Source organism: Lepisosteus platostomus, chromosome 18 (assembly GCF_059453375.1).
Source record: "Lepisosteus platostomus isolate fLepPlt1 chromosome 18, fLepPlt1.hap1, whole genome shotgun sequence".
In the NCBI taxonomy this organism is placed as follows: domain Eukaryota; kingdom Metazoa; phylum Chordata; class Actinopteri; order Semionotiformes; family Lepisosteidae; genus Lepisosteus; species Lepisosteus platostomus.
The window spans coordinates 15,065,289-15,173,644 of record NC_142628.1 but is presented as its reverse complement, the minus strand read 5'-3'; the positions used below and the strand labels follow the sequence as shown (position 1 = coordinate 15,173,644).

Sequence of the window (108,356 nt, the reverse complement as noted above, 5' to 3'; positions counted from 1 at the left end):
AGATTTTCACATGAGGCCAAAGCAGGCAGAAGCTGCCTCAAACACCAACATGCTTCAAGGGTAATCCCTTGAAGAGACTTGCGAAACCCCTCCCAGCCAGAACTGTCACGATCGTCATCCCTCCTCTAGAGGGTGCTCAGACCCTTTTGTGTAAGTTTCATTATCAATGTTCACCTGCCCCCTTGCTCCGTCCTTTATTTAAACCCGGTGCTCTGGAATCTCGGGCCTCTGCATTGGAAGACGGACGCCCGCAGGCCTGCCTAGCATCAAGGTGCCCTACGCCCGCGGCCTGAGGGCTTAGGCTTCTGATCAGCGTCCTGACCCAGCTGAGTCCAGGGCTCGGAGCTCCTAGCCTCGTCATCCTGTTTTTATTTTCGTTGTTGCTGTCCCTGATCCCATTCCTGGTTTTAAGCGTGTGTCTTGGATGGATCTCCCGGCACTTGGACCCTGGATTGTGTCCTAGTTTCTGGTTTTGGACTTTCCTCTTCTGGACTTGTTCGCCTGCGCTCCCCCATGCACCTGGATCACTGTCGGCACTGCCCCCTGTTCGCCATCCCTATCCTATCCGTGTTTTCCCCATACCTCTTTTCCAGTTAATTCCAGATTCTACCGTTTGCATAGGGTCCTAAACTACACACTACACGGGAGTCAAGACCGGCGTCTGTTACAAGAACTCGCTTCAGCACTGGATCACTAATTAGGGAGGGCACCTCTCTACACATCAACAGTATGGTGCTGGAAGAGGCAGGCAGATGCTTCACAAATATGAAGTGTGTGTTCTTGTGTTGCACGCATCAGAGTACAGTAGTTAAGAGCTCTCTGCCTGAGACATTGCCTTTGCTGGATTTTTGCATGCATCCTCAGTAAGATACAGTGTCTCGTGCTCTTAGGTGAAACACCTACAGCAAGGGGTCTACATGCAGACTATTGATGAGGCTTTTATTAAACATTATACGGACTACAGACAGTCCTTAGGGCACTCAGTCTTCAGGCTCATACCTTTACATAGATGTATTATTGAAGAATGAGGCACTGAGCCAAACAGCCCCAGCCTTTATAAATTAACCTGGCCTCTCAGGAACTATCTCTCTGTAAGTCTGTATCCATCAAAGAACATATTATGGGCTGAGCTCGGTGCACCGTCTGTGCACTATAAGAGTAGCACCTCGTTTTGCTATTAAAGGAACGACTTATAAGATGGCATGGGTTTTATTTGCAGGGACTGTAAAGAAAGTTCACAGACAGGCTTTATAGATGTTCCATTCTGAATGCTGATTTTCAGGATGAAATAGGACAGCTATGGTGCAGACAAGTGCATCTCACGTGATACAGCACTAGAATGAGACCATAATTCTTAGGAAGTCTTCTGAACTGTTAATGCCTATTCCTCAGCCCGGGAGGAGAAGATATCTCTCTCAGCTCAGTGCTGCGGAGATCAGGGCTTCATCTTCAGAGCCTGCCCTGCAATGCACATGTTTCATCATTGAGAGAACGTGCCTTTTCATCCTTCATTTAACTTTCTAAATCCAGGAACAGGGTGGCAGAGGGGGCTGATGGGAGCGGTTTAAAGACGTTGATGTAGTTCAGCAGTAAATCGGGCAATATCTCAGATTACTTTGGCGACAGGGATTTGATTGGAAGGTCTCTGATGCTCTTTTCATAATGATCATCAAAGAAGTCAGTGCTGCACAGACCCCATTGTCCACTGACTCCCTACAGCTGTCACGATCGTCATCCCTCCTCTAGAGGGCGCTCCTACCCTTTTTGTTGTTCCCAGCTGTATATGTCCTAGTTGTGTCCATTTCCCTTTCCCTTATTTAGGCCCGGTGTCTCCGTTTTTCCGGGCTCAGCTTTGGATGATGGACGCCCAAAATCCCACCTATCACCGGGCTCAGGAGTGGCTATCACGGCATCCTGATCTCTGAGTTCAGAGCCCCTTGCCCCATCATGGTTTTATCCTTTCGTGTTCCTGGTCCCAGTTCCCTCGTTCCTGTTTTTAATCGACTTCTTCCCTGATGGATCTCCCGGCACCTGGACATCGGACTGCTCCCTAATTTCCCCCATTGGACTTCCTTGGACTCGTTCGCCTGCGTTCCCCCCCCATGCACAGTCTTCACCGCCCCCCCTGTCTGTCGTCCTGTCCATTCCTCGCCGCGTCTTCCCTGATGTCCTTCTCCAGACACTTGTGGATTATCCTGTCCCGCATAGGGTCTTTAACAACGCATTTCACAGGAGTCTGACCCAGCTCTCGTAACAACAGCATGGTGTCTGTGGTACGGTTATCCACACTGATTTGGAAGTTCTGGTCGCAGGATAAGAGGGTCGCCACCACCCGTTGCAGCATCACCCTAGTTTTCCTGGGTGATCTGCCATCTCAGCACACACCAGGTCAGAGTATGATGCTTCTATTGTCAGGGCTTGTGGACATCCAGTGGCTTATGTGACACGTTTGCTGGCCAAGAATCCCCACCAGGCCAGTGACAGCTTTCTATACTGTAGTTCCACAGTTTTCAGGGCACAAGCTTTGTGTCCAAGGCCGTTTCTCAACACTGAAGTGCACAGTAGCAGTCAACAGCCCAAGAAATATGCTTGGAGGCGACAATCGACTTGAACCTCATGAACAGAAAAGCTCGGTGTCCATGTCAGACCTGTCCTTTAGCAATAAATCCTCCAGGGTTCATGCGGATTTTGTAAGGGGAATGCAAATGTCTCCAGACAGAAAAGGGCAAACTAATATAAACAAAAATGGGTCAATGAAAAAAAACAACAACAGCAAAGTGGTTACTAATCAGTTTGAACATGGCATTGTTTAAATCCAAGTACAGCACAATCCAGCTTAATGCCAAAAATGCTTCTTTAGTTACAATCAAACCCCCTGCCATATGTTCCCCTAATGGCTTAAAAGCATAGTTTAAGTCTTTCAATTAAACAAGGTGCTTCCTTCTTTAATGTACTTTTGATTAGCACATCTGTGGCTCCAAGTGTTAAAAATACATTATCTGCCTGTTTCCCAGAACACAGAACCTGACGGAAGGGCTCTGAGCGATGCTTATGAGCAGGCCTGCCTAATTTGGTTGAGAGCTGCCGTCTTGCCAAAAGGATGGCAACAGCTGTGGCTACAGGAGTGAGGAGCCTAGCTCGGAAGACGCTTGGAGAGACTAGGGAGAGTGGTTTTCAGATTTCTTCAAGGGTACGCAGGCGAAGCCTGAGCAGGAGTCAGCTGGAATTTACTGATGCTGTTTTCGGTAAACGTGTAAAGGTTTATTCCATGCTAAAAGGAAAAGAAAAAAAGAGACATGATGTTTAGGCTGTGCAGCCTTATTTGATGTACCTGAAGACGACTGATGAAGCGCCCCTGAAGAACCTGAAGACTGCAAACTGGAAAGTAGCTTTATCACCTTAACAAAATCTTCCTCACACCTGAAGAAGACTGCACAGCCAAAACGTTGTCTCTCTTTTCTTTTCCCTTCAGCATGGAACAAACCTTTACCTTTACCGGGGTGGAGTGGTGGCTCTGTGGCTGGAAGGTTGCTGGTTCAAATCCCGTGGCCGGCAGAGGAATCCTACTCTGTTGGGCCCCTAAGCAAGGCCCTTAACCCCAGCTGCTCCAGGGGTGCCGTACAATGGCTGACCCTGCACTCTGACCCCAAGCTTCTCTCCCTGTCTGTGTCTTATGGAGAAAAGCTGGGGTATGTGAAAAGACAAATTCCTAATGCAAGAAATTGTATAGGGCTAATAAAGAAACATTATTATTATTACATTATTACCTGTTCATTTGCAGCCTACACATGGTGACTCAGCTCCCTACTTGATCTTCAGTAAATGTGGCTGTGAGAGAGTGGTAGGGTCAGACAAAAGCCAACTTGTCTGAACTACACTTCCTAAAAGACTATGGGCAATGACCTGCTATCCTCAGTCACCTGACCAGTTGCTAAAAGATAATTGGTCGGTGACAGTTTGAGAACCAGGAAGCTGAGGTTTCCAAGGTTAGACAGCGTTTGCCATCTGAACACAGAGGGCAGATCCTCTGTTATGCAAGCTGCACCAGAGGGAGAGAGAGGAAGGAAGAAACTGACTGAATGAGTGAGTGATACAACTTTGTGAGTTTTTGACACATGACCGTTTGAGAAGAGTCTCAGACAGAGACATTATTTTGGAGGTGGGAAACAGCTTAGGTGCCTGTCAGGATGTACAGAGAGGGCCTACCCTGATAAGCCCTACACCACAGCTCTGGAGATGAGGCTTAGTCCTTTGACTGAACCTCAGATGACCGTAATAACTATTGTACCAGCACAGTAGAGAAAGTGAAGAATAAAAATGCAAAGTAGGGTTGTTTTAAAACATGGTGAAAGTCTACGGAGTTTAGGCAAAGAGTAGCACCAACAAAGCCTATTTTTTTTTGTGGTAGAGGCTGATATCTAAAATTTATAGATTGTAAAATGAGTTTCAAAGATGATGTCCCTATTTAAAATTAAATTCCCAGATTTATCTCATGTGAAGCGATAAAAAAGTCAATAAAGTGAATAAAGAATGTCTTAGGTTAATAAATGAACACTTGGCGAACCGCATTCTGCTGTTCTCTAGCCCTACAGTTCAGAAACGTTCCTTCAAAATGGCAACGATAACCTTAAATCACAGAACGCAAAGATAGAGGAGAAATGAGTTTTAACAAGATGTCCTGGAGCTATCTCTTCCCTGGCTCATGAGCTGTGAAAAACGGAGAGTTTTCTTCCAACTTTTCTTTCTTTGCTGCAAGCAAGATTGAAGTGCCCCTTTGATGGACTAAATATTTTTAAATGACTCAGAAATTTGTAACAGCCCTTTAAATTAAAGGCTTTGCAATAAATTAATATTGTCTTGGAACATGTTCACACTTTCTGCGCTCCTGAGAGGGCAATATTTCACTCCTTAATCGCCAGCCGTTTTCATTGCCTGTATTATTTTTTCCCAAACATCATACTTTTGCAAAGTTCAATGCTAATAGCACGTTTTTCTTCATATGTTAAATCACCTTTTTATAGATTAAAAAAAAATAAAATTATATTAAATTGCCCAGCTTCTTTTGCTGGGAAATTATAGGGAACAGTACAGTCTACAGTAATTTAGGAGTACAGGTTTTGGGAGATCAAAGGTTCACCGAATGTTTTGCATTTTAAGTTGAGCCAATCAGACAATGTGGTCTTCAGAGCACTTCTGGATACACCTCCACTGATCTGGAGTGTCAGATAGACTCTCACTGTTGTGGGGTGAGTTTGTCTCCCCATGAGCGGGCCATCAGAGTCTTCACTGGTGGCTCACTCACCATGCCTGAGAGGCGGGGTCTGACTACCCTGGATTAACCCGGACTGTTCACTCACTACAAAATTATATAAATAGTCTGGTTCACGCAGGTGAGGCCAGTGCCCTAGTGACCACGTACAGATGAGATGTTATTGTGTTTCTCCAGTTCCCAGACAGGTCTGGGAAAGGACACAGCCAAAGGAACTGGACAACAAGACCTCAGCTGGATGGCTGTACACAAGAGGCTGGCAACCAGAGAAGTCCTCTACAGACACTCGCTCACCAGGAACCTTTAATGCCCCCGGGACACGTGGTTCACCGAGGAGACGCAGGTCCACATGTTCTGGAGTTGCCCCAAAGCGGGGTGGGGCAGAATGGAAAACACCGTCCAGTTCCTGGGAGTGAGAACAGTGCTAAGCTACCAGAACATCCTACTGGGACTAGCACCTAGCGGATTGGACAAAGAGACACAGCTCCTGCTTTGGCTGCTGGCGTCCCTAACAAAACAAAGACTGTGGAAAGCGAGGAACACTCTTATCCGGCCCAACACGGAGCAGGGAGCGAGGGAGCTGGAGGAGAGGAGGAGAGGACCTCAGGAGGAGGATAAAGCGCGACATCACCAAATGGGGCTTCTCCACACTGCAAGGGAGTGCTGGAAGGGTCTGTGAGTCCTGAACAAGAACAAGATTTTACTTATGAGCACATTTCAAGGAACAAAATCAGAACGGGTGACACAATACACAACAGAAGCTTCTTACAGCCCTTCTTAAGTGAGCTCTAAAAATGTCAGCAGGTGCACTCTGCTAAGAAGCAGGCTCTGGCACTCACTGTGAGGAGCCTAGTCTTGTTTTCAAGCAAGATCAGGAGATCTCAGTTAAAGAGCTGGACTTCATTCATGCAGTAGCTCCTTATTATTATCTGGGGTTAGACTATGATGATTAATACACATGAGCAGAGAACCTTAAAGTCTCTTTGAATTTTATGGGGGCTGTGTGCTGATGCAGACCACTTCTAGTTAATGAAGTCTGGGTGTCTTCAAGCTTTTTCTTAATATTCCAGGAGATGTCGCTCTGTAAGTAAGGTATTACAGTTGTCTAATCTTGATGGAACAGATTCATGCACCAATATGTCACCGTCAGACAGGCAGAGCAAGGGGTTTAATCAAACAATGTTATGAATGCATAAGAAAGATCCCTTTGCAACATTTTTAGCACAAACCTTAAATGTTAAAACAGCACAGTGTCAAAAGTACCATGGAAGGCACGAAGGGCTTCATATCAGCTCTGTAACAATAACACTAACATCATCAACATAGCACACCAGATATTGCAAGTCTAAACATAATATTCGTGTTACAGTTTAGTTTAAGATAATTCAGTTGCATCTATCAATTAACATCTGAAAGAAGCTTTAAAGGAGGAGAAATTGCCGCAGGAATGTCTGATTTGATCTGCAAAAAGATCCGTGGTATCATCAGCAGGGCAGTGAAACACAATTCTCTGATGACAAATAATCTGATCAAGAGGGAACATTTAAACAGCAAAGGTTCTAGCACAGAACCTTGGGGAACACCATGAGTGTTGAGGCAGCTTCAGATTTTTCACAGCCGTGTTTTATGAATTGGCTCTAGGCAGTCAAAAAGGAGCCAAAGCCAAATCAATGAAGTGAAGTACCTGTGATTCCTAGGTAGTCTAGTAATCCAGTATCTCCATACAATTCAGTTAGATGCTGTGATTGATGGTATCAAAATCTGCACTTAAATTTCAGAGAAAAAGGATATTAAGCAGCCCAGAGTAAGAAGTCATCAGCAAATTATTAGGTACCTTAATAAACATTGTTGCTCTGTCTCTCTGCTGTGTCTTTGGCCAAACCCTTGCTCTTGACATTAACTAAGCCGGTTAAGGGCCTGTCTTCATCTGCATCCCCTGTCTACATGATTTGTTGCATAGTTTCAAAACTGTATTTCACCTTAAACAAGAAAATGACTCTACAGGTATTTGGCTTAAAAAAAAACAAGAAGCAGTGATCCTCCTCAGCCTGTTGTAACTCCCAAACATTTACATTTCAATACAAGAAATATGGCAACCCATTGTAATCTCATCAAACATGTTTTTGACTGCTCAGGAGGAAGTGCAATCCCTTCACTTTAGGTAAAATTTAATAAGCATTTTTGCTAAGTATCCAGACAAATAATTACCGAGCTGGTACAGAGGGATAATCTTGTATCGTCACAGTCCAAATCCTTAAAGCTTTTCCAACAAGACAGGAAAAAAAACAGGACTGCAGCTGCACAGGAATGTGAATGCGAACTTGGCAAAACCATTCAAAGGTGTCTGTGTATCTCCTTCCCTGAGCAGGGGGATAAGGGGAGAGGCTCACTGGGGGAATGTATGAAACAGAATTAGAGCTCGTTTGCATCACAGAATCAATTGCAGTGTTCAGGTTAAGAAAGCCGATTAAGAGGTTTACACAAATTGCTAGTGTTCGTTCTGATCGGAACACTGTTCCACTGCGGCACTTGGGCAGACAGACAGTAATTGCCCTTTGCCATGAAACACAGCTGAGCTCACCCAGGCTCATTAACGGGACCTGCGGGAGACTGGACAGATAGACTTCCCCTCAACACAGTCCCAGACATCCTTGTGTGTCCCCTCGAAAGACAGACTTCTTGTGCTCTTAGGAACTGAGCCAGGCGCTGTTTTTAGGAGTGTTTCTTTTTTTTTTACTGTGAACTTGGAACAGATGCATTTCTACCCCCCCCTGCATTAGAAACAGGCAGTTCTTCACGATCTCTCGCTTCGAGCCTGGCTCAGGAAGCTTGCCCTCGTCCCCTGGCTCATGTAGAACCGGGCAATCGGCTACACTTAACATTGCAATCCCTGAGCTGCAACAGTGGGATTCTCATCAAAAGGAGGACTGCTCCCCCAGCTGGCCAACAAGTCTCAAAGGTTTCTGTGGAGTGTTAAGCAGGGGATGATATTAGCTGACTACAAGCCTGTTCAACCCTGGTGGCCAGCTGTGCTACTCTGCTAGGAGAATCCTGATCTCAGCCGGAGACTGACTTCAGCCAGATTCAGACACCCGTGTATTCATCTTACCAACTTACTACCTGGTACCCTGCATCTACAGTTGATCACCCTCAAACCCCAACACGAGTTGGAGCGACACTGAAGACCCACGCAGAAGAATGTAGATCAAGTAACAAATGCAAATGAAGTGCCAGAACCATGAGCTGTCCTTTGATTCTGTCACATTAAGCAGCAGGTAGTGGTTGCTCGGGATGCACCATGGCCCAGCCAAGCTCAATCGTGTGTCATGATGGCTGTCAGCTGCCATGGAAAAGCTGTCAGTCGGACCGATCCGGAGTATTAGCGCTGGGCAATGTAATTGCGCACAGAGAGCTTACAGGAGAGGTGGGAAAACAGCAGAATGTTAAAGATTTAACTATCATAGCTGTAACAGTATACTGTACTTCCACTGTTTTTTTCTAAATCGTGTTAAGAGGGTTTACTGAACCTGGAGTGTCAGATAAAGGGTTAAACCACCAGAGGGCGCTTGTTATTGTTCTTGTTTGTGTTTGTGTTCCTGTTCTTAGAGAACTGGGATCAAGGGGAATTTAAATATTCTGTCCATGAGACATCAGTGTCTGGTAGGGAAAATGACAGGAGCTCTGATTATCCTAAAACAATCATGCCGTTACTTAGGAGCCGTGTAGATGCCTAACCAAGTTTCGGGGGCGCTTGCTCAGGAGCAGGCTCGAACAACACCACAGCGCCACAGCCCACACGGGCCTTGCTGTCTTGCCACTCTCTGACAGCGTGGTTGCTATGGTGATGGGAGCGCGCACACTGCGGCCTCAACTTTGGAACCTGAAGTTCTTGAAACAGGTTCTACACAAAGGCAGTCAGCGTGAGATGAAGAGGTTCCTGGTATTGCACTGTTCATCATCCAGGGCTTCACCAAAGTCAGGAAAACTTTTATCCAGGAGCAAGAGATCACAGGCTGAGCTGAGCGGACTCAAGCTTCCCTTTGGGCGAGAATTGAACTTTAAAAGAAGTTATATAGAATTGCTCTTGTCAAAATCTGGTTCAAAATAAGAAATTACTTACGGCACAAAACATTGATATAGATCGGCCCCCCAACATCAAACCACTTTTGATCTCTGTGGAAGAGAATGCTTTAAATGCAGAATTAAATGTTTTCTGGAGTTTATTTTTAAAACCAGTGTTCAGAAACAGAGCTAGTGTTGTATAATTCTCCACCCCACCCCCCCTCAGTTCTTCTTTTCTGCATTCAAAGCAGATGTGGAAGTATCAGGGACCTCAAAATAACTTGGAGATTAATGCAGAGTCTGCTTGCAGTGTATTTGACTGAATTGCCTTTGGAGGAAAACCAGGTCTGCATCTCCTATAACAATTCTCCTCTGGGTCTCTTCAACACTTCATTACAAAGTATGTTTTAGACATTTATCATATATACAGTGTACCTGCAGTAACTCAGTGAAAGATATGTCTCGGTAGAATTAAAAAGAACAGACAGGAATATTCCCACAGGGAGGAATTAATTAATTCCATACTTCCAGTTAGAGTTCCATCTTAATATCTAAATTGCATGGCTGTTTGATTTATAAAGTAAAAATTTAAGAGTATTTAAGATTCATACAGATCAACCTTAAAGTAAAAGCAGGTCAAATTTAAACTTAGATCTTATTTATATTTTTATATTGTTTTAAGAAATGAGCCTAGTCACTGTCTGCCCATGCATAAACAGCACTTGAAATATTCCTTCGACTCTAGTGCCTCTTCAAAAGCATCATATCCTGAAGATCCTAAAACTCCTAAAAGCTCGACAAAATGCAGAGATATTGTAGAATCAAGCAGCAAACCAGCTCAATTTATAGATGTGCTTTAGAAGAAACACATTTCAGGTTTGTGCTGCGTTTTAACAATATAAAGCCACTATGAATTCTTGTAATACTATTTATCGGCTTTTATCAGAACCCTAAGAAAAGACTTTAATTTCTGCCAGACTTCTACTGTATAATGTCAAACTTAGCTGCAGGGATGTGTGTTTTACTGAAACATCAGCATGTCTCACTGAAGAAATGGATACACATACAGGTACGTGTCTTACCATAGACAGCTTTAAGGAGTATGGTGTATTTTAATTCATAGCTATGCAGGTATCCTCCCAGAACGAGCCTAAATTAATTTCAGTGAAGCCACTTCTTCCTTTAAGAACCAAATATCTCAGGACTCATTACTTTTTAAAAAAAGGAAAATGCCAAGAAGAATCACAAGCACTCAGCCTCAATAAAGTAGAACTTATTAAAAATGTAATTATCAGGCTTGATGAAGTTTTACATTAAAAACAGCAGAACATTCCTTCTTTAATTCCATCTTAACAACTTTCGCCCCATCTCCAACTTACCCTTTCTCTCTAAAATTCTAGAACGTGCTGTCACACTTCAGTTACATAACCACCTCATGACAAACAACCTTTTCGAACCCCTCCAATCTGGCTTCCGTCAACTTCACAGCACAGAAACCGCCCTAGTCAAAGTCACCAACGATCTCCTAATAGCTTCTGATTCTGGTTCTCTTTCCATACTCATCCTTCTTGATCTCAGTGCTGCCTTTGACACTGTTGACCATAACATCTTGCTTTCTCGTCTCGAGACTGTGTTTGGAGTCTCTGACACTGCCCTCAAATGGTTTAAGTCTTACCTCACTGATCGCTGTCACTTTGTCTCTCTCAATGGGTACAGGTCTGAAATTGGTCTTGTCAAGTCTGGTGTCCCTCAGGGCTCAATACTGGGCCCCTTGCTCTTCAGCATTTACATGTTCCCACTTGGTCAGCTTTTAAGATCACATGGCCTCAGCTTTCATTTTTACGCTGACGATACTCAAATATACATCCATACCAAACCCGACACTGATGTGGCTGTCTCTATTCTATCTAATTGCATCTCTGACATAAAAATTTGGATGACTCAAAACTTCCTTCATCTTAACTGTGACAAGACTGAAGTCATGCTTATTGGTACCCCCCATCAACTTCGCAAAGCCAGTCCTGTAACCCTGTCTGTAGATGGCTCTGTACTTGAGCTCCAATCAAAATTGAAAAACCTTGGGGTTATATTCGATTCTGGCTTAACATTCGACCCACATGTACAGCATACTGTCAAAACATCTTTTTTTCACCTTAGAAATATCGCAAGACTACGCCCTATGCTATCATTAACTGTGGCTGAAAAGCTGATCAACATATTTGTATTCTCTCGAATTGACTACTGCAATGCTCTGCTCCCTGGGGTATCTAAATCTACTCTGAACAAGCTGCAGTATGTCCAAAATTCAGCAGCCAGAATCCTGACCAGATCTAGTGCAAGTGTTCACATTACTCCTATCCTGGAGTCCTTGCACTGGCTTCCGGTCAAATTCCGCGTAGACTTTAAAATCCTCATGCTCACCTACAAGGCTTTACATGGCTTGGCACCTCAATACCTGTCTGAACTTTTATCGCCCTACTCCCCACCTCGCAACCTCCGCTCTTCAAATTCTGCCCTCCTTACTGTCCCCCAAGCCCGTCTACATTGTATGGGCGACAGGGCCTTCTCCTGCTATGCCCCCAAGCTCTGGAACTCCTTGCCCAAGGATATTAGAGAGTCACCTTCTCTAAACTCCTTCAAATCCAGACTCAAAACCCTCCTTTTCAGAAAAGCCTTTACTTAACTGGTTCCATTCTTCACCCCTCTGCTCTTCTTAATACCATCTTCCACGGTCTCCTCTATTGTTATTGTTGTATTGCTGTAATTATAATTGTGTCCTGTCTTGTGAAATTTTTCTTATTTATTGTTGTAGTCTTCTTATTTATTGTTATTGTCATCCTGTAAAGCGCTTTGAGAAGCCACCTTTAAAGGCGCTATATAAAATAAAGTTTATTATTATTATTATTATTATTAATAAACCACAAAACCAATTTGTTTATGTAATTCAAATTGTTGGCTGTATATTTACCAATATATAGTATCATTCTGTTTTTTTTACAGTACTGTTGCTAGAGCTCGAATGATTATACCATATCACGCAATTATTTCATTTTTTTGAAGACTTTGTCTTCCCACTTCAGAGATGGTGACTTTCTGTAATAGGATTGTTTAACAATGCAATTACCATTCAACGGCTGACTTAAACCAGTGTGAGTTAATTAAGCTGAAAATCCTTAACATGCAAAACAAAGTTGCCTTTTGTTTTAAACTTCCTCATCCTACACCTAAAACAATCAAGTCTACACCATTATTCTCCTGTCTAACCACTGTGTAGGATTTTCAGGCATCTGGAACAAGCTTGTTATGGTGACTCCACAGGATTGTTCAGGATTCACATATGAGGGATACACCAATTATTTCACTCAAGGCAATGTATATTTGCACCCATTTACTGTATATAGCTGGATGATTTACTGCGGCTATCTGAGTGAAAGAATAATAATAATAATAATAATAATAATAATAATAATTCCTTGCACTTATATGGCACTTTTCTGGACACTCCACTCAGAGCTCTTTACAGGTCATGGGGATCCCCTCCACCCCCACCAGTGTGCAGCCCCACCTGGATGATGCTCCAGTCCTCTCACACACACCAGCTCTCAGTGGGGAGGAGAGCAGAGTGATGAAGCCAGTTCAGAGATGGGGGTTATTAGGAGGCCATGATTGGTAAAGGCCAGGGGGAAATTTGGCCAGGACACCGGGGTAACACCGTCTACTCTTTTCAAGAAACACCCTGGGATTTTTAATGACCACAGAGAGTCAGGACCTCGGTTTTACATCTCATTCGAAGGACCTTTTTACAGTGCAGTGTCCCTGTCACTATACTGGGGCATCAGGACCCACAGACCGCAGGGTGAGCGCCCCCTACTGACCCCACTAAACACCTCTTCCAGCAGCAACCTTAGCTTTCCCAGGAGTCTCCCATCCAGGTACTGACCAGGCTCACACTGCTGAGCTCCAGTGGGCTGCCAGCGGGGAGCCACAGAGCAATGTGGCTGCTGGTTGTGCTCTACCAGTAGTGCTGCACCCAAGATTCACACCCTCAGCCTTTCAGTTGTGAGTCCAAAGCTTTGTCAACTACTCCAATCTGCTGCTTTACTGTGCTGCCTACTATATCCCTTCTTGCTGTATAGCTTTTTAAAAAAAATTTGGGACTGGCCTTTGTCACAGATGTCGGAACGGACGAGCCGTGGAATGGCAGGAGAGCGATAAAGACCCCATGCGTAGCAGCGAGACGGGGGTTAGCCTGGGCTCAGCTGTTCAGGAAATGCCGTAGAGAAACCTATGCCCTCAGGCCACAGACAGGAGCGACCTGATGCTAGGCAGGTCTCAGGACAACCAAACCTCTGAGCCAGGAGCAGAGCAGAAACAGGAAGTAAATAGGCTACACAACAAGACACACCAGAAAGACATGAATAATCACAGGGAACCAGGAACAGGACAGAAGCAGAGCGCCCTCTAGGTGAATAGGGGCCATGACAGCCTTATGTGCTGTTCATTCCACATCATACAGTACAAATGCCAGGTGAAACACTGGTGGACACCAGTGACTTTAACTACTGTTTTAAAACATGAAAGACTTTGGAAAACAGTCTGTGAAGCAGAGTTATGTGACTTGCACTCTCAGTCCTGGGTCTCTCGGTTCTTGCAGTCTACCTCTGACTCCTAAATACTCTGACCTCCTCAATACTTTACACAGACTGCACGACAACTGAGCACTTTCATTTATAGCTCTTCTGTTGCTTTTTTGTCCTTGATTGCATGTTGAATGTTCTGACTTACTGTAGGTGTCCTGCTGACAAAAATGTAGCGAAATGAACTTTCGCTTTGTCCTCAAATTTTAAAGCACTCATTTGCTTTCTTCTCTGTGGTGGCCAAGCAGCTCTTAATGGGTTACCACTGAGTTATGCAGAAGCACCTGTGAGATATGAACTATATGGAATAATGGGCACAGGGCCAGTATCATAAATTCCAGACATCTTTATGTGAGTAGTACAGAAGTAAGTGAGGGGAGTTCTTAAATCCTCCACGTGGTGCAGGGTAAGTGCTAATTATGCTGTCCAGCTTTCTATAAGATAAATACATTTTTATATTTTATTTGAAGGTCTAATTCACGTACAAATAAAAGCTATCTTAAGTAACGCTGAGCTAAGCTAGATGCTGTTCCTACAGATGCTTTCTCGAACCATTATTTTAAAGACCTTGCAGGGCTGAAGCATGACAATCAAAAGGGGCAAAGTGCCCTCTTTTATTCTGGGGCTTTGATTCTGCATTCTTACTGTCCCAGACCGTGTTAAAAAGAATGTAGGAGTAGCAGGAAGAACAGGGCAAAAATACAATCTGTCAAAGCAGTTCATTACGACTTCGAATTATTATTTTTTTAATTTTAAAAGCCATGAGCTCATGTGCCCATGGACTAGATGTCACGCCCGCCAGCCAGCGGAGATCAACCCACCGGAGCACTAATCTATGGAACCCGTTTCCGCCAGGAAGTTTAAAACAAACTCGATATGTATCACTAACAGAGGGTTAATCCACCAGCACACGCTTTACCGTGCAGCGCTATTTAAACCACCCAGACCCGCGTCCCGCTGCCCGGTATGGAGTCTTCTCTTAGAGAGCTCTACCCCGCTTTCTACACTTCTCCCGGTTCCTAAACTACGCTTTTGCCTCTCGACCTTGTATCTCGCCTACTGATATGGATTGTACGCCTCTCTTCGCATCTCCTGGATTTCGAACTACCTTTCGCCTTTCGACCACGATCTCGCCTGACGTTTCGGATTGTACGCCCGTCTCGATATCTACCTGCTTCTGCGTCTGCATAGGATCCGCATACCTCTTCGTTAGGGATTCCTTACACAAGAGCACCGCTAAACTAGTGCCCATCTATAAGAAGGGCGACAAAGCTGAACCAAGTAATTATAGACCAATAACTAATAACACGTAAGGCTATAGAAACAATTATTAGAACTAATCTAGAGGACCACTTGTATGGAAATAAGATCCTTAGGAATAATCGGCATGGATTAAGAAAACGGTACAGTAGGTCTTGGTTAGACAAATTGTTAGAGTTCTGTGACAAAGCTACAACACTAATAGACACACACAGCACTTATAATAAGGTGTATTTAGGTTTTGGTGTTAACATTTCAAATTGAAGGGGGTGAACATTTAGGGAAACAAGTGTTTGGATTGAAAATTGATTAATAGAAAACAGAGAGTACAAGTAGGGATTAAATGCTGTAATTACCTTATTTCTATCAGTGATCTATCTTCTTGTATGGTTAGCGAAACATCAGGTTTTCAAATGCTACCATGTTAGGAGAATTATGAAGCGCAGTATCAAATGATCACCAAATCAAATTAAAAAATTTCAGTTGAAGTTTATGCTTGGGAAAATAACTGGAAGATGACATTTAATGTAAATAAGTGCAGGGTTTTGCATACAGGCAGTAAAAACTGTAACTAAAAAACTGGGAAACATTGAGCTCGTAGAGGCTACTAAGGAAAAGACTTCTGTGTTTATGTTGACATTATTTACACCTTCTGGACAACGTGGGGAAGAACTGAAAAAAGCAAGTAAAATATTAGGATACAGTGTAGAGTAAATCAATAAATGTGATGTTAAAATTGAATCAGGCACTAGTAAATCCACATGTAGAATATTGTGCACTCTTGGGCAACTTTGATCACTGTGTTATAAAAAAGATATTGTTGCTCTGGAATCAATCCAGGGAAAAGCAACCAACTGCATGTGGTTTAAGGGAATGTCCTCTAGGCTGAAAGAAATGAACCATTTCAGTCTTGAATACAGGAGATTATCAGGGGGCCTGATACCAGTATTTAAAATCAACCCAGTGTAGTTGGAACAATGTGGAAATGCATTTAAAACCAAGAATAGGAGGTATTTCTTTACCCCGAGGTTTCTGTGAGTCTCTGGGTTACTCATACATTCTGCAAGAGTGGGTTTTGAGCTTTCTTCTTCCTACTGTGCACTTCTCTAAAACAGACAAGAAAACAGCAGGTCACAGAGCAGACACGGCACAAATGTTGCACTTTTCAAGTTAAAACACTAGACCCAAAGTGCCCATGTGGCCTACTGTCAAGATTCTGCACCAATCAAACCTCCTGGTTCCATTTCCAGTGTCCCCTGTGATCTCCCATCCTCTGCTCTTCCTGACCTCTGGGCCCCAGCAGTAGAGAACTTGGAGAACAAGATTCGGAAAGCAAAACAAAACGAAATGTAAAAAAAAAGCAGGTGACTCTGCTTATTTCATTTGCCCCTTTTTTAAAAGTTTCACGTGGCTTTTACTTTCCCCGAACTTGCCATGAATGACTTTAATTTTGGAGTTCTCTGAATTTTAGCAGTGTGGGAAACTGGGGAGGCTGAACATGGCGAGTGCTGCAGTAATACAATTGAATTAGTCGCTCGAGTCCAATGTAAAGCATTATGTAACGCGATATGGTAATGCAACGTGATCTGCAAACTAATTATGTCAGGAGAAACGCCCGACTTTACAGTAATTGTTCTTATAATTAGATCAAATGAGAAAAAATATTTTTCCCGTCCATGTGAATGTGTGTGGGATTGTGCTATAATGAGGGAAAATATGTTAATGTCTTTCTCTACTGTGAGACAACCAGAGGTAATAGAAAACAGTACTTCCAGGCTTTCTGACTGCCAGGACTGGGGGAGAGGCAGGTGTCCCCTTCACCTGTGAGTGAGTCCAGTCCTGCCATGAGATCTCCCAGGAAACACATCTACGGTATATGCAGGCTTAGTTTTCCATTTAGATTCTTTGCCACAACAAAGGGAGCTCCGTACTTGAAGATGAAACAACAAAGGGGGGTGAGGGCCCATCTGTTGAGCTGTCAAAACAGATAACGGTCTTCAAGACCTCAATGCGTGACAGCAGAGCTCTTCTGGGGGGGAGGGATGGTCAATTCAAATCAAAAGCTTTTGGACAAACAAAGACCTCGTTTGCAATTTCTTTCGGGTTGCATCGTTAAGGCGCGTGTACAGTATGATTGCATGAATAATGTAACGTGCTGGGATACATATTATATATTATCTCAAGTTTCTGGGATGGGGATGCCACCAGAAATTGTAAACTCCTTTTTTTTAACGAACGTTTTCAGTGAACTCCTTCATCTATTTGCATGCCCTAGTTTAGAATGCCCCAAACTGACACGCTCAAAAATAAATGTCTTTAGTCGAACAGCGAACACTAGGAGGAGGTCTGCTTCGCATAATCCTCAAAGGTACTGACAAAGTCAAACCACTGCTCTCGGGATCGAGACTAAAGCGTGCTCCAGAAGACACAAGAAATACAAATGGAAAACACAGCTCTAGAGAGAAACATAACAGAGTTTAACAGATCTAACAGAGCTAAGGAGACCGTTTAGCCATTCGGTGTCTTTGGTCATTAGTCGTTAACTGATCGAAGAGGCTCATCCAGCTGCTTTCTGAAGGAAGCCAAGGCAACAGGATACCCCGTTCCAGACACCCACTACTCTTTGTGAAAGCGGAGGCTGAGCGAGATTAGATAGTACAGCACCTGTGAGAGAAGTAACAGGTTAAAAGGAAACCTGTTGCTCTTTACTGGCAGCTCAACACTGTGTGGGTGGTAAAATGAGTCCCAGGATGACATCTCCGTGGGAATACGGAATACAGCACCACTGTACTAAAATATTCCAAGGTGTATATTCTCCGATTTGACATGCATTCTTGCTCTACAAGAAATTCCATTTCTAATCAGCTGAAATAACCGTTTAGTGGTTTCCCTACCAGGGCGCTAAATTAATAAACAAATGAGCGATGCCGGTTAGGATTTTGATTTCGTTGTGAATGTAAAAGATCTCTGGTCATTGGGCCTCCCAGACTGGTTATAAATGCACTGGAGCTGTTAAGAGCTCAGAAGCTGAAATCAAGCAAAACAAAACTCTGAAGCTGAATAAACGAACTGGAGGAATAATAAAAATCTATTAGAATTTAAGTGATACGTTTTAAAACCCATTAAGCAGCAATCATATTTCACTTAACGCAGTAAATTGGTGCCCCAAAAGAAGTACAAAGCAGAGCGCTAATGAGGTCTGTTTTGCTCCTCTCGCAATGATTAATTTAATAGGACAGTTCCGGTAGATCAACAGCTACTTTAACACACGCAGCTCGGAGTCTCCTGCAGCCTGCCTCCTCCCAAGACCAGCCGGAGGGAATTCGTTAATGTACCCATCAGGAATTTGGGGATTCTGGAATTTCGGGAATTTCGAGCTCGGCTTACCACTGCATCCCCCGACAAGGAGAGATAAGGACCCCTGCTTCACGGTCGGGCGACCTGCCATCTCTCGCGCTGTCATCAGACGTGCCCTCCAGCTGAGGGTTAACGAGTCCAATTCCAATGCCAATTTCAAGCACTTTATTGGCATGACCGATGAGTTACAGTGTTGCCAAAGCAAGTTCAATTAACACAGCATTTATAGGCATCCACATACATCACTGAAACGTTATTGAGAGTCAGGCGCGCTGTCGGCTCCTCGGGCTGGGACAGGAGATCACACACTGGGCTGCTGCAGTGTTGACTCTCCCTCCCCCAGCAGGGATGGGAACTGTTCTGATTCTGGAAAGTGGGGGAATTCTGAGATTAAATGTGTTATTTTTAATCCCAGAAGAATGTTTTGTCTAATCCCAGAGTATTTCTTGCAGTGCAGCAGAAGGTGCATCTCTGTCTCCACTTCTCCCTGGTGGCAGTGGGAGCACAGCCTGGACTCCCTGTTCAGCCAGGTCAGCCTGTGTCCAGTTTCTCTGGCTAAGCTGTGGTCACTGAGCCTATCCTCTCTGGGCAGCCGGGTCAGCCTATTTCCAGTCTCTATGTCCAGGCTGTGGTCACTGAGCCTGTCCTCTCTGGGCAGCTAGGTCAGCCTGTGTCCAGTTTCTTTGTCCAGGCTGTGGTCACTGAGCCTGCCCTCTCTGGGTAGCTAGGTCAGCCTGTGTACAGTTTCTCTGGCCAGGCTGGGGTCACTGAACCTGTCTTCTCTGGACAGCTAGATCTGCCTGTGTCCAGTTTCTCTGGCCAGGCTGTGGTCACTGAGCCTGTCCTCCCTGGGCAGCCAGGTATGCCTGTGTCCAGTTTCTCTGGCTGGGCTGTGATTACTATATCTGTCCTCCCTGGGCAGCCAGGTATGCCTGTGTCCAGTTTCTCTGGCTGGGCTGTGATTACTATATCTGTCCTCTCTGGATAGCCAGGTCTACAAGTGCAAGCTGGAGAGGTTGGTATGGTGTGGGGAAATGAGAGCAAACTGTCCAGCTCACTCCCCATTCTGTCAAGCTTGGTCCGTGGTGCGCCCCTAGTCACAGCTACATAACATAACATGCACTTGAAACAGCAATGGGCTCAGTGAACTGAGCAGCTTCACTGCCCAAGCCTCTTGGGAAAACTGATAACTTTTCATGTTTGAAGTCATTGCTAAATTCTTATCTCCTGCAGCACTACTTTTTGAGATGGAAAAAAAATAGTCATTTTTCTGTAGATTAACTCCCCCAGAAGGCAGCTCCGATCCAGCCTGAGTGGAGAAGACCCTGCACTAATGCTACCTTATCATCCTCTGATTTCTCAGATGAAATGCACAGTAGGTTGCGAGACTTGCACCTGATTAGAATCAAAGGTTGAAGGCGATCAGTGATTCAAAGAGCTATGATGCAGTTTACAGAGAACATTTTTCTTCTTGATTTATCAATAACCTTTCAATTCATTTTGAGATAAACGTATCCATTGATATTGTAATGAAATTATTTTATTTATTCAAAGCAGCTGTCCTTTATACCCTTTCATAGAAAGCCATGTTTTACGGAAGCAAGCTGATTGGATCCCAGTGGTCACAGGTACAACTGCACTGTCAAATCCTCGATCAAGGACTGTAACGTTCCTCTAAGAGTCCCCTGACCACTCCTCCACATGGCTGCCTCCTGGGATACGTCACCTCCCTGCCAAGCAGTGCCCCTCCTAAATTCTCTGGTGTGTTCACTGTGTGGTTAAAGTCTTAACTGCATTCTGAGACATGCCCATCTGCAATCTAACTGAAACAACTGGACATGTCCTGACACAACGGGACAGGAAGGCTTTTGGACAGGGTTATCCAAGCACATTTCTCGCAAGCTTCTCCGGTGTGGGTGTGCCATCAGCTCAAGCCGATACCTCCCCTGATTCCCAGCTTTGAACAGTTAACTTTCGGCAGGGAAAAGCATTGCAAAAAAAAATCAGGCTTTGGGACTGCAGGAAGTTCGGTTGTTCAGTCGGGAGCCAGGAGTGTTATGAGCTACACAGCGACCTGCTTTGTGCAGGGAGTAGAGTAGATGAACACAAAGGAAGAAATAAGGGAGCAGAAGGGGGCATTCAACTCCATTTGCGCTTTCCAGTGTTAGAAGTCACTGATACCGGGATCTCATTCGGCTGTTTCTTGAAGGAGCAGGATCTGCCACGAAGCCAGAACAAGACAGACACACAAACAGAATAACTAAAGGAACAGATGAAAAGAAAAAAAAAAAGTACAAACAGTAAGTCCCCAAACAAAAGAACATTACAGGATGCTTCCCTGATAAAAATTCAGACACCTCATTCCAGTCCTGCAGACTGCGCCCGCAGAGACCTGTATCTGACTCCTGCTCTGAGTTCTCGCTGTGACGCGAACAGAAAATTTGCCTTTTAAAAAACCTTTCTAATGACAACGTGTTTTTGTTTGAGCTTTTCTTAAATGTTAATCCTCACATTTCTTTCTACAAAGAGCTTTTTTTTTCTGACAGTCGGAACTCGAAAACAGCTTTGGAATTTTGCGTCGCTGGTGCAGTTTCACTTGCTCTTGACTCACCGGCGGGAGCTGGACTGAGATGTGTGCAGGCAATAAGGGAAATTTAATCACAGGGCTCTGCCGGCGGCTTTTACTAACAGCACCCGCTGCGTATATTTGTTTTTTGTTTTAATTTTTATTCATGCTTAACAAAAGAACAAAAATTACAATACAAACAAGAGTACATATAACAATTCAAAACAAAAATATCATCAGGGGTACATACTACTACATAAATTCAAGTTATGAAAAAAGATTAAAGAAATTAAATAAAAATAATGTCCGCACCGCTTTCATATTTTTGCATTTCGAAATAGTCTGCAAATACCCCTTTACTTCCATTTTAAAATACTCAAACACAGGGAACCTCCCAGACCACTTCATTTTATGTATGTGATAATGTGCCAGTATAATAATTACATTTATTACAAACGAAAATTTTATATTGTTTTCACTGGGGATATAACTTAACATAATATCTTTTTCAACAAAACAAATATCAATATTGGTCTCTTTTTTAATATAATTCTGCAACTGAGTCCAGAACATTTTTACCCTGGGACATAACCAAAACAAATGCTGAATAGTTTCAGGGCTATTGTCACAAAAAAATACATTTGTCATCTTTATTAATTTTTAATCATTGGGTAACAAGAGTTTTAACTGGGTAAATTCGATGAATTATTTTGTATGAAACCTCCTTAATTTTATTGGTTATACAATATTTATTGGGCATCATCCAAATTTTTCTCCAATCAATGCGTCTTCCAAATGTGAAATTCCACTATATTGTAGTCGCAAGTAAACGCTGCGTGTATTTGTTGGCAGGGTAACGTGAGTGCTGGGTGAAATCGCTCCACAGGCACGTAATGTGCGCCCGGTTATCCGACGCCTTGGTATCAAATAATACATCATAAAGTCGAGCCTGAGCCAAGTCAAGAAATTAGCCAAGGTGAATCGCACCAGGCAGCGAACCGATTCAGAACATCGGAAAATGTTTTGTTTTTTTTTAAATTGTCTTTGATCGGTCTGTAAAGGCACACAGATTGAAATAAAACTAAAACAAGTAGCAGATGTCTTTCTGTAATTGAGCATTTTATGACACGATTCTCTCCGTTTTAAGTAGCATCCCTGGCGACAGACGTGCTGGAGGGGATTGTTTATGTGGAAAAGCAGAAACAAGTCAACACACCGAACAACTCTGAGGTGCCATGAACCCCATTCGAAATGAGAAGTGTAGGAGATAGCTTCTCCCCTCCAGGTAGTGTAACTACAGACAGCGTGACTGTGCCTGTTGGACTGTTGATTATAATAAAGCATGTTTCTGTATTTGGCAGATGGCCAGCAAAGGATCGCAGGCCTCCCTGTTTCTTTGTTTGTCGGTTTTCAAACACCTTGCAGTTCGCAGCAAAGAAAATAAAAACCCAAACAAAAAGCTCCAATTTCTCTGCTGCAAACAGGTTAGCAAAGTCATTGTCAGCTTTGGCACAGCTGGCTGCCTGCAGGGGAGCTCCGAACTCTGTTTTTTTTTTCTGTTAGAAATCTTGCGCCCCGATGCGCAGCAGGCCGGGAGTCACAGGGCCGTGGCCCTACACCAAGGGAAGCAGATGGATGGAGCAGCCTTGGCACAGCTGCGTGCCTGCAGGGCCCAAACACTTTTTTTTTTCCCATCGGAAATGTGGCGTCCCGATGCGCCGCAGCTCCGGGATGAAGAGCCCCTACACCGATGGAGGCGGATGGATGGAGCAGCTGTGACGGGGGGGGGACTCCCTTATCTCAGGCCCTCAAGGCCAGCAGTCCAGCAGGCTACAGTATATACAGTAGGTCCAGCAGTTTATCTCCCGCTTCGTGAGAACAAGGAGCAGCTTGTACTTGTCCATTTAAAGCTAGTAAGGAGCTCAGTTACAGTAGGCAATGAAGAGCTTATGTGGAAGAAATGGTTTCTAGCTCTCTGGGACTGGAGCTGTGCAACCCTGCACTATGAGGAGAAAGGGACAAGTAAAGGTTTATTCCCCGCTGAAAAGAGAAGAAAAGAAACACAACCTTTTCGGCTGTGGAGCCTCCATCAGGTGTTTCTTTTCTTCTCTTTTCAGCCGGGAATAAACCTTTACTTGTTTCTTTGCTGGCTACGCCTGCTGACACAGCTCCCTACTTGAACTAAGAGGCGAAAGACATTTCGCGCCTGTATGAGTGCGAATCGCACAGCACTGTATCTACAGTATATCTGTGCAGGTCATCTTTGTAAAGGGCAAGGAAAGTCTTTGGCCTGCATCTCCTAAGATTTGCCTCTGGAATGGAATGAGGGACACCTGCCAGAAATTAGACTTCACTGCAGGACAGCCCATTGGAGGACAGGTGGTCAAGACGTATAAGAGGTCGAAAAGGGTAGAGGGCAGTCTAATATTCATGAGGCTAGAGGCAATTTAATATTCATGAGGCTAGAGGCAATCTAATATTCATGAGGCTAGAGGCAATTTAATATTCATGAGGATAGAGGCGATCTAATATTAATGAGGCAGGGGAAGCAGCCCATTGGATATTCATTTGACTGGGCAAAGTCTGTCCCAGTGAGTTACGACAGTGGTCTAATTAAGGAGTCATCTTTCGGTGTTATCTCCCGCTGGATTCACATTAGAACGCCAAGCAAACAATTAATGAATTAATGAACAGCGGCCAAGCATGTACTACATGACAGATCTGGCTGTCCCTTTTCTGCTTGGAAGACTTAATCTGCCCCGCTCCCTTGCTGTGTTATGAGAGCCAGCTTGAATGCAGAGCAGGGGGTGGCCCACAGAGCAATGCTTCACAGCCTAGCTGGAGCAGAAAACTCCCGCTCTCTGTTATTGATTGGTTTGATTTTTCGTGGGGCCTTCCTCCTGCTTAATCTCCACCCTTTCATCAATGTACACCTGTGAGAGGGTCCTTAGCTGTCCCCCCATGGTCCTGGCCCGCGTTGTTCACGAAGACTAAACCAATTTCTGTCACGATTGTAGTCCCTCCTCCTTAAGGGTGCTCCGGCTCCTCCTTGTTTGCCTCATTCCCCGCACCTGTCCCCTGTTACCAGTCCACCTTAAAAGCCAGGCGCTGACAATAATCCGGACTCTGCATCTGATCTCCGTATCGTGCGAGTCTGGGACCTGGAAGCGCCTGGTCCCATAAAGGTTTTATTCTCCGTTTCTCTTCCGCCGGTTCCGACCCGGTTCCAGGTTTTATCTTGTCTGTTTTTGGATGGACCCCCCGGCTTTGGACTTTGCTTGTGTTTGGATTCCCCCTTTGGATTTCTACTGGATATTTGCCCCGGACTCACCCCCCCTGAACACCAGCGCACCAAGCGATCCTGTTTTGATCCCCGTTTCCTGCATGGCTTTTCCCCCAGTGTTTCCTCACTATTCCGGATTGTGTCGTCTGCATAGGGTCTGGAAAGAACTGATTCCTTACAATTTCTGCAATGCCAGCTGCAGAACAGGCATCCGCCAAGGTCGTTTCAGGGATTTCAGAGTAAATAGAAACCAGCTCAACACAGAAGGCAGAATAGTTGACTTTTTCATTTAAAAAAACAAGTTACCGTTCTTTGAAACGGCACAGAAAGCATCAGTTCATTTTAATTTTCATTCAGCAGAGCACGCTCCACAACGAGTTTCCACAGAGCGTTTCTCAATCATTATTCAGCGCATCAAATAGTTGCTGAATGTACTGGATGCTGAAGTACTTCCTCTGCAGATCAGAGAACAGAAGAGTAAGATTTGGAATCTACATTTCTTTTTATTTTCATAATCCCCACTTCTGGATGTGCACTTGATAATCAGCTCAGCTTTTCTCCCTAAACTGTGTATTAACAGCTTAGGGGTGAAGATTTGAGAGGGGTGAAGGGGATTGAGAGGGAGAGGGGTGCCAGCAAACCACACATGGTCTGGTTTCACCCAAAGCACCCCGGGCTTGACGCTCCTGTACCATCCTGAGGGCACAGACTGGCAGCGTGGCTCAGCCTTCACTGGCCACATCGCACTCTCGCAGACCCCGGTCAAGCTGCAGGGGGCACTGTTGCATGGCTCCACCTTGTGCATCCACAGCAGGCTTCTGATACCTGATAATAGCCCCCAGCTCATACATCCCCAGCTGGGCTCTGATACCTGATAATAGCCCCCAGCTCATACATCCCCAACTGGGCTCTGATACCTGATAATAGCCCCCAGCTCATACATCCCCAGCTGGGCTCTGATACCTGATAATAGCCCCCAGCTCATACATTCCCAGTGGGGCTCTGATACCTGATAAAAGCCCCCAGCTCATGCCTCCCCAGTGGGGCTCTGATACCTGATAAAAGCCCCCAGCTCATGCCTCCCCAGTGGGGCTCTGATACCTGATAAAAGCCCCCAGCTCATGCCTCCCCAGTGGGGCTCTGATACCTGATAATAGCCGCCAGCTCATACATTCCCAGTGGGGCTCTGATACCTGATAAAAGCCCCCCAGGTTGTGCATCCACATCAGGCCTCTGATACCTGATAATTCAGTCCTTAAGCATGAGGGCAGGGCTCAGCGCCACTTCAAGCAACAGTGGACTACATACTGTAGGAGTCACTACTCCTCTTTCCCAGGGGGCACTCAGTCACCCTATGTCTTCTCTGTAGATGCTTGAGCCCCAGAATATCCACTGAGTTTGCACTTATGATCAAAATACTCTTATTTTTACCTTGATAAAGGTCTTACTGTTACATAAGAAAGGCAAAATGCTGATACTTTTGTGGCTGTTGTGGAATTCTCCCAGAGGAGAATGATCAGTTACATTTTGGGGCGTAAAGGAAGGTCCTACACTGACCAGCAGGAAGAGCTGAGTCTCTTGTCTACGAGGGGACCTGATAAAAGTCTTCAAAATCCTCAAAGGCCCTGACAAAGTCAGGCCGGCAGACGTCTTCAGAACACGCATTGAATGGCAAACCTGAGGACACAAGTGGGAACTCTGTGGAAATGCATTCGAAACCGAGAACGGGAGGCCTTTCTTTACACAAGGGGTTGTGGGAGTGTGCAACAAGCAACACTGCCATGCGATTGAAGCTGATTCCCTGACGTTTTTCAAGAAACCGCTGTATGAGATTCTTGAATCAATAAACTACTACAAATAGTAAAGAAACTCCAAATTGCACTCGATGGACACAATGGCCTGCGCTCAGTTTTAACCTTACTTACTGTTTTTCTTTTCCTTGTATAGAGATACTTTTGGTGCACTCTTCTTTTTGTGAAATACGTATTAATAAGGATGTGATTCACTGAGTAGAAAGATCAGAATTTGCGTAAAAGACATATACGATCTCTGACACAGCACAAAGAACAAAAACCTTGGCAATAACTTCTTCAACTAACACCTCTGAGTGCCTCCTGCTTCTATTCAGAACAAACACATAAAAGTCCTGTCAGAGGATGTATTGAAGTCAGCAATTTTTTCATGCCTTGTGGAACATATAAAGCCTTTCAAAGACAAACACAATGAATTCAGTTTACAGTCACGACTGTGTTTAAAACACAATAAAAAAAGCATTTAAGAATGTTTCAAGTGGATCACTTTTTCAGTATATAAAATTAGTCGAATACAGCATGACAGATTTTGAAAAGCTTACACTTACCATAAGTAGCAGTTTTCAATATGACGTAAATTGGAAGGTTTGATTAGTTGGCTGTATCAGCAGTACAGTACATGTCTCTGCTTAGAAGTTTAAAAATAGAGTAAAGTTGGAATGTTGTTTTAATAAATGAGATTTTTGTTGCCACTTTGTGTTGCTGCTTGAAACAAAACTTTATATCGCAAAAAGGGGTTAATTATTAATTTTTTTGGCTAGGGATATTATCCAAAGTATCTTACTTTTGTGCACATTTCCTGGGCTGAGCATTTGAACAGAGCAATCTGATTGAAGTACTCTGATTTAAGGATACAGTCCTAATCACTATGCAACACTGTTGCAAACTGAAGGCAAATGGAACAGTTTATTTCAGAGATGCACAAGATACGATATCAGCACGTTTATAGCAAATTACACAGCCCTCAGCATAAATTACAATATGAAGAGAGTGTTAATAGAGTATTGATATCTGACCTCTATTAATAATTTATTATGTAGCATGCTCGTTGGACTTACTGTTATTTAGAAATGCCTTATTGATTGTTAACAGCTTGTTACGCTTTTATAATGTGTGATTTGCAATCGCCACACGAAAACATTACCGAGACACGCCTTGAAATGTCTCTCTTACATCAGACTCTGCGATTTCGGTCAGTCGGAAAAGCACCTGGGAGAAAGGGTTAATGCTCTTTCCCAAGGCGTCCAGATCAGATTAAAATTAATTCCCGATTAACTATTTTGAAGCTATCAAGAGCGCGCTCACAGAGAAAGGGCAAAATGGAGAATGAGAAAATCTATTAAAATGATTAAAATCTCCGCATTTTATGACGATTAATAGTAATAATGTGAAGGAGATAGATCAGTCCTTGGCCTTAATCGCTGTCTGCTGTATTCTTGGCAGGAATACATTATCATATGAACAAATGATCTCTATTTCATCTAATATTATTATATTGGCAGTTCTAACAGTGGAATTTATTAATAATAACAGCAGAGGTAATAGCGATACAGCTGAGCAGAAGCAGCTCAAGAAAGTTAAGGGTGAGATGCCAATGACGAACGGTCTTGTGTTACAGGGACAGGCGCGAGGATGGGTATGCTTTTTAATTCAGTCACTTTAGTCCCACCTTACAAGAGAAAGTCCTGTTGTTGTTGTTTTTTTTGCAGTTGCCACTGAAAGGACGCCCAAGGTTTTAGTTTTTCCGAGAGACTGACAGTGCAGGAGGAAGAGCAGTTTAGCAGCAGTTTAACGTCAGGCCAGTGAACAGGAAATTCCTGGTGCGATTGAGGCTTCGGGAAGACCAGCCACCCCTGGATTATTCATGAAGTGAGGGAGGTCCTGGAAAGAGATATCGGGGCTATTGATTTGGGATCTGTCCCTTTCCATCAGAAATTGGAGAGGTGCTGTGCAGCCCGGCTCCATCCGCTCGCTGGGCTGATGGTGGCAGGAGAAACTCCAATACACTACAGCTTTCCAGTGTAATTTTGGACAGGATTAGTGTTACCTTTCCCAAGAACTTTCCCATGCCACAACCCACACTTACAGTACTTAGTGGATTAAGAGAGGGGTCCAATTTGTAAAGAAAATCACAATATTAGGATATTAATTAGGCCTTTTGTGTTAAATGTGTTTAACTCAACTAGCAAAGCCTCATTTAGAAGATTGTGTACAGGTTTGGACAACCAGATGCATTTCAGGGCTCAAGGGAAAGTGTTTCACTGACAAGCTGAAGGATCTGAGCTTTTTATAGTCTTGTACAGAGGTTCAAAACCCTTAGAGGCTCTGAAAACAGTCATCCCAGTGGACAATGAAATTCAAGTTCAAGTTCAAGTTTATTGTCATTATACTCATGTACAGGTATATGGTGTAACAAAATGCTATTTAGCTAGCTCTCAGAGGGTAAGTAGTACAAAAAAACAACAATACAATTGTATAATAAAAGAAAGACAGAGACAACAGGCAGTGTGCAAAAACAGCAACAGGCAATGTGCAAAACAACATCAGATGTGCAAAAACATGCATCAACAGAATGAAAATAAAAGGATAGAAATTCTGGGGAGTGAGCTTCTTGACATGTAAGGTAGAAGTAGATTTCAGCGTGTGTCTGAGTTTTTGGTACGAATGAAGGCACTGTGAACCATGAACCATGAAGGGTGAACCAGAGAACACAAGTGTGAAACTGCATGTAAGTGCTTTCAAACACTGGGGACAGGAGATCCATCCTTACCCCAAGAGTTGTGGGGGGTGTGGACCAAGCTGCAGCTCATACCCTGACTCCTTTCAGGAAACGGCTGCATGAGAACCTGAAATCAATTAGAACTGGCTCCCAGACAGGCCAGCTGGGCCTCATGGCTCCTCTCCTTTGTAATAGTTCTGAAATTCTTACAACCCTTTGACAGCTTTATCTCATTAACCTTGTGAGGGTAGGGTGCGCAGGGGGATCGTCACCCGGTTGTCCTTCATCATTTTTCTCAGCACAGGGGACTCACACTGAGATTTAATTTCCACACCTGTCCTTGGTCATCCCAGAATTAAGGCTATAAATAGGCAATAGATTTGATAATGTGTCATATTTGCCTATGGTGAAGAACACAGCAATAAAACTTGTCTGTGACTCATCCCGCAGAGGGTCAGAGTTGATTGAATCATCCCCCCACAGCCAAAACAAAAGATATAAGATGAGAAACTCACACGAGAAAAACAAGATAGAGCTGACATGCCTTAAAATAGTGGTGCATCAATTACAAAGAAGGTAGTATTGATTACAGTGTGCTCAGTCAAAACATGCAGCGGGGTTACATAGCCAGGAAACCACGCATTAGAAAAGTACAGCAATGACTGTGTTGGTGCACCTGAACTAGTGATCACCTACAGCAGTTTTTACATCACATCGCCGACTTCCATCACCCTTCGAGTTCTCTGTTAACGCCTCCTCCTGCATCAAACTTTTCTGGGCCTGAGCTGTTGCCTACCTTGTACTGAGAACTGTTTTACAAAACAACAGATTCACACCACAATCTCCATTACAGCATATTCCACTCCAATCACACTAAAAGCGCTCGTCCTCAGACTTTAGTGTTTCTGCAGCAAGGACACTCACTTCCAAATCCCAGCCCTTCAGATGCAGCCTTTATATACAGTGCAGTCTTATATACTGTATGATCCCCCTGGCCACTTCAAGATTGCTCAGAGGGCACTGGTCGCTTGCAGACAGCACCTGTAGTTCACACCGGTGAGGCATGAGGAGGACTGGCCAGCTGTTTCAGGGACTGTGTCAGAGCGGGGAGGGAGGGAGATCTCTCTGAGCCAAAGCTCCACCTCTCCATGATAATAATTATAACAACTCCTCACACATATATATTTACAAGTAATGGTGATCCCCTCCACCACCACCAGTGTGCAGTGTGCAGACTCTCCCCAAACACCAGCTCTCAGTGGTGAAGTAAGAGACAAGATGTAAAAAGGGTTAATAACTTAAGTCAGTTCTGCCTGAAAATTAGACTTCTAAGCAACAGGGGTTTATGGCAGGAAAGGGGCTTAACTGATAAGGATTCCAGATGCGAGCAAGGAACCCCCTGGGGCATAATCTTAAACTGACCATTTGGCCAGGGCCTCTTAACTGGCCAAATACCATGACCCCCCCCCCCCCTTACCATAACACCGAATGACGTCCGAAGCAGCAAGGAAGGACTATATAACCTAAAGTTTGTACCGGCACATCGAACAATACTTCGGTTTTGTTGTTTCTTGCGGGAAACAAGACTTCGGCTTTATTGTTCCTTGCATGCGATAAACTCATCTGTTTTACTTCATCTCGGGATCCAGAACCTTATTCTTTCTGTTACAACAGTGGGGAGGAGAGCAGAGTGATTTAGCCAGTTCAGAGATGGGGGTTATTAGGAGGCCATGACTGGTAAAGGCCAAGGGGACATTTGACCAGGACACCTGGGTTACACCCCTACTCTTTTCGAGAGACGCCCTGCGATTTTTAATGACCACAGAGAGTCAGGACTTCGGTTTTACATCTCATCTGAAGGACAGATTTACAGTAATCTGTAATCTTTTTACAGTATAGTGTCCCCGTCACTTTACTGGGGCATTAGGACCCACACAGACTGCAGGGTGAGTGCCCCCTACTGGTCATACTAACACCTCTTCCAGCAGAAACCTTAGCTTTCCCAGGAGTCTCCCATCTCCAGGAGACCTGGACCTGCTGACCTTAGTATGATGCGTCAGTGACGCATGACACTGCGTCAGTGTTAATGCTTCACTCGGGGCTGTCCCTTGGCTTAGGAGAACTAGACGATTGCCTAGGGCCCCACGGTCACCACAGGGCCCCTGCATGGTGCAACACAACATACTTCTTTAATCGGCACATTCAAATGTGAGTCCAAAATGCCCTCCAGAGGCTCCTTCTGTTGCTGCTGTGCTAATCTAGGCTGTTACCACGCTGTACATGACACATTTGTGTTATCTTTGTAACATGTGTGGTTCTGGTTCTTGTTTATGTGACTGTCGTGGTTCCCCGCGGGCTCGGGCCTCCGCCGCTCCGCCCGCAAACACCTGGGGCGCGAACCCGGGTCTCCGGCGTAACGCAACAGGGAACCAGCCGAGTGAGCTAAAGGAGACCTCCCCCAGCCCAGGCGGCTGAGGTCCCTGCTACACGCAGGGAGGGCGATGACGTCACTGTGCCAGAACTAGCTCCGCCACATTTGCAAGTTATTTATCATGTGTCCTTCAAATCTGGTTAATAAAAGCTTTCTACTTACAGAATTCATTGATTTCATTGTGCTACATAGTAAAATAAGGTTGGGGTGGGAGCTGATGACAGTAGTGAATGTGCAAATTGTGATTTGGAGGGGCCCCATTCCAAGACCAAAAAGCTCCTAAAAAGACATGGTTATGTAATGTCGTGTCATGTCATTTGCCAAACCTCTTTATACCCTACGGTGTCGGGGGAAGCCGGAGCCTACCCGGCAAGCAACGAGCACAAGGCAGGGTACACCCTGGACAGGACGCCAGTCCATCACAGGGCAGGGTAGACCCTGGACAGGACCCCAGTCCATCGCAGGGCCAGTGCAAGCCAATCACACATGGGGACAGTTTGGAGGCCACGGTAAGGGCTGAGGGGGGAAATTTGGTCGGGACACCGGGATAACTCCCTACTCTTCTCGAGAAATGCCCTGGGATCTTTAATGACCGCTGAGAGTCAGGAGCTCGGTTTAACGTCTCATCCGAGAGACGGGGGTTATGTAATAGTATGCAAAAATGCAACTGTAAAACTGTAAAAGTCATGTAATAAAAGTCATGGTTTTAAGAGGAAAATCCTTTTTCATTTTTCGCAGTTTTTTTCTGTGGGATATGCCTGATTGCAGTGGAACAAGAAGGAGCTACAGAAAGTGCACCTGCTCCTGGCTTTCTGCAGCAGCGACCAGGAGTGAGGGCTGTGGAGCCCGGCTCGAGTCCAGAGTTTCAGGAAGAAGAGCTCTCTGCATGCCGTTAGATGACAGCTGTGCCTTAACTGGCTGCCTTTCCTGCGCTGAGCTGTATTTTCTGTGTGAGCACGGCCTCTGTGAAGTGGTCTTTGTGAACGGGGGGAGGGGGGGTATTGTTTTGATGATACAAAACCTGTTTTTTTTTGTCCTTTCTTAACCCGTAGAAGATTGCTTCCCATTGCATCTGGGATACTGAAAGCATCTTCCCTATCTCTCTTCCTTTACAGTCAGTGCACAGCCCTTTTCATGAGTCATCAGAAGTCTCTGCGAGTCCCCCCCCCGAACACACTCCTGGGGGAATTCACACTCTGTAGCCTATGTTAGCGATTGGAGTCCAGCTGGAAAAAAAAAAATGAAGTCGCTGAAGGAATGTTAAACAGAAATCTCATATGCCTAACCAGAGAAGTGAATCGATCTTTTGCTGTTCTTGGTTAAATAAGCCTCTCCTTAAAGGCCTGTGGTTTATTTCCACTGCTATTTTTTATTCTTAATGTTATTTGTAATTTATCTGCATCTTTCCTTCATGAAGGAATGAAGGAATAGCCAACAGCTCCCAGCTGGCAGCCCCACTGGAGCTCAGCAGGTGTGAGCCTGGTCAGTACCTGGATGGGAGACTCCTGGGAAAGCTGAGGCTGCTGCTGGAAGAGGTGTTAGTGGGGCCAGTAGGGGGCGCTCACCCTGTGGTCTGTGTGGGTCCTGATGCCCCAGGATAGTGTCGAGTAAACAGTTTTTTGAGACGTAAAACTGAGGTCCTGACTCTCTGAGGTCATTAAAAATCCCAGGGTGTCTCTCGAGAAGAGTAGGGGTGTTACCCCATAATTTCCCCCTGGCCTTTACCAATCATGGCCTCCTAATACTCCCCATCTCTGAACTGGCTTCATTACTCTGCTCTCCTCCCCACTGAGAGCTGGTGTGTGGGGAGCGTTCTGGCGCACTATGGCTGCCGTCGCATCATCCAGGTGGGGCTGCACACTGGTGGGGGTGGAGGGGATCCCCATTACCTGTAAAGCGCTTCGAATGGAGTGTCCAGAAAAGCTCTATATAAGTGTAAGGAATTATTATTAATTATGAAGGAAGCAGGTTTTGTAACACAAGTGATAGAAACAGAGATGAAAAAAAACTTTGCAAATTCTTGCTTTTTCCATCAAAATGATGTTCACCTCAGGCACAAGAACATGAGAAAGGACACAGACGAGAGAAGTTCATTCAGCCCACCTAGCCTGTCACGTGGTTAGTAGCTAATTGATCCCAAGATCTCATCCAGCTGTGTCTTGAGCATTGGCTTCAACACGTGATGTCCTGTAAGGTCTCACAAATCAGGAAAGTAGACTCGTTAAGGTCAAACACCACAATCAGCAGACACTTCACAGTAAGATTAGTGTTCAATGTACAGCAGAGCCGTCAGACGCAAGCATGAACTGCGGAATGATAAGCAGAGAAAATATATATACAGTACAAAGGAAATAGCTGCTAGGAAGTATGAAAGTGCAATGCTATAATATCTCATGTGGAACTCCTAATTACATGAAAATGATCTTGTTATTACGAGCTTATGTCATTATTATGAGATAGTTTTCTAGCCATTACGGGATAGCATGTTATTGTGTACTTTATGTGATAATGACATGTGTATATAATTGTCATAAAAGACCCACATTATCATCAGTTGCATCTCGGTTTTAAGCAGTGGAATCAATCCCACGGGACATTCTGTCTTGTTTAAAGGTATGTCTAAGCGTCCTCATGCTTATAATGATTTTTGTTCACATTAGGTACGAGCTGTAATATTTCATCATGAATAAACCCCAGTGGGAGGTCAGTCCGTGCACATTCTGCAGCACTGAACACTGGCCCAAACCCTAAACCCACAGTTCCAGCTGTGGTCTCGGTAGCTTCTAGGTACTTTCATTACACCATGTAATAAGTTCTTCATACACTGAAATGATCGTTTATATCTCTTAATTATGCAATAATGTACTATCTTGCAATAATGAGATAATTTACGATCTCGTGATAACGAGCTCATTTTCTCATGATTATGAGAAACACATGAAATATTTTTTTTCCCCTGATGGCAGCAATGTGCTTCTGTCCAGAAGGAAGAAGAGATTTTCTTCTAATCGTCGTATGAAGCCAGCTGGCGATTTCCCTTCAGAGACAGAGACTGCAGACTGTCCAGCCCGGAGAGCTGCTCCCCCAGCTCGGGGACGTGTGATGGAGACGGAGAGTGGGAATGATCTATGGAGTGACAGATGTCTCCCTCTCTTGGTATTGAAGAAAGATATAAGACGTGAAAAAAGGGTTAACTGATTTCTTTCTGCACAAGGGTTTCGTGACACCAAGAAGTCTGACTCTGCAGGGTGGCCGTCCCGCTGTTACCGATGTTGTTACAATCCCCAGAAACAACCAAAGAAAGAACCATAGTCTTCTACAGCCAGCAGGCTTTCATCATTTTATATTCCGAGGGGCTATGTGCTGGGGTTATGGAAACCTGCCTCCACCCCCTCCAGGATTTACCTACACTTGCCTGTTTCTGCATCAGGGCCAGGTGGACGTGCAGCTGTGGCAGAAGCAGACCGGCCCCTGGGAATGCATTTATCAGGTTGATGATAAATGGCCAATGCCTAATCAGGATGTCAGTGCAAACACCTGGATACTCGGGCAGCTTGTCTTTAACTTTAAAACCTCTGTGTTTGCTCAGACGGAGTAAAACCCATTCGTTTGCCGGGAAAGTAGATGACATTGTATGGTAGGTCTATATCCAAGCCACAGCAGTTCGTCAGGCCAGATTTCATTCTGTTTTCCGTCATGTAAATGGACTACTGAGCACCTGACTCCCCCTCTGGGTGGGACACTAGTCCTTCACAGGAATTACCCTCCAACACTGCTGGTCCCCACTGGTACAGACAGCTGGGAGGGCCGCGGCAGCTGGGGTAGAGAACCTCACTCGAGGCACAGCAGCAGTGTTTGCAGCAGGGACTCCAACCTGTAACCTGCCAATCAGGAGTCCAAAGAAACACTCAATTTGCTATGCTACTCCCCAGATGAACAATAAATTTCTACTGCTATTAAGGATAATGTATTAGCACTTAGAAATGCAATGCATAAAAACTACCAATGCCACACTCAAAACCTCTACATTTCTTTACGCTTTTACATTTGTTAAACAGAATTTACTGATAATGCATCTCACTTGTAATAACCTTGCAGTTTAACTGAAGTCAGTTTATTCATTGTGTTTGGGCTGTCAGAAAAATACTTTTATACTAATGTTTGACCTTAAGAAGAATAATATTGTATTAACAGTTGTATTCACTAGCAGCCTCATATGACTGTATAGTAATGCACATTATTATTTTGCATTTTCAGCCATACACTGTGGCTCAGGATCTGCGCCTGTGGCTGGAAGGTTGCCGGTTCGAATCCTGCAGCCGGCACAGGAATCCTACTCCGCTGGGCCCCTGAGCAAGGCTCTTAACCCCAACTGCTCCAGGGGCACTGTACAATGGCTGACCCTGTGCTCTGACCCCCAGCTTCTCTCCCTGTCTATGTCTCATGGAGAGCAAGCTGGGGTATGCAGAAAGATGAATTCCTAATTCAAGAAATTCTATATGGCCAATAAAGTGATCTTATCTTATCTTATACTGTAGTTCAAAAGCACATAAGATCAGGACAGAAAACCTTTTTTTGGTTTACCAAGTTAGAGCTTTCCATTGATCAAGGTGCAATTATAGTCTATAATACTGTTTCTAATGGTTAAACAATGCAACAGAAATTGTGCTGAAATGGACTTTCTGAAATGTGTTCCTCTCTTCATTTTTCTGTTCTATCACACAGGGAGCAGTGTGACTTGTAGTTTGTAGGGATCACGAGTAAGAAAGGTGATTGCTTGTGTTTGTGTGTGTGTCATTCCCCACTTTCTTCCCAGGGGGGAAATTATTTCTCTCTTTAGGGACTCGTCATACCAAGCACATCCTCGGAACATCATTGCAGAGTGGTGGTACTGGTAAGGAGAGGGCGGAGGGGAGGGGGGGGGCAAATTTCAACACAGATGCAGCTAGAACAGGGGCAGCAGAGAGGGTGTGTGGAATAATGCACCATTCATTGCGCTAATCCCTCTAAAGCTAATGGCCTATGAAGAATTCAAATAACTGGCCTTTGGAAAGGAAGCAGTTGCACGACATCAGCTGCAGATAAGCTGCCTCAGCCTGCGTGAATGGGCTGGAAAAATGCGCTGTGCCTCTAATCGCAGGGCCCCTAAAAACTGAACAGAATCACACTCTGCCAGGTGAATCCTGTTCCACGCCAGTGATTCTCAAATGAGCGGAGCTGTGTGCCGGTGACAGCTGGTGCAATGCAGTGCACGTATTTAAAGGGGAGATCTAATTAATGGGCCTGGATGTGAAGGTACTACTGCGAGTTGCACTGAAATTAACACCTGGCTGGTGGTCATCCTGCCACTATGGAGAAAGACTGGAGGAAGGTTCTTACATGCTGGCTGTCTTTCAGACTGAAACGAAGGACAAGGCTCAAGAACCCGGACAAATGACGGAATGATCTGTGGGAAGAGAAAGTAGTTTGGGAAATGTTTCTAGACTGTTAGCTGCTAGCACGTGAGTAAATGATGGGCGGAATCACACTCTGCTGAAACAAAGAAACACGAAGGGTACAAATGATACGTTGCGTGGATGTCGATCTTCCGTTCTAATCTCACACTCCACCCGTTTAGGAAGCCACATCACGAGACACACGTATAAAAAAAGACCACAATGTAGATGGCAGAATAAATGAATTGGTACTATCCATGGAATATGATCTGAATTCATTTCTTGAATGAGGAAGATATAGGCATATATCTTGCATCATAGCTTGCTCCAGACCCCCACAACCCTTTGTGTAAAGATGTGTCTCCCATCTCAGATTTAAATGCAATTCCTCTTAGGAGACATCTGCGTCTTCTGCTCTCTGTTTGGCTCTTGAACCTGTAGGTTTCCAGGTCTTTCAGTAGAAGCTCCACAGTTGCATCTCCTGTTATCAAGTCTAGCTTTTACTACCATATGTGCATATGCAGCACTGCAGTTTCAGAACCAATGGCTTATTGAAGCCAGGAATAAAAAACTGGTGTGCTTAACATTCCGTTTTATGGCCAGATGTTACCACTCAAATTTTCCTTACAACTGAAATAATAACGAGGGCACTATAATGCTGCGTTAATATGAGCAATTGAATGCCTTTTAAAGTAACGGCATCACGCTAATGCATGAAGACGTCTTTAATTTAAGACCTTCACTCTCATTGCCTGTGAAGGGTCTTCTTTTCAGCTACAGGGAAAGCATGAAAAACAGAAGCCAAGGGGCTCAACAAGCATGCTCCAAAAACTTATTTTCTGGATCAGAGCCCGCGTTAGATGTTAAGTCTGTGGATCATGAAGCTTAAATATTAGATACATGCCTCTAATTATCATGCACAACGGCACGCAGCATCTTTGTGTTTAAGAAGAGGTGCTCGCCTGAAAGGTTTTCTGTTATCTGGGGAGTAAGTAATCCTTCGCAGCTTTCGGACTTTCACTTGAGACACTGAATCTTTTGGATGGATTATTGCTTCCAAGTTCCGGGATCAAAGTTATAATCTCTGTCTTAAGGCCTGCCCCACTCCATGCATTAATCAGAGTTCTTTCTTTTCCCTTTCATCTGCTGCAACTGCCATTTCATGACTCTGGTTAAACAAAGGAAGCTTTCAAATGCAACTCAGGTTAATTAGCCTTTCCAGAGTGGATAGCAGTTATTAATGTGTTTTGCGTCGCTTAAGAGGGAACGTTTGAGGGCTAACTGAATTTTACTGTAAATTAAAAAAAGAACAATGCCCCTCTAAAAACATCATAGTGAAAATAGCAAATCTGGTGGAAAGTTGCACCTAGTGTCTTGTCCTCTTGGTGTCTGCACTCTTCCTTGCTCATCAGCATGAGGTGGTTCAGCATTTCTGTTTGTTGAATAGGCGGCCACGAGCTCTGCACATCTGAAAAATGAACATCTCTGAACCATGGCAAGAAAAAATCACATCTTGCAAATCTGCTGAAATTGCATGGTTTCGCTGTGCTGTGTCACCAGAGAGCCTGTCACCCACCACCCCCCCCTCCCCCCGACTCTTCCTCACTCTTTCACTCCTCCAAATCTGCTCTGCATTCTTGAGAGAGGTGATAAGATCAGATCACTTTATTAGCCATATACAATTTCTTGCATTAGGAATTTGTCTTTTCGCAGACCCCAGCTTGCTCTCCATGAGACACACAGACAGGGAGAGAGAAGCTGGGGGTCAGAGCGCAGGGTCAGCCATTGTACAGCACCCCGTATGGCCAGCAGCCATATCACCCTGCAACTCACAACTGGCAGCCCCACTGAAGCCAAGCAGGTGTGAGCCTGGTCAGTACCTGGATGGGAGACCTCCTGGGAAAAACTAAGGTTGCTGCTGGAAGAGGTGTTAGTGGGGCCAGCAGGGGGCGCTCACCCTGTGGCTCATGTGGGTCCTAATGCCCCAGTATAGGGACGGGGACACTATACTGTAAACAGGCGCCATCCTTAAGATGAGATGTAAAACCGAGGTCCTGACTCTCTGTGGTCATTAAAAATCTCTGGGTGTTTCTCGAAAAGAGTAGGGGTGTTACCCCAGTGTCCTGGCCAAATTTCCCATTGGCCCTTACCAATCATGGCCTCCTAATAATCCCCATCTCTGAATTGGCTTCATTACTCTGCTCTCCTCCCCACTGAGAGCTGGAGTGTGGGGAGCATTCTGGCGCACTATGGCTGCCATCACATCATCCAGGTGGGGCTGTCCATTACCTGTAAAGTGCTTGGAGTGAAGTGTCCAGAAAAGCGCTATGTAAGTGTAAGGAGTTATTATTATTACCCCTGGAGCAGCTGGAGTCAAGGTCCTTGCTCAGGAGCCCAATGGAGTAGGATTCCTCTGCCGGCTGCGGGATTTGAACTGGCAACCTTCCAGCCACAGGCGCAGATCCTGAGCCACAGAGCCACCGCTCCGCCCGGATACCCCTTTGTTGAAACCGTCAGTGCCTACAGGCAAGAGGAGGGCCATTAAGCAGCACACCCTGCTAGCTGTTTTGCTGCAGGAATGTACAAAAGCCTCTTTGTGAACGGAACTCTAGTGCCTGTTTTCCTCTGCAGTGGCAGGACTGAAATTCAGCACGTCCAGGTGAAGGTGCTTAAAAAGAGTTATCGAGGATAAAAATAACACATCCTTCCCAGAAAGGAGGTCTGCGTACCATGTCTCCCCTCTTTTATATCTCGGGTTATGGGGAGCTTGAGAAAAGCCCCTTTTACAGTATATTTCTACTCACCTCCTCTCCAGAGCTTCTCTCAGAAGACTCTTGAGCCTTAATTGCCTTGATTTCAAAGCTACCCAGTTGTACATGGTCTCCCACCTCGACTGTTCCCTTCAAAGTGTTTTTTTGTCTTTCAAGTAGCTGCTCATCAAGGTAGCTGGCATTATTAACCCTGGATACAGCTTCGCTCCTTGCTTTCAGCAGAAGTGGTGGGAAACGTATTCCCTAGCTTTCCCATCTCGCAACATAACTGGAGATTAGATGCTCCAGATGAGGAACAGTATTATTTCTTTGTGAAAAGGATCTGCTGAAATGTCTGTCAAGAGAGCACTGTAAGCTTTGTGATCTCTAGTGATTAATAATGCTCTTTCTCTATAGAAATTCTGCATCGTGCAAACGTCTTAGCCATTAGCAATGTGGATGAACTGACGTGCGAGTTCATTGTTTCTTCTTTGTAGAAACAGCACGTCCTTATAGCACTGCATTAGCAAGAAAGATGTTTGGGCTTTGAAACCGTGCCGTGACAGTTCTGTAAAGAAGAATAAAAGAGCTCTAATTGACATCGGCACTCGCTTCTTGGAGAGTCTGAAAAAAAACCTCAGCTCCATGGGTGAGAACGGTTTCAAAACACAACACAAAAACGTCATGAAAGGCTTCAAGAAGGGGCCAGGAAAGAACATTTTCACAAAGCCTGACAAAACCACCGACCGCACATGTTGAACAGCTTGTTTTCAGGTGACTGACCAGTCTATGGAGGGGTTGTTGTGTCTTGAATTGCTTTGAATGGGATAGAAGGGCTGTTCAACTCCCTCAGCCAAACATTAAAAAAAGACTTCTAAAGCAATTTTCTGCTTAGACCATTGATTCCACCCTGAATTCTCAGTTGTTCACTTAATTTGTCTTTATTGACACTGGTTCCAGGTCTTTATTGATTAAAAATTATAAGTTACCTATAAAACCTGGCGGGGCTGTGGCACTTCAGAACCAGGTGTGAAAATTATCTGTCATAACATTCAATTTTCAGGGCTAAAATGGTCCAATCAAGCAGAGCGTTGGCTCAATTAAATAATTAAGATCCCAGGGGAGGAGGAAGAGGTTGGATATGATGTGGAGATCTGCAGCCCTGGAAGATTTGAGTTGGCCATTCCAGGCATTGGGCTGATTTGGGTCCCAACAGGAGAGCTTGTAGGACATTAGTCTTGAATGAAGTCTGTTCCTGCAGGGATCAGTCTCCTTCATTAATTTTGATTATATAAGCCTGGGTGTCCAATTCTGGTTCCTGGGGGGGTGGTGTGCTTGCAGGTTATCATTCCAACTCATTAATCAGCTCGTTGGTGGCTTGAAGAGACCAATCTAACAGCTTCTCCTGTCTTTTCAGGTGCTGGAGCTTTGAAGAGATGTAAAAACCTTGCAAGCACTCTGACCAGGACCAGGACCAGGACTGCCCATCCCCTTACATCAACCTGGTTCAGTTACATCACCAAAATCCCCATTGGAAGATTTGAGCCATTCTGGTTTAAGAAGCTCATATAGTTCTCAAGATCCCTGCTGCATCAGGTCTGCTTAATTGACACTAATGGAATCCAGGTGCCTCCACTCCTGTCCGGGGAGAGGATGTTGTGCTCTGAGTGTGAGCTGTGCTCTGTGAGAGGAGGAAAGGGGTGTGGCTGTTGGCTGGCGCTGTGGATTCTTCTCTCTTTTTGTTCTGGATTTTCACTCTGGTGTTTTTCTCCCCTGAAAGCACTGAATAGAGTAACAGGTCTCATTGAAACAGTTGTGGTGGGAGATCAGCTGTCCGTCTGCTGGATCACAGGGACAATGAAACCGTGTCTGACGTGCAGGAGGCAGTTTCACAATGCTGGACGTCTGATACTGATAAGTAAGAAAGCTTTTGTTTTTACAAGTTATCGGACTGGGTGCACTGTATGGCTTTGCTTCTGTGAGAGGCCACGGAATGTAAATTATCATTTGTGGCTTCAAACGCTATGTGGCTTCACAGCTCTTGAGTCCAGGGTTTAATTCCAGACTTTTGGGATTTGCTGTTGTTGGTATAGATTTTCCCCACGTGCTCTGGTTTTCTCTCTGTAGCAAAACTGTTATCGCTACGTTATTTCGGCTCTAAGTTGTGCTTGTGTGTGGGAGTCCAGCAGTGCGTTCGCTTTCCATCCAGACTTCAGTTTGCTTTGCCCCTTGTTTTTCTAGGATCGGGATGGTGTTACTGTGACCTTACCAGGAATAAGCAGAATTCTGATCATGGATGTATGGACCTTCAAAAGCCCAGGATATTTTTGTGGGGAATGATACACACATTACAAAAAGGCTGACTGTGACTCACTGGGATGCAGAATTCAAAAGTGACTGGACTTGTCTTATGGCTCTGTACAGTATATAGTCTTAAAAATATGTTTTCCTTTTCCTTAAAGGAGCTGCAGTTGACCTGCCACTAGAGGCTGCTGTACAGTATGGCTTCTCGTGCTTGTAAATAGCCACACGGTGTTAGCAGAGGAACCCTGTGTTGCTATTTACACAGTAAATAACATGGTTACTGCACAGCTTAACATGGGTGTAATTGCACTTGGTGTTGGGTATGTAGAGGTCAGCATGCTGCTAGTAGTGGTTGGAGATTTGCTAGCTGTTTCTTTTTTGTTGCAAAGGTGAAAGGGACAAATTCACAGAGCCCTCTGGACTTCTCCCTGTCAGCCATCACGGCCGAGTTGTGATGGACCGATGTTTGAAATGAAAACCCTCTCGGAATATTTACAAAGAGCAAAGTGCTGGTTGACTCTGCATTGCTCTGTATTGACTTGATGCTTTTCATTCGCAAATCCGTGTCGTCTGTACCCTTGACGTCTTATCAGTTTCAGGCTCTTGCAGATTAAAACCACTGATATACTGTGTAATGTGGCTTTTCTTGTTGCTGCTATGGAGAACCTGTTTCTTTCACAAGGGATTAAGCTATTTCAGTTTCACACAAACCTGAAGTTCTATGCAATCCATCTCCTTGCACTTTAAGGAGCTGTCTCCTAGTACAAGTATTAATATTACATTTGTGCAGGAATCATATTACATGACTTTTAGTGCTTGGTTGGAAATGACTTTGATACATTTTTAAGCACGTTTTTCAATATGCTACTGGGGTTAAACTCGTGGTACTTGTTTATTGTGCATTTAAAATGCTTGCCTCACTAAATGTATTCATAAGAAAAGCTTCAATCATATAGTAATGTAGTGAATGGAAAGGAAAAGACTCTCAAGTAGTAGCAGAATATTGTACTAAGGTGGTGTTCTTGCACGTGAATACTATAGCATTTGTCATATTCTGTTTATTCGTATTGAATTGGGTGATAAGTTCATGTGCAATCAGTAGATATGGGCACTTACTGTAAGGTGTTGCAGCTTACTTTAAAATACATTTTAGAGAAATTATCCAATCAACACTCAGCTCGCTGGAGAAAGTACTTGTGCTGACACCATAGAACCTGTTGGTTTTTTAAACGGTGTTTTCTTTTCCATAATCCGTACCAGCAGAGCTCCACAGCTCTTCTGTGAATCACGCCACAGCAAAACCAATATCCTTGTCGGCCGTATAAATTGCTGCAGAATCCCTGTTAATCTCGCCGCCTTTACATTTCGCTCAGCCTCTCCTGCCTTGAACTCTCTCCATCCCGTCGTTGTCTGGCCTTCAGGCTCTGAAAGCTGTGCTTCGCTAATTGTGGGATCTGGCTCCGTCTCTCTCTGTGTGCGTCCTCTTAGCAAAGCGTGGGTTTGCGGCCCCCATAATCCACTTCCAGTCCTCTCGGAGCATGAAGGCAGAGTGTTGAGGAGTGTGATGTAACGGTAGACCTGACGAGAACCCTCAGCTCATCTTGCATAATTATGACTTATTCCTTGGCGTCTGAGCCGTGATGGAACGCATAGGTCACGGGGACCAATTGAGGAGCACAATGCTGGAGCACAGACACTGCAGGCACGGCGATATGCTCTGGCACCGCATATAATAACGGAACTAACCAACTCAGACCGCCTCGGGAGCAAACTTAATAGATGGATTTCCTTCGAATTCAAAATGAACTCGGAACCCTTGTGCGTCTTGCTGAGGACAGCTGGGGGCTGTCACTTTTGTTTGGGGAATATCCTTATGCTGCTGTCCTACTGTAACTTATGCTCCACGAAATTGGGTTCAATCAGTGAGAGCTCACACGCCTGGGTTCTATCACTGGGATCACTGTGGTTTTTTTTTAAAAACCATTACTGCTCAAGTCCTGAACTAAATATTTGGGAATGCAGTTCTGTTGTCATGCAGCTTAGGGCTGAGGCGTTCAGGGATGCTTCATGGAAAAGCAAGTGTCATGGGGCAAATTACACTCTGGTTACATAGTAGTGCGTTGAAAGGGACGGGCGTCTGGGGTGGATTGAAATGGGAAAACTGTGGATCCTGTCGCTTGTGCTGACTGGAAAGGAGATTGTCACAACAGGTGAGGGCTTGAGGCACCTGCCTATTAGTGCTAATCATCCAGGTGAGGGCTGCACACTGGTGGTGGTGGAGGGGATCCCCATTACCTACAGTATAAAGCGCTTTGAGTAGAGTATTCAGAAAAGTGCTATATAAGTGGAAGCAATTATTATTATTAATGCAAATAGCTGATCCTTTTAACCAAAATGGCTGTGTTTTCATATCCTGATTTTGGCACCTGTTCTCATGCCTGGGTTTGCTAAAAGCATTCTTACCTGGCTCTAAGGTACAGCAGCTGGGTCCTGATTTGGGATTTGAACAAGCACCGGAGCGCTACCCTCCACTGCCTGGCTGAAGTCTGAGCTCCAGAACGATCCTAACAGCTGTGAGTTGGCCTATCAAAAGGACTGCAATTCCATTTTGGATCGTTTTGCACTTTCCAGAGAAATAAACACGAGGAAGCTTCTGAGTACTGAGTGAATCTTTGACAGAACTTCAGTGATATATGTAGCTCTTACTGCACGTCTATGTGAATATTTGTCAATAAATAATTAGATGGCGGTGGGCAGACTCACATTTTAGGGTGGAAGACAACACCAGCCTGTTTGTTTCGGCAATGCTCATTCTAATTTTCTGATGTACGTGAAATGTTCCAGGAAAATATACTGTATAAACCTTTTGCAGTATTTGTTGAGTGCAAAAACTGCATATATTCTTGTCAGTGTTTAACAGACCTGTGAATGTGACAGATCCGTTGAACAGCAGGGCTGTTGTGAAGCTCTGCTGCAGTGCTGTGTAACTGTCCTGCTGTGGTCTAACCCTGCCAACGGTCGTTCTAAAATCGAGCTGCCTTTTTTGCGATTCTTGTGTCTATGGTATTGGTGCAGTAATCTGGTGCGAGTGACCCTGCTGCTTGAGCAAAGAGGTTTAAATGAAAGACTAAGTACATCCTGCAGGGCTGCAAATCATTGTTACTTGGGCATTACTGCTCATTTGCATTGGTGCTGTGCAGGTAAGCTCTGCCGGCTGAGGAAGGGGAGAGAGAGAGAGGTCTTTCTTCCCCTCTGCAGGAGGAGTTTCAGCCGTTTTCAGTCTGTTTGTTCCCCCCCCCCCCCTCTCTGAAAATGTTGCCGCGTGGAAGCGCTTGGAAAAATTGCTTCGTCTTTTGCGTGACACGTGTGCACCGACCCCATGTCGTGCCTGCTCTGCCCTCTGGAGAATTCGGCCAGCACACAGGCGTCCACCCCTTCCGAGATGGGATCTCTCCTCTTTTTCTTTCGGCAGTGGGCTCCTGGTGCAGGCATCCAGGGAAAGTTTGCAACTGCGGGACCCTAGGGAATTGTGCACAGAGGACGAGAGTGTGTAAACATTATTTACAGCACTCTCTTGTACCTGATGTGGAGTTACACGGGGGAGTGTCCAGTGTGGAGGCAGAGCCCTGGTCTCTGAAGTCCCGGCTTTTAGATGAGCCCCAGCTGGGCAGGTCCTATAAAGGCACACCAGACACCCCCCAACGGGATGAGCAGGGACTAACCCCGGAAGGGGGAATTTTTATACCAACAGCCCCGGAGGGGGTTTCTTATTCTTTTTCCTGTCCCATCACATATTTTTACCAGGTCAGCCACACCTTTTTCATACACTTCACAAGTTTTTCCATTTGTTTTGGCCTGACGCGCCCTGCTCTGCCAGACTGGACCCCGTTAAATAGGGTCAGTCCAGACTGGTCACTGCTGTGCTAGTGGTTTCGGGTCCCCCACCGGCCTCGGTGGTTGTAAGTGGCCCCTGCCCTTTCGCTGTTCCAAACGGTTTCCCTTTTTTCTTTCGTCCAGTCTAGACCCGGATTTAAAAAAAGAAAAGTAAACCCCCTCTGGGACTGTTGGTGTAAAAACTCCCCCTTGCGGGGTTAGTCCCTGCTCGTCCCATTGCGGGGGGTGTCCGGTGTACCTTTATAGGACCTGCCCAGCTGGGGCTCATGCTTTAGAATAGCTGGGACTACAGAGACCAGGGCTCTGCCTCCACGCTGGACACGTCAATGCCACACTTATTTGTAGCTTTCCTGCTATGTGAGGCTTATCAAATATACAGAGCCTGATTCCCTGTAAAAGTTGGAGTCTCTTTGAGGTCCATCAGGGCTCGGTAACTGGAAAGGCAGCAGAACAACATCCTGACTTCCACCTCTCATTATCATAATGTAGATTAATGAGGCTGTCTGTCGCCCAAGTCAGTGTGCTCCTTCAGTGGGGAACGGGTGCACTCTGTCCGTAACAGAGCTTCTTTTAATCCTTCTTGAAAGTGGTGACCGTGCAACCTGAGCTGCTTGGCCCTCCTGTGCAACTATTGATTAGGAGTCCCAGATCGGACACGCCCGCCGGATGTTTCGGAAAGGAAGGCTATAGGCATAAGGAGATCGTCTGATGCTCTCGAAGGTTAACTGTTGTTTGCAACCAGCTGGTGTGCGCTCTTGTGGTGATTCATGTACTGTGGAAGGGATGTGTCGGAGGGTGCACACAAACCGATAAATTTCCTATAATTATGACAGAATGTACAGAGCTGCTTTTTTTTTTTGCTTCCACAAATTCGGAGCGCCGTGTTTCTTTCCAGATGGAGAAATATTGCTCTGTTCAAGCTTTCATCCCCGTGATAAACAGCCCTTGCTCTCTTGTTTTTGAGCCTCATAAGTTACTGTACTTCTGCTGTCGAGTCCTGGAACCCTGCTGTGTGTTTCTGAACAGCGCAGCTGAGGCTCGGATATTTCCCTTCACCCCATCCCCCCCCGTGCCTCGAGTTCAGCCATTCAAGACTCAGTAGAAGTAGGAGAGAGTTTATTGCCATATGTCCATGTGCATTGGGATTCTTATCCGGCCTGATCTCTCGGGACACACGCTGTACAGCAGACAACACTACGACAGGCAACACCACACAATGTAGACAGTACATTACAAACAAAATAAATAATAGGAACCAGAACAATAAATAAGTCATTGGTGAATATTATTATTTAAACAGGTTATTATTTATTTAATGATTATTGGAGAACAATAATTATGTACTGTAGTAGTAAAAATAAAACACATGGGAGACTATGCAAAAAGTGCAAAAATCTCAGTCAAAAACGTGTCTTTTCATTTTTAATTTAGAATTGAGCACCGTCCGTGCCCTCGCAAGCAACAGAAACTCCTTGCAGAGCAGTGCGATCCGTATGTTCCCCCAAACTAAGGCCGGTGTGCCTTGCGGGTTGTGTTGGCTCACGAAAGTAGCCGCTGGTAAATCCAGTGGGATTTCCTTGCTTTCCCTCCGGAAAGTCTTGCTTAGCCCTTTGGACAGGGGCTCCGTTTTCGGATGGTTTTGTCACAGATGGCTCCCGCTCTGCTGCTTGATTAGCGTTGAATGAATTCAACCACTCTGGGAATTAAACACCCACAGCGTGCGGAGGCCCACTGAACCCTTGTCCGTCCGCGCCAGCGAGAATCAGGTGGATTTTACCTCGTGCCAAGTGGTAAAAAAAACAGCGGGAAGCTGGTTTTATCGCACCCAATGGAAAGTCACTGGCACGGCAATCATTCCCATTCCCCGATGCCTTCTGCAGTGCTTTCATGGCCCAGATAAAACTTGCTGTTTCATCTGGAAGCTATTAATTCCCTTTATCTCCGACGGCTCCTTTTGTGACTGCAAGCAGACAACGGTAGGTTCAATCTCTCCGATCTATTGCCTCCTCACTGCTCCCTTTCATTAAGCTAAACTTAAAAGAGCTTCCAACGGCTGGAAATTTTAACATCACATCACTTTATTAACCCTTTACAATTTCTTGCATTAGGAATTATCTTTTCATAGACCCCAGCTTGCTCTCCATGAGACGCACAGACAGGGAGAGAAGCTGGGGGTCAGAGCGCAGGGTCTGCCATTGTACAGCACCCCTGGAGCAGTTGGGGTGAAGGGCCTTGCTCAGGAGCCCAATAGAGTAGGATTCCTCTGCTGGCTGCAGGATTTGAACCGGCAACCTTCCAGCCACAGGCGCAGATCCTGAGCCACAGAGCCACCGCCCCGCCCCAAATGTGATTGCTTTGAGATGCACATTTGTGATCCAGAAGTAAAGAAGGAGGTTAAAAGTCCGGAATTGCAAGGCCATTTCCCAGTTTCGGCAAAGAAAGAATGAATTGATCTAAAATGTGTCAGTTCCTCCCCCCCCCACAGACCCATCTGAGAGTCGATTCTGAAACACGCCCCAATACACTCTCTAGAAACACATTTAGCCCCTGTTCTCAGCCTTTACCTCCTCTTCTCTCCCACCCCAAAATTTGCAACTTCATTAAAAAACAGGTGCTCATTCCTGAAGCATTTTAGTGCACGATAGGAGGTTTATTGGATTTTTGGGGTTTGGTTAGCTGCCGATTAAACCGATACGACACAATTTTGAATAGGCGGTTTACACTTAAAATAGGAGTTTCTGTTACTTTAAATAGTCGTTTCTGTTAAGTTTTTGTCTCTTTTTTCAATTGTAGTACAAACGTCTCTGTCCGTGTGATGAGGGTTCAGACATTTGCTGTAGAATTGCCCCAGTGTTACTCTCATTCAACCAAGTCATTAAGGCTGATAACCAAACACTTCTATCTTGCCCAGTGTTATCTGAGGTCAGGGGTCTCGGTGCCCACTTTGGTGACATTCTGGTGGCCTTTAAATTCGGTATCTGTCACGTTTCAGCGTTTCAAGTGTAGAAGGTCAAAAATACAGTATATAGGCGAGTGGCTTATCCAGGTCATCTTTCCTTTCTTCACTATAAGCTGTTTAAGCATTAACTAGCTTACAGAGGCTTTCTGGGTGAAGATGAAGACCAATATTAGCTGTTTTTTTTCGGAGGTGAGAAAAGCAGGGTGTTGTGCCTTCTCACAATTAATTGCTGTTATTAGCAATGGCTGAGCAAGAGGTGAGGATTAGACAGAAGAACCCGCATTACCTAAAGATAGTTACTGGAAGTGAAGTGAGAAGACAAAGCAATCTGTTTCTTTTTTTAATTATCATATGTATATGTGAATTATGCATTTCAATTCCCAGTGGTGTGTGCTGGTAAGTTATTAGCATCATTACTGTAGGTAGTGGCGGTGAAGGAACTGCAGAAAGCAGTGGGCAAAGCAGGAGATGGCTTTCTTATCGCGTCAGTCAATCGCAATTCTTACAAATCGGCTTTGTAAACTGCCACTGTTGCTATTGGTTGTGGATAAGCTTTATCAAATGCGGAATATACAAAGCGTTTCTGTGGTTGGCTTGAATGGTAGCATCACTTTTTTTTTCCCCCCTAAATCTCTATAGTTCAGGAGATGAGATCCGATGAATATCGGCGCAGATGCTTCCTGCAAAAACAAATGCAAGGGGTTTGCTGGAACAGGCAAGTTTCAAGCACTAGAAATAATTGAAAAGGGCAAAGCCCAGTCCTGAAATGGACTGAACGGGGGCTTTTGAGTTGTTTTTTGTTTTTGGGGATCTCTGTATTGCATGATGCATGAAACAACAGCTCCATTTCTTGCTTGACCGTCTGATGAGACGGTCTTGAATGTGAAATGAAACTGAAAACCAATGGTTCTTGAGGTGCTGTACAGTATGAGCAGAAAGGGACCTGCTTGTTCAGCACTGAAATGCTGCCCCACCCTGCCGATATGCAGGGGATTGGGGGGGGGGGAGTGAACACGTCCTTAGTCTGAATTTAAGAAGAAGCTGCTGGAAGACAGACCAGATTGTGCAAGATAAGAGTTTGGTCAGAACGCTGAGGTTACTATCCCAGGGGGTCTTTAATGATTGAGTGGTTAGTGCTTGGGTTTAACATCCCATCCCAAGGGTGATGCTGCTTAGGACACAGTGCCCCCCGATCACCAACCTGGAGTGCTGGTCTTGGAAATCCTAGCACAGTGGGAAGAGTGCAAACAGTGTTCAACAGCGCCTCCTACTGGTCCACCATCGCCACTCTTGCCATCAATCTCACTTTCCTCAGAGCTATCTCATCCCAGTGCTACCGAGCCCAGCCCTGCTGAGCCTCTGTGACCGAATGAGATGGGGCTATGAAGTGGTAACACTGTCGCCTTGATTTCAGAAGGGGGCGAGTCCGAGATGGCGCTTGGTGCATGGTGGGAGAGGCTATTGTCAGTGCTCAGATAGAGGCCAAGGCTGGAGTTTTAGCCACACAAGCAACTCAAGGTTGACCCTGGATGAAACCCTGGAAGCTTAACAGGACAGTCAATGGATCATTCAGATCTTTGCATGGATCTGAGATACAAGTGCGCGAATGGGTGTCTTTTGACTAAGAGGGGGTGCTGTGAACAGTTGTCCAACCTGTGCTCGTTACACCGATGAGTGTTCTTCTGAATTATGAATCTGTGCTCAAAAGAAGAAATAACTGCTCTGCTGTTAGACAGTGAAACATACTGCTCTCCTTCGCTGCAATTTATAAGCTAATACAAAACTATTTTGCTTCATGTATTAATGATAGCCTGCCTCATCTTCTTTTTATTAGACTTAAAGGAAAGGGGTAGAAATCATAACTTGTGGGATGTCTGGTCACAGTGGGTTCATGCAGTTTTTATTATCCGTATACTGATATTTTTTTTTTATTTGAAGAAAAAAGCATCAATGAAAACCAACTGTGAGATATGAGCTGTGTTCTGAATTGACAGTGTCTACAGCATTAGCTCCATCTCCTGTTTGTCTGCTTCAAGTATTAGCGATTGACCATTTCCAACAGCTGTATTTACATGCTTCTTAATCATATTTAACATGTGGGTATGAGGCTACCTTTTATACTTCTCTGCTAATTATCTTATGCTACTTATCTTTTTCTAAACCTTAAGAGCTGTGCTAATGGGAGTGATTAGTTATTGCAAAATGAAATGCTTAATTATGCTGGATAATTGATCAGTTTCAGTGACATGCAGGCTCCAGTCTACAAATGCAAAGTTTTGACCGAAAAGGAACTGATGAAATTATCCTGTGCACTGATGCAATTATTGCTGGGCATAAATATGTATTTATTGTTGGTAGAAACGCAGCAATCCATTAGGCTGTGAGCAACAGATCACTTTAACTCAAGGCATCTGTCTCTGGAATGATGATCCTGATCATGACTGCATTGTAGTTGGAACTGAACCTCTCTGTGGGCTGTGTTCTTCAGATCTGAAGCACAGCTGTCGGAGAGCTGCAGTGCTTTAGTTATTTATTTAGCAGGGCTTGAGGGGATAATTCTAACTTGTCTTCAATACTCATCAAGTACAACAAATCTTTGGGGCCAACCTATCACAGGAGAGGCCAAATCAATCACTCTCCCAACAAAAATCGAAGCTTCCCCTGCAGCCCAGAGAAAGTGCTCGTTTGCTTGCAAATATCAACAGTATATGCACAGGTATCCTGTGGCATGTCACACTTGAAAACTGGAACTTCGGGAAAACAATTTAGCGCTACAAATTAACTGACAGAACTGAGTAATTACATAAAGTGTTACAGTAAAGGAGAAAGAAAACATCGGAATTTAGCTGAAGCTTAAAAAATGTATAAACTCTGAATTAAAAATTTGGATGCTGAATTTAATTGCCAAGAGATGCAGTGAATAATTTGGATCTTCATGGACACAGCAGTAAATGCTGAAATCACTCCAGGCCTGAAGTAAATATTAAACTTTGTTTGACTTTGATGTCTCTGCAGCTTTCCGAAGATTATCAAAACTCAATGCGTTTTTTTTTAACTTTTTTCATATGCATCAAGTGTATTTTGTTTCGAGTTGCTAGCACAGGTGAGAATGTATGTTCGTGCACCTAAAGGACAGCAGTGAGTTGCAGTAAACCACTCTGATGCCCAATTCATGTACAAAGAGCTTCTCTTTTGCACAACTGCAAAACTTGCCTGTCCTCAGCACTCAAGCGGCCTCTAGCTACTGAGACAGAAAAACTCCCTGTCCAGTAGCCTTTAAATGCATTTCTTCCACTTTAACCCCCCGGGACAGGCATGCAGGGTATGGCTGGGAACTTTTCAATCCCTGGAAGCACTAAAGAAATGCGAATAAGCCGCAATAGACCTACTGTACACTCAACACTGATCATATTACCTTTATAGAATCATTTGGGTGATAGCATATTCTGTTCCTTCATTATAAGTTAAAAAGATAGGAGATAAGATCACGTATTAGCCATATAGTTTCTTGCAGTTGGAATTTGTCTTTTCCTTGCTTTCCTTTTGGGGTCTGAGAGCAGGGTCAGCTATTTATACAGTGCCCCTGGAGCAGCTGGGGTTAAGGGCCTTGCTTGGGAGCCCAACAGAGTAGGATTCCTCTGCCAGCCACGGGATTTGAACCGGCAACCTCCCAACCTCCCAGCCACAGGCACAGATCCTGAGTCACAGGGCCACCCCTAGTTCCACCCAGACTAGTCAGCAAGCTCAATGATTTGAGGATCAGCCCCTGGATCTGCAGCTGGATTCTGCACTTCCTGACTGGCATGCTGTGAGCCACAGGCAACCTTCCAGCCACAGGCGCCGGTCCTGAGCCACAGAGCCACCACACCCCCCCGATTGGCGTCTTCCACACTTCTCCTTCATGTTTGATTTCAGTGCCATGTTCTGCCGAGCATGTGTTAGATGACTGCGACAGGCTGGACAGGCTTGATCTCATTGCAGTACAGGAGTGGTCGGAGATCCTGGCTGATTGGGGAAAGCCCTCCTGCCCTGTCCTTCAAGAGCTCTCCTCCCCGCCCTTTCCTCCTTGATGGCTTTCTCGCCCCTCCACGGTGGCAGCTGGTTTTATTCCCTGACCTCGGGGCTTCAGTCACCTCCGAGCGCGGACGGCATCTCGCTTTGTTAATTCAAGGCTCTCGTTCTTCCCGCACACCAGTGTGATCGGGAAAAATCGGAATTTTCTCACTAGCGGAATGGGAAAGGCCAGAAGCAGGGGGGATGCAAGGCGGGAGGGAATCCCGACGGATGTGACTCGCGCTGCAGGTAGAGCTGACGAGCCTTGGCATTCTGCATAGGAGCTAAAGACAAAGTCAGGTGATCCGGTTTGCTACCATGCGGTTTTTCCTAGAATCCCGCTTGCATGCACAAAGGCAAGATCTCTCCGCGCTGCTCTCGCAGGCTTTGGGGAGTTTCCCACTGGCCTGCTGTTGATTTGCCTGTGGCTGGCCTGCAGCAAAAATGGATTTCAGTGGCTCAATTGAAACCTGCTCGGTAATCCGTTAGCGGTTTCTACAGGCCTTCCCGTCTTCAGGTTTTTGCCTCTGCCTGACCTAAGCACATACCATGTGCTCTGTGCAAGCCAAGAAGTGCCCTACTGCTGCTGAGCTTGTCAAGGCTGGACTATACTCCTCTGCTGATGAGTGAAACAGACAGCCCGGCTTGTGGTTCCTGTCTTCTCAAAATGACCGTCAGTGGTACCGTCGATGAGAGTGCAGTTGAACCGTGCTTGTTGCTAGGTGATGTAAGGCTACAATTGAAGCCAGGCTATGGACTTCTGTAAAAAAGCATTCGAACATACTAGCTGTATAAAAGCAACCAATTGTTTGGACTTATGCCAAATACAGTATGTAGGACCACAGAATCATCTCTTTTGCCACATAGACAACACCATAGAAAGTGTTCTCACTAGGGGTGTCCCTGTGTGGTATGGCAAAACTACTTTGCATGACAAAGACGCACTACAAAGGGTTGTGGTAACAGCACAGGGGAGTATAGGATGTGATTTCCCATCAATCGGTGAGATCCACGCCATCCGCTGTCGGGAATAAAGCCCAATCCGTCATTTGGGATCCCAACCATCTCTCCCCCCCTGCGCTCTGGCAAGCGGTGCTGCACCACTAAAGCCCAGCCCACTAGGCTTAAGAACAGCTTCTACCCTACTGCAGTGCGCATTCTTCACAACTAACTGCTATGCCTCAGACTCAGACTATGCCTCAGCGTGTCTGCACTGTGCATTTTTTGCATGGTCTACCATGCTTTGTTCCTTTCACTACTACGTATTTATTGTTCTGGTTGTATTATTTATTATGTTGTACTGTAATGTGGTGTCGTCTGCTGTGCTGTGTATGTCCCAAGAGAGCCATGTGAATAGGAATTCCAGTGTACATGGACTCAATGTATATAAATTCCTCTACTACTACTGTCTAATATGTATAACTATTTGCAGATCCATCCCCATGGATTTATTTCGCATGAATCTAATTTTGACGAGGTTTTCTCCCCTTTCAAAGAAATACAAAAAGCCGCAGAATTAAGACGGCGCACTTCATCTGCCATTTCCACTCGGAGAGACCTCTCTGGAGGGGAGGTGCTGTCCTGTGCATGTGCAGAGGGGGCTGGACCAAAAAAGATGCGCTGATGGGTGAAAATCGAACAGCTTTCTGACCAACAGTTCACACTGGAGTTCCTGAAAAGTACTCATTTGCGAAGTTTTAAGGAATCTGTCTGTGGCCTCCTGGTCTCCCACAGTGTAAAAATGGGCTGGCTGTTGGGAGCGACTTGCAAACTATTTTAGGCACACAAGCTTTCAGGAATGCGCAATTAAAACTGTGTACCTGCAACTGAGTGAAGCTCTTAACGGGGTATTTGAGTAGCCTGGCTGCATAATCGTGTCCTGGCCTTCAAACCCAGATTGAAGAAACGTAGATTGGTACAGATTGCTTAAGGTTAATTACTCACGCTTGCTTTTTAAAAAAAGGTCAACTAGTCTGTGGGTTTTATTTGGGCAGCAGGGAGGCTCCAACTTTGAAGGCTGCTTGTTTTTTTTTCATTCTTATCTGCGAGTTCTGAGGGACACATTTTTTGCCCTGCCCAGAAAGCACCACATCGCATTATCGCAATGCATGCATTTTGATTTACTAAAGCTAACAGGGGGTGGGAGGGAGGGAATATGCAGCAATTAAGTTAATTAAACATGACCCCAAACCAGTGTTATATGTTTGGCCCGTTATGTTTTGTCTTGTCACATGGCTTGTACCCGATTCCTATTTCCTAGGTGCAAGAGACCAGAAGTAAATGATTTCCCAATGGGAGGTCTGTCAGGTCTGTTAACTTTTAAAAGGTGTGCTAAACGGAAGCAAGTGAGAGGTCGTTACTGTGCTGCTTAATAGACACAGATCTTTGTATGAAAAAGGCATGTGATGCTACAACAGAAGGGGAACTTGCATGTGAGCCTCTAATAATGATTACAAATGAGAGGCCCACTCGATCTGTATGTAGTAGGTAAAGTATCCATCATACTGATCCATCATACCTGGATCCATCACAAACTCCTGGATGAGTAGTCAAACTATCGGTCGCCCACATGGCTGGGTAGCTTGTTACAGATGCAACCCTTCCAGTCCAGAATTGTCTCCTGTACTCCTCATTTCACTCCGCGCTCATTCCTCGATCCAACTGCAAACAGACAGCCCCTGGAGGATTTCCATCGTTCCTTCGTTGTGCTGGAGAAGACTCTCCTTCTGCACACAGCCCAGTGCCGGAAAGGGAAAGACCAGGGCTGCTGTGCTCCCTGGAAAGTGGAGTAAATGGGCTCCATGTACCTGAGAGACTCACACCTCTGGAGGAGGAGGAAATGTCTGCTGTGTGGAGACACCCTGGGTACCACCCTTTAAAGCAGTGGGGCTGATGTAATCATAATGTATATTATAAATGGCGCCCATGGTAAGATATGAATAACAACATGAATGGAAGAACAAAGGCAGACTTGACTAGTCCAGAGGCACCTGCCCAAGCTGATTCTTTGCAGATCACCATGGTTGAAGACAAGTGGAGCTGTAGAACCATTTGCAGTATCTTCAATATCCAGTGAAACACAGTCTTCATGAATTAGGTGGAAATGAGAACTAAGTGTTCCTAAATTAAGAAATGGTATGTATTGGAGCCCCAGTTTGTGTATTTTGTAGTTGGAGTGTAAACCAAGAACTACCTGCGCAGTTGCCTGCTTTGACTTTTGTACACTGCTTGTGCATCAAGCTTCATCAAGGCCCAAATTCTCTCTGGGGAAGAGTCTGCCAGCCTGTGAGTGACGATAATCTTGATGTAAAGTGACGTGTTCTCCCATCCTGAGGTGTGCTGCTCATTGAGATGCAGCCAGTATTGCAAATTGACCTGCTGCATGGCGGAGCTGGTGAGATTGTATGAAATACCTGCTTCTTGCGGAGCTCTGACCTGGGTGGCAGCAGCAGCAGCCCTGCAGGATTGTCAGGGTGTGTGCGGTGGTCTGTTGTGGCACTGAAACTCTTGCTGCTATCGATGTAGGGGCATGGGCTGTGGCCCTGAGAAGGACACATTGTGCTCTTCTTCCTATTACTCCAGATAAGCCGTCGGCTGTCAGTCACCTCTGCAGTGCTGCACCCTCTCCAGCACTCGACTTCATTAAGCAGCCTCTTCCATGTATCATCTCTCACAGCTTTGCTAACAGTGCCTCTCACTCAACGTCTGGTGACAGGCTGGAGGCATGAAACTCTCTGCAGTAAATCTCTCTCACACACATGCATTGGAGTGTCGAGATATTTTCCTGCTTTCAAAAAATTAAAGGGTTTTGGATATTAAAGAAACTGAGGCTGAGGGTAGTGGAAACATTGATTGAACCAGAAAGGTTTGGGCGCAGAGCTGGATGCCAGATTAACACGTTGTGACTATTTACACCGGTGTAGAGCAGCTACATGTCGGATCTTACTAATTTAAAGCTTTTTTTTAAATGAGGATCGGACCCGTGTAGTCTGCTTTACTATTTTTAAGTTTAAAAACGGCATGCTTAACTCTTTCTAACACCCACCAGGCAGAGAGTTCTTGAGTAAAACCTCTTTCTAAAAGAAGAGTATGCCCAGAAGGCAGACCTTTCACATCAACTTTGACTGCTCGCTGCTTTTAACAAGTGACTGGTGCAGACAAGTGTCTTGTTCCTCTCCAGCCATTGACCCAGCTGTCTTTAACTGAAATCACATGCCACCTTGCATTACCTTCAGTGGCCTTTATTCCTGTGTTGAAGAAAATGGTCTGAAATTTAATCTGCAAGGAAATGGTATTTTTATTTCAGCATGCGCAAAGGTTAAGACAACCATGCACTCACATTTACTGTTTGCCTATGGCATCTACCATTGTCCTCCCTGAATCTCCCCTTTAATCCAGCTGACAACCAGTTCCTTCCGTTGATCTGCATTACAGAGGGAGTGTTTTGGCACATAGCTGCCACACCTCATCCAGGTGGGGACTGCAATTCAGAAGTGAATAAAATGGGTCCCCCAAAATGTGGAAAACTTTTTAAGATCCTCTGAAATCAAGTGTTAATGCAGGAGAAAGGCAAGGAATTTAGATTGATGTTAGTGTTGCTCTCCATGGTGCTGAAACGTTCTGCTCATTGAAACAAGCTTGCATTTCCCGTTGAGCAAAAAAAAAAAAACATTTTAATTAGAACAAACAATTTTAATTTGACTTTACCATGTGCAAAGTCTTTTTTCTTGCAGTATTTGTGGCGTTTATTGTAAAATCATTGTGCTGTTGAAAGTTTGGGACTGGAACATTTTTGGGAAGCTCGGCTCTAAATTGCCAATTGACTGCTGTTTTCATTTTCATCAATGTATCTACATTAATGGCAAGACCCTTAGTAAAAAATCATTTAAAGACCAAAATTGAACATTAATTTAAAGACCGTTTGCAGAATTTCCTTTGAACAAATTTCTGAATTGGCTCTAACCATGAACAGTATGGTCAAGTCTTGAAAAATGAGAAATTTGCTACATGATCCGATTCATTCACTGACTGGCATTCCTCACCTGGCTAGTGATACCAGAGCTGGATGGGTAAGAGTCCACCTCGGTGGTCTTTGACTTGGTACATAACAGCAACACCATCGCATAGTATTGTCAGTAAGAGATGTAGCTTTCCCTCACTCATTGCTAACACCTCTGCATGGGGCTTTTCATGATTCTGCATCTGAATTCTGATTCTCCAGGGTGCTGGTGTACTGAGCCAAGTTGATTTTAACAACTGGCGTTTCCAAGCTGAAAGGAAATAAGATAAATGTGATTTTTAATCTAAACTTGAAGGAAGAAATTGTTACAAATGGGGGAGTTATGAAAATGGGGAAGATCCAAAACTGACTGAGCAGATTAGTCAATAATAGACATAACCCTCTACTTATAACTAATTCCTAAAAGAATATCCCAGAGTGGCTTGTATAGTTAGGTGCAAGTGAATTCTTTCTCTTTTCTTTAATTATAATAACTGCTTACACTTCTAAAGCGCTTTTCTGGACACTCCACTCAAAGCTCTTTACAGGTCATGGGGACTCCCCTCCACCCCCACCAATGTGCAGCCCCACCTGGATGATGCGACGGCAGCCATAGTGCGCCAGAACGCTCCCCACAGACCAGCTCTCAGTGGGGAGGAGAGCAGAGTGATGAAGCCAGTTCATAGAGGGGGATTATTAGGAGGCCATGATTGGTTAGGGCCAATGGGAAATTTGGCCAGGATGCCAGGGTTACACCCCTACTCTTTTCTAGAAAAACCCTGGGATTTTTAATGACCGCATAGAGTCAGGACCTCGGTTTTACATCTCATCCGAAGGATGGCGCCTGTTTACAGTATAGTGTCCCCGTCCCTATACTGGGGCATTAGGACCCACACGGACCGCAGGGTGAGCGCCCCCTGCTGGCCCCACTAACACCTCTTCCAGCAGCAACCTTAGTTTTAATGAAACTCTTTAATGAAAAGAGTAATCATGCAGGCACACTTTATTAAATAAATATTTATTAACAATGACAGTGACCCATACTACCCTTCACACAATATAAACACATGACACAAATGTCTGTTTTTACAAGTTTTCAAGCAAGGCTCTTCAGAGACCTACATCTAAACCACCCAGAAAACCCCAGGCTGTTACCAAGTACTCGACTCTTAAATAATGACTACAGAGGCCAAAGAGGAGAGAAACGGCCTTCTAAACTAAGAAGAATACAACCTATTATTAAACCTCTCTTTCTCTAACTCGGATGCCAAATAAATGTGAGCCTATCTCCTTATTGCACCCAACTGATCAGGAGAGGTATTATACCAAGGGATTCTTCGCTCAGGAGCTCCAACTTCCCTGAAAGCTACAGCACAGCAAGTAGCTTAACAAGATTCAACTACTTAGCAGCAATCTGTTTTTTTTTGGATAATCGTGAAGTAGAGACTCTCGCCTGGAACCAGCTTCAAGTCCTGAAGCTGGTTTCTCCCTATGTTTCTCCCTCCTCCGTCTCATGTAGCCTGACCTCCTTTATTTCCCCTTTTCTTTTCTTTCCTTCTCCTGATCTGATCTTAGATGGTGTGTTTCTGGACTGTTGGCTGACACTTAATCATTCACCTGTCACTTAATTAACAAAGGTTAGCTTTGTGATTGCTCTGACTGAAGACTCTGGACCTCCTACATCCTAGCAAACATCCCCTCTGCTTTGAAGCAGGAAATGTTTACAGTGCCAGGTGTTAGACACTTTATCTAGCTTCTTAGACACCTCCACTGTCAGCTACACTACCTCAGCCTGTAACAACACGAACAGATAATTTAAGGGACGTCTATGCATCCTGCTGGCCCATGAGATCCAGACACAATAAGCTGGCTACCTCAGAATCATATTTAATACTTGGAAGCTTAGTCACATACAGACACCATCTTGCAATCATTTGCCCCTTTATCAACAGAGCTGTCATCAACGACGATTTTGTGGCACGGAGGTGACTTGTACTAGTATTCTTGTAATGGGGACTCTCTCACAATTAATCTGATGCATAGAGTATAACCTTATCTACCACAACCTGATACATACCACTTGAACTTAAAAGGATAGCTGGAACTTTAACCAGGATTTTAAAAATTGCGGATCGCACCACCTCCGTTTTTTCAATTCCTCTGTGAGAAAATGAGTTTGGTATAAGTATAATTGGGCCAGAGAAAAGTTAACACCTTGTTTCCTCTCCCCTCAGTGCTGTAGAAAGTGTCATGCTTGTTAAGTAGATGGATAATGAGTAAATTAACCTGGGTTTTATTAGAATAGTGCTGAACAACTATAAAATAGATCTGCACCAGGTCCCAGCACGATTACAGTGCCTTAATTTTCCAACTGAATTGCTCCTAATTGATTTTTTTCTAAAACTTTGGATTGCTGAAGAGTAATGCATAGTGGATTAAATAATTGCATAATTAAGGATTTTTAATCTACATGAAACCAAATTCTTTACCGCTCTAATTAAAGGGGAAATGGCTTGCATATTCATTTTGGGAACAGAAAAAAAACAGAATACTTCCCAGTGTTCTCTGAAGTTTTTGTGGGTGTTTTTGTTTGAGGGAAGTAACCTGCATACCACAAAGAACATTTATTCCAGTTTTTGCATTTTTATGGTGAAGATGTTTTGTACAGCATTATTTCAGTCTGACAGTGCGACTAGACTGCAAAAGAAAGTACTCTTCCGATTTTTAGCACCTATATACTCCCGTCACTTGCTTTTTTCACAACAATACCCCCTGCCACAGGCACATTTTAAATGCAGCCAGAAAAAGTCAGTATATCTTTGTACATGAGCAGGTGTCTGTCAGTTCGAATTAGAGCCAAAGTCACACAGCTGAAGTAAGTTTGTTTTAGAAATTACACATCGGTACCGCACAAGGCTTCTAGATTTTTTTTTAAACAGAAATCTTTGTAATACTTGACAAATATCCTGCACAGGTGAATGCCAGACATGGAGTGGATTAACTTTGGATCATTATGACTTCTAAAATGCAGGAAAAGATTCAAGCTTTTTTTTTATCTTGCTGCATATTGGCATTTAAACAAAATGCAAGTAATGGGTTAAAGAGTGTTGATTTGATGATGAAAGGGCCTTAATCATAACAAATCTTTCTTGCCTTTTAAAAAGTTAAGCTTCCAAAGTATTTCCTGAATTATGCCAATTTTGATAACAAGTGTAATTCATATTATGAATCGAATGTTTGCAAGACTTTAGTGAAATGCAGATTTTCTGGACCAACTTGGGAGTAGAGAGAGCTACTGGTTTACTTTTGTAAAGAGTGCAGATAAACACCCACACAGCACTTGAAAGGGGAAAAAAAAGCATCTTAAAAATGTATATTCCTGGTGAAGAGATTCAGAATATACTACTGGGATATCATTATAGTGAAACAACAGCACAAACATCACCTCTGAAGAATATTCCAAGAAAAAAAAATAAATTTGTTTTTTAAATTCCAAGATGCATTTTATCTGTAGATGTAGATTAATTCAGAGAGGGTTTGAGGCAGTGTAACAGGCTGGTATTTTAGGCATCTGTTTCTAAAGTATTTCAGGAATAAGGCTACCCAGAAATGCTGGATTGCGATTTTCCCCAGGTGGGTTGTAAAATCTTGCCCTACACACACCTGGCTTAAGACACAATAAGTGAGTGGCCCACTCAGGCCTAGCTCATGTAGTGATTTCCAAACATGGGATTGGTTGTGGGGAAAAAAAAGCTGCGTTTATTGGCACCCCCTTAATTTCTTCAGAAGCTCATGATGAGAGATGGACCTACTGTGTTGCTAGAACTTATTTTGGAGAACCATTGACCACTTTGTGTCTGTGCGTTAATCAATAGTCTGGGACAGTATTCCTGTGTGTGTCCTAGGTCTCTGTATGTCATTGGTGACCTAAGACCTTAGACCTAAGGGAAAGGTGAAATCGCTGATTTTTGCTGTGAGCTCCCCACAGATACTCATTTTCTGAATTGCTTTCAGTGTTTCACTAGATGGATACAGATGACCTCTGATCGGGCTTGTAAATGCTTGAAAGTGACTATACTTCTTGTAACATAACATCTTGAAACATATGCATGTGTACTGTATGTTGACCATGCTTGTCTGAGAAATTAGAGGTCAGTTCATTGAAAGCTCAAGTTGGAATGAGGGGCTGGAGGCACAGAAACCCCATGAGACCCCTGCTGTACAGGGATATCATTATGGCCCTTCAGGATCACAACGGGAGAGTCCTGTTGCTCAGAGCAGGCATAGGTGATGGTGCCAATTTCTTGCTTTTTCAAATGACTCCTGTCTGCTGGTAAAGATTCCCCATCCTCAAAATGTTTATTAAATCCCTGCATTCGTACAAGCAATTTTTCTTGTAACTGATTTTCACAGCAAAACTGCTGAGAGACCAGATTGTCGTTAATTAGATCTGAGGCTCTTGCAGTTAGCATCGAGAGGGTCAACCCAGTATTTCAATTGCCTCCTCTGGAAGAACAATGCTTGAGGCTTGCTCTGCATCTCCTGCTCAAAATGTGGCTTCGATAACGAGCAGGGCTAGTCTTGTGCTGGCAGCTTTATTTTCACCTGGCCTGGTCAGCGCACATCCTTGAGAATTGCTGTGCCCCCACATCGCTGTAGTGACCGCATATGCACCCCTGCTTTAAGAGACCTGGTATGATTGGTACTTGGTACCTGCCAATATGAAGCAGGTGCACCTCCACAGCTTCAAGCTAATCGCATTTTGTGGTCTTAGGCACCTACAAGGGTGGGGACACAGGGGAAAAATTCACAGCATCATCCATCACCGGCAAGAAAAAGTGCAATTGATTGGAAACCAATAAAAGCTAGGCAAGCCATTTCCGTGGCAGAGAAAACTATTTCTATTTCAGTGCAAGACTTAAAAAGAGGGGAAAGGATTTCTTAGCCGTACAGCGATAGGGGGCAGTCCGTTCTAAGATGTACCTAATCATGGTAGCGTCTCTGTAGGTCAGGGCTTTTAAATGAGAGTTCAATTGTCATTTTCATGCATTTTTCAGTGGGCCTTTTAAATGGCGGAAAACCCCTATGAATTATATATGCGTCTGTCAGGGCACAGTTGTTGGATAAGCCATCAAAGCTGCCCCTTGTGAAATGTTATTGGATCATGATCGCTGTGTCTTTTCACACAATCCCATAAGCGCATTGGACTAACACCCGGCGCAGACAATACCTCCAGAGCAGCACAAAACGTGCTATTGAGCATTATTTCTAACCTCAGGTAAGCGTGGCGCGCGACTTCCCACGTCTCGTGATTGCTTCTACGGAAAGATGCACACACAGAACCAGTCGGAGATGAACGCGCGCGCTGAGGTTCAGAGGCAGCCAGCGCCCATGCGGTAAATAATTAAGAAGCAGATAAAACCCGAAGGTTTTCAGTCATTTATCCATTGTGAAATATTTATGCCAGACTTTCAGTGAGAGATGTCGCCTGCTGTGGAAACATGCCCAGTCAGCGCTCCACTGCCCACTGTGGCTATTAGTGGTTACAGTCCTACAAGTACAGAGGCAGTCGACGCACATACTGTAGTCTGTGTAAGCATGCCTGTGCCCCTCACTGCTGGGTAGGCATAAATGCTACAACCGAGTGCCACCTCAGGGCTCGCTCTTGTTTAAAATGAGCTCGAGAGTATTTTTACTTTCTTTCTGGCACCCTGTGTTCCGGTGTTTACCAAGAAGGAGCTTCAGACTCTCTCGCCCATACTCCTAGTTATCCGATTCCAAGCATTTGTAGTCTGTAAACCCTCACGAGATGGAGGACAGCGCCGAGGACAAAACGCAATACATAGAAATGACAACAACTGTACAGTAACTGGCGATGATTCTGACTGTGGTGGCACAGGCAAGCATATGCATGGTGTGAGTAAGGGGGTGTGCTCAGGCAATGCTACTGTAGGTTGTTAGATAAAGACAGTTTGTCTTCACCATACAGCTTTAATAGGAGCTGCTTGACCCACAATTGAAGGTGACCAGGCTGGGGGGAGAGATGACTATATTAGACATCACCCACTGTGAGTCAGTGTTTTTCCTTCTGCCTTGGTTCTCTTGGTTATATTCAGCCTGAATGAGGGTAATTTTGAAATGTGCTTAGTAGTACAGGTCTCCGTTGGATTCTCTTGTGGAAATCTTGATTATTCAACCACAATAGTTATACATGAACCGGGGAGTGAGGGCAGATGCAGCTTATTTGTTATTTTTCTCCGCTTCCACACGGGGACGTCACCCAAATGTTCTTTTAAACTTTCCCACAGTCATTTGTATCCTAAGCACTACGCGTCCCCCCCCCACAGACATCCGTGACCGGTTCATACCAATTGCGAATCTACTGAAGCTCTTAAAGAGATGAAAGCACAGGGCTCAAAACAAAACACAAAAAAAAAAACATCAGTCAATTAGTCTGCGATTCAGAACTCGGCAGGGGTGCAGGAGCAAAAAGCCGTAGATAAGGCGTATCGCCCAGGTCCCGGATGGAAAACCCCTGTTTTGAGACTCACAGGACCTTGACTTTAGCAAAGTGGAAAAACTCAGGCGCCCCTGAGCTGCAGGACTCGTAGTCGTCTGTGGTGATTAAATCAACAGGATGTGTAAAATATTACAAATCTGAAATCATTTCCATCGTAAAAGGGTCATATTTTTTTTGTCTGTAGACTTAGTAGAACAGCAAAAGGTTGATTCTTGCTCAGCCCACAAGATGATGGATTAGAATCGCACCGGCGAACCTGGAGTCCCATCTCCAGTTTCTCCGGCTGTGGTGCTGGAGTGTGGCACTTGTAATCCCTGGTGGATTTTTCGTGCACGTCGTCCCTGGCACTCTGGTAGAATGTGGGTGTCATTCCATACCCTGGGCGGGTAGGATGGGGTTTAAGAGGGTATATACTTGCTTTCCTCGAGTTAATGAACATTCAATTTGATGTTAAACCATTGCACATTAAATTCGTATTTTTTTCCGGATGAGTATACTTAAGTAGGCACTACTTATGACTGCATAGGGCTTCCTCAGATATTTCTCTATCCACTCCACGAGTTCTTATTTTGATTCCTATAGACTCTGATTCACAAATATTTTGTATTGTAGTATATTCATTATGCTGTACTACAAAATGTGTCCGTGTGAGCTAGGTAGGGCACAGAATAGCATAGCAACTTACTACAATTCAAGTTTTCCATTGACAAAAGTGCACATGGCATAAGAATGAAATGAAATTTGGTTTCTGGAACCGAAAACTGAAATAAGGCTAGGACTGGCTGGCTTAATTTCTTTTCTTGACAAAATTAATGGAGGCAATGTTTTGTAACACTCTTGAATTCATTGCCTGTCCTTTTAAAATCTCCTAATACTGCATCAAGCTCACATAAAAAAAGCTTAGGACACTTCTAGTTTTCAAAACGTTTGCTCTGTAGATGTATGCATTTGCCACGCTTAATTACAGCAGGTATTTGTTAGGTATTTACACTGCATTTGACTTCTAAATAAGACAATATCCAAAATGACATTTCTTCTGTTCAAGTTTACTTTTCTTGGTCTGTACACCTACACTAATTCTTGAAATGCTCGTTACCAATAGGCACAATTTGAAGTATTACTTAAAAAGAACGGAGGCCCGTGTACAAAAACCCCCGCTAAAGCTTTTAGCTTCCCAAATCCCTGTAAACAAGGGCATCTCCGTGGGCTTGTTAGCTTTCCAATCGATAAATTATTCAAATCGTTTGGCTTAAAGGTCTGACTCTTCCAGAGTAAACCCCCCCTCCGCGTTTCGCGTCCGTTTGATCTCCGGGAAGCGAGCGAGAACTGTGGGTCTCTCGGTAGGTGCCCCTCGCTGCGTGTATCCCGGTGCGAGAACGGGTTTTGATCTCGCTTCCAGGGAGAAGAGGCGCCCGGCAGGGTTTCAGTTTCAACACGTACTGTACATCGCGCTGCTACCACTCGGAGCCCGATGCCTATTGATCAAGCATCTATTTCAGGACACTAAATTCCCTTATACATGTTAACACTTCTACTCATTTTATTTGACTGATGCTTTTATCGTTTTGGGCCTTTTATTATACAACGGTACAGAAGTCGTGTGCCCAAAACGAGAGTGCACGCAATGCGCCGCGCGATTCAAATGCACGGTTGAACCAGGCTCAGCCCCTCCTGGGCTGCTGTCGCCACGTTCCTCGCAGAGGGTTTTGCAGAAGGACCTGCAATCAGCTCCCAACGACACGATTCACCAAGGGCGGCGGCAGGGAGAGGATCACAGCTCGTTTGCTTGAAGCTGGAAAGGAATCGGAATCCCCGCAGACGTGCCGCTGATTGCAGCCTCTTCTCCCTGCTGTTCTGCACAAAACTCCCAAGTGCCCGCCCTCTCCGCTCAAAGCCTTCCAGAGCTCTCGCTGGGTGTATGCTTTCTCAAGGGCAACGTGACTGCGCTGGTCCTCAAACTCTCCACGGCGCAGAGTAACACCCTTGCAGCTGGAGAAAAAGCGATTAGCACCTCCAAAATCTGCACTTCCTTCAACATCTCCACTTAAAGAGGAAGGAGGGCTGGTAATGAGGCTGGAATCCCATTAAAACAAGTAGCTTTTCTATAGGGTTCACAAGTGAGATGGCTCCCTAGTGCACTATTGTTGGAAGACGTCTTGTTAACCAGTCCCTAACTGGAAAGGGCAAAAAAAACATCTTTAGGCTTAAAAATAAAGTTACGGATGGCTGGAACGACAGCAGGTGCTAAAATTTATGCCATCTGCTTTAAACGCTGGCAGCTAGCGTGGCACGCGTCATGTTCAAGGAAAAGAAGTCAACACCCTTTTCCAAAGGAACCTTCAGGTCCTGTTCCTTTGTTAAATGCAGTCAGTACAGTTTACATGTTTATTTGGAACCAGTGTAAAAATGGCTGTGGTTTCTCCCACCTCCCTGTCTCTCTATACAGGGTGTTCGGTTTGTATGATCCCATGAGCACCCTTGATCTTAGCCAAAAGGCCTACTGCATAGGATTGGTCTGCTTGAATATTTCAGAATACTTTCAGAAGATATAATCAATCTAATAGCCAAGGTAAGGAGCTGCTCAACCTACAGTATAGCCTTTCCGTTCCAGCTATTTGCGTCAGCCAGTTTCTTAATTATTTAATTGATCATTATCAGGATCAATATTAGCAGGATCAATATAGCAATGGAAGTGGTGATTTCATTGAAGTACTGTGGTGGGGCAGTTTGAAGGAGTGACAGGCTGTTGTTTTTTTTTAATTACAGGCTGTTTTATGCAAGCAGTGCACTAAAATGAAAACATTCCAGCCCAAATGCTCCAGTATAGTGACAGGGGCACTATACTGTAAAAAGGCACCGTCTTTTGGATGAGACATAAAACCAAGGTCCTGACTCTCTGTGGTCATTAAAAATACGAGGGGGGTTTCTCGAAAAGAGTAGGGGTGTTACCCCGGTGTCCTGGCCAAATTTCACCCTGGACTTTACCAGTCATGGCCTCCTAATAACCCCCCTCTCTGAACTGGCTTCATCACTCTGCTCTCCTCCCCACTGAGAGTTGGTGTGTGTGAGAGGACTGGAGCGTCATCCAGGGGGGGCTGCACACTGGTGGGGGTGGAGGGGATCCCCATGACCTGTAAAGAGCTTTGAGTGGAGTGTCCAGAAAAGCACTATATAAATGTAAGGAGTTATTATTATTATTATTATTATTATTATTTAAGAGCCTACGATCAAATATTTGTGCAATTAATACAATATAGCCTGCTACTAAAGTGCCTTGCTATTCAAAAGGAGCAGTTTCATGCTGCCTGAATGCGTCTTTTTAAACATCGTGTCCCTTAACAGCACAAGAATCTTACTCTTGATATACGTCCAGAGATTTGGGCACAAAAAGCCTAAACTGCACAGTTTTGAAATTTCAACGTCTGTACATTCAAATGAGCCCTGTGTGTACAGCTCTAGGAAGCAAACTGGAGCAAGCAACTACATACAAAGTCAGCAAAATTTTTTACCCCAGAGAGAGGGAAGTAACCATTTCAATATGCATTTTGCAAATGAGAAGAGAACTGCAGCTTTGTTTAATAGTAGGAAGTTTTATATGTTATGCCTCAAATTTTGTGTGGTTGAAAACTTCGAAGGTTTTGCTTCATTTATAGGTAGCAAGAGTGTGCATTGCATTTTCTTGGTAAGAGGCTTAAATGTTTTGCAAGATGATATCTCCATGTCAAATGTTCATCTGTCCAGCTTATTTTATCATAATCCTACAGCTCCAGTTCTTTTGGGATCAGGCCATCAGTGGTTCTTAAAGGCCAGGGGTTATGTTTTTGAAAAGTGCATTTACTGAAGAAATTGTAGAGTTATCTGTCTTTTTTTTCTGTAAGATTAAGATAAACAGAATTGATTTTCATAGAAGAAAACGGGCATCCCAAGAAAAGCAAGGGAAATGACTTTTCACAACTATCTGAAAGGTGGTGAAGAATTAGAAACCGATGAAGGGAAGGCAGAAAAACAAATTGGTAAGTAAGGAAGTCTGGAAGGAAAAAGTAAATCTTCTGGGAAAAGGATAACCCCAGGCCAGCAGAACCACAGCTCAGCAAGTATTTGCGGGCGGAGCAGTGGCTCTGTGGCTCAGGATCTGTGCCTGTTGCTGGTTCAAATTCTGTGGCCGGCTGAGGAATCCTACTCCGTTGGGCTCCTGAGCAAGGTCCTTCACCCCAGCTGCTCCAGGGGCACTGTATAAATGGCTGACCCTGCGCTCTGACCCCAAGCTTCTCTCCTTCTCTGTGTGTCTCATGGAGAGCACATAGGGGTATGTGAATAGACAAATTCCTAATGCACGAAATTTTATATGGCCAATAAAGTGATCTTATCTTATCAACCCCTGAATAATCTGATGGGTGAAAATCCTTTCTTTTTTTGCCGGTTAAACAGGTCCGACAAGCTCTTCTGAAAAATTCCCAATGAACTCCAGGACACAAAGTGACTGGATGCTTTGCTTTCTCGTCGTGGCTGTGCCAAGGTTTTGCCATGCCTTGAAAACGCGTCTGAGCCAATCGATGGGCATGATCTGGCCTCTTGACACCTTTTGAACAAATTGTGCCCTGAACCCCATGCAAAATGATCCATATTTCCGGATTTCCTGGAAACTCCACAGAAAAACTGCAGGATTTGGCTCTGCAGGTACTTAACTGCCTGCAACGTAAGGGGAGGTGGTCAATGAAAAGGAAATTGGTGCAACAGCATCTTAGAAATGCAAAAATTAGAAACCAGCTGAAGCACTGGGTGGTGAGTGGGAGAAAAGGTCTCTTCCTTGATGTTGAGTGGAATTTCTTCTTCTTCAGGGAACCTGCTTGAATGCGGGAGCACTGGGAGGGTTTCTCTCTGAGTATTGAGGACACCTGCGATCTAACACTTTACTCCTGTCAGCCGCTGACCTGTACTCCCATTGTGGCTGGTTTTGAGGAGGCCTGTTTCGCAAATAATGCCTTGCCTCCACAATAGATCATTCATTCATGGAATTTGTTTTGGTGTCATTATGACAACAATAGAGTGGCAAGGGGGCTTGATAGAAGGAAAAAAGACAAAAACAATTCTCCCAGACGGCACAACCTCCTCCTCTCTCTTGCCATTCAGCTCTTCCTGTTTGGCATTGTGCTCTGTAATAGCACAAGTAGTGAACAATAGTTAGTGACAGCACCCACATTCATTATTCATCAAAATACTCCTACATAAACACCTCAAACCAAAATAAATTAAACATCACAACAATGACAACTTTGATGCGTGGCACCAGCAATTAATATTTGAATAATTCAAGATGGCAAAACTGATTTAATTTTAACAGACCTCCCCAACCCACACGCGCACACACACACACACACACACACACACACACACACACACACACACACACACACACACACCCACCCTGCAAACCTGAAGTCTATATCTGCTCTATGATGTGCATTATTAATAAGAGAATTCTTTTGCTAAATGTTGCACTGCAGATCTGCTCTGCGGAGGTCAATCATGTATTGCTAGAACTCTCATTTTATTGTCTCCCTCTTAATACACAAACCAATAAAGTCAAATATGGATTTTCTGCTTGAAACGATATCTGTATTTTCAGGGTCCCTGATGTCCATAAATATTAATGGAAGCTGCTGCATTTTCTTTACAATGAAGCATCTTCTCAGCCGGTACAGTGCAGGTAGCCTTATAAGCTCCAGAAAGGAGCTCCGCTGTGAGTATAACAGTTAATTGCTTGTATAATGCCATAGGTATCGGGGCGATGTACAGAAATCCCTCTTTAAGTGATTAAAGAGGTGCATGAAAATTAATAATTGGCTCAGAATCCACTCAAAAAGCTGAAAGACCCGCACAATCTTGTTGAAACCCTGTCACACACTGTCTCCCCATTGTGATATTTCACTCTTACATCCCCTCGGTCGTTTTAGTCACAGGGATTTATTGATTTGTCCTCTCTGTCAAGGGAAACTTGTCAAACCAGCCTTAAAACACCTCAGAAGGCTATGTTGTGAAAATAAACCATTGAAGAGCCCACTTGATATGCAAATCTATAGAAGACAACACTTTTAAAGTCTATGTTCTGCAGCACTATATATGCAAATAGCTGCCTTTTATTAATATCAGTTTTATTGTCTGATTTGGGCCGTACTCATCAGTTGTTAAAATCAAGTGGCTAATTGTACCAAGTTCAGGCCTTGGATTAGATGCAAGCTGGTATATTTTACTGCATCTGGTTGAAGAGCTCTGGTTCACCCTAGTGGCTTCTGGGTCTCATTGCCCCCTCAGTGCAGTGATCCTCTGTATGCCCTAATTTCCATTCATTTTTAATTATGAATATGCATACAGATCACCTAGGTCATATCCTCCATATTGATCAGGAACGTAAGAAAGGTTACAAATGAAAGGAGTACGTTTGGCTTCTCAACATCAATTTATCACTTCATCTCGTCCAGCTGTTTCTTGAAAGTAACTCTGGGACTGGAACCGGGTTAAAAACTGGCCTTGATTGAAAGACGTCCAATAGGTCCATCTACATGTTATGGTTCCACCTTCTTGCCAACAGAGGGCGCCTCAAGCACTGGTTGTGCAGACCACACAGACAACAGTGTTAAGCCTTAGCCAATCACAGACTGACCAGTGTGCATTGGCCTCCACACTCTATATAAACAATACTCTCATTCACTTTCCTGTTCGGTCTCCTAACCTTGGCCTTGAGCTCTGCACTGTAACTTACCTGTTTTTTCCTCATTCCTGTGTCCTTTCCTGCCTTCTTCCTTAGCCTTGTCCTGTTTCAGCTCTCCGTCTTTTTCTTGTTCTTATGTTTTCCATTGTTTTCTCCTGATTCATCTGTGTTTCCATCTCCTACCTTCATGTCATTTTTCCCTGGGACTGCCCTCCCGGTTTCTGAATTCAGCCTGTTCTTTGTGGATTAAGTCTTCTGGTTATTATTTCTAGTTCCTAGTCTGTTGGTTACTGCATGGGGTTCACTTCCCTGATGATGTGTTTATCTGAGCAGCGATTACCACTTGTCCATCTTCTAATCTAATCTGTCATCTAAGTTGCTTCCTCATTTGCTCCCCTCTTCCCCTCATGCTGTGCACGTCTGAAGCTCTGCTCTTCTACCGAACAGCAGAGGTAGACGGGCAGCTGGACTGGAGAAGTGTCACCAGACCAGCTGTCTTTCACCAATTGGTCTGGGTGACTGGGAGAACATCCCCCTCTCCCTCCTGGCCTGGGGAATGTGGTCCAGGCAAGAATCTCCATCTACTGCCGTCTTGCACAGTGCCTCAATCTCATTAGGCAGAAATTAATTAGAACAGTCTTTATTTCAGGATGTCAGGGAGCAGGCAGTTTCAAAGGCCATGGGGACTTGGAGAGAGAATGAGGGTTGTGTTAATAATCCCTAGCATCCTTTTCCACCCCCACTCTTGCCTTAATTGCTTTACCCAGGGGCACATCCCAGCTTGAGGTTGGAAAGTTGCTTTCGTCTTCGGAGGAGAGGCTCCGTGTCAAGAGAACATGAAATGTTTTGTCGATGGGGGACCTTTCAGATAATGCAGGGAAGCAGGTTCAGTTCTTCTGATGCAAAATGTTTAGTATGAGCACCAGTGTGGCACGCCCCACACTCTCCCTCGCAAATGCCATTGCATTCCCAAACCCACTGTTTCACAATCTCATTCCTAATGGAGCCCATCACATTCCCACAGGCACCAGATTCCACAAATTCTCACTCCCGGACCAATTATCCAACCAAGTCCCTCTCCCTTCAGTATTTAATGTTCCCTCACACACCAACCCATGCTCACTATTGAGAAGCCTCCTGTAGAATTCTGTTGGGTGTGTTTCTAAGCCTTTTGAATGATCTCCTGGTACCAAATCTTTGCTCCTGCCTTTTGACCACACTCTTTGGATTTCGTTTTTGGATTGTCTTTTGGATTTCTCTCGTTACTGGACTCATTCCTCCCTAATCGACCAAGCCCCTGGATTACATCTTTTGGATTCTGCGGGATTCACGGTCACACATAAGGATCCTCCTATTCTACCAATTGGTTTCCTGACACAGTGGATGTGGGCACCTCAAGCACTTTTGCACTGTGGTCATTTAAGTGGGCTGTGCTCTTACCGTATGTCCTAATTACCACACTTTCCATAAAGGAGAGACTTCTGTGTGCGATTTGATGGGGTTTTTTTCCCCCCGAACAAAAATTGGCCTTTGTTTTATTTCTGATCCAATCATTCTTTGGGTCGATAACGCAAAGAAAAACACGACTTCACCGAAGCTAGCAAGCCTCTCGCTGTCGTTGGCTCTTCCAAAAGCAGAGCCAGCAGGTGGCCACACCAGCAGGGCGGTTTGGTGAAGTGTGGGTTTGGGCTGTTGTCTCGCAGAGCTTGGTCCCTGGGTTCGATTCTAGATGGGGATGTCTCCTCTGTGGAGTTGGCTTGCTGGTGGGTCTTCTCTGGGTGTTCCACTGGGGTCCCAAAACTGTTTGTGACTCCTGCAATGGACTGGCATCCCATCTTGTACCCTTTGTTTCTGGGGTTAGGGTGAGGTGTTGTTTGCTACAGAAGGTGTAAAAATAATTGCTTACACTTATATAGCACTTTTCTGGACACTCCACTCAAAGCGCTTTACAGGTAATGGGGAGCCCCTCAACCACCACCAATGTGCAGCCCCACCTGGATGATGCAACGGCAGCCATAGTGCGCCAGAACGCTCACCACACACCAGCTCTCAGTGGGGAGGAGAGCAGAGTGATGAAGCCAGTTCAGAGATGGGGGTTATTAGGAGGCCATGATTGGTAAGGGCCAATGGGAATTTCGGCTAGGACACCGGGGTTACACCCCTACTCTTTTCGAGAATGGATTTTTAATGACCATAGAGAGTCAGGACCTCTGTTTTACGTCTCATCCGAAAGAGGGCACCTGTTTACAGTATAGTGTTCCCGTCACTATACTGGGGCATTAGGACCCATATGGACCGCAGGGTGAGCGCCCCCTGCTGGCCCCACTAACGCCTCTTCCAGCAGCAACCTTAGTTTTTCCCAGGAGTCTCCCATCCAGGTACTGGCCAGGCTCACACTGCTGAGCTCCAGTGGGGCTGCCAGCTGGGAGTTGCAGAGTGATGTGGCTGCTGGCACATGTAGGGCAAGTGGCCCCCTGTGGTACCTGTGGGTCGGTTGCTCTTCACAAAACCCTTCTGATTATGATCGCTGTAGCTGTGCTCATCTGGTCGCTTGACAAGCAGACGTTTAGCTGTCTGAAGTGTACAGTGTATTGAGTTCTGCCACTATTTCTACAGTACATTCATGCCATTAAATCTTTAAGAACTTTGGGGATGGTGGGAGGGGACTTCATTTAGCATTGTTCTTTTAATGCGGCCATGTGTAGTATTGTGATTTTACTGAAGTGCTTCGATGCCATTCGCACAATGAAGTGCTGCTTTGTTAAAATGGGGAAAGATTGCTTAAAACTCACTGACACAATATTTTATCACTGTGTTTGCTCGTTCATCCTGAAAACCGTGGGAGGTCCCTCAGATCTCTCTCCTCTTTTTTTTAGGTGCTCAAAGCTTCTCTATCTGTCTCTGACTCTTATTTTCTTGGCACCTAAATTTTGAAGGGTCTTTGAATTGTTCATAGGAGAAGTGGTGCAGAGAGAAGCTGGCAGGGTAATGGCCTGGGGTAACTTTTTACACCCTGGAAGCTGTTGTCCAAGTTGGTCAAGCAGAGCTACAAAGTGAACTCGGACAGCTGAACACAAGAACAGGACACGTTCACTGTTGGTACCTGGGGAAGTTTTGACCATAACTTAAAATTAAAACGTGGAAAAGCAACCCACAGTTTGACAAGCTTTTTGTGGCTAACAGGCCAGCTGTCGTAACAAGCAATATGCTGTATTTGTACATTTTCAAAGGGCTTCTGAAAAGGGTTGGAGTGTCCTAGAACATAACTTCAGTTCAAATGCATAAACAGATTAAACCATATTCGTTTAAATCAAATATTTCCTTCACTATCTTATGGGTATGAAAAGGCAAGGAATTTTTGCAAACCTGAAATAGTGAGTTAACAAAACCTGCTTTTCTAGATCTTCAATTAGGGTAAAACAGGAGTTCTGTGCCAAAGGGGTGTCATTATTTAATGCCACAAAGCTTTCGATCGAGTGCTGCTGGCAGAGATTTACAGTCACTCCTAAGTTAATTAATTAACTGACTTAGGCTAATTGAAATTGCATTTCAGTTGTAATATTTGTTGAAAGAGCCACAGAAAAGGCTTATTTAGTGGTGTCTTGTTCCAGGAGCTCAATTAGAACTATAACTGGACGCTTAAACTGACGCCAATAACTGATGGCTTAAACCGCGCATGAGATCTTCGATCTCCATAAGTGGGGGAAAAAAATGTTAAGGTAACCACACGCAAGGTGATGCATCAGTGAGTGGTTGCTAGGTTACTGTGGTATCAGCAGGATTCTAATGCAGAACGCTGTTAATTAGACAAGGGAACTGAACATCTTATGGTGCCCGTCATACTGTATCTGCTGGTGAAGAGCTCCGCTCTCTTAAACCAGTTAATTGTTAAGGAAACAAGAAAGCACGCTGTGAGGACAGTTTGGTATGCCTGAAGACAGGGGAAAGGGGGAATATATATGGTGTTAATGTTGCAAAAACTGAAATTTAACAGTGTGGGGATGCATTATAAAATCGTTTCTCCACGGTTTCTTCAGTTAGTCAAGATACACGTGTTTTCGTGCTCTGGAGTTCAGTTTTCAGTTGCCTAAAAAGAAGATATCTGCCCTGAGCTCATCTCAACAAGCGGGTATGGTGCAGTGTTAGACACCCATCATACAACAGATGAGTGGGGTGAGTCACAGGGTCTTTCTGCTTTGCCACTAATGGCCGGTGGGCAGCCCTGAACAGTTAGTCGTTAGGCCAAAGAGAGGGGAATCACTACAGCAGCTTCTGAGCAACGTGGGATAACAGATTGAGCAAGCCAAAGGCTGGTGGGGCTACAGAGCGAGATGCTTCCACGTTGTTGAAGCTGAAGCCGATACCCAGCCTTCGTGCACAAGGATGGCATTCAGCAGTACTGTATGTAAGGGCTAAATACCATCCTTAGCTCAAATGGGTCTGAAGCACCGTCTTCATAAAGACTCGGCATAAGGAAAAAAAACAAGCTGTGCTGTTTCTGCATTAAGGGGACGTTGACACTCTCAGCTACCAAGCAGGCTTGATGGGCAGAATGACCTCATCTCAATTGTAACCATTCCTCTGTTCTTCTGACTCTTAGGAGACAAAGGAAGTGATGTCGCAGTATAACAGCATCATTACACACTATGGAGCTGTGATACAAATGCGCTCTTGAGAGCTATCGATTTTTCTTTTCTCAGCGGCCCTAGCAGTATTAATTCACGTTCTTATAAAAATAACAGACTGGCTTTGCATGTTTGGTTAAAGGCTGCATGGAAATCTGCAAAGGACCCAAATTGTTTCTCTGTGCCATTCAGGCTGTGTGATGTGCTGAGGCAAATGACCTACAGTTCCTTTATCTGTCTCAGGGACACTTCAATAATTGATTCGCAGTTGTTCCCGGTGGGCTCAAGTAGCCTGCCTTATTCCTCTAGCCTTGTGAAACGCTTGCTTGTTCTCAGACGCCGAAAGCGCGGCCCGCAATCCCAGCAGCATGTGCTGCGAAAAAGGAAGAAAAGTGGCAAAAAAACATGAATAAATAAACCTCTGTAATTTCAAGCCACGAATCGGTGGGGAAAAAAGAATGGGAGAGAGTCTGATGCAGAGTCGTCTTTCTGTTCCACTGCTGCTGAGTTTCAAGCTGTCCTTCACCTGGCAGTCAACTTAATCTTATCTCGGCAAAACAGTTTTGCCTCGCACACAAGAGTTGTTTCATATTAAGGATGCGAGGCCTCTTGGGAGAATAATGCCTTGAAAGGCACGTTTTCTGTGATCCAGTGACAGTTCTCATGAAAGCGATCTCAGGCCAGTATTACTTCGCCAGGCGGATTGGCAGCATGGAGATGGAGCCTTTAACCTGCGACCAGCTCTTTCAGTTTCTGCCTCAAACCCGCCGCAGAACGGCGGGGGGGCAGCTGTTGGAGAGGTAGACGCGCTGCCCATGACAAGGGGCTCATCTCCCCTTCCGCTTGACTGGAGGTGTATGAACTGAGGGCTGAATTATGGAATTGTGAGGAAGTGGACTCCTTGTTAACAACAACAACAACGAAGAAGTCTTTCGGCAGGTATGTGTTCGCTCTGCCATGGGCACCAGGCTCCTGAGGTAGCAGTAAATGGTTTGCAGAGCAAGCAGAGAATTTTAATGATGTGTGGTTTTTATTGAGACAAATGCTCATTTTCGACCAGGGCAGGGTGAGATGTGGGGACTGGACTTAGATACCCATCCATTCCCTAATCATTTCATCCAATTCAGAGTCAGGGGGGAGCAGGAGTCTATCCCAGCAAGCAAAGAGCACAAGGTAGGGCACACCCTGGATGGGATACCAGCCCATCACAGAGCACAAATATACACCGATACGAATGCACTCGCACATTCGTCGGTTTTCCTGGAAGCCAATTAGCCTAACTTTTGGAGTCTGAGAGGAAAGGAGAACATACACCTGGAATCAGACATCTCTGATCTACATCCCATGGTGCACAGCTCCAAATCTGGCAGCCATAGTGTCCACACTGGGTCCTGGTGACCTCATTGAACTGCTCGTCTTCTTCAGAGGGCCCATTCCACACTTTTCAAAGGCCGTAAGGGCCTTGCTGATTTAAAGGGGCCTCTAGCCTGGTTCACCCAGATTGGATCTGTGCACCTATGGGCATAATGTAGTGAAAAGGAAATGCAGAAATATATTGCACAAACCTACTCAATTCTTTCCTCCCTGACTGCTGTCTCGACCTGATTTAAAATGAAAAGAGATGGCCAGGTTTGTTTATTAGCTCAAGAAGTAGATATCCGAAACGGTTGAGGCCAGCGTTCTTTTATTTCGCTATTACGTCCTAAAGCTCTGGCAACGTTGAAAGACTTCTTAGTCAAAATGACGGAGTTGCTGCTTTGTAGTTCCTGATGCTCTGCTCCATTTGTTAAAAGGGGAGATGGTTATTAAAAGTGAACACTCATCCTCTCAACAGATTTTGCAGGCAGCCTAACGTGTGAGCTGTTAAGGTGCCAACGCTAACAGCAGATGCAACACAGTTCGTAAAATGCTCAGCCCTTTGATGTGTGGACTTGGTAATAGATTTAAAAAAAGGAGTTAACAAATGCTTTAGGCATGAAGGCTACTATAGTATATAGACATCTAGACAAGGCTAGAGACTAATCAAAGAACACTTGCTAAAGTGAATATTCTACGTCTGTTTTGTGCTTTAAAAAGTAAGTGCTGAGGTATAATCAGACAATTCATACCACATAAATAAATGCTGTTTCATAGGACAGACATCCACCAGTTCATTCTGTCCCATTCCACTTAAATTTAATATATCACGGTCTAGGGGGAGGATAAAAAACAGGGACTTTTCAGTGGGAAAGAAAGCAAATTCAGTTTAGGCTACTTGGAAACTGTTAGGAGCTGGGACTGTTGTTCCAGACTTTCATGCAGTTTAGGAGGAGAAATGACACCAAAGCAATTGGTTCTGTGTCCACACCATAAACGTGTGTGTGTGTGTGTGTGTGTGTGTGTGTGTGTGTGTGTGTGTGTGTGTGTGTGTGTGTGTGTGTGTGTGTGTGTGTGTGTGTGTGTGTGTGTGTGTGTGTGTGTGTGTGTGTGTGTGTGTGTGTGTGTGTGTGTGTGTGTGTGTGTGTGTGTGTGTGTGTGTGTGTGTGTGTGTGTGTGTGATTCCTTAGCGCATGCACACACGCACACACATTAAATGTAGCTTGTTTATTTGCCAGCGACCGGAGCAGAGAGATCTTTCTCGAGCGCCAATAGTCAATAGCTAAGACACTGTCTTTAGCGATGACAGATTATTCTGTCTTCGGCCGGGAATTTAAATCGATAGGAGTTCAAGGTGTGTGCAGGGGCCCTGCGTCTAGGATTTATCAATACGCATCTGTGAGACGAGAAGCTGGCCAGTGGAGTTGGGGATGGGGTTGGAGGAGGGTAGGATAAGAGAAGCAAGAAAAGATTGTATATCACCTCTGTCTGCATCAGCTGGTGCAATTAAAAAGGGAGAAGGTGGCACGAGTAAACCTGCTGGGGAGATAAATTGTTGCCATTAGCTTCCTCATTAGTTGAAAGAGATATTCCTATAGCCCCCCGGTCATTTTTTTCAGCTCTACCTTACTCTGCTTTCTTTGTCAGGTCCTTCAGCTGTCCATCGCGTTTCCCATGAGCCTTTTCCCAGCGGTCAGGCTCATTCTCAAGGCAGCCAAATCTTTGCACAAACATGCGAGGACCTGTCCTAACAGGTAGGCGAAGTCTTTTTTTTTCCTCTCCCATCTCCTGTTGCTGCTGCTGGAATTTCAAAGGCAGGAAGGAGGCTTTGCAGCGCTTTGTGCGCCTCCTCTGACTGATGTCTTTTGTTCCTCGCTGGCATCGGAACTTACTTTTTTTTTTCTCGCTTTGGGTTTGACGTCTGCCCGTCGCCTCGGATGGAAGGAACTTCCAAGGGCACTGAATCGTGGCAGGGTTCAAGCTCTTCCCGAATGAAAATCCTGTGATCTATTATTTAAAGGCATTTTATGCCGGTTTATTGTTTGCCTGGATCTCTCCCTTTTCATCATCGCCTAGGGATTTGTGCCAGATAGGCAACAGGAGGAGTCTGGACTAGGATGTGTAGCTCGGCATATTTCTCTTTCCTAGCAACGGAAACTGGAAGAGATTCAAATTGATTGACAAAGCGGTTATTTGACATGAGCTTTTTGTCGGGGTTGTACGTTAACATACCAGTGAGGCATTTATGGAGAGTAATTAGCAATCTTTAAAGGTCAGACATGTAGGAAACGAACACTGAGAGGCATGTTTAGGCTCAATTAACACTCTCGATTTACTTGTGATCAGCAACTCGATTTCTGCAGGTGCTGCCCTCCGCCAAGTTCTCAGATCAGAGCCTCAATGTGCTAGGCTGCCTTTTCAACCCACAGCCCAGAGGATGAGCAAGCCTTGAGCGATCATTAAAGAATGACGGAGCTGTCTCTCTTCTTGGGGGGAGCTTTCTGGAGCTGTGACCTTTAAGTACTCAAATAAAATTAACCTTAGATGAAGAGCAAGTCTCCTGCATGAAACAGCACATATTTCTGTGGCTTCCTGAATGAATGACAAGGTCGCATCTGTTAAGATGTTTTTTCAGTCTCAATGATCACAATTAAGATTCAGATTTAGATTAAAAGCATCGAAAACCCTATGTTCATCATCAGCTCAATCTGAAACGTAAACCAAGTCTGGTTTTCTATTCCTTTTAATGTTGTACGGGGAAAACTAAAAAAAAAAAGAAATCGAGACTTTCACAAAGAGGTTTCACTGTTGATCCCTCAGGACATGATGTGTGGAGACATACGGATATCATGTACCCTGACCTTTTCAACATCTTCCAGAACATCTCGGAGACAGCCTGCTCGGGGAACATCCTCTGTCAGACATGGCTGAAATTGATGGAGAAACAAGAAAAAAAACTATTGTACTGTACAATACTTTACTGAGTTTCTAATTGGTCCAGATCTCCAGCCCTTCAATTTTGAAAGCTCACATACTGAGGCTCTCAGTCATTCTGCAGCAGATGTCCTTTCAGGGCGTTTTTCTGAATCTCAGCTGATCAAAAACCAAAGCCAAACCATTAAATACTCCAAGCTCATAAATTTACAGACTTGAAGTTAATTAACTGATGCCCCATTTTGTAGGACTTGTTGGCCACAGATACTATTACTTATGCCCCTTGTGATATTTAAAGAACTGCTGTTTAGGAATACAAATTAACACTGACTGATATGTGATATTGTTATTCTATAAATTATCTAGCTTAATTATCTATCATACACTTTAATGTTAATTGCAATTTGTCGTTAATTGGCATATTTCATCAGGTGATCATGACTACAAAATACTGTGGTAAATATTCCTTCCTAGGTAGTTAGAAATTGATCTAATGCAACCGATTGTGTTAGAATTTTTTTTTTGCCAACTACAAAAAAATAATCACGGGTTGCAGACGGCATTGCTTTTCAGACTAATTTCTCTCCTCGATTTAGACAGATAGAGGCAGTTTTCCATTAGCTGAAGTGACATAATGTAATGACACACTGTTTGTTATTGCTTGCTCCTGCTTAGTTTTCTGCAAGGTTGCTGCACATTAGCTCTGTGTCAAATTTTATTGTTCTACAAGTCCGCAGTAATTTCCTGCCGGATAAAAAAAAATATTTTCCTGGAATATAATCGTGCATCGGATTCAGGGTGACACCTTGAGATTTTTCTCTTGCTTTTTTTTTTTATCATTGGTACAGTACATGGGCTTCAGTTGTCCTCTTACTGTTGAATCCCAGTGAAGTTTCAGGTTGTTATTGTCATGCCGCTGCTCCTGGGGGCGCTGTGGCCTGGGCTAGCTCTACTGCAGCCTCTGGCCCCGCCTCGTCCACCTGTCAATCAAGCCTGTTGCTGCGGAAACAGCAATGACTTCACCCAGGTGGGATCAATCTCTGCTACTGCCCCAGTGTAACCAATCGAAAGGAGAACTCGATAGCGCAGGGGGAATGCTGAAGCGTGATGGGAGAGAAAGGAGAAATTAAGTTCATGGCAGGGCGAAATCACCAGAACATGGCCAACTTCGAGTGCCAGCTGACTGTTGCAAAATGTTCAGAAGAGACCACGCACTTGTTCTGGATGGGTGGAGGTCTTGCTGTCCTTGTTCGTTCCCTCCTCTCTCCATCTGGGCCCGAGTCTCTGCTTCACACAGCCCATGGCTAGTGCTTTGGCAATGCTCATCGCAGGACCAAACTAGGTTATTGACTGTGTCTCCTTCGCTTTTCCTTGGAGGGCCAGAGCTGACCTTTGCTTAAGATGACAGATGTATAAATCAAAGAGGAATCAGGAGCTGTGCTGACACTGGAAAAGCTCACCGTTGAGGGTGGAGGGGGCCTTTTCTTCTTCTGCTCCCATTAATAAGTTTTTTTTCAAAAAGTTACAGGCTACCATATGTACTTGAAGCTCCTTTGGCAGTGACATTCGATATTTTCTTTTCCTAGTGTTGTTTTCTTTAGGACAGGGGTCTCCAGCCCCAGTCCTGCAGAGTTAATAATAATGAATAATTGCTCACACTTATATTGCGCTTTTCTGGACACTCCACTCTGAGCTCTTTACAGGTAATGGGGGATCCCCTCCACCCCCACCAGTGTGCAGCCCCACCTGGATGATGCTCCAGTCCCCTCACACACACCAGCTCTCAGTGGGGAGGAGAGCAGAGTGATGAAGCCAGTTCAGAGAGGGGGATTATTAGGAGGCCATGATTGGTAAAGGCCAGGGGGAAATTTGGCCAGGACGCTGGGGTTACACCCCTCCTCTTTTAGAGAGACGCCCTGGGATTTTTAACGACCACAGAGAGTCAGGACCTCAGTTTTACGTCTCATCAAAAGGACAGAGCCTTTTTACAGTATAGTGTCCCCGTCACTATACTGGGGCATTAGGACCCACACAGACTGCAGGGTGAGCACCCCCTGCTGGCCCCACTAATGCCTCCTCCAGCAGCAACCTTAGCTTTCCCAGGAGTCTCCCATCCAGGTACTGACCAGGCTCACACCTGCTGAGCTCCAGAGGGCTGTCAGCTGGGTGCTGCAGAGTGATGTGGCTGCTGGGCAAATCCAGTGAGTCTCCGTTTCTGGTCCTGAAGAGCACTGGTCCTGTGGGTCACATAGGTCACCTATTAAAGATATTTGCTCCACCTGTCAACTATCAATGAATCAAAGAATGAATCTGCCCAAGGAAGAGAATTCTCGTTCTTGAGGCCTGAAAAGTACTTCAGTTTTAGTCCTATAACCTCACCTGCTTAATTGATCACAAGGGAACTGTTCAATTTTTGGAAATGAGCAATTTGATGGGGACCTGCAGAGACTGCTGGACTGGGGGCTCTCCAGGAGAAGGGTTAGGTATCCCTGCTTTAGACAAAGGTGTTTCAAGATCTAGAAGTTATTGGGTTTGCAAAACCAGTATCCCTTTATACACAATGATGCATAAGCATGGAGCTTTTTTCCCTGTTGGAAAATGGCAGTCGTTTGTGTTATGCAGGTTGATGGAAAGAAAAAAAATCCATACCTCTAATGCATTACTTTGTCATTCAGTTCACCTGATTGGTGGCAGCACCTTTTTATCAGAGACACTTGTGTTTAGTCCAGGGGTGGCTATTAATAATGAAAGAAAAGCCTTTTCCCAGTTATTTGTATTGTTCTCTAAGACGCAACTAAATGAGAGGCCTCTCATTCCTGTGATCTTCAATGCTGTTACGGGGACTCGCTCCGATATTTAGTTTCCATCTTAAAGGAGTCTTTCTTTTCGCCATTTGATATTTTCCATTTATAATTCTCAAAGAAAAGGAATGCCCCACCCACTTTCTTTCTCGAAATGCCAGTGGCTTTTTCTTGGGTTTCTTTGATGTTGAAGGGTTTCATTTCCAGCCAGGGGGATCAATTTTGTTGATGTGTCTTAATGTGAATTTAATGGTCCCTTGTCTGCAAGCTCCAAAGAAAAGCATTAGTTTGACTGCAAACCTCATGGTCACGCCTGTCCAGAGAAAAGTTTTTCTGGCTGTAGCAAGTGTGATATATTTTGCAGTGTGCTCATGATTTCAGCTTTTGAATTACTGGGGGGAAAAAAAAGAGGTGCTATTTTATCACTGCCATTTTTAGGTGTTTTTTTTTTAACAGCTTGTGAGTTTGTCAGGTTTAAAAGCTTCACCCAGTGCAGACCATGACTTTTTCCCTCTTGAAACTCTTAAACTAACTCCGCTCAGGAGGGGATCTTTGCGAATGTGAATGAACATCTGGACCTTTTCTTAAACGGTGCTTCCCAGATGCTCTACCACTGAGGTGCCGGGGAACATGATGTGTAAATATCTTGGGGTTTCCTTGATCCTCCAGAAAAAAGCTGGTCAACATAAGAATGGTTTCAAATGAGATGCCATTTGGCCCTTCGAGCCATTGTAGTTAGTAGCCAACTAATCCCAGGGTCCTATCCAGCCGTTTCTTGAAAAAAGCCAGGGTATTTTCTTCAACAACACGGCTGGGTGTCTTGTTCCACACTCCTACCATCCACTGTGCAAAGACATGCCCTCCCCCCCATTCTTGGTTTTAATCCTTCTGCATAGTTATCACTATTTGTAATACATTTCAAACTCATGCAGTGTGGGACTGTGCTGCTCTGTTGTCCGTGAGATTTGACGGCACCCTCGGTGAGTCCTGGCTTCTTCCCCCGGTCTGTTTCCCTTTCTGCTTTCTCAAAACGCTTGTGTTTCATGCCGGACAAGCCAATCTGGAACTTGAACCTTACTTTTGTCACGATTGTAGTCCCTCCTCCTTAAGGGTGCTCCGGCTCTTCCTTGTTTGCCTCATTCCCCGCACCTGTCCTCTGTTCCCAGTCCACCTTAAAAGCCAGACGTTCATCCGGGCTCTGCATCTGATTTCCATATCGTGCGAGTCCGGGACCTGGAAGCGCCTGGTCCCGTTAAGGTTTTAACCTCTGTTCCCGTTCCCTGTCCGCCGGTTCCGACCCGGTTCATGTTTTTAATTCCTTGTTGGATGGATCACCTGGCTATGGACTTATTCTTGTGTTTTTGTTTTCCCTCTCTGGATTACTTCTGGATTGTTTGCCTCGGCCACACCTCCCCCGTGCACCAGCGCACTTTGGACACGCCCCCCCGTTTTCATCCCCGTATTCCTGCATGATCTTTTCCCCTGTATTTCCTTACGATTCTGGATTGTGTTGTCCGCATAGGGTCCGGAAAGAGCTGTTCGTTACAACTTTTTAATTCATCCGTTTAGTCCTGACATCCACACGAGCGACAATAACATGACCTTTACGCTATATCAGATATGATTCAATGGATCGCGTGCAAAACGACGGAGCAAAAACAGAAGACAAACATTAAAAGAAATAATAAAGATCAGCCCGACACACCTGTTGAGAAAAGATTTTGTTGCATTACAAAACTTCAGCTGTATTTCATCTCAGGAGAGCACCAACTTGTGTTTAGTTCCCTTGGTGTTTTAAACTAACTGCCAAGAGGAATTGATATACTTGAATTTCTGAGCTCAGGAAGTACAAAAAGAAAATGCTTATCCCTAGGCTTTTCCACTGACAAATTACCTATATGCTTATAGTAATACATACATCTCTGACTGATAACAGCTCTCTCTGAAACTGCTGTTGGCTGTAGACTTTACAGCTCTCTATTTGCAATGTTCCACAGTAAGGGCACTGGAAGGGCTCAATAACTGTTGACATCATGCTAAGAGACTATAAGAATTTATATTGACTGGAAAATAGTAACAGTAGCAAAAAAAAAAACTACACTATTCAGTGGTCTGATTTAAAACCTACTTTAAACCAGGATCGTCTAGAGAGACGATCCGAATAAGATATTTTTTTAGCAGCTGCTGTAAATGATTTAATAAACAGTATCTTCTGTGGGGGAGAAGAGAAGTTTATCTGTCCATTTATTGCCAGGCTGCATTTTCTACAAAACTGAAGGTGACTGCGCTCCAGTATTCAGTCTGATCAAATATTTAACGGTAGGGCTGAAAGACAGAGGTTTCGCAGGAACTGAATCGTAACCTGGTCTGCAGACAGCTGCTCTCATCTCCTGTCAGAGAGTATCCAAGATCTCTTTCTTCCACTCCCACTGCATGTCAGGAACGGAGCCCTCCTGTGAAGTGTCTTCACTCTGTGATTAATGCTTATCTCCTAATTGTGCCGGACATCTGTATGAAATCCATTGCTAACCGGAACACTTTGGAGAAGTGTTACTACTGTAGGTGAAAACGAGGCAAGGGGGCAACTGTCCAGGAAGAAAAGTGAAAATTATGAATGATATTTGATATTTCTTATGTACAGTATAGGGTGTGGTGCATACATTTTCTTTGTGCTGTGCCGTATGATGTCAATGCTTCGTGAGTTCTCTCCCAGGCCTGAGGAAGAGCTATCTTGAAAAGTGTAGTATTACACAACAGGCAGGCTGTCAGATGCGAGACTGGGGTGTGGAGACCTTTGATTTCTCGGCTGTTGGTACAGAGGACCAAGCATGTTGTCAGACAACCCGTGCCAGGACCGATATTTTGGAGCGCAGAAGTTGTTTAAGTAAAATCTAAGCATCTTGCCATGCAACTCCGAAGAGGAAAACCGCTGTGATTACACAGTGTTCTGGCCAACTGGTGATAATGTCAATACCCATGTTTTTTTAAACTTTCTTTCTTATGGTGTTACAGTATGTAGAAAAAAAATAGGTGGAGGAGAGTCAAAAACTTATGCCAAAGCCTACATGATCGTTTCTCCTGTTGTGAATTCTGGGAATGTATGAAGCTATTTTATTGAAATGCTTTTAAAAGGTCAGTTTATACTTGTATGGCCACCATTTAATGATTTTTCTTTGATCAGGCTTCAATCTTTACAATTGGCTGTCGTGAAGGAAACCATAGCAACATGCTGTTTCTGTGGTTTTAAATGTGGGTCTTAAAGGCTTCCAGGAGTCCAGTCATTTTCATAAATTTGTCGTTCCTTATAGTACTGTTAAGATAAATGATTGTACCTTTTTTGTTTTATCCACTTTCACGTAACTATTGATTTAAAAGGCACTGCTCATCAGTTCATCAAATCATAATTTGCAGAACAATCGGGTGGAACACGATGAGGATTCAGTCCTGGTGCGGACAGGGAACTGAAAACTCGGATAACAGTCTTCAGTGTTCTCCCCAAACTCGACTACCCCCAGAGCAGAGACACCACAGAAAAGGCAGGTTTCAGCAAAAATCCCCACATCCCTTTACAGGCCAACAAGGGAATACACTAATTATTTAAGTGGGTCTCTCTCGGCTCTGGTCTTGCCTTTCTTTAGTCTTTCAGGCAACATTAAAAATTGATCCGCTGCTTATCATTAGACTGGCGAACGAGCCACTGCCCTGAGATGCCTTGGGCTCGTCTTCTGTCTGGCCCGGTATGATAGAGTATGTCCCGCGGGTCCAGCATCCTCCAAAAAACAGGTAATGAAAGGGGAGATACAGTCCACCAGGACCACTTTCTGGGGCAGAGCAGAGTGGAGGAGGACAGATCATGAAAGACTGGCTTAATCATAACAGAAACTGCTCCAGGTGCTTACTTGCTGTTGCTGCGGTTTCTGTTTCCTGATGTCCCGATTCTGTTGGCAGTGGGGTACGTGAGCGTGGGCTACCTTCCTTCGAGCAAAGAGACCCACTGGGCTTTAAAGCTGGTTGAAGATCTCCACCCCTAACTGGAAGCAGAGACTACACCCTGGACGGGACACCATCCAGTGGAAGGGCGGTATGAGTGTCCACGCACAGGGAACAAATTTGGGACCAGGATTCTCAGAAATTTGGGAGATGGGAGGAATCCCGGCACAAATCTTTTGAGAATTGCAGGAAGTATAGCTAAAACTCCACATGGAAGAAGCTATGTGTTGGAACTGAGCCCAGGACCCAAGGATATGAGACGTGTACTGTACATACTGTATGGTATTAAGAGAGACTCATCTTTTTCTTTGCCTTTTGCTTTCTGTGACAAAGCAAGTCATTTGCGTAACATCACTTTCTGAAATACTTTTGAAAAGGAATCGTCGGTAGTGAGGTTCCAGGATTAGCAGGCAAGGCTGATGAATCTCGGTGATGTATCTGTTTTTTGTTTTTACAGCTTGAAACAAAACTCTGCACCAGCTGCTGCCACAAGCAAAAATCGAGCCTGTTGTATTCACCCTCAGTGACCTTCATTCTGAAGCCATCTCTTCCTGTGTCTGAAATGAACCAGAACTCATCCATATTCAGTCTTGTTTCAGTAGGACTCTCACATGCTGCTGTTGAGAGGGTCTCTCTGAACTTTGTCCACCCTCTTTCTGCTGAAGCTGCAGTATTTTATAAGGTGGGCATTCAGAACTGGTTTGACCTGGAATGGAAGAATGCTGGACACAAGGGCTACTACTGTATGTAATTTTATACTGCGTTTTATATAGAAACACACGGTACGCAACTAAGTAACCAATTGTGTTAAAAGAAGTTATCTTTGGCAAATAGGGAAGAGGAAGATGTGTGTGTATTTGGATCACCGCCATTCTTATCAGCACAGGGAAACGTGATAGATAACAGAAATATATTTAAGGACTGTTCTAGCTTAATTATTTTAGGGAAAATTCACTGAGCATCTCTGCGTGTTTCGCTCTCCTGCTCGTGAAATAAAAACTTTTTAACTTCTGAGATGGACTCCTGACTGCCTTTTAAGGAGGAAAATGTCTCCAACAGTGCCAAGACAGCAGAAGCAAGGATGGTGGGGGGTGGCCCGAGGTTAATGTTCCTGGTGGGTTTTGATGACCTGGACATTTGAGTTGCTGTCACACTCACTCCCCCAGACAAGGGGGGGTCTTGGGTTCAGAGGTTCCTTGCTCTAGGGGTTCTGCCCACTAAATATTTCCCAGCCTGCGACTCGGCAGAAAGCAGGGAAGTTTCTTCTCTTACGTGCTTCGAATTTGCTCTATCCAGAAACCAGCACAGACAGCAGTGCCTTGGGCTTCGGCTCGGTGATTGTCATGGAGAATGCTTGGCGTTGCAGGTTTGAAAACCGTTTCTGAAAGTTAAGCGACAATTGGGTGCAGAGAAATGGCTTTCAGAGCTTTTGAGAGTTGGAAGCGCACCCAACTGCTTAATTGGCTCAACCCCTTTTTTTTTTTACGGCCTGGATAGCTTTCAAATTGTTTTGGCATCTCGTGAGCTGCCTTGTGCACTTTCTTAAATTCCGATATCGGTTGTGTGTTTCTTCAGTCTTCTCTTCAAATGATTTAATCTGTGCTAATGGAATTCGGTACAAAATGTCTCCTTTACATCTGATAAAGTGACAATGTAGAAAAGGTTCATTCAGATGTACTTTTGTTAACTGAAAATTTTATCAAATGACAATGCCATAAAATTACAGCACTTTTCAATCCATTGTGAACATCTTCGCATTATGAATGATCATTATTTTGTGTCACTGTTTTCATTCCAGTGTAAAAAGCCAGTCTCTGGAACAATTCAAATCTTATTGTACAAATAAGTTACATTGCTGGTTATTTCGACTTATATATTTGAATTTAAGCGAATCACATGAATTTGAGTAATGCAATAGACTGTTTCACTCCTGGGACTGATATGGATTTGTTCTCATTCTGCAGATTACATATAAATAATAATCTGATTTTACAATATTGCACTGCTTGGGAGACAAAGCCAGTTGCAGCATTTTAGCATATGAAATCAAATGTAGCACCCAGCTACAGTATTTTGCCATTATTAGGAGTCAACAGCATGACATAGTTCATTCTGACCAGCATCGTGGAAATATATACCATATATACATCTTATAAAAAGCTCCCTCCAGGGTTACAACTTTGAGTATAATCAAAGCAATTACTCTGCCTTAAAAAAAAAATCAAAACCCTGGAACTTGCTTCTTTTAAGATTAGATCATGCCCCTCATAAAATAGGAACAGAACCATTAAGATAAGATAACATCACTTTATTAGCCATATACAATTTCTTGCACTAGGAATTTCTTTTTGCATACCACAGTTTGCTCTCCATGAGACCCACAGCCAGGGAGAGAGAAGCTTGGGGTCAGAGTGCAGGGTCAGACATTTATACAGCGCCCCTGGATCAGTTGGGGTTAAGGGCCTTGCTCAGGGGCCCAACGGAGTAGTATTCCTCTGCTGGCCGCGGGATTTGAACCGGCAACCTTCCAGTCACACGCGCAGATCCTTAGCCACAGCGTAACAAAAAAAATAAAGTCCTGGACTGTTCATCTCAATACTCGGATCTTAAATCCAGTTAAACATTCTTGGTTGAGAACTGGAAACCAAAGTGACTGAAGGATGAAAGGAAATTCTGCCCGGAGGAGTTGTTAAAAAGCCCTCTTCAAAGTGCCTGAACCTCACGGCAAAATTCAGGAGTGCAAATAAATGTATACATGTACTGTACTTAGTATTTTCACAGATTGTTGAAACATGTGGCTCCTTTGTCAACTAATTACTCATTGCTAATATGCGTTGCTCATTTTTAATTTGGGGAGCACTGCATGTTCTTAATGTAGCCGTTTAGACATACATGCCAAAACTGACTGACTGCACAACGCTCAGGTGGGTTTTGGAATCCGGCAGCTTACTGTGCCTCATTGACAGCGGCTCATCAGCCCACTTTCAAATTCTTTTGTTTCCTGTGTCCGTGGTGTGGATGAGTATTTGCGGCAACAGAGTGGGAGAGGTGTTGCTTATGGAGGTGTGTGGATCACCTTTAGTGGGGAACCACAACGCTATTTCTGTACAGTATTTTGGGGTTTGGAAGAATCGTCATTGATGAGTGCATTTCAAACCACAGTGCAAGTAAAAATGGGCACAGTCACTTGCAGAACCTCCAGTTTGCATCATAAAATAGATGAAATTTCCAGGTAGGCACAGAGCCATATTCTATGGTTCAGAACAAGACAACAAAACTTACAATGAGGTGAAGCAGCCCTATTACAACCCCTGAAGATGCAGGGTGGTGAATTTCTCTCTCTCTCTCTCTCTCTCTCTCTCTCTCTCTCTCTCTCTCAACCTGATGGAAATATTGATCTTGACTTCAAGACGATTTTTCTGACAAATACTACTTGTTTTACCCTGCAGCCAGATCACATTGGGACATTTCTGCGGTGAAATGTCGGCTGCACCACCTGCACTGATTCACTCGTAAGTCACAGTACATCAGTCAGGACAGGGACAAGTGAACAGGAAGGGCCGCTTCGCGTCACGATTCGTGGGAACTCTCACTCTTGCCCGTGGTGAGACCAGGGTTTGCGACAACATGGAGACTCACAGTACTTTGTTGTGTACTTACAAATATGGAACTTTTGTGCAGTCATACACAATATTACAGCGCTTACCACATATGGCTACAACACGCAGTAGCCAATGACGATCGTAGTGCTCACAATTCCAGTGCCTTGTGATGAAAACAAATAAATAAATAAAGCTAAGGAATATTATTCTTGTTTTAGTTTAATCATCCATCCATCCATCCATCCATCCATTTTCTAACTGTTTTTTCCGATTCAAGGTCACAAGGGACCCAGAGACTATCCTGGCAAGCAATGCCAGGCAAGCAAGCAATGTCCCTGCACAGGACACCAGGCTATCAAAGGCACAGGCACACCTAAACCAGGGCCAGTTTTGCATGTCTTCGGACTGTGGGAGTAAACTGGAGCACCCAGAGGAAATCCATGCAAATGTGGGGAGAACATGCGAGCTCCACACAGATAATATCCCACGGCCAGGGCTGATCCAAGGACGCCAGAGCTGCAAGTCCACCATGTGTCCCACCATGCTGCCCTCTAAATGAATAGAAACACATTTCTTTAGAAAGTAATGTTTAATACAGGGCACTCTTCAAACTACTATGTGACCCGCAGTCAAGGATTAAATGTATGAGCCTGGAAGATGAGATTCGGTGTTTTGGAGTGCGCTGGAACATTTTTGTTAATACGTTAGTATTTACTGATGATACTCGCTACACTAGTACACTGCTCTGTGTCACGCCCTCAAATATGGATCCCCAGTTCTACTTAATTTGTTATTGATTTGGGGGAGACACCGTATTCATAAAATGAAGCTGTGTGAGCCTGCTCCAAGCACTAACATGTTCAAATTAGACATGGAATGTATTAAAGGAAAAAAAAAAACGGTTCAGTGAAGGAAAAAATTAAACAAAGGTGAGATATTCAGTGCTGTTCATTTATTTGGGCCTGGTAACTGAATATTTCCAGCAGCTCACGGTTCATAATGTTTCATCTTTTGCGGTGTTAAGAATTTGTAATGGCAGTATTAAACCAGATCAGCTCAGGTAGAGGCTAGCGCAGGCATGGGGAGAGGTGATGAGTGTGGGAGCCTCTCTGCCTTTAGCAGGCTGTGTCTAATGGGATCGGGCGTGTTGCTCTCTGGGGGGCCTGATAAAATGTGTTAATCCAATAGCGCCGTGCTCGCTGGTTCACAGCACCTGAACGGCGAATCGGGTTAACGCGATTAGGAACGTCAGCCTTTATTTCCGGTAGAGCTCTCTGAAGGAAGTTCACCAGGCAGGGATGGGAACGCCCGGACTGTCTTCTGTAGTGGGCGAAAGAAGAAAATGTCAAGTCCCAGCAAGAGCAGCCCAGCTGAGCATCCTGGACATTCTTAAATGTCCACCTTTGAGATTTGTCTGATTTATTTGGTCTACGAGGGTGAGACTGCCTTCCTGCCATGTTCCAGGATCATGACTGTCCAATCTCTGGCTAAATTCAGCAAACCACTGGCTAAACAGAACAAAAAGTCAATGTGCCTGCCTACTCATTCCGAACAGAAGACCCACTGTGGTTTATAGACTGGAGGCTCTCCTGAAAAAGCCACTCCAGTACTAAAGCCAGTTGGAGCCACTGGAGATAATACTGTACATCACTAGTTCTATTAAAAAAAACTCTGCAATTACATGGCATCAAAGTCTTCTTATAATTCTTAAGTTTTTGCTTTTAAATTGCGCCTTAAAGTAATAACCGCAGGTTGTTTGCCAGTTTCCTTTGTCTGTCTTTTCTGTGAAAGTGAATAGCAGAAAACCAGACATGTGCTTTGGAAAGACCTTCCCAGGCATACTGTAAATGGGGAAACCGTGTGGAAAAAAAAGCTGAAAACTCTCCAAACTGAAAAGGTAATCAAGAGTGAAATAACAATTTCCGAGTTCAACGAGCGACAGAAATTAAGCTGTAGAAGTTAATCGCTTAAGGAAGTCAAGCTTAGCGAATGGGAGCAAAAACGGAGTTGTGTTTGGAGATGAGGCAGAGGGGTTTAGCTGCTTCTGAATCACTACCCACCCTGGATGTGCATGTGTCATCCACTGTCGTTCCTGGTAAGAGCCGGGCAGATCTGGACACTATCCTGGGAAACGCAGAGATCAAATGGGGAAACCAGTCCTGATAGGACATCAGCACATCTTGGGGTGCACATACACACACTTTAGAGACCCCATTTATCCCGGCCGTCATGTTGTTTTGGAAGAAGGATAAGTATGAGGCAAAACAACAGAGAGATGCAATGATGGCATTCAAGACCCCCATCTGAGCCACTCCAACCCAGAATCGAACCCGGGGCTCGAGAGCTGGCAGGCCACGGTGTACCATGCACTTGTGCAGCCTGCTGCATATCTCATCCGTCGTCTTCGCTTCTTTCTTTAGCGCACAAGCATTCTTCCAACCTTTTTGGAGTGAGCCAGTCTGGGCCGGGGACACAATTTGTCCCTTCAAATTTCCCATTCCTAGCTGACAAAGATCCTAACATCTTTAAAGCAGAGGGACTGTTATGAATCGCAAAACGTTACCTTTCGGATTTTGTGGTCAAAAGCAGAAATAATTGCACTGTGTGGGGAGAGAAATGCTCTGAATGATTTTTCATTGGCCACTGTAGCTCCTGATTCTGTACTGTATACTATATGAAAAGCTGCATTAATAAATCGATAAACTTCCTGTGATGCATATGAGCAATTACTCACTTTATTATTTAATTGCACCACAGTTAGCCTCACCTAACCGGCGGATCTACCTCTTTCGTACTCTAGTTCTGCTGTTTGCATACCGAGTGTTGGAGGACTGACCCAGCGGTGTGTCCTGTAAGCCGATTTACCCAGACGCAAGTGTCTGTGATGCCAAAGCTCCAGTACTCCAGGAGAGAGCGTTCCTGCACTAATCTTTATTAACACGCGAGCGTGCTGTAATTATTTCATGGAGGTTAGTCGGTATAAAATGACACTCTGTTAGGTTGAATAGCCTTCTGGTAATGATTGTAACAATAAGCTATTATGGGAAGAGTAATAGGCTGTCTCCAAAATTCACGCATGACTGCAGTCAGGTGTCTTATTGTTATTCAGTCATCTGCTGGAGAAGCGGTTTAATGTGCCACTGACGAGACTTTCTTGATGTAGAACGGGTGATTTAGAATGGCCTTACTCCTAAACTGCAGCAGTGGCATGGCACAGACATGGGGTTTTTACCTTTTCTTATTTTTTTTTACGCATTGCACATCCATCAGAAAGGCAGTGGCGCTCTGGGGTTCGTCCGCTGTGCTAAATGAGCGAAGAGAAATTAAAGCTTCGGAGAAGGCACTCGGGTAATTACTCCTGGGCTGTTGTCTTGTCTAATAAGTAAACATTAAATAAAGCCAGTAGTTCATATTGTAATCGATGCAATCAAGTTGCTTTCATGGGCTTCTGGTTCCATTTCAACAGCAATCAAGGGGGACAGCTACACAGTGGCTGCTGGATGCTTTTGTTTTTGCAGCTAGTGAAAGACCGTTAGCACACGCATCTTTTGATGTCCCTGGTGGTCCAATGCGTGCTGAAGGCATGACCTGAGCAAAAGAGATCAAAGGGCAGCCTGTGGCATCTACACTACTATTCCTTTCTTGGTTCAGAGGTACGGTTTTAATTGGTGCTGCTCTACTGAGTACCACTGCCAGACTCCTCCAGTATGCGCAGCCCACCCAGAAGTGCAGAGTGTTTGTGGCCTCCTGTACAGTACTTTGAGATCTTTTGGACTGGTGCTGTATGAAAATCGGGAATTGAAAGCAAAACCACAGAAACGATCTAATGCATTACAGCAATTACTTGGGCAGACACAGAATACAAGTATTAATTGATCGATAATAGAATATTAGTATTAATTGCACTAACGTGATTGTAAGTTCTATAATAATAATATTAATTCCATTCACTTATACAGTGTTTTTTTGGACACTCAACTCAAAGCTCTTTACAGGTCATGGGGATCCCCTCCACCCCCACCAGTGTGCAGCCCCACCTGGATGATGCTCCAGTACTCTCACACACACCAGCTCTCAGTGGGGAGGAGAGCAGAGTGATGAAGCCAGTTCAGAGATGGGGGTTATTAGGAGGCCATGATTGGTAAAGGCCAGGGGGAAATTTGGCCAGGACACCAGGGTAACACCCCTACTCTTTTCGAGAAACGCCCTAGGATTTTTAATGACCACAGAGAGTCAGGACCTCAGTTTTATGTCGCATCCAAAGGACAGAGCCTTTTTACAGTATAGTGTCCCCGTCACTATAGTGGGGCATTAGGACCCACAGACCCCAGGGTGAGTGCTCCCTGCTGCCCCCACTAACACCTCTTCCAGCAGCAGCCTCAGTTTTCCCAGGAGTCTCCCATCCAGATACTGACCAGGCTCACCCCTGCTGAGCTTCAGGGGACTGCCAGCTGGGAGCTGCAGGGTGATATGGCTGCTGGCACAAGCCATACCATCATACCAAGACCGTCATACAGACATTGAAGACATTGAAGGGTCCAGAAATAATCTTTGCCAGCACCTACTGGGGTTCAGAAGAAAGTTGACAAACGAGAGGAGGCCAATCAGCCCACCTGGCCTGTTTGGTCGTTAGTTGTTAATAGATCCGAGGAGGTCATCCAGCTATTTCTTGAAAGAAGCCAGGGTGTCGGGTTCAAGATCGTGGCTGTGTGACTCCTGTTTTTGGTTCTAAATGGACCCACACACAGTGTCCACTTCTCTCCCCTGGTCTGCCTTTCATGGTCCATTCAGAAGATGGCCACTGGGTTGGCTTTGTTAGTTGTCTCTACAATTTTTTGAACGCTTGAATATGGTCCCCTCCCGATCAGCTCTGATCAAGACTGAAAAAGCCCCCTTCAGGCGTGATCTCCCCTCCCTCCCTTTTCACTTTTTGCAAGGACAAGAAGTGTCCCAGTCACTCTAGCAAATGCATGATGTGAGCGATTGCTGCAGATGGGTGTGGCTTATAGCTAAGGGCAATAGTTTTGTTTTTCAGAGGCCAGGGGTGCCAGACCTCAAGTCCAGCCATGTTTCAGGCTGTGTCATTGGCAATCTGGACCCTGGGAACCCCAGCCCTTAGAGCCAATCCTTATGCCAAAATCTCGGATCTGACTTGCCAACTTCCCTTATCTACTGTGCATTGTTCTATTGTGCAGAGGCTGTCAAGGATACAGCCCACCGCATGTTGGTAAGCTGTTCCTGTCCGGTCACTGTGCCATGTGGGAATGCTGGGAGACTGTGGTGTGGAGGCGGAGGGCAGAGGGCAGGAGAGAGAGTGTGCGCATGCATGCACAGAGGGCTTGGCAAACAATGGTGCCACAGAAATGCAAGCCCAGCTTATAGAATTCAAAATGATAGAATAAAATTGAAAGAATCAGCATTCCTTACATCGTTGTTCTTGCTGATTCAGGAACTTCGGGATGGAGACATTAATCTAGAAGCAAAAGGACCTGGGCAAATAAGTGATCTGTGATTGCGTCCCAATCACGAAACCCAGCTCCAGAAACTTATAAAGATGACACCACCAATCATCCCCTACAATCCTTATCCTCCCTTTTTTATTATTTGGCTTGCTGCTCATTTCAAATCATTTATAAGTGATCTTGAACGGAGAAAGCGGGACTTTGTGCTCATCTGTGATTTGAAAGCGCATCACTATTGGCTTGTAAATTAAAGCTGATACCCATCATCTTTCACTGAGCCGCGTACAGTAGAGAATGAGTAGGGCTGTGAGGCGGGACACCACTCACTATGAAGCACAAGTGACCAATTTAAAGGTAAGATCGTTTTTTTTCGGTGCTTTCTTGAGTTCCCCGACCTCCGTGAAGAGGTGAACAGATTGCTGCTGCACAGAAATTGGATTTCTCAAAGAAACATAGGTGTTCATTTAGCTCTCAGAAGACCTTAAGCCGTGTTATACGCCTGGTTCTCAAACTGTCTGTGATTCAAAGGTGAAAGGCTTGCTGGAGCTGGGGCTTGTGTTTTGGGACGGATTGCATTTATAAAAAAAACTGCCAGCGCAGGGTTATGATAGCAAAGTGCTTAGTGCAGCATTTGAGCAAAAAAGCAGTAATTTATTTGGACTTCAGCCTAGGGTGGCTATTAAACGATAAATAATTTTCCCAAAGACAAAAATTAAAGGTTTTTTTAGTGACGGGAAGTGTGAGGTGAGCAAAGAACTGCCTCTTTGGCTGCAGTCCCCTCCATTCCGCTTATCCCTTAGGCTCTGGTCAGCTGGCTTGATTTGCTAATCTGAATCTGCATTCTGGGAAAAAAGAAAGGCAGAAAACCAGGACCCATAAACTAAACTGACAGAAGCAATCTGCTGCGCAGGTATCCATTGATTAAACACCAGCCTGAGAGGGAGCAGGAACACAGGAGGGCAGACACCCTTGTTTGCTTTAAAAGGCATCTTCCAAATGACTCGCTCGTATAACAAAAAAAACATCGAAAGGAAGCACATCACTTGAAAAACAGTTCTACCGCATCTCCACTGTTTCTAAAATCCAGACGTTCTTTAAGAGGGTACAGGAGGTGTGTCTTCTAGCAGGGGAACTGCAATGTTATTTTTATATTTCGGGGGTTAGAAAGAATCCACATTGATGAGTGCATTTCAAGCCACAATAGTTTTACAGTAACCTGTAAAACTCCCAATTTACAAACATTTCCAGGTATGCGCGGTACCGTATGTTGCCATTTTGTTGCAGAACAAGGCAACAAAATGGCCACTGAGGTGAAGCAGCCCTATTCGATTGGATTCACAAGCCTGCTTGTTTCCATCTCTTAATCCAGTAGAAATATTGCTATTGCCTTTGAAATGTTTTGCTGATAAATACTGCTTACTTGTTAACTCTGCATGCAGATCACTCTGCTATATTTCTGTGGTGAAGTGTCTGCTGCCCATCCTGTGTTTATTTGCTTGGACATCACAGTACATCAGTAATTACAGGGCCTAGTGAGCAGGAAGGGCCGCTTCACAGCACAAGCCATGTGAATTCTCGTTCTTACCTGTGGTGAGGCCAGGGGTTTGCGACAACATGGTGACCATACAGTGCTTTCACAAAGTTCATGATTTTCTGCTTAATTTGAGATTGGTTAAATTTTGCTATGCTGTCAATGAATTTGTTTTGTCACTGCGATTTAATAACTGGTCTGAGAAATGGGGACTGCAGTTCTCCTCTAGTGAAGGTTTACCCAGTTTACTCTGTGATGTCAGAGAATCTATAGTTTCGAGCTGATGCTTTTCTCCAGAGCAATCCAAGTGAACTACCTTGCTCAAGGTTCGACAACTGTGCCCTGCCTGCTTCTCAGGATACGTTTGATTAAGGTACTATTAGAAAAATGCTATTTATAAAAGTGCCTATTAGAACCCTGCTTTGAACATCCATCCATCCATTTTCTAACCACTTCTCCCATTTCAGGGTCATGGGGGAGCTGGAGCCTATCCCAGCAAGCAACGGGTGCAAGGCAGGGTACCCTCTGCATGGGGCATAAGTCCATCACAGGGCACATAATAATAATAATAATAACAATAATAACAATAATAATAATTGCTTACACTTATATAGCGCTTTTCTGGACACTCCACTCAAAGCGCTTTACAGGTAATGGGGATCCCCTCCACCCCCACCAGTGTGCAGCCCCACCTGGATGATGCAACGGCAGCCATAGTGCGCCAGAACACTCACCACACATCGGCTCTCAGTGGGGAGGAGAGCAGAGTGATGAAGCCAGTTCATAGATGGGGATTATTAGGCGGCCATGACTGGTAAAGGCCAGGGAGAAATTTGGCCAGGATGCCGGGGTTACACCCCTACACTTTTGGAGAAACGCCCAGGAATTTTTAATGACCACAGAGAGTCAAGACCTCGGTTTTACGTCTCATCCAAAGGACGGCACCTGTTTACAGAATAGCGTCCCCATCACTATACTGGGGCATGAGCACCCCTTGCTGGCCCCACTAACACCTCTTACAGCAGCAACCTTAGTTTTTCCCAGGAGTCTCCCATCCAGATACTGACCAGGCTCACACTGCTGAGCTCCAGTGGGGCTGCCAGCGGTGAGTTGCAGGGTGATATGGCTGCTGGCCATACAGACACACACTCGCACCAAGGCCAGTTTTCCTAGAAGCCCTGTTTCCTACCACCATGTTTTTGTGTAACTGTGGACCGTGGGACGAAAGCAGAGTACCCAAGGGAAACCTGAAGAAACAACTACTCTTCCAGATGTTTCAGAAAGTTGGTTAATTATCTGCTAAATTCTTGAAATACTGCATTTGTGAGACCCTACAGCCCTACAGAAATAAATCTGGGAGAGATCTGGTAACACCTGATGCAAGACTCTCTGATAATCAAGTTGTTGGTTCAGGTGGACTGGCCCTGGAGGAGTGATCTGGACTTTTCAGCCCTACTTTCTCAATCCCCTTCCCAACTAAACCTCGCTCCTACAACGTCTGATCAGTCTGGCTGCTGTTGCCTCAGTGAGAATGAAAATCTGAGAGGGCTACATTGCAAGGATTGTGTGTCGGTTAAAGGTCTAACTAACACACCTTTTACAAATTCAAAGCATATGCGACCTCAGCAGATTACAGAAATTGCTCCCGTGATGCTGCTGAGGAATATCGCCTACTCTGGTCTGTAGGAGTGCACAACAATCTCAGTGCAAAGTTTAGTGAGATGTTGAAACTGGCGTATTACAGGTGGCCATCGAGAGAGAAAGCAGAGTGCCATGCTCTCTCATCCCTCTGCTCTAAAAGCCAGGGACAGAGCCATGTGCTCTTATACCCTTGGACACAGCATGAACAGACTCATGTTGTTTCCAGAAATTTCGGGTTTAGGACACGTCTATTTAAACTCAGAATGTAAAAGGGCAAATGCATGATGTACTGATTCTGATATCCAGCTGTTGGAGAATGTCGCAAGCCAATTATAGTCAGCAAGAGGAAAAAAAACACACAACAGGTCCCCTTTCTTTAAAGGGAAGAGATGCTCACTGAAGGAGGATGAAAGATATCAACTGTCTGTAGTGTCCAGACTTCACAAGTGAACCCTATGAAATCATTACCTTAATAATGACATGGAAGGTTTCTTGGAAATGTGTAGGAGACCTTTATAGTTATGAATGCGCCTGTATAGGACAACATCTCTGTGACTTTTTTTTCTTGGTTTTTATTGTCCACATCAATCTGGGACTTGGCTGATGTGATGCAAGTGAGTTAGCAATGTTTTTAAACGGCAGCAGTGCAAAAGGGCTGGCTTTTACAATAAGGCTGGAGTTACATATCCAAAGAGATTGAATTTTATCAGTGTTGAGAAATAAATTAAAAGTCAATTAGGGGCAGCTGTGATTTCTGGGACCAATATATATGTAAAACAGATCACTTTCCTAAAGGAACCAAGAATGTATTTTTTTACAGATAAGCCCTCATCACTGCAAGCCTATTAGAGACAAGAATCTTGCAATGGGCTAGTTTATTCTTTTCCCCATTCCATTAGCTTCAAACATTCTGGCGCATTGTAAACCTGTAAAATACCAATATGCCTTTTCTTTTATTTTATTAAACGGCAGGATTATCATCTTTTACAGACTTTCTCATCATAAGGATGTGAGATGCATTTTGTTCTAGTGAGTGGAAAACTGGCGTTTATTAAAATAACAACCGCATTACAACGATATGCAAGAACAGAGAAGTGATCTATCGATGGTCATTACTTGAACTCCGGCAGTCATGACTTTTGCTGCTGAAGGGTGGTTTCAGTGAGCTGATGAAATCTGCAGGAATTCCACAATACTTAAGGTCATTATTTATACCAATAGGAACAGGAAACACAGCCTAGTCCTAGGCTGTTAGAGAGCACATTATTGGCCATATACAATTTCTTGTGTTAGGAATTAGTCTTTTTGCGTACCCCAGCTTGCTCTCCATGAGACACACAGGCAGGGAGAGAAGCTTGATAATGATAATGTTTCTTTATTAGCCCTATACAATTTCTTGCATTAGGAATTCGTCTTTTTCACATACCCCAGCTTTTCTCTGGGGTCAGAGCGCAGGGTCTGCCATTGTACGGCACCCCTGGAGCAGTTAGGGTTAAGGGCCTTGCTCAGGGGCCCAACGGAGTAGGATTCCTCTGCCGGCTGTGGGATTTGAACCGGCAACCTTCCAGTCACAGGCGCAGATCCTGAGCCACAGAGCCACCGCACTGCTCCTGAGCACTTAGTGAGGAGCTGTGAGAATGACTCGACAGTACGCAATCATCCTCTTAGCTGTACAGAGATTGAGGAGGACATCTCATTCCCAGGAGGTTCCGGCTTTAAATCCTTGCTCCTGGCTCACCATGTCCCACCCTGCGTGGCTCAGCATCCATCGTCTCATTTAAAAGGAGAACAGGGTTTGTCAAGCAATTTGAAATCTTTCTGGGATGGCATTAAAAGCACTGCAAGATTGCAAGAACGGATGTATAATTACGTTTAAGCGCTTCAGAATAAAGCTACAAGAAAATAGATTCGCGTAGAAAGCCGCTCAGCTTTCAATGTTGGATACATACTTTCTGAAAGCCGTTACAACGAAGCTAGTGCCAATTGACTAACAAGGCAGACTGCACAGTCGCAATCTGCTCTGTCTTGTCACACCATAGGAGTAAACACTGCGTCCTCACTGCGTCTGGAGCTCAGGAGGCCTGTCTCGCCTTGTGCTGCTGGGGGGGAGGCCTTGTCTCACTGTCAGAACACCTGGGGCTGAGACAAGGCCACTATCTTATTACTCATGCACGAGGCACGCTTAAAGGCTGTTGTTTCTCTTCAGCGATGCCCACGCTGCACAACATACTGAGGATCAGATCCTGCAGAAGGAGGATTCCACAGAATCGTCTGCAAGAAAGATTTTTTTGCCCTCTTCTGATCCCTGGGCATGCGGCTGATGACGTGCTTGTCAGATTGACAAGACGCAGCAGAGGGGCCCAAGAGCCAGGGATATAAGACTTCACATGTTCTGTGACCTGAACAGCAAGGCTGCAGGTGTGAGGCAAAGTTCAGATGAAAGCTGTTGAAAGACTCTTACTGGGGGGCTGCATTTCTCCGTTTGTATTGAAGATGAAGCATGTTCCTTTCTCGTTTGTTGAACAAGGAATAGTCTAATCGCTTCGGTTTGATTTTTCCCAAACATGTGGAGGTACGGTCTTTCTGTTCTGCTTTTAAATTTTATTTTTCCATTTTCTGTGTGAGGAAGCTGCATGTGTATCTACACTCAAGGGACTGTGGATCTGGACTGTGTCACAGGGCTGGAGTCTGCCTCTGCCTTATAAGGGGATCTGGCTTTTTCCAAAAAATAAAACTTCCAGCACTAAAATCGGAAGGACACAGCAACAGGGACACATTTGCAATTGGCTCAGCAGAAATGCTTGAATAATGCTGAAACCTGCATACAGTTTGTTAGTTAGCAGCACTCCCACTTGCTGCTAATAGGAAGATACCTTGAGGAAAGCTGACACTGGGTCCAGTTTTCCCTGTGGGCAAATTGCCCAAGTAATTAATTAACTGTGGAGTGAGTAGTTTGCCCAAACTTTGTCCATAGTCGAAAATTCTGAGCAACTGTATGGTTGCTTAGATGCAAATTACTTTGTTATTTTAATGATGGGAATTTGCAATATTTTTCAGCAGAAGCTGCTTTCATTGGTGTCTGCGTCTGTTCAGTCTTCCTTTAAATAATTGTGTGCAATGTTGATTTTGTTTTTTTACACTAATTGACAATCTGACTGCACGGGCAAATTCACTCCTCTGCATGCTACGGCTTTAAAATTTCTAAACTGTTTCCCCAGCACTGTTCCAGAGCAACAGGACTAAGCCATATCCTTGCTCATAGCATTCCTGAATTTGAATATGCAGAGAAGTGACAGCTGTGTAAGTCACTTTATTATAACTGAGCTTTGGTGTACTGTTGGTTTCTTAATAACGGGGGAAAAATCCCTGTAAAAAAGCTGAATATCCAAGGCCTTTCATGGATCTTGGTGAGAGCTGAGATTTCTCTTCTGAAGCTTGGTTTGGACACTGAGCCTCAGTTTTTTCGGGCTCCTTCTAGAAATCCTGCTCAAACGCATCACGATGTGACTCTGAAGCCAATTGAACAGCCTGGAGGAAATCCAGCAGGCTGTTTGTGTTTCCATGTCTCACTCTGTTGCTGGAAAATAAACGCCGCTCCAACACTTCATATAAATGTAAAAAGATCTGGAGCGTTGTGTCCGCAGGGTTTCTGATTACATTCCTCCCGAGACTGGGCAATCTGAGGTGTGTGCGTGGGCAAGCGTTTATTATTTCTGCTCAGTGGAGCCTGGTCTGTCCAGCCCCTGCCATTCTGAGCTTTCTCAGAGACGCTTTTCCACAAGGTAGATGGGTCCATAGTCCCAGAAGTGGGGTGCATCCCCTATTCAGCACCCCGTAAAAGTTTATGTCCTTAACAACCCCTGAAATGTCCACAAAATTGTTAAGGGTTTAGTACTAACCCAGTTTGTGAATATTACCTTTGCAGATCATTTACCTGTGGTTAGTTCCACAGTATATTGCAGATATGTACAGTATACTGCAAACAGGTAATGTTGTTTTAGTTCCGTTTTTAGTAGCACCTGCTTATAGGTACAAGCATCTGGGGTCGCGTGCTTTCAGGTGCCTCGCTCTGCAGCTCCAAAACCCACTCCCTGCCAGTCTGAGGAATGTCTCTTTTGCAGTCTTTAAATCTAGACTAAAAAACAATATGTCAGGCTTTTTATTAGTGATGGCCTTTTTATTTTGATTTCTTTTTCTGTTCTGCTAACTTGACTCTGCAAATTGCCCCCCAGACACTGTTAGTGTACAGTACAGGGGTGCTAAAATATTTGCAATTCTTGTTTGGAATTTGCATATTGCTGGGCAGTTCTTTTTCAAGCCTGGAGACTCTTGTTAATATGCTGCAGTATGTGTGTAATCTAAATGTTGAAGACGACTGGCATTGATTGTCCTCAACGCTACCTTTCTGCCTTCCTTAGATCTTCCTACAGTAGGTCACATTGAGGGACTTTTTATAGCAACTGTACTTTACTTCCTCAGCTCCCTGGACTCGTTGACTTCTGTGAAGATCATATTGGTTTCCCACAGCCAGTCAGCAGTAACTGCGGTCTGTTGAGGGCACCGCACCTCTAAAGAATGGCGGTGATTGCTCTTAAGGCAGGACTCCTTGTCCTTCTGGACCTGAAGAATCTCAGACTGGCAGGCTTCATAATGAGCTCACCTGGACACAGTGGTAATTAAGACCAATTAAGAGTGATTTAAGACAACCAGAAGTCATTGGCAACTTGGAACCAGGAACACCGAAGTTAAAATCATCACGGAGCCAGGCTCTGCGAGCCCCGGACTCAGATGGTCAGGAGGCCGGGGTGAAGCCTGTACCGTCAGGTCTCTCCTGGATCCGCTGGTAGGCGAGCTTCTGGGTGTCCATCTCCCAAAGCTGAGCACAGAGCTTCGGAGGCACGGGGTTGAAATAATACACAGGGAACAAGGGCAGGTGAACGTAATAATGAAACTAAAATACAGAAGGGTCAGAGCGCCCTCTAGAGGAGGGGTGACGATCGTGACAACTTGAATCCACATACGGCCTACAAAGGGGAACTCTTGTGGGGAGGAAGCTGAAATAAATGGTCAAAGTCGTTCTGTCAGTCCCACCTGTCACAGATGTCGGAAGGGCAAGCCGTGGAATGACAAGGTGAGCAGTAGAGACCCTATGCGTAGCGGTAAAAAAGGGGGCAACACAGAGGTTAGCCCAGGCTCAGGGGGTCAGACGATGTCGGTATAGAAACCCGTGCCCTCAGGCCACGGACGTGGGCAGACCTGATGGTAGGCAGGTATCAGGACATCCGTACCCTCAATGCTGACGCAGGAGCAGAGCAGACCCAGGAAGTAAATAGGCTACACAACAAGACACACCGGAAAGACATGAATAATCACAGGGAACCAGGAGCAGGAGAGAAGTGGAGCTCCCTCTAGGTGTACAGGATGTGACAACACCCTTCTGTTGTCAAGCCCTCTAGATTTGTGTGTATTTCTCTGTCTTCTAAAGTAAAAGTTAACCTCCCTCTGAAAACTAGAAAGAAGAAGCACCTTGTTGCAGCAGTTGAGCCTTCTTCAGGTGTGACACCGAAACATGGGTTCTCCTTTCTACTTTCCAGCATGCAGTTAACCCTTACTCCCTCCTGTGTCGATCTTTGCCCTCGCACACTCGAGATTGTTCCAAGATTCGTTTGACCTCGGAACATTTTTTTTAATTCGCAAAAAATACATTCCGGACATTGCAATGTATCTCCCAGCATAAGAAAAAGACACGCCAGTTGTGCATGAAAACTCGCCCCTGCAACATCAAGGCTGCCTTCCAGTGTGAGCTGGGGTGCAATTGACAACTCACCAAATAATTCATTAACCAATTTCTTAACTGCCCCTAGAACACCACGGGCACATGACAGAGCAGGTCGAAGAACACAGTTCCAGAACATGCAAGACATCCTAGCAGAGAGGAGATGATTCGGTCCATCCGACCCATCAACTATTTGTTGTCTTCTAATGGGTCTTCATCTTCAATTTCCGCAGTTACAATCTGACAGTGCGAGCTTCGTCCCACGTGCCTCCATGACCTTTTGTGTAAAGGGGCTTTCTTTTTCCCCTCGAGTTCCAGATGAGACGAGACCAGAACATGACCCTGCCAGTTGCACCTTCAAGTGACTTTTAAAGATCCCTTGCATAAAGATGGCGGCCTGACGCAGTTTTTCTAATGCAAGAAGGTGGCATTAAAAAATGTTTCTAATATGCTAATTGCGCAGTTCATTGCTTGGCGGGGATGACACTCTGTGCACTTCGGTAATATCTTTCTGTGTATTAATAGAAGGTGAAACCACAGGAGGCTTTCTTATTATTAATTATTTATTGTGGTTCTCCTAACCAGCATGAAAGGGAAAAATACCACGTGCCCCATGCCAGGTGATTAAAGCTGGAGCTCTAATCGGATACCAGATGAGGCTGATAAGATTTAACAATGCTCTATTGAATATTTCATATTTCCCTACACGTTTGATAACAATCAAGCTTTTCTTTGGGGAGAATGGCCATTGGGATTGGCTAATTTCCCTTACTGAGCAGAAACGTGCCTGTTACTGTATTCAGAGGCAATCAGCCAGCGATGGTAGCTTAATTTATCCCTGCCTCTTCATAGTGAATAGAAACCTCTCCAAAAAATGAAATAAAAGTTCCGATCACGCATAAGCGCTTTTGGCCGCTCAAATGTGCATGATAAATTCCAAAATCTGCATCTTTCCCCAAATATTGAATGAAAATAACAGTGTGTGCTGAACCAGAGCAGACAGCATCTTTGGAAATGCTGCAGAAGCACCTGCTATTATTACTACTGTTAATATTGCAGATTCAAACAGGAATATATCTGCTGTTCAGTCAGTAGCATTTTAAAATGAAAGGCACTGAAAGCCTCATCATGCTAATCTCTCCAGTATTATGGGGGAATATTTGTCCCTATAGATCTTGGTTCAACGAAATTGTCAGTATTGGGCCAATTCCATCAGTTGCACTAGGCTGCAGTTTAAAACACTTCTTGTGATTGCTAAGCAACACCATCACAAAAAAAAAACTGCTTCAGCATACTTGTTGTACTATAAACTGCTAATTCTTCTTTCGCTCTGCAGGAGCGAGAGCCAGAGGTGTCCATCCGTGCCAGGACGGTGGTTATTCCTGGGCAGGGGCACGTCGATGGGACGTCTGCCCGGGAAGCCTGGGGCAAAAAGCGAGATTGCACCCTGGTTGGGACCCCAGTCGATCACGAGGCGCGCACAGGAGCTGGAGAGGACAACTTGGGGACGCCAATGTACCTCACCAGCAAGTCTCTGGCGGAGAGTAAGAATCTGTAAAGGTGCAGGTCCCTTTTCAGGCCATCAAAGCCCATGGGGGGATGGGGGGCAAGGCCAAAATTTCTTCAAGCATCCAACACTGGAGGTGGAGGTGATGGAGTCAGCATCAGGCTCCAGCCAGCCTATAACCCCCAGTACTTATTTGGAAAGCAGGCTGAGTGGACCTGGGAGCCATCTGGAAGGAATTAGGGCTCCATCACTTGCCCCTACCTGGGATTGAACCCAGGACCCTCCAGTCTGGAGCTAGACACCCTTGCCATCTGAGCTACCACAGCTCGAGAAGCTGTAAAACCCTAACGGGATTAATAAAGACTCCATCAGCTCCCTTAGAATCACAAATGGATGACTTAGTACTGGAGCTAGCTCAATCAGGCCATTGGCAACCATTTTAGGGTTCAGTCCTGTTACATCCGAAAGGATCTGGAGGACAGCGTGCTTGCACCGGTATTGAACCTCTGCCTTGAGACCCTGTCTTTGTGGGAAATCTGCAATTCGGAAAATTGGCCTGCTGGTGGCTGGGGGGCACGAGGACTCGTGGATAAAAGCAAAGAAGAGTCGACGGAGAAGCAGGGGGGCCCAGGTGGGGCGTCCGAGCTCCCGACGCTGTGGGAAACTGGCAGCCTGGAGAATGAAGTTGCTGAGAGATGAGAGCAAGAGCAAGGCGACAGTGTGAGGGGGGGAGTTCGTCAACCAAGTTCGTGTGTGTCAGGGCTTTTTCTGTCTCATTAGACCAGGTTTGATTAATGAGCAGTTCATATTCTAGTGTTCATTAAAGCCTAATCTACCAACTGATCTGGTGTCGGATCCCATATTAGCTGTGTCAGTTAAAGAGCACGGTTGGCTGTCAGTGTACAGAGGGCACTTCTGCCCGTCTGGAGAAGGAGAATTCCCCCCTGGTCTTTACCAGTCATGGCCTCCAAATAATCCCCATCTCTGAACTGGCTTCATCACTCTGCTCTCCTCCCCACTGAGAGCTGGTGTGTGGGGAGAGTACCAGTGCACAGTGACTGCTGTCGCATCATCCAGGTGGGTGCTGCAGATTGGTGCACATTATTATTATTATTATTATTATTATTATTATTATTATTATTATTATTATTATTATTATTATTATTATTGAAGTGGCATCTACTTCACATGAATTGTTAATAGAATCTGATAAATGTATTATGTATGGGGCCCATGTGGGCCAGACTGTAAAGCCCAGAGTGGGATTTAGCCACCCCTACTCTAAGAACAGCTCTCGGATCTTTAATAACCAATTAGTCAGAACCTTAGTCTGTCTCATTCAAAACAGTGTCCTTGCTCATCAGCTCATCAGGACCAGCCTACTGGTCCACCAACACCGTGTAGAAACACAACCTTGCTTTCCTTAGCCATCTCAGAACTGATTTATTTCTGCCATAAACACAATCTTTTTATAACCCCCAGCAGACTCTCCAAAGGGTAGACTCTAAATGAATTGGGGAACAGGACATCTGCCCCAGCTCCACAAAAGTTTATTTTTTTCTTTCCTTCTCTTAAAAGTTGAATATTCAAGTCTCGAGGCCCACAGCTGAAGCAGCACCATATTGCTGTGAAAACAGTCAGGTTGAAAGGATCTTCTCTCAGTGCTATTCAGTATTAAAGGATAGTAGTGAGTGCAGGGAAACTGAGAATTGATCCCTTTTCGGTTCATAGTCAATGAAGTGAGAAGAACCTCATTTAAAATGGGGTCTCGGGAGAAAGCAAGCCAAAAACATCCACTGAAGCAATAAAACATCTCTAACCCCTTTCAAAACACTGAAGAGCAGTAATGTGTCCCTTTCCCCAGGACAAATTACTCATCTCTGGCTACATTCTCACGGGGAACAAATCCCACATTTTTGTTGATCTGAGTTTCTAATGAGGACTTGCTGTAACCGTTTTCTCGGGAAAGAGGATATGACACAGCAGGATCGTGAAAAATGGAACACAAAATGAAACGACAACAGATGCAATGGTACTGTATATCCTGGATACAGTAGTCATTTGTTTCTGAAGTGCTAGGTAGACATTAATTTGCATCTGTTCTGTGGCTAAA

At 44.7% G+C, this 108,356-nt stretch overlaps 2 long non-coding RNA genes across 2 annotated transcripts; both read left to right on the top strand.

Annotated features, from left to right (window-relative positions):
- Positions 1-3,951: 3,951 nt before the first annotated feature.
- LOC148645748 (uncharacterized) lies at positions 3,952-8,825 on the top strand. Its single transcript, XR_015928168.1, has 2 exons — positions 3,952-4,083; positions 5,447-8,825. It is a non-coding gene; the product is annotated as an uncharacterized LOC148645748 (long non-coding RNA).
- A 32,456-nt stretch (positions 8,826-41,281) lies between these two features.
- On the top strand, positions 41,282-107,425 carry LOC148645747 (uncharacterized). The gene is made up of 3 exons (XR_015928163.1): positions 41,282-41,498; positions 78,647-78,753; positions 106,073-107,425. It is a non-coding gene; the product is annotated as an uncharacterized LOC148645747 (long non-coding RNA).
- Positions 107,426-108,356: the final 931 nt, after the last annotated feature.